Source organism: Molothrus aeneus, unplaced genomic scaffold (assembly GCF_037042795.1).
Source record: "Molothrus aeneus isolate 106 unplaced genomic scaffold, BPBGC_Maene_1.0 scaffold_53, whole genome shotgun sequence".
Lineage (NCBI taxonomy): Eukaryota > Metazoa > Chordata > Aves > Passeriformes > Icteridae > Molothrus > Molothrus aeneus.
The window spans coordinates 540,748-683,110 of NW_027099206.1; the positions used below are offsets into that span (position 1 = coordinate 540,748).

The window sequence follows — 142,363 nt, forward strand, 5'->3', positions numbered from 1 at the left end:
GGCAAGCTAATTTTAACCTCCCAAGCTCCCTCCCATCTCCTGGAGGTTGTCCTGTTGCAGCCAGGGAGTGCTAGAAAATAGTGCATTGCCCACTCATCCAGCCTCCTTCAAGGGAAATAGTTATATGATGCCAAAGAGAGGGTTTCCGTGGCAGTGATGACTCTAGCACCGTCGCCTTGGAAACCACTTGAGGCCATCTTGAAGGGTTTGAAAATCCCCTTCAGAGACAAATAAGGAGAGGGAGAGGAAAGGCCACTGGGATCAGAGTGGTGTTCTGGTCTCCCCTGACTTTCCTTGCCTGCTCCTGCTGAGCTGGAGAGCTGAAAGAGCCCTGGCTGGGATAAAACTCTCCCTGTGCACGTTTGTGGAGCTCAGCACGGCTGCTCCAGGCTGAGCTGGGGAGCTGAAGGGCCGGGAGCCCTGGCTGCTGCCAGCACGCCCCAAGGGCAGGACTCGCAGGTGACTTTTGATCCAGATCGTCCCAGGCTATGCCAGAAGAGGCTGGGGTGGGAGGAACAAAGGGACTGGCCCTGCCAGGCTCTCTGGGCGTTGCTCTCCCTCGCTGTGTCCGGGCAGGGGCTGCGCTCGGTGCTGCCCGGCAGGAGCCGGGGGCGGTGCCGGGAGCGGCGTGTCCGGGTGTGCTCGGCACGGAGGTGATGATCCAAAGAGATCCCCGTCTGGCTGGAGTCCCCTTGGGCATGGAGGATGAACCGTGGAGCCCAGTAAAGAGAAGGGAAAGTGCTGATAGGGGTCCTGCATTTGCTGGCCCAAAGGACCCATGGTGTCTCTGCCCACCAAAGGTACAGGGAAAGCTATGAGGACTTTGAGGGCCAGCAACATCCAGGGACAGCTGGTGCTAAATCCTTTTGAACTGCCTTTCCCCTGCACGAGGGTCCAGTCCCCTTCCTGCCCTGGGACTGGGACCAGTAAATTCATTTTGGGTTCCCTGAGTGCTCCCACTGGCACTAAGGGGTGATGTCTTCAAACCTATCAGGGATGGGAGACCCCTGCAAGCGAGTTCCTCTTCCTGAAACCCCACTTGTGACTGGCTCTGTCCTCCTCTGCTGAGCCAGGGCAGCAGAGAGACCTGCTGGGAGCCAGGATGGATGGTGGATGGAATGTGGCCATGCCCTGGGGACAAGCAGAGGCCAGGCCATGCTGCCAGGGCAGCACCCAGTGTCCCTGGACAGAGGCACTGTGTCCTCTGCTCTTATCCTGAGCTTTGTCCTGGGCTCCAGCATCCTCATCCCAGGGGCTGCTTCCCATAGGCTGGCATGGAGCTACTGATGTTTCTAATTCCTCCGGTGAATGTTTCTGTGTGCAGGGATCATGTGGCTGAGGCACTGCAAAGCTGGTGAACCCTTTGGCTTGGCTGGGCCATGGTGGGGAGGTGAAGCTGTGTCCTTGGGTGGCCAAGGTCCCACTCAGGTGTGGGAAGAAGTGCCTGCAGTGTAACTGAGAGTGGAGCCTGGCAGCTAAAAAGACATTTCATGAGGATTAACTGGTCCCTTGCAAGGCTGCCACAATGGAAATCTGTCCTGAGTGGGATGGGTAAGCAGATAGTGATGGGGACATCACAGCTGAGGAGTGGGACAGTGCCCCACCACCTGCACTGGGTACTAGGAGGACGCACAAGGGAACTTGGAAAGAAGGGGTTAATGAGATGTAACAGGGAGCTTGGCTTTGAGCCCAAGGGGAGTTCTACAGCCCTGCACATAAAGGCCACAAAAAGCTGGCACTAGGCCAATTCCAGCCTTGTGATAGGAAAGGTGGGACAAACAGCCAGCACTCTGAGGGGTGAAATCCCAGGGACAGACTGAGCTGTGAGCACAGGCTGCCCAGCTACAGGTGGATAACTGTGCTGGGGTGGCCTGCTGCCATCACAGCCTCTTCCATTCCATCCACAGCAGGGCTATGGTGGCAGCAGCAGCAGGGCCCTAGAGGTGCCTTGTTGTATTGCCTGGTCCTGGAGAGTCTCTGCCAAACAACCTCAGTCTCTTTGCAAAGGGCACAAAAAGATTCCGAGAGCTGGTGTCGGTGTGTAGTGCTACAATGGTATTTTCAGGAAAATACCAGGTATGTTTCAGGTATATTTCAGGAAAAGTGGTGGAAGAGGCAAATGATTCAACAGATCCTTTGCTGTATTCCAGAGCTGCTGTATTTGAAGGGGAAAATGCTCACTGGGGCTGATAAAGGATCAGCCAGACATTTCTCATGAGTTTGGAGAAAGCAGGAGGCTTGGCGGAAGCAGAACTTTGCAAATAAGCTCTGCCCTGTGAGGAAGTGATTTTAACTGTTGACACTGGATTTTAAGTCGAGGATGTTGATCAGCAGCATGAAGCTGAGATAGAGGCTGATCATCAGCAGTGTAGCCCAGGCATCAGCACTGGGACCAGTCCTCTTCCTTCTTGATAGTGGCCTGAATAAAGGGGTCCAGGGCACCCTCAGCAAGTTTGCTGAATTTCCTACAGTGGGAGGAGCTGCTGAGACACCAGAAGGTGACTCTGCACCCACAAGGACCTCAACAGGCTGGAGAAATGGGCTGACGGAACCTCCTGAAGTTCAACCAAGGGCTGAACAGAGTCCTCCCGCTGGGGAGGTGCAGCCCCAGACCCCAACACATGGCATGGAAACCAGGAGGGACCGCCTGGAAGGGATCTGGGCAAACACTGAGGTGTGCAGCCCACTGCCAGGTGGGCCTTGTGCCACAGGATCTGTCTGTGGATGGGGAGCTCCTGGGTGTGGCCCTCAGAGCCCTGTGATGTCAGGCCGTGTCACTCATGGTCATTATGACGCCACCTGCGTAACTATAACCGCCAGCATTGGGTAGTGCCAGCACACTCAGCTTGTGATCCACAGCAGCTGAGGAGCTTCCAAGCGCTGCCAGCATCTGAGGAGCCTCTGTGCTACCAGCGAGCGAGCGTCTTCTGTGTGCTGCCAGTGACTGAGGAACCTGACTGCTGCCAGTGACCGAGGAGCCTCTGAGTCCTGCCAGTGACCGAGGAGCCTTCGAGTTACTCCAGTGACCGAGGAGCCTTCGAGTCCTGCCAGTGACCGAGGAGCTTCTGAATTACTCCAGTGAGTGAAGACGACCATCTGAGTCCTGCCAGTGAGTGAAGAGGAACCTTCAAGTCCTTCCAGCGACTGAGGAACCTCTGAGTCCTGCCAGAGACTGAGGAATCTCTGAGTCCCACGAGAGGTTGAGGAACCTCCGAGTGCCCCGAGTGGAAGCCAAGCCTTCGAGTCCTGCCAGCGGCTGAGAGCAGTCAATTCCGGGAGCAGCAATGTCGGAGGCCAGGGAGGAGCCACCAGCGCCCCGAGCCGTCCGGGTGTGCCGCATCTGCGTGGATTTCCTGCACGGCCCCGCTGCTGCCGTGGAGCCCTGCGGACACGTGTTCTGCCACGCCTGCATCCAGCCCCAGGCTGCCCCTGATGCCGCCGCCACCTGCCCGACCTGCCAAGGGCCCATCGGGAGCATCCGCGTGCTGCAGGATCAGGAGAGCCGCGCCGGGCTGGTCCCGCGCCGCCCCCGCCGCCGCCTCCATCCATCCCTTCGTGGTGCGCTGGCGCCAGCGGCAGCAGCAGGAGGCGCGGGAGGATGCGGCTCCTGGAGGTGGCCGGCGCCGCAGACTGGCTGATGGGGACAGGGCCCCAAGCCCTGTGCCCCGCCAGCGTCCCCGGAGAGAGCTGGATGACCTGCGAAGAAACGGGCTGGGACAGCGGCCACCGAGGGGAAATGAAGCCATGGCCGCAGGAGACAACCAGCACCGCCCCCGTGTGATCTGATTTGATGTGGATCCTCCACGGCCCGTCGGAACTGAAAACCAGCATGCTGAGAAGGGCCTCGTCTGATTTCTTCTTCCCGTTTACTTCAAGACTAGGAGAGTGGGAACTGTGGGAGGGAAAGCATGTAGTTGTAGAAACTTGGGGATAGAGTTCGATGTTGCTATTAGAAGATTAGGATATTAGGATGTTAGGACGTTTGTTAGGATGTTAAGGATGTTTGTTAGGATGTTTGTTAGGATGTTCGTTATGAAATAAACGTTTTTTCAATTTAAAGCGTTAGAAAGCAGTCATTCTTTATCAGCGCTGGACACACAGAAGTGTATCTATCTCCTTTAATCTGATGTGTGTGGTGAAAATTCACAAGAGGGTATTTATTCCATCCTGATCATACATATTCATTACAATGTGTCTCCTAGCTCATATGCTAACACCACTTCCCTAGAACTAATTTGCATGCGTTCACCTGTAACTGGAAGTCCTTTTTTGGTCCTGGAGGTCATCTAACGGGGGGGGGGGGGGTCTCGTGGTCATATTCACTGAATGCTTCAGTATTACTGGTGACCTTTCTTTGAACTTTTTCTTTGGTATGCACTATTGGTTGTTGTTCCGTAACTTGCAAAAACCCCTCTGTAGTCCCCTATCTTTTTCTCCACTGGTTCCAGCTACATTTATCCTCCTTCATGCGTACCTTTAATCTTTTTTGCTAGTTAGCCCTAAAGCTCTATTCAGCATCTTCAGGGGAACTGAAAATTTCTAGTCTCTGTGTTATTTATCAAGTCCCCCCTTTTCTTAAGACTGTCTCTTTTAGGCAAGTCCCAATCCTTCATTTTCCAGCCCAAAGTGCTGCAACAACTGTAACAGTTAATACAAACACACACAACGATTAGAGTGACTGCCATGAATGCATAACAAGGCAAACAAACATTAATAAGGCAAACAAACAGCAATAACTGCTGTGAAACACCCACCGCACTCTGTGAGGCGGCGCTGGACCCACGGTGGTGGTAACACCTTCCCTCTGCTTCACGTAATTATTCTTGGCTATCCCCACTTTTCTACCTTCTTTCTTTTCTCTTTTATGAAAAAAAAATAAAGGTTGAAATATCGCTTTGGATCCCAATATTTAACCTCGTTTGTGTTTTAAATCTCGCTTTCGGGTATGTTTAGAATCTAATTCTTTCCTCAATTGTGGATCGAGGCAAACTTGCCTCTCCTCCCCTTAAGGGGGATCTGAACACCCCAGCACCGGTCTGGGCTGGACTGGAGACACTGGGTGTTTTGATGGAAGGCTTCTCCTCCCGTTTTCCCTCACCCAGGAGCTGCCGTGTCACCGGGAAGGTGCGGTCCCGGGCGTGTCCAGGGGCTGTTTTGGGCTATCCAAGGGCTGCTTCGGGGTATCCCTGGGGTATCCAGGGGCTGTTTCGGGGTGTCCCGGGCTCTCCCCTCACGCCGCTCCCCCTCCGGAGCACAGCGCCCCCGTGACGTTCAGCGAGGACGCGCCTGCACGCGGCCCCCCCACGCCCCTTGGCCGTTGGCCACGCCCCCAGCGCGACCCCCTTGCTCCCCCCCCCGCCATGTCGGAGGAGAAGCCTCCGGTGAGGCGGGGAGAGGAGCGGCTGGAAGGGAGGAGCCGGCGGGAGGGGAGCGGCTGGAAGGCGGGGAGGGAACGAGGAGCGGCCGCCTCTCCTCGTCCCGGGGGCGCGGCTGTGGTGCGGCTCCGCCTCGCCCGCGGCGCGAGGCCGCGAGGTGTCCCGGCCGGGGGCAGCAGGGGCGGCCTTGGTGCCGCAGGATGTGGCGGGTGCTGTCCGGCCCGAGCCACAGAACTACTGGCAAATGAAGCAAAACAATTGAAGTCCAGCACGAGGATGGAGCAAGGGATCTCAGCTGGGCTTTGGGATGCAGCTGCTCCCAGTGCAGTAAGTGAAATACTTTTGTAAAAGCCAATAGAAAAAGCAACGAAGCCTAAATATCTGGGCTGGGATAGCAGGTGTTGGATGTGCTCCTCACAGCCAACATGGAGTGCTGGGAAAAAGCATTGGAGAAGGACTGGAGAGAACTCATCCTCATGAGCTGGCCACGTGTGCTTGAGGCAGTGGGATGCTGGCAGCTCTTTAAAGGGTTGGAGGAGAAATCTCCCAGAAAGCTGTAAGTCATTGGCTGTCTAACATCACAGATATATAAAATATAATATGAGGAAATATTGTTAATGGGCTTGATGCCAGAAAGGAGGTGAGACAAGCCCCTACATGCATGCTGGCTTGCACAGTGTCCACCAAAGGCTGCCCAATACATTTGCCTTCCAAGCAGGAATTTATTTAAGGGTCCACAGCTCCCAGGACAGCTGATAGGGATAGAAATTAAGCAGATGTTTGAGACAGGCCTTAAATGAGGGTGGCCCTACAAAACATAGAATGTCTTAGTATCAAATAATCAGTTGCCCGCAAGGGAAAAAAAAAGGTTTAAACTAAAATAAAAAGGCAGGAAAGTGGCTGAGGTGGGATCCCACTCCAGCAGAGGAGCTGCCAGGAGGAAGAAGTCTGGCTCTGTAAAATTCCCATTCCTAAACAATGGTGCTGGGAAGGTCGGTGACACGGGGGAGGTAGGGCTAATAATAACAAATACCATTAGAGTTATACCTTACATAGAGAAAACTGCACTGGAACTGGCTTTCCAAGAGCCCAGCAAAAAGCTTTTGTTTAATTTATGGGGCTCAGGCTATTTTTAGCTGGCGGATCCTTGGGGTTTTATCTGGGATCGCTGCTCTGAGCCAGCAACTGGAACATTTTAATTGTTTGCTCTGGATTTAGGATGGGTTGTTATTTTTTTCTAAAGGGAGAAAGAGGAAAGCAGGTGCTGCGGCCTGACCTTGCTGGTCTCCAGATTTCCTTGGCAGCACCTTCTGGAGTGGGGAAAGCAAGTGGGTCTTGGAGCAGCTCTGTGCCTCCTGGGAGACTTTTTGGGGTGGTGCTGGGGGGCGATCAGCTGGAACCCCTCTCCTCCAGCCCAGCCAGCACCCCACACTCATCCCCAGCCCCTGCCAAAGGCCAGCAGCCAGCAGGTGAGAGGGTGGCAGGGGGACACCGTGTCTCCCCATCCTCTGGTTGCTATGCAGGTCTAAAAATAGCCTGGGCAGTGCGACAAGGAGGGAGCATCCCCTTCTTCCAGGAAAGCCAGAAGCGCTCCAGGGCTGCAGGCGGCCGTGCTTTGTTTGTCAGGAAAGCCCTTTGGTATGTGCCTGCAGCAGGGATGTGAGAGGAGCCATCTGCTCGGGGACAGCAGGTGTTTACAGCAGCAGCCCGGGCGCAGACGCCCTCTGCAGAGCCTGTCCCTGCTCGGAGCTTGGCCCCGGTGCAGGCAGACACCTCTCCCTGTGCTCCTGTAAAGGTGCTGGTGAGTTGATGAGACAGAAGGGAGGCAATTAAAAGCAAAGCAAAACACCTCAGCCTTGAATATGCTGCCAGGAGAGGGTGAAGTACTCCAGGACCCCCATCTGCCTGCACCCTGAGCGTAGGCAGTGGGACAGGAACCCCAAAACACTCTCTGGAGCTGTGCTGTCCCCTAAGGGCCACTGGTTCTGCCAAGGGCTGCAGCCCAGCATCCCCTCCAGCTCTGCCCAGCCAGGATGCTGAGCCCCAGGGCACAGCTCTGGAGGGGCTGCCAGCAGCATTGCCAGTGCCCTGCATGGACAGCAGCCCAGCTCTGGCTGTGCCCAGCCCCAGGGCACAGCTCTGGAGGGGCTGCCAGCAGCATTCCCAGTGCCCTGCATGGACACCAGCCCAGCACGTGGCTGTCACCCCCCATGCCAGCTCTCAGCAGCCAGCAGGGATTTCTGAGCTGCCCCAGGAGCTCCCAGCGTGGAGGAGACGGTGTTTTCAGTCCCCTCTGACCCAAGAGAATGTGGGATTGGCATTAAAGGGAAAACTTTAAGAAGTTTTTCTGAAGAACAGCAAAAAAAGCACAAGTTTTCAACCTTACTTCCTCCCTGCCTTTTTTTTTCTCATTTTTGTCTCCCTACAGAGTAAATCTATTTCATTTGGATCCTGCTGACACAAATAACCCCAGGTTTTGGGCTGAAACATCAGCAATCACCTCTTTCCATTGCTGGCCAGCATGGCAAGCTAATTTTAACCTCCCAAGCTCCCTCCCATCTCCTGGAGGTTGTCCTGTTGCAGCCAGGGACTGCTAGAAAATAGTGCATTGCCCACTCATCCAGCCTCCTTCAAGGGAAATATTTATATGATGCCAAAGAGAGGGTTTCCGTGGCAGTGATGACTCTGGCAGTGATGACTCTAGCACCGTCGCCTTGGAAACCACTTGAGGCCATCTTGAAGGGTTTGAAAATCCCCTTCAGAGACAAATAAGGAGAGGGAGAGGAAAGGCCACTGGGATCAGAGTGGTGTTCTGGTCTCCCCTGACTTTCCTTGCCTGCTCCTGCTGAGCTGGAGAGCTGAAAGAGCCCTGGCTGGGATAAAACTCTCCCTGTGCACGTTTGTGGAGCTCAGCACGGCTGCTCCAGGCTGAGCTGGGGAGCTGAAGGGCCGGGAGCCCTGGCTGCTGCCAGCACGCCCCAAGGGCAGGACTCGCAGGTGACTTTTGATCCAGATCGTCCCAGGCTATGCCAGAAGAGGCTGGGGTGGGAGGAACAAAGGGACTGGCCCTGCCAGGCTCTCTGGGCGTTGCTCTCCCTCGCTGTGTCCGGGCAGGGGCTGCGCTCGGTGCTGCCCGGCAGGAGCCGGGGGCGGTGCCGGGAGCGGCGTGTCCGGGTGTGCTCGGCACGGAGGTGATGATCCAAAGAGATCCCCGTCTGGCTGGAGTCCCCTTGGGCATGGAGGATGAACCGTGGAGCCCAGTAAAGAGAAGGGAAAGTGCTGATAGGGGTCCTGCTTTTGCTGGCCCAAAGGACCCATGGTGTCTCTGCCCACCAAAGGTACAGGGAAAGCTATGAGGACTTTGAGGGCCAGCAACATCCAGGGACAGCTGGTGCTAAATCCTTTTGAACTGCCTTTCCCCTGCACGAGGGTCCAGTCCCCTTCCTGCCCTGGGACTGGGACCAGTAAATTCATTTTGGGTTCCCTGAGTGCTCCCACTGGCACTAAGGGGTGATGTCTCCAAACCTATCAGGGATGGGAGACCCCTGCAAGCGAGTTCCTCTTCCTGAAACCCCACTTGTGACTGGCTCTGTCCTCCTCTGCTGAGCCAGGGCAGCAGAGAGACCTGCTGGGAGCCAGGATGGATGGTGGATGGAATGTGGCCATGCCCTGGGGACAAGCAGAGGCCAGGCCATGCTGCCAGGGCAGCACCCAGTGTCCCTGGACAGAGGCACTGTGTCCTCTGCTCTTATCCTGAGCTTTGTCCTGGGCTCCAGCATCCTCATCCCAGGGGCTGCTTCCCATAGGCTGGCATGGAGCTACTGATGTTTCTAATTCCTCCGGTGAATGTTTCTGTGTGCAGGGATCATGTGGCTGAGGCACTGCAAAGCTGGTGAACCCTTTGGCTTGGCTGGGCCATGGTGGGGAGGTGAAGCTGTGTCCTTGGTGGCCAAGGTGCCACTCAGGTGTGGGAAGAAGTGCCTGCAGTGTAACTGAGAGTGGAGCCTGGCAGCTAAAAAGACATTTCATGAGGATTAACTGGTCCCTTGCAAGGCTGCCACAATGGAAATCTGTCCTGAGTGGGATGGGTAAGCAGATAGTGATGGGGACATCACAGCTGAGGAGTGGGACAGTGCCCCACCACCTGCACTGGGTACTAGGAGGACGCACAAGGGAACTTGGAAAGAAGGGGTTAATGAGATGTAACAGGGAGCTTGGCTTTGAGCCCAAGGGGAGTTCTACAGCCCTGCACATAAAGGCCACAAAAAGCTGGCACTAGGCCAATTCCAGCCTTGTGATAGGAAAGGTGGGACAAACAGCCAGCACTCTGAGGGGTGAAATCCCAGGGACAGACTGAGCTGTGAGCACAGGCTGCCCAGCTACAGGTGGATAACTGTGCTGGGGTGGCCTGCTGCCATCACAGCCTCTTCCATTCCATCCACAGCAGGGCTATGGTGGCAGCAGCAGCAGGGCCCTAGAGGTGCCTTGTTGTATTGCCTGGTCCTGGAGAGTCTCTGCCAAACAACCTCAGTCTCTTTGCAAAGGGCACAAAAAGATTCCAAGAGCTGGTGTCGGTGTGTAGTGCTACAATGGTATTTTCAGGAAAATACCAGGTATGTTTCAGGTATATTTCAGGAAAAGTGGTGGAAGAGGCAAATGATTCAACAGATCCTTTGCTGTATTCCAGAGCTGCTGTATTTGAAGGGGAAAATGCTCACTGGGGCTGATAAAGGATCAGCCAGACATTTCTCATGAGTTTGGAGAAAGCAGGAGGCTTGGCGGAAGCAGAACTTTGCAAATAAGCTCTGCCCTGTGAGGAAGTGATTTTAACTGTTGACACTGGATTTTAAGTCGAGGATGTTGATCAGCAGCATGAAGCTGAGATAGAGGCTGATCATCAGCAGTGTAGCCCAGGCATCAGCACTGGGACCAGTCCTCTTCCTTCTTGATAGTGGCCTGAATAAAGGGGTCCAGGGCACCCTCAGCAAGTTTGCTGAATTTCCTACAGTGGGAGGAGCTGCTGAGACACCAGAAGGTGACTCTGCACCCACAAGGACCTCAACAGGCTGGAGAAATGGGCTGACGGAACCTCCTGAAGTTCAACCAAGGGCTGAACAGAGTCCTCCCGCTGGGGAGGTGCAGCCCCAGACCCCAACACATGGCATGGAAACCAGGAGGAACCGCCTGGAAGGGATCTGGGCAAACACTGAGGTGTGCAGCCCACTGCCAGGTGGGCCTTGTGCCACAGGATCGGTCTGTGGATGGGGAGCTCCTGGGTGTGGCCCTCAGAGCCCTGTGATGTCAGGCCGTGTCACTCATGGTCATTATGACGCCACCTGCGTAACTATAACCGCCAGCGTTGGGTAGTGCCAGCACACTCAGCTTGTGATCCACAGCAGCTGAGGAGCTTCCAAGCGCTGCCAGCATCTGAGGAGCCTCTGTGCTACCAGCGAGCGAGCGTCTTCTGTGTGCTGCCAGTGACTGAGGAACCTGACTGCTGCCAGTGACCGAGGAGCCTCTGAGTCCTGCCGGTGAGTGAGGAACCTCCAAGTCTGCCCGTGACTGAGGAGGAACCTCCAAGTGCTGCCAGCGACCAAGGAGCCTCTGAGTCCTGCCAGTGACCGAGGAGCCTTCGAGTTACTCCAGTGACCGAGGAGCCTTCGAGTCCTGCCAGTGACCGAGGAGCTTCTGAATTACTCCAGTGAGTGAAGACGACCATCTGAGTCCTGCCAGTGAGTGAAGAGGAACCTTCAAGTCCTTCCAGCGACTGAGGAACCTCTGAGTCCTGCCAGAGACTGAGGAATCTCTGAGTCCCACGAGAGGTTGAGGAACCTCCGAGTGCCCCGAGTGGAAGCCAAGCCTTCGAGTCCTGCCAGCGGCTGAGAGCAGTCAATTCCGGGAGCAGCAATGTCGGAGGCCAGGGAGGAGCCACCAGCGCCCCGAGCCGTCCGGGTGTTCCGCATCTGCGTGGATTTCCTGCACGGCCCCGCTGCTGCCGTGGAGCCCTGCGGACACGTGTTCTGCCACGCCTGCATCCAGCCCCAGGCTGCCCCTGATGCCGCCGCCACCTGCCCGACCTGCCAAGGGCCCATCGGGAGCATCCGCGTGCTGCAGGATCAGGAGAGCCGCGCCGGGCTGGTCCCGCGCCGCCCCCGCCGCCGCCTCCATCCATCCCTTCGTGGTGCGCTGGCGCCAGCGGGAGCAGCAGGAGGTGCAGGAGGATGCGGCTCCTGGAGGTGGCCGGCGCCGCAGACTGGCTGATGGGGACAGGGCCCCAAGCCCTGTGCCCCGCCAGCGTCCCCGGAGAGAGCTGGATGACCTGCGAAGAAACGGGCTGGGACAGCGGCCACCGAGGGGAAATGAAGCCATGGCCGCAGGAGACAACCAGCACCGCCCCCGTGTGATCTGATTTGATGTGGATCCTCCACGGCCCGTCTGAACTGAAAACCAGCATGCTGAGAAGGGCCTGAAAGACAGAAAGAGAGCGAAAGAAAGAGAAAGAAATAGAGATAGAAAGAGAGCGAAAGAAAGAGAGAGAAAGAAATAGAGACAGAAAGAGAGCGAGAGAAAGAGAGAGAAAGAAATAGAGAGAGACAGAAAGAAAGAGAGAGAGAGAGAGCGAGAGAAAGAGAGAGAAAGAAATAGAGAGAGACAGAAAGAAAGAGAGAGAAAGAGAGCGAGAGAAAGAAAGAGAAAGAAATAGAGACAGAAAGAAGGAGACAGAAAGAGAGCGAGAGAAAGAAAGAAAGAGAGAAAGAAATAGATAGACAGAAAGAAAGAGAGAAAAAGAGAGAGAGAGACAGAAAGAAAGAAAGAGAGAGAGAAAGAAATAGAGAAAGGGAGACAGAAAGAGAAAGACAGAAAGAAAGAAAGACAGACAGAAAGAAAGAAAAGGAAAAAGGAAAGGAAGAAAAAAAAAAGGAAGGAAGAGAAAGGAAGAAAAAAAAATGAAACAGGAAAAGGGTGAGAGTGAAAAAGAAAGAGCGAAAGTGGAAAAAGGGGTGAAAAAACAGAGTGAAAAAAAGAAAAAAGAGTTGGAGTGGAAAAGAAAGGACATTCGGGAGGGGCGGTGCTGCCTAAGGTGCTTCCGCGCCCAGGAGCGAAGGAGCCGTTTGATCCCCTGGCGGGAGCGCAGCTCCCGGTGGCGGAAAACGGAGCGGTGGCTGTCAGTCCGAGACTACAACTCCCGGCAGGGCCCTGCGGCCGTAAAGCGCGGCGTCTGACGCAACGGCCGACGCGCCGTAGGAGTGGCTGGCGGGCCGAGGCGGCCGCGCGCCGGGGGAGCGGGCTGGGCGCGGGGAGCTCCCGGCGCCTCTCCCGCGCGGGACGGAGCCGCGGCAGCGACGCTGGAGGGGCGAAGCCTCCGTCCGGCCGCCCGCACGGAGCCGAGCGGCGCGGAAGGGGCGTCCGCCCGGTGCCTCGGCCTCGCTCAGCGGTCCCGGTGGCGGGGGCTCAGCTCGGGCGGGGCGCGCTGCCGCCCGCCGATGGCGGAGCGCCAGGCGGTGCTTTGCTGCCGCGGGCCGGGAGCTGCAGGAGCCGCCCCGGGCGAGCGGCGCCGGGCGCTGCCGCGGTCACTGTGCGGCGGCTGGCGGAGGCGCGGGAGCCGCCGAGCTGCAGCCGTGTCCCTCGGGCTGCTGCCGCTGCTGCGGGCGGGGGCGGACGAGCGGCTGCGCAGGCGGCTCCGCGGCGTGCTCAGCCTTGCGAGCAGAGAGCGCTCGACAACGCTGGAATGACACGGCTGCTGAGTGCCTCAGTGCTCGTGGCTCTTTCTTCCACGCAAACAGATGGAGCGGCATCGCTGAGCAGTAAAACACAGCGATGGCCCGGAGAATGGCGAGCGCAAGGAGCGCGCGGGCTGGATCCTTCTGCTGGCACAGGTGCGATCCGCAAACTCAGCCCCTTGTGCCCCTACCCTCCCGACCCCCAGGGGAAATGCTCTCCAGCCTCGAGCTGCTGCAAGACAAAACGTGTGATTTGACACTAGGGTCCGGAAAAGGTTTCCGTTTAGATTAGCAAATGCCTCAATTGTTCTTGGTTACATCCTAGGATCGGTTTTAGGCAGTGACTTTATACCGCTTGTCGGATTTTTCTTGTGCAATGGTAAGAAAATAGGCAGGTCTGATACTGGTTTCGCTTTTTTTCTACTTCATGTTCCATGAGCTGCTTTTATCCAAGCAATTGTTTTAAAGTTCTACTGTAGGCGTTTCTGGTTCACTTTTTTTTTTTTTCTTTGCAGCACCCGTGACTTTTTTTTTTTTTTTTCTCTAAATCGGCAGCAAATATAGCTGAGTAAAATTACCTTGGTTTTCTTCCTTCTTAAATGTTTTTATTGATAATCCTATTTGAATATGCAGAACAAGTGGGTATGTCCTGTAATATATCCTAGCTTTTCTTGTTTACAGGGTACTCAGAAAATACTTTTCCCTTAGAGTCCCACTGAAACATTCTCAGTGCAATCTCCGTTAAGGTATGTGTTTATAAATAAGCCACCATCAGCTGAGATATTTGCCTGTGTACCTTTTCCTGTAATTCAGAGCTTGCGTTCTGTGGTTTTTGTGATAAACCTATCAAACTTGTGAAACTGTTTTGCAAGTCTTAATCGTTGAAGGCAGCAAGAAGTGGTTTTAAAGCCTGTTCTTGAGCAGACAAAGGGAAAAAGTGTGAATTTGATGCTGAACTTGTCCTTTTTCATTTGACTTGCCTTGAATGATTTAGGAAGAGAGAGAACTAGAAAAAAGAGAGAAATAGAATTGGTTCTTGGGCCCTCCTAAAATGCTCCCCGTGATTCTGTGTGGAGCCAAAGTGAAGGGTGATGGAACAGAGCCCTGTGCTTTAGAAGGAAATCACTTTCAACCTGATCTCCACCCTGAGTCTCCCTAATTTCTGTTTTTAAAATGCAAACTAAGTTTAGGAAGTGTTGGAAGTTAGTATTTTGGGGAAGAAATGGCAGTTGCACCAACCGTTCCATTTCCCAGAGGCTCTGGGAACGATTCATTTTGTAAGCGCTGTAACTGCAATCGGTTGGTGGTTCGGGGTTGGAATGTGCACTTGCCCTCCTCTAAAGCACTCGTTCATTTGCATTTCAGTGCCAGGAGTCTGGAGAAACTGGAGAAGAGCCCAAGAGACATTTTTCATCCTGAGATACAAAAGGTAGGAAGTGACTTTTTTTTGTTTGGTTCTTTTTCTTTATGATTTCCTGGAAATAGAAGTAATTAAGTATAGATACTACTGGTTTGTTTCTTCCAGTAGCTAATAAGAATAAGAATAATAATAATCTAATACTACTTAAACTGTCTCTTTATCCATTGAACTGGCCATTTCAAATCCAAACTTCTAAACACAAATAAAACCATCATCCTTGTAGAATCTTTAATAGGAGTGGGCTGAAGATGCTGTTTTTGTTGACAGGATTTATTGGTTCTTGAAGGGCAAGAGATGAGTACAAGCCTAACTACTTCTTGCTCACAGACCCGTCCGGTGAGTACAGCTTTGTATTTTGATGGGCTTTTGATGACTTCTAAATCAATTGCTCGTTACAGTAAAAAGAAGTAATGTTTTTTTGAACCTGACAGCAAAAATAACTTGAAGCACCAACTTAATAATAATTGATCACCCATCTAAGTTAATGGTTTTATGCTATACTATCAAAGTTTAAAGGTAAATTATCGTGTAGTAGGAGATAGTATAAAATGTATGTTCTGATGTGTAGGATGTATGCAAAGATTAGAGGAACCAAATTGTTATGTCTTCTGTTTGACTGTTTACCAAATAATATTTGGTTTTATTTTCCAGGGATCGGTGAATTTTAAATTTGGAGTCCTCTATACTAAGGATGGTCAGCTTACAGGTGATGAAATGTTCAGTCATGGTGAGTTTTCCACCTTCTCCTTAATTGTTTTGCTCATCTGAAAAAAAAAAAAAAAAAAAAAGGTATGTTTATTATTTGTTACCCTGTTCTGTCCGTTTCCTCAGTATTTGCTGGAGCTCTGCTTACCCAAGCTTTGGGTAAAACAAGCTTTGGGTTCCTTCTGTCCCACTGGGTGTTGCCCAGTTTGGTTGCATCTGGTGAAATTCACCCTGAGCCCTTACAGAACCAGCTCAAACCACGTGAGAGCCATTCGCAGCTCTCTCAGGACACCCGGAGGAGGATGGGTGACGTTTCTGAGCATCTGGCAAGTGTACTTCTATCAAAACTCGGCCTGTGTAATTTCTGGGGAAAACCCTTCTGTATCCTGGAGGGTTCCTCAGACTCTGTTGAGGATCCAGTTAGCAGTTGCTCACCTGGATGGTTCCAGCTCCTCAAGTTAACACTTGTACTCTTGCCCTGTAGTTTAGATCTATTGTAGTTTTGTTATTTTGCACGATTTTACATCTTTGGAAAATAACGTGCGTTTCACTCTTTGGAACCTCTCGGATCATTCTTTGGTGCAGCACCACCTAATGGGACACTTGGCTGCTGTGCTGAAGGGCTTGGTTACTAGGATTGTAAATCCCGGAGAGTTTGTAAGTCTTCTGTCCCCAGGGAGGTATCACGCTTTGTTCACTCTGTTTGTCAGGTGCTGCTTCTCGTCGGAAGTATTAACTTCAAACTGCCCTGTTCTTTTTTTAACTTTTTTTCCTGGTTCTCTCCGTAGGGCAGGGAAGGACTCTCGTATCCCGGTCGTCAGACTCAGCGCTGCCCGAGAAGATACAGAGAGTGTAAAAATCATAAGAAGCAAATAGGACTGCAGAGGAAACAAACTGGAGAGAACAAAAGGTGATATTGTTCTCCTTAGCCTGGATTAGAAACATCCCCTGTGCTTTGATGCCGGTGGCTGCCAGGGGCTCGTTAGGTCTTTTTAGGCAGGTGTAGGTGTTCACTTGTAGGTTCTATTTTTTGGCAAAGGACCATGAGAGAAGTTTATTTCTACATCCAAATAAACATTCATCTTATCTGAACATAACCTGTCATCCCATTTCTGACGTTAAGGACTCCTGTATAAATACTTGGGGAGGTTTTCTTTGTCGTTTCTGAATGGTTCCACTTTGGTTCCATCTACCTGCCGGATACTTGAACGAGTCTGAGGTGGTTTAATTGCATACTGCTTCCTTGAAATTCTGTTGGTCTCTGCTTGGAACCCTTCTTGTAGTGCTTAATGCAAGACTTCTGATGGTGTTTTCTTGCCTGTTTGTGTGGTTTAATTGCATACTGCTTCCTTGAAATTCTGTTGGTCTCTGCTTGGAACCCTTCTTGTAGTGCTTAATGCAAGACTTCTGATGGTGTTTTCTTGCCTGTTTGTGTTTAAGGTCGTGCTCTGATGCATTTACAGAAACCATGGCAGGAGAGAGTCAGCTGCTGGAGAAGAGGAGACAGTATTATCCCTGTGCAGCATAGAACTGCGCTACTGCTGTGTCATCAGCTGTGTCTGCACTGAAAGTAGCCACCTTCACTTGTACGTAGCTCCTTGGTGCTTTAGGACACTCTGAGGGATTTATTCCTTTTGGGATCCACGATGAGAATTCCCAAGAGAGGTAGTAATAAGGTATGAGACTGGAAAAAAGCCTGTGTCCTTGGAATGTTGTTGTTGTCGTCAAAAGTTAATTTTTCCTTCTTTCTTAGCCAGTAGTCAGCTTTTTGCTTTATTTTTTGTGGGATCAGTACTTGATTGTTTAAAAAATTGCTTCAAAATAACTGCAGTGGCTGGCCACCAGGACCTTGTTCAGATTTGCCTATTTGCTTGTAGCTAAAACGTTTCCATATTGTTTCTCGTTCTATTGAAGAAACTGCTGCCCAGTCAACTAAGAACTGAACATCTATCTGTCTAGGACATGGGGAGAGGATTTAGGTCGTGTCTTTGTTTCCAGAAAAAAGTTCCAGTGTAGTTTCTAACTAGAGGCAAAGGGGGGGTGAAGACTCGGGGCTCTGATGCCGTTGGGGGCACCCCGAGGTGCCCAGGAGAGGGAGCCCCACTGCGGTGCAGGAGCAGGTATGTTATCACGTACTAGAGAGCAAATTATAAATAGAAATAGGAAAATTATAAATATAAAAATATTTTTTAAACCGTTAAAGAAAGCGTTTTTTTTTACTTGTCAGTAGGCAGGGTTTTGATGATAAAAATGATAAATACAAAGAATATGAAGGTAGAAATCTAAGTCTAGAAATATATCATAAATACGTGCAGATAAAGTTTAAAACTAGAAGAAAAAATCAGTTGCAGCAGTAGATACGATACATAATATAAATAGTACTTTAAATACATGTCTAGAATTTTATAGATATTATAGATAATTATTAATAGATTGCATCAAAAGAAACTATATATATAAATGTGAGTATAACTATACAAAGTATAAAAATATTTCGATACCGTTTAAAAGAAGGTGTTTTCGTGTATTTTTTTGGTTAGAGATGGGGTTTTTATTTGGATTAATAGAAGTATTCTAGAAATATAAATCTAACTATAGAAAGATACAATCGATAGAGAAAGATATTTCTAAAAACACAACCGAACGACGCCGCCTTCGGGGGAATCGCACGAGCTCGGCCGAAGCAAGGCGAGAGCGGCCGACCCTGACGGCCTCGAGCGAACCGAGGCGAGGCTTCCGAGGCTGCCTGGAGTGAAGCGAGCCGAGCTCAGGCGAAGCGAGCCTGCTGCTCTCGTGCGCGCTAATTAGCGCCAGTGCGGTCCCAGCCTAATGAGCTCCTGCCCGAGCCCGCGCTCCCGGTCGTGTCCGCGCCATGGCCGGGCCGCCCGCGGGACGCGGCAGCGGGAGAGCCCCAAGCCGGGCGAGCTGAACGTGAGGCGGCGGCGCTTGCCCGCCCGCTGTCAGCGAGCCGAGCCGAGGCGAGCCGAGCCGAGGCGCGCCCAAGGCACAGAGCGGCTGGGAGTTGGGCCGAAGCGAGGCGAGCTCTGCCGAAGAGGCGAATGCAGGCGCCAAGAGCCGAGTTGAGGCGACAAGAGCTGACTCGAGCCGAGCGTCTCCGGAGCGAGCCGAGCTCCGCCGAGCGCAGCATCCTGGGCAGGGCGAGGCGCCGGGCCGGGCTCGGGGTGCAGCCGGGGCTCTGGGAGGCTTCCCCGCCTGTCCCTCTCTCTAGCCCTCCTTCCTTCTCCCCGTATTCGCCTTCTCTCGCTCCCTTTCCCCCATTCCCTCTCCCCCCACAAACCCGGCTCCTTCCTGTCCTGTCCCTAGCCCGCTACTCCCTTCTATTCCCCCTCTCTCCTTCCTCTGCCCAGCCTCCCTGTACCCTCGTCCCGGGCTTTCCCTTCCCGTCCCGCTTTCCTGCGCAGCCCGAGCTCCCTCGCCGCCCTTTCTCATGCCCTGCTCTCGCTCCTCTCTTCCCGTGCCCCCTTACCTTCTTTGCCCCGCAGCCGCGGGGCTCGGGCTGCCGGAGAATAAAGGCCCGAGGGCCGGAGCCCGGCGGCCCTGGGCCCTTGCAGGAGTCCCCGCGCGGGGCCGGAGGCTCTCGGCGGATCCCCCCGTGCCGCTCAAGCAGCCCGGCCGACAGCGCCGGAGCTGCGGCTTTGCCGGCATCGCGCTGAGAGCGGCCCCCGCCCTGTGCCGGGCCGTCCCCGCCGTCTGTGCCGCTCCCTCTCTCGCTGCCCCCGGCCCGTGACAGCGAGGCTGGGCAGGAACCTCAAGCCTTCTGGGGGCTGCCCCCGCTTTCTTGTTGCAGCAGAATCCCTTGCTGGGGCCATGCACGTGTGGGAAGGGCTTGGGGGAAGCGCTGCGCTGCTGTCCAGGGCAGTCGGATTCGTTCTGAGCCTTCTTTGGGGGTCAGGAAAAGGGGGGGTGAAGACTCGGGGCTCTGATGCCGTTGGGGGCACCCCAAGGTGCCCAGGAGAGGGAGCCCCACTGCGGTGCAGGAGCAGGTGGGGGGCGGGCGAGGGGCGGGGGTCACGCTGGGTGCCGTCCCCCAGAGGGACCCAAAGCTGCCACCAAATGCACAGGGAGGGGTGAGTGGGTGTAGGATGCTAAAACCTGGCAAGGCGTTCGGTTTTCTAGGTATTGCTAAAGAATAGGAATTGGTCTCTAAACTCAGCTGGGGAGAAACCCTCTCTACGCACTCATTTGTTTCCAGGAATGTAGAAGGTTCCGACTGGAGATGGGTAGTAGTTCTGAAGATATTGCCGTGAGGTTTTGATCTAGGAACGGACCGAGCTGTGCCCTGGAACCCTCAGAACAGCTGCAGGGGCTGAAGGCGATAGAAGGGGCTCTCTGGCACCTTTTGCCTCCGTTCTCTGCCAGCGCCCAAATCGTGTCGCAGTCCCGGAAGAGGCGCTTGTCATCCCGAGAGCCAAAAGGAAGACGTGTAAAATCCCAGCTCTGCCTTGGGTTTCGTGTGGCTTTTGTACTTCGTATTGATGTCATTCCAGAGAGCAAGGAAAGAAGAAATGTGACCGGGTCCCACTATTGCTGTGTGAAGGCTTTCTTGAAAGGCTGCTGTATTTCTATTGTCTTTTTCCACTCCAAGCTTGACTTTTCCCTTTGTTTTTCGAGCTCTGCTGCATTGGGTGTCCCAAGGAGGGCGGGGTTCCTCAGCAGGGCTCTTAGGCGGTGGCGCTGATTCTGCTTTTTCTGAAGGCGTCTCAAAGCGTGCTACCAGAATGACAGTTTTGTGCACTGGAAAGCTTTCCCTCAGTGCCATCAGCGCACGTCCGTGTCTGAATTGTGGAAGCAGACGGACTAAGAACAGCCAGCACCCGGAGCAGATTTCTGTTGGCTCTGTGTCTGTGAGAAGCGGGCTGTGTGCTGGACGGGGAGAGGCGCTGTTGGAGAGTGGCATCAGCGCCAGGTGTGAGCTGTGAGGATGATGAGGGGCCGGCTCCTGCCGGGGGCGGGGGGGGCGGGGGCGAGGCTGTTTTAGGGGGAGGCTTTGCCTCAGCTCCCTTTTGCATGGAGCTGCTGAGAAGAGGGGTTCATGGGGAGCTCCCGGGGCAGTCTCATGGAAGGACTGCGAGAGCTTCTCGCAGCGTCTGGGCGAACACCTGGATGCGCGCTTGGAGACGCGGAGCATCGCTTCAAGGAGGTGCCGAGGGACGAATCTTTGTGCCGGGAAGCAGCAGCCGAACGGGTGAGCGCGTGTGGATTTGGAGCGGGGACTTTGGTCCTTTCCCTTTTCGATTTGATCTTGGCAGTCCCCCCTCCCCGGTTCCCCAGGACCAAAAACGGAGCTTGTGAAGACAAAAGAAGGAGAGGCAAGCAACTACTCTCCTAATATTGTCTGTGTTCGAACTGGGAGGGATCCGCCTTCACCTGCCGTTCGAAGGGTGTTGATTGAAGGAAAACCTGCCTTTTCCCGGCTGTTAGGGGTATCCCAGGGGTGACAGGGAATCCCTGCGTTCCATTTGAACGGGAATGGGCCAAGTATTGTTGTCATCTGATGGGTTTGATTTGAAGGCAGCCAGCCCATTTTCATCATCCTAAGGTTTAAATGGAGGGGACAGCGCTGGTGTCCCTCCTTTGCGAGGGTTTGAATTGAGGTCCAAATCCCCCTTTCCACACGGCTTGAAGGATTTCATTGGAGGAAAGCCCCTTCTTTTCTGCTCTCCCAGGGGATGAACTTGAAGGGGAGAACCCATTTCTTTGCCCTTTTTGAAGCGAGGTGAGCGCCGCCCGCGGCGTCAGTTTCGGGGTTCAGTTGCGGGAAGCCGCAGCTCTGGCAGCGTTTGCAGGGCTGCAGTCGGGGCTGTGCCGCTGCATTTGAGGGCGCTTCTTGTGGCCGCGGCCCGGCCCGGAGCGTTGCCGCTCGGGAGCGCTGCCGGCCCGGGCCGGGCGGTTGCCGAGGCGCATGGGGAATTTGGCGCGGCAGCGGCGGAGCCGCTCTGCCGGTGCGAGCCGCCGTGCGGAGCCGAGGGCGGCTGGCGCCGGGCCGGCCGAGGGCGGCAGAGGCGGCGCGGGCGCTGCTGCGCCGGCCCGGCCGGTGCCGGCCGCTCTGTCCGCTCCGGGCGCGGGGCTCGGGCGCCGCCGGGGTCCCCCGGGCAGGGGGAGCGGGCGGGGGCGGGGGGGTCTCCGGGGCGGCGCCGCCCCTGCGCGCCGGAGGAGCCGCTTTGCCGCCGGGAGCCACGCTCCGTCCGGGGCCGGCAGCGCGGGGTTCGGCTGCCGCAAGTTCTTGGGTGTCGTGGTTCAGAGGTGCTCTGTAGGGATCGATCGCACGGTTTTGTGTGGGTCGCAGTGGGTGTGCGCTAAGGGCTATGGCGTTCTTCCTGACCGGTACGGTTCTCGGTTCAGGTGGTGACGATAAAGGTTTGGTTTGAATCGAGTTCTGTAGTCGGATATTTTTTTTGCCGGGCTATTCTGTTTTTAAAGGCGTGCAATGGTTTCTACGGGTCGTTACGCGAAGCAGCGGCTCGGATTTTAATTCTGTCGCGGTGGCTTTTATTAGCGTGGGCGTGTAGCGTTTGTTTCGGTGGGTTCGAGGTGGCGTCGTGTCGTTAATAGCAGCAGGGTTTTTAAAATCTCTCTAATTGCGTTCGTGTTTATCGTCTTCCAGGGCTTTTATTGATTTGGTTTGTTTGATTGTAGTGTATGTTGTATTGTTACGGGATCATTTGGGAGATATTTTAATGGTTACGTTTCTCTTTAGGCTTTGTGTTTATTTCTGGGTGGTATTTTTATTTTGATCGAATGAGGCTCTATGCGTTTATTCTTCAGTTGGGAATATTTTTTTTGTCGTAAATTAAAGTTGATTTGGTTTGGGGAACTTTTGTTTTACAAATGTATTTTCTTTTTTTTCTTTTCGTTTTTTTGTTGTCCTTTGACGTATTTGGTGGTTGTTGATCAGTTTTATTTTTGGGAACGTGGGTATTTATATGGTGGGTCTTTTTAAGTAGTTTTTTTTTTTATTTGGATAGTTATTTTCTTATTTTTTAGTGGTTGAGGGTTTTTTTTTCTATTTCGTTAGTTAATTCGCTTTCTAAAGTTCTTTTGACAGAGTATTGGTTATTCTTTGAGTTAGTGTAGATGTAGAATTTTGGTTAGTTTTTAAAATGACGTTCAGGGTCAGTGGCACTGATTGGAGTTGAGCGAGTTGGTTTGGTTTTTTTTAGAGGTTTTTGTGATTTGCTGCGTGTGTTTCTCCAGGGTTTTCTTTTCGTTTGGTTCCATTTTTCTGATGTGATGAAAACTGTCAGTGAAAAGAGTGTTGTGTGTTTTTTTCGCTGGCAGTTGTTTGGCTGGTGGAGGTATCTTGATGGTTTTGGAAGACATTGGTGGGAATTCGATGCTGTTTGTTTTGTCCTTGTATTTAGGAATTGGATTTTAAATGTAAAATTCTAAGGATAGCTATCTTTAAACAAAACAAGTAGATGTGTAGAAATGGGAATAAACTTTTATTTTGATCTATTCGGTCTATATTTAAAATTTAACAGGTAACATAAGTCTTGATATATTCCAATAAGATATTGTATTTTTTAATAGAGCATTGTGTATGTTTATAGATATATCAATAGAGATGATAAATATAAACACAACTCAAACGAAATTTTAAATATAGAAATGTATTGGGAATCTATGCAGATATATATATAAAATTATTAAAGGATTGTAAATCTAAAGTGACATAAATCCATACAACACATAATACAAGTGATACTGTATATATCTTCTTTTATATTATAGGAAGTAGCTATAAAATAGTTATAGTACATCACTATGATATAATATCTAAAACATTAGAGATATGGTAAATATAAATACAACAATATTATTAAAAGTAGTTTAAAAGAAAGGATGGTTTTGTTTTTTATTTGGCAAAAGCAGGGGTTTTATTATAAAAACTACAAATACAAATGATAGAAAGGTAGAAATCTAATTGTAAAAATATCTCATGAATACATCAAGCTTGATATAAAAATTGAAAACATTAGAAAAAATAATTTGTAGCAGTAGATATGGTACATAATAAAAATAATAATTTATCTCTATGATGTGAATAATATATATGTGATATGTAATTATGAATAGAATGCATCAGTATAAACTGTGACTATAAATGTGAATATAATTATGCAAGCTATAAATATAAAACTATTTCAATATAGTTTAAAAGAAGGGTTTTTTGGTATTTGTTTGGTTAGAGCAGGGATTTTTTTTGGAATAATAAAAGTATGATAGAAACCTAAATCGAAGTATAGAAATATACAATCAATATATAATGATATTGATAAAACCACAAAATATGAATAAATACAGATAATAGGAATAGGCATAATAGATTGTATAAACGACGTAACACATCAATGTCCGGTATAAATATGCGTGTGAATAGAACTAGGAAAACTAGAACTATAAAATTTATTTCAAGAAGGCTTGAAAGAAAGGGGGCTTATTTGGTTCTTGTTTGGTAAGAGGCAGGTTTTTGGCATTTATTTTTAGAGGAGTTTTTTGCGGGGGGGAATCGCCCCTGTTCTTTTTTGCCGCCTTGGCTGCCCGCAGCCCCAAGGCGCGCGGCGCCCCCGGCTGGGGTGGGCGGCAGTGCTGCCGCCTTGTGGGCAGAGCGCGGTACTGCAGCCCGCCGCCGCCAGGCAGCCCTCTTGGGCGTGGCGCGTGGCGGAGTTGGTTTGACCTTCTAAAAATGGCTGCCTAAAGGGCGGGAAACCGGAGGACCCCGGTGTGTCTATGCGGACTGCCTGCACGGAACACCGACGCCGGCGCGGTCCCGAGGGGATTTTCTCTTGCGTTTCAGGTGTAGCCGGCACGGGCTGTGGGGTCAGCGGCGCCGCGGGTGGGCGTATTTTAGCGGGTTTCTGACCGGCATCTGAGTAATCGCCTCTCTCGGCGGAGGGGGGGTGGGGGGGGGGGGGTCCTTTCTCGGCCGCCATCATGGGAGCGGCGCGTCGCCAATGTCGCGGAGCTTCATTGACCTTCTCAAAATGGCGGCCAAAAGCGCGGGAAAATCGCGGACCCGGGAGTCTGCCGCCCTGTGGCCAGAGAGCGGTACTGCAGCCCCCCGAGCCAGCGCCCTGCCCCTCGCCGCTGGCACGGGGCAAGGACGCGGCTGCCGAGCGAGGCAAGGGCGAGGGGCAGGAGCGAGCGGCGGGTGGGGCGGGCTCGGTAAATGGCCGGGAGGGGTGAAAGACGTTCAGGAGTGCAAAAGGGACACGATGGCTGAGAAGAATGGCCGGGCGGGGGGTGGCCCGGCGGGGCCGCTTTCGGCGGGTGGCGGAGGCGCGGTCGCAGCGCTCCGCGGGCCGGGGGCGGGCGAGCGCTGTCGGAACGGGGCTGCACCCCCCGAGCCCGCGCACGCCCCTCTCCAGGTGCTGGAAGCGACGGCGGGCCGGAAAATCCCGGCGTGGCGGCGGCGCTGCCCGCCCTTTGTGCCACCAGCTTTGCAAGGTAAGACCGCCCGCCCCGTCCCGCCCTGTGCCGCCGCCTCCCGGTGTCTGTAAACTTCCCTCTGGCTTCCCACTTCTCCGTGCTGGAGAGTGGGAGAAAGGTCCCTGCTGCTTGCCGTGTCCTCGGTGGGCAGAGAGCTCTGACCTTGGCCGGATGGGCTGCTGAGGATTGGATCCATGGGGATGGGCTTTGATGCATTTAGTGACCTTTACAGATTTCTTTCCCCGCTTTTTTCAGTTCACAGAATTGTGGAATAATTCAGGTTGCAAGGGGCTCTAAAGATCACCTCATTCCAAGGCTGCTGCCGCCGTGGGCAGGGACGTGCTTCCATAGAGCATGCCCTGTGCCAGCCAGGTGCCAGAGGAGGAAGGAAGCCCTTCCCACCTGGAGCAGAGGCTGCTGCAGCTTGGCGTAGCCTTGTGTCACCGAGCGTGTGAGACAGAAAGGCCCTTCCTTTCTGGAGGGGTAACAACACTCAAAGCTCTTTCTCGGGACAAGCAGAGCAATGGAAGGCCAAAGTAGCCTTCAGTTCTTCCAGCAGATTTGGGAACAACTTGAAGGAGGAGCAGAGCTGGCCTGGTGCCTGCCAGCTGTAGTTCCTTTTCAGGCATGACGTGCAAGTTGCCCCTAGAAGTCCAAAGGCAGCTGTTTTTGTAGCAGAAGGAAGTCAGGAGGAGGCAAAGCCACCAGCTAAGTCTGGATAAAAAACTTGGCTAACCTCTTTTCCCCCCCTCCTCCAAACAGGCAATTGTGAAGCACTCAGCAGAGATCTGCCCGGGAGGAAAAGCAGAGCCAATCTCTGAGAAGGGACGTGCGAGCTCTGGCGAGGACGGCTGCTCCCCCTGGCCTTGGTGTGGGACCTCCTGAGCTGCCATTCCTGGTGGTGGGAGTGTTTCTCCTCTCATCCAGCCAAGCCAGAGACCGCCTAGGGAAGGAGCAGGTAAGGTTGAAGTACCAAGATCTCCCAGGTAAGAAGTGACACGGCAAAAGGAAATGGCCTCGACTTGCAGCAGGGAAGGCTTAGATTGGATTGGAGGGACAATTTCTTCACTGAAAGGGTGGTCAGGCATAGGAGCAGGCTGCCCAGAGAAGTCCCCGTGCCTGGAGACATGTCAAGGATGTCAAGATGTGGTGTTTAGGGACCTGATTTGGGGGGGCAGCTTGGCAGTGCTGGGGCAGCAGCTGGGCTCGATGTCCTTAGAAGGCTTTTCCAACCGCAAGGATCCTATGGTTCTGGAAAGCCTTGACCCCTCTGGCTCTAGCACAGCACCTGGTTGCTGACAAAATGAGGCTGGTCATAGAGCCTGGAGGTCCCTGTGCCACAGGGAGAGGACAAGCCAGTGTCACCTGCAGGGAGGGTCTCGTCCCCAGAGAGCAGCCAGTGACTCCGTCCCTGCCCGGGGCTCTGGGTGCACCCTCGGGGGGTGGGGGACGCACCTGCCCTCCTTGCTGCTCTCGTCCTTATCCCATATGGATTTAGCAGCAATCTTCTGTCTTTTCTTTAAAACTGTCCTTGGGAGAGTTCAAAGAGAGGGTCATTAGTTATTTTAAAGCCTACATCTTTTACCTATTGGCACTGAAGAGAAAAGACACAAACCTGCTTTGCACCCTTCTGCCTGGAAGTCATTGTGACACAGGGAAGGGAGGAAGGGGCTGGCCGGGGTCAGCCTCTGCTGAGCCTCAGCTCTGGCTGCTCCTGCTCACAGGGTAAACCCAAAAGCTGTCGTGATCAAAAAACGCAGGCGCCCTTCTGACCTGAGTCACAGGGGCCCTTTCTTCTGAATGACTCAAGATGGGAAATCATTCTTGGAGCTTCAGAAGGAAAAAAACCCCAAAACCGTAGGTACATTTGTAAGAGTGTGTATGTACATACATTTCCTTGCAGGCAGCAGGGTGAGAAAGGGTGTTTATTTGAGGGCCCCCCACACAAGGCTTTTCAGAAGCATAGCAGAGGCATTCCCATGTCTTCCTCACACAAGGTCATCCAGTGCACTCACAGGAATGCCATTTAACTTTGCTTTTCTCTAACCCAGGTGTCACTAATAATAATGCCCACAGCCTTGGAATCAGGATGAAGGTGGAGCCTGAAGGAGCCAGGCACACTCAGGAGAGGGCAAGTAGCTGACTTGCTGGGATTTGGCCCACATAACTCTGAACTCATACGTTGGTTTTGGTTTTCTTTATTGTAGCTGACCGAGAGGCTAACAGGCGATCATGGGGCCCTCCGAGGCAGACTCATTTCAGGTGCAACGTGGATTCACATCACCGATCATCCAAAAGATAAGTCTGGGTCACGGCCTGGAGATGGGAGAGCAGCGGGTTGGGAGTTCCTGGGACAGATTGAAAAATTAACAGAGGGAAAAGCAATCTTCTCCAAGGGGCCTCTTAGGACAGCTCAAGGGAGAGACTCCACATTTGATGGCAGCGTGCAGGCGGGCAGGGCAGAGCAGTTCCAGTCCGCGTCATGTTGTCCGGTGTACCATGTTACCTACTGTGTCTTTGGGGTCCCTTTTGCCTTTTCCCCTCGAGGCCCTCACCACAAGCATAATGTGTCGTGTTTAACGTCCCCCCGTTTGTCACGTTCTGTGTCACGGGTGTCTGCACATGTTTGTGCCGGAGCTGCTCTGCCCTGCCGCAGAGGCTGCTGCAATAGGACAAGGCTCAGGGACAGGCAGTTTGTGGGGTGTCGCCAGACTCTAGATGATATTCCTAGATAGACAGAAGATGTTTGGAGCTGTGAAGATATCTTGCAGCCCTTTGACGTTTGTCCTCGCTTTCTTTCAGATGCAGAAGGATAAAATCCAGGGCAAAATCCATCCACCCATCCTGAGTGAAGAGGTTTCCCCGAGCAGGTCAGTCACCGTTTGTCTCTGCAAGGGGAGTGTAAAGTGTGACTCTGTTACAGCTCTGTTCTTTTTCTTTTTAGGAAGTAAAGCTGGACATCAGCAGTCAAGGTGAGGTGGGCAAGGTGAGCATTGAGTAGCGTACAGAAGCAGTTGTTATTGCTCAAGTCTCACTTTCCGGTGCAGCTCTAAGCATCCCTTCCTGTTTCTGCGCTTTAGGCAATCCACTCGGAGTACGCCAAGCCCCAGTCACCAACCGGCCGACGCGCCGGGTTTGCCGCTCTCCCGAGCCCTGGGGAAGTATCACGGGACTCGGCGATGAAGCCTCTGCCTTTTCTGTTTAAAGGTGTCACCAGGGCAGCCTTCAGCAATGGCCGAGGAGTTGCGTTGAGTCAGGGAAGTAGGGAGGAGGAGCGAGGCTCCGCTCAGGTTTCAGCAGCGCCACATCACCTCGTCTCCTCTTAGCCCAGGCGTGCCCCACGACGATGGCGTCAGCCTCCGAGTGCGGCTGAAGCGTGCGGCCCCAGGAGCCGGGCATTCTTGGGAAAAGAGTGAGTGGCAGAATTGTTGGGTTTTGGCCAATGTTCTGCTGAGGTTATGCATTGATATTTCGTTTTCTTTATTGGAGCAGACAAAGAAACAACAGGAAGTTGTTTAACAAGAGTGCCAGCAGGACCTTCCCAGCTGTCGAGGCAGCCTTCCCTTGCACCTGACACAGACCGGCATCCCCAGATGCCTGAGAGATAAGTAGAGGGCTACGACCCACAGAGGGGATGAAACCAGGGCGCAGGGCAGGGACCCACCGGGAGGGGTTTCTGAGTCCGCTTTGGAGACGGGGGTGTCCACGAAGCGGCCCCTTAGGCCTGGGGGGGAAATAAAAGCAAAGTCTCACTTTTGATCACAGTGCTGAGGTGCGCAGGGCAGAGCAGTGCCGGTGTGTATCGTGTCCCTTGTCTTTTGTGTATTATGTGATATTTGGGTATCTCATGTCTTTTATCTTAGCCCTGTGAAGGGCCTGTCGGAAACCTTGGCGCCATTCTTAGAATCTGTGATCTCAGTGTTCCTCAGCCTGGTACCCAGGCCATTGAACTTTTGACTCGGGAGCTCCGACAGGCATCAGAATTGCATCTCTCTTTGGAAGCATCCAGTCAGGTGGCTTTTCTGGTCTTGTTCTGAGCTGCACGGACAGCCGTGCTCCTCAATGCTCCATTTCAACGGATTAGGCTTTGTAAGAATGCGAGGTTAGGGAGAGGATTCTGACCGTAGGATTCCTGGGTATCCATCTTTGCAGTTCTTGGAATAAATCCTTCAGCCAGCATCTTCCTCCAGGGTTCTCTGAGCCTCATCAGTTTGCCATCTGTCTCACCTCGGTCATCTCCTTTTGCATTCTCTCAGTCCTTGCAGCCACTTTCCTTGCCAGGAGCTTTCTGTTCCTGTTGTGTCCCCCCGTCTGTCACGTCCTGTCCCGTGTCACGGGTGTCAGCACACACATTTGTGTAGGAGCTGCTCTGCCCTGCCGCATAGCCTGGTGCAGTAGGAGAAGTCCCTGGGAGTTTGTAATGTGGGGTGTAGTTGGACTCTAGATGGGATTTGTAGATGGACACAAGATGTCTGGAGCTCCTAAGTTGTCTCTGTTTCTCTGCGAGCCTCTCAGTAGCCCTCGGCCGGTCCCAAGTCAGCAGACACCGGGGGGGCAGCCCCGACACGGCCGAGAGCGGGGAGACACCCTCTGTGCCCCGAGGGTGCTGAGGGCACCTGGGCTGGGAGGAGACACTCTCTGTGCCCCGAGGGTGCTGAGGGCACCTGGGCTGGGGGGAGACACTCTCTGTGTGTGCCCCGAGGGCATTGAGGGCACCTGGGCTGGCAGGGAGACACTCTCTGTGCCCCGAGGGTGCTGAGGGCACCTGGGCTGGGGGGAGACACTCTCTGTGCCCCGAGGGTACTGAGGGCACCTGGGCTGGGCCCCTGTGCAGCACAAGAGACACCAGAGACAGCAGTAGAAGAGAAAGGGCTGACTCTTAACAGGGGTTAATCCAAGGCTTTATTAGGATCCCAAAGGAGCTCCTGCACCTCAGGGGCCTCCTGCCGAGAGCCCCAGGGAGATGTGCCAAGGTCACCTTTAAAGGGAGGTGGAAACCGAAAGTAGATAACTTCTTACCAACCATTAAGTGACCCTAAGGGATGGATGCTGGGGGATCCAGACATACAGGACAGCGTATGGGGCAAGGCTTGGGGGGCTGACCCCTGGCCTCTGGCTCATCACTCGACGACTTGGACCGAAACTTCTGCATGGAGGGGATGGGAGGCTGAGTGATTGACAGAGAGGCAGGGTGGGCATTTGGGGATGATCTCATCCCGGGAAAGGGATAACACAGGTAGAAGGAGGGGGGTACAGTCTGGGATAAACCATTTGGGAAAAATATGGGGATACAAAACAAAACTACTTCAAAGTATTACAAAGTATAGAAATGCACTACAACAGCTATGAAATAGATTTTATGTTTACTCAAGCTTCTAAAGTCAGTCCACGTTAGGAAATGCGTAAGGCAGGAGTAAGAGTAGCCCACTTACTGAAATGCAGTGACTGAGAGAGCAATGACTCTGTCCAGGCTACTGATTTCCGAGTCCTCCATTAGAGCCTGCTTTCCTTTCGCAGTTCTGTCCTCCGTGGTGATGCTGCATTGTTGTGGCAAATAAAGCCTCTGGTATTGCAGAGCTGTGAGCAGCCACTTAGACCAAGAACAAAGCTTTAATCTTTTGATAGTCATCCTGCTGCATTTTGGGAATAGAGAACGGGTTTGTGCTATTTTTAGGTGCATGGAATTACAGTAACATAAATGTCTTCTTTTCAATTTAATGTGCTGTTAGCTAGTGGTTGGTTTGATAGTTCTGTGCTTGCTACAAATCTCTGTGTGTTAGGGGGTGAGCAGTAAGAACATGGAGTTTGGCACAAGCGTGAAGGAAATTAATGTGGGTTTTTTGACTTCATAAAGGAGAACAAGTGTATTGATCAATAAGCAGCAAGTCAAATCCGAAACAGAAGAGTGCTCTATGCTATGTAAGTGGCTCATATTGTTTATTCCAGGTGATGCAGTCGCAGACAAACAAATTGAATAGATATTGGCAATGTAATGTTGAAAATTTTGGGAGTATATCCAGTCAATTCCTAAAATATTGCTGCAGTTTAAATGTTGTGAGGGACATGATCAGCAGACTGTTTCTTTTTAATTCTTGTTTGTCTGAAAACCTGCAAGAATCAGGATTTTTCTGTGATATTCTCGGTTCATGCAGAGTTCATTGATTCAAAGGTACATGGCATGCAGAGTCCTGCAAGGCCTGAGAAACAGCTGCATCACACCTGGTGGATGTCCAAGAGTCTGCACAAACAGGGATGAACTTTAGGATGAACTTGTAATTGATGAGCTCTGTTGTTCTGTCAGCTCAAGAGAGCACGCACCCCCCTCCTTTCCAAGGATGAATATTTAATATGGCTCACAAAGTGTGCTTGCTTTTAATTTTCGGTGCCATTACCCATTCCAGCATGCTGCTTGTCCAGATCTGTTGGAGGTGAGCAGCTCCCAGAGTGAAAGGCTGATTTCTCAGATTCTCAAACTGCCTGGGGCTCAATGGCAGGACACCCCCAAATTCACTTGAGAATGTATCTCAGGTTGTCCAAATGCTTCCTGCACTCGGGCAGGTTTGGTGCTGTGACTGCTTCCCTGGGGAACCCGTTCCTCAGGAGAAGTTAAATGGCTTGCTAGGGTTTTCACAGTCAGCATTGAGCTTTAATGCAGATTTGATAATGCCCAGTACAGCATAATAGCCACAGGAGCATTATTCTGCATCAGAGCAAAGACATTCCTGGATTTGTGGAGAGATCCAGAATAAAGGGAATTTATTGTCCCAAAGGGAATTCTGAGCGATACCATAATGTAAATAGAACATAGGAATGCTAATAAAGAATGAAGTGAACAGTGCTTTCAGTTAATAATAATTGTGAACACAATATTTATACTCCACATATTGTATTTTCTCATGCAGTGGTCTTCAAACCAGAGAGATAATAGCTGTTGATCTAAGAGTTATTATACTTTAATTAGGAATGATTCTTCTCTAGAGCTCTTACTTGTCTTTGTTCTAAGAGCGAAAGTTGTTGAACTTTTTAGTCAAGACAGAAACCAGTTGTCAAAGTTTAGAAAGAAAAATGGAAAGAGAAAAATAATGCCTTTTTACTCTTAGTTCTCTTTTTTTCTCGCAATATTGGTAGAGAATATTCATGGAAAATACTTAGGCTTTTTATTTTTTTTCCTGGAAATATAAGACAGGTGCCTTGTTTTTTGTTACAGTAAAATAATATACTCTTATGTAGCTATGAAACTTCATTTTGTGGCTTGTTACTGGTAAACAGTGCCAGGATTCTGATGGCAGTCATGTAGGCTAAATAGTTATGTCTGAAATTTTTTTATTGCTAAATACTTCATGGTCCTTCTCCTTTTTGTTTGCCTCCTTTTAAACTGACTATTTGAGAGTTCTGAGTAGCCGTGTGAAGGCTACTCCCGTTTTACTGAAAGTGTGGTATTGGCATTCTCTGAACAAAGAGAGATTTAATTCTCTCTCCCAGGATTTTTCCTGGGGAAGGCAGTGAGAAACCTCAGAGAAGAAGAGAAAACAATTCTTATCTCTACTTGCTGCTCCTGTTTGGAACATGTGGAATGTGTCATGGAGATGGTTTACCAGAAGTGATTTGTGAGCTGGACACCAGCGAGGGTTGTTTGGATTGATTGGCCAATTGGGGCAAAGCTGTGTTGTGACTGTCTCCAGAGAGTCATGTGTTTTTCTTTAGTAGTATTTGGTATCTCTTTAGTGTAGTTTTAATATGGTATTAGTGTAATATAATACAGCTTAATAAAGCTTAATAAAGCATTTGTTCAGCCTTCTGGAATCATGGAGTCAGAGCACATCATTCCCCGGATGGGGATTGCTCATCTACAACAGAAAGCGCGGATTTTTACACCTTGTCAAGCTGACATCTCTTGCTGACGCCCGATTCTTGCCCTTCTACAGAGGAGCTCAAGGAGAAGCTGCAGCAGTATGTTGATGAGGTGAATGCCCACAAGCCAGGTTTCATCGAGGTTGTCCGGCACAGCAGGCAGGAGGGGCTGATCCGCTCCCGAGTCAGCGGCTGGAGAGCAGCCACAGCACCAGTCGTCACTCTCTTCGATGCCCATGTGGAATTCAACGTGGGTTGGTATGTGCCCCTTCCATTCTCTCACCCAGGGACCTTTTCCAAGCACTGGTGGTAAATTACTGACGTGCATTTAGAGGGTGAGTTAGAATTTTGAACTTTTTAATGAAAATTCAGACATAATCATGGACACAAGCAGGAAAAATGTGTTTGTGCTGTGTAATATGATCTAGATACATTTTTATGGTTTGAGTAATCTGCTGATCTAATTACAAGGTAGTTAAATCACATTAGAAAACTGCACATTAAAAATCTGCTCCAGTAATGTAGCCCTTTGCCCATGAGGGTGAATGTATCTTCATTAAAAAATATTATGTTTCTTTTACATTCTGCAATGTAAACAAAGAAGCGCTATTTTGGTTATTTTGGCCACTCTGCAAAAGTAAACATAACTAAAATAATGTATTTTAACATGTTCAGTCTGGATTTAATATCTCCCTTGCTCCTTAAGTAAAAGTGAGGTAAAAAGGCAAGAGCTTCTGTCTCTAGGATAGATCTATTATTAACTCTGCTCCTGATGTCCTTGGTAGTGTTGAGAGCCTGAAGTTATCATTACTTGGTAGCAAGGATATAAATGCTCTATGATATGCAGATACTCATTTCTTCCATCCACCAGCTCAAATCAAGGTTAACAACAGAGCGTCCTAGAGAATATGTTGCCGTGTATTATTTTGGGGCAGAAAGGGCTCTGAATGGGTAACAGCTTTAGACTTTGCTCCTTCTGAAAAATACAGCATTAGCTGCTATATTGTTTATTTGGTGGTGGACTAAATACTCTTTAAGGGCTCCTTCCGAACCAAACTACTCCATGATTTCCATCAGTGCTATGCTTGCATTGGTATAATCTTAACAGTGTATTTCTTTTTTTTTTAGGGCTGAACCAGTGCTCACCAGGATAAAAGAAAACAGAAAAAGAGTAATTTCTCCATCATTCGATAGCATTAAGTACGATAATTTTGAAATAGAGGAGTATCCCCTCTCAGCACAAGGCTTTGACTGGGAGCTGTGGTGCAGGTATCTGAACCCTCCTAAGTCCTGGTGGAAACTGGAGAACACAACTGCTCCAATAAGGTAATAAATAACTAAATTACAGTGTCTAAAAGCTCTCCTGGGTGTGACAGGGGGCAAGTGGGCTCAGCTGTGTGATAGGTTTTACTGACTGTAAACTTCAAATACTTAAATGTCCTTGATGCCTACACAGTCATCAAGAAAACTCCTGTTTTCAGTAGATGTTTTTAAAGGAAACTTTTGTTTTCAGTAGATCTTTTTAAACAGGTTTCCTGCCCAAGTGGAATGGTAGGCAGGGCTGCTCAGCAGCACTCCATTCTCCAAATGTCTTGCCTGCTAATTTAGTGCTTACAGGCCAGAAATGGAATTTTCTTTGCAGTTACATTGCATAAGCAGAGCTGGCCTGACAGCTGTATTCTCTATAGTGTTGTCACATAGGTGCACAGCTGTGCTGTGTGCCAGGAGTTAATGTCTGGTCACTGACACTGTGAGCAAAGGCTGTATTGGGTCCTTGCTTTGGGACAGTCTGGGTCTGTACTTTGTTCCCATGTCCAGAGTGTTGTCAGACTGGTACAGAACAATACCTTTGTCTCAGGGAGGGGAGTAGTACCCTCTGAACCCACTGAGCAGCTCTGCTGAGAGTACAGGCCTTGCTTGTAGACACACATTCATTCCAAGGAGGGCACTGGTACCTGTGCTCCAGCTCCCTGCAGAAAGAAAGTGTGAATGCTGTTCTTACCTCCTGAAAGCAGAACCTCAAACAGCACTGGCAGCTGTTTTTCATCCAGCAGCTATCTTTGCAGGCAGGCACTTTTCTCAGGTTCTGTCAGTTTAACACACTCTGAACTGCACTGACCTATGAACAGAACCTAGAATTGGAAAGCAGGAGATAAAAATTAACAGGTTTGCCAAAGACAAACGTAAAAAGGGGTTAATTTCCACAGCATTAGAAATAGTTATTGCTGTTAATGAACTCTGTTGACACGATAAAAATGTTCCTGTGAAGACAGGTTGAGAGAGTTTGGGTTGTCCAGCCTGGAGAAGAAAAGGCTCCAGGGAGATTTACAGCACCTTCCAGTACTTAAATGGTGATTCCAAGAAAACTGGTAAGGGACAAAAGTAGGTAGTGATAGGGCAAGAGGGAACAGCTCTAAAGTGACAGAAGGCAGGGTTATGTTAGATATTGAGATGAAATTCTCTCTGTGAGTGTGGTGAGGCACTGGAACAGGTTGCCAGGGAGGTTATGGATGTCCGTTCATGGAGGTGTTCAAAGCCAGGCTGAATGGGGCTCTGAGCAACCTCATCTGTTTGAAGATGTACCTGCTCATGGCTGGGGTTTGGAATGAGATGATCTTTAAAGTCCTTTCCAGCCCAAGCCATTCTATGATCCTGGGATTAATTATAGGGAGTAACCATTATGATTTTTAAAATTAAAAGTAGTGAAACACAAAGTAATGAGCGAATACACTTTTCCATTTTACCCCCAAACTCTGTTCCATATGAGGACTGGGCAGTGCGTGTACTTTATGAATTTCAGGTTTGTTCCCTAGCTCTTTCCCTGGCACATTTTTTAATTCAGTGCAATATGCTGCATGTGTGTGTTGGATAATTGAAACAAACACGCCAACAAACAAAGCCATGTGTCTTGATCGATGGTTTCTATCGTGCCTCCATTATTCTTTTAGAATTATAGCAAAGGGAAGCAGATGCACTGAGAAACACTTAAAAACAACAACAAAGGCAAAAGGACCTTATCATAAAAGAAGCATAAGTTTTGTATTGATGTTTTCTTCATGAATAAATACATCAAAGATGGTCTTTCATTGTTATAAAACGGGTACTATAGCACTTGGAGGCATTAATATATAGATTTCTGTAGAACTGTACAATTTGTGATTGACAGCCTATGATCTGTTTGAAAGCAGATGTGTCCACTAGCTGTAGCTTGAGTGTTCTCCATAAAAGCAGGGTGATTTCTCCTGTACTGCTAATTAATATCTTGTCATTACCAGAGTGCCAGCATAATAATCTGAAAACACATATTTATTTCTTGCAATTGTGGATTATAAGGTAGGAGAAAAATGAAAAGGCTAAATGACTCTGTATCCTTCTCTACTCATAAGGTGAAATTGTACCCTCTGTGGCTGAACTCTTACCTGACTAAAATTTGCTCTGTGTAGTAAAAACTGGTTGGTTCCCACCATGACATAAGTAGAGTTTACTGATCCAGTAAAGCGATGTGATTTGTTTAGGTTTGGCTCAGGATAATGGACTAATGTTATGCTGGTAAAGGCAGGCTTTGCTTGATTCTGTATTAAAAAAATTTATCTGGATGGTCCTATTCAAGAAATAATCTCTTTCTTTAGGTAAGCTTACAGACACAAGTTTTTAGCTCTAGCTGAACCTGGCTTCTGGCTAAACACACAGAACTGCACATCATTTGCAATTGTCACAGACAAGAGCCTTGAGGACTTAGCAAGGACAGAGACTACACTGGCTGGTGCCCCAGAAACAAAACTGGGGCACCTGGATCTCACACTACTAGCGCTGAAATCCTTACTGCTCTGGTGAATATTTATGTCCGATAATTTGTCTCTAATTTCTTTCAATGGTGCTCATTTCACTTTAGAATTAGGAATGTCAGAAGGCAAGGCTCAATAAAGCTCTTTGAGAAATACTTTCTTAAGAATCTGTTTTGCTGCATCATTTTACCTAGCAATGATAAATACAATCTGTGCCTGAAAAATAAAATTCTTCATAATTTATCTGCTAATTTTGGTTGCTGATGATTTATTCTTCCAGAAGTCCTGCACTGATTGGATGCTTCATAGTAGACAGAGAATACTTCCAAGAGATTGGATTGCTGGATGAAGGCATGGAAGTATATGGAGGAGAGAATGTGGAGCTTGGAATCAGGGTAAGTAAGGAAAACAATTAGCCCATACTGGTGGCTTACATTTAAAATATAGCTTACTTCTTATTGCAGAGGGGGAAAGCAGTCCAAACCATGGATGATGGCGTGAAAAGGAGATCCACAGCTCTGCAGACATGTACATTTATTTGAGGAGAGAGGAGGGAAAAAAGAGCAATAGCTCTCTTTACAGAACTTAATCTGGGACAAGAGTAGATGTGTAGAATTTAGGATTGTTCTTTCAACAGAGTTTTGCAGAGTTGATAGCTAAATTTCCCTGCTTACCTGTGGTCCCAGACTCAGTAAGAAAAGTTTCTCGCAGGTGTGATGAGAAAAACCTTTCTAGTTTATTTGGTTTATTTGAATTAGGAAAATCACTGTGGAGCAAAGTAGAATATAGGGGCATTTATGCTGCCTTCCAGACATAAGGGAATTAAGGTATTCATAATGTGAATATATTGTGAGTGCATATGTTTTCTTTTTCCATTGTACACTCTTCACCTGTTTACTATAATGCAGTATTGTGTGTGATTTGTGTACTTCTTTCTGTATCTCTTCACAGTTAAACACCTTTGTGTTCTCTTTGAGAATCTCTCAGGTTTTTGATAAGAGTGGAATTCCTAGGTAGATAATGGTAGTGAAAAATGGGGTGGTGTGTTATAAAACTAAATTCTGAGCCCTGCTAGGAAATGTAAGGGAGAGGTAACATTGTGTTTTGAGCCTTTTAGCTGCCAGAATATAAGCATACCGTTGTACAATAGCAAAAAAAGGGGAACTTACTGTAAGAATATATAATTATTTCCTGAGACAGCAAGATATAACAAAAAATACTCATTTTTTATTTTGGGTTACTTGAAATTCTTTTTCTTCTGCCTGTTAGAGATAAAGAGGTTTTTCAGCCAGAGTGAAGCACAGACCCTCTTTCAGCTTTCTCTCTCCCTGTTTCACTTTTTTAAGGAAAGGGAGAGAGAAATGCAAGACTGCTTCTTTTAATAACATTGTTCTTCTCACTGTAAGGGCCAGAGAGCTGCCTTCTGCTCCCAAAAACTTATTTTGCAGCTCAGTGTTGCAATGAGTTGAAAATTACCATCACTTTGATTTTTCTGTTCTTTTTCCAACTGACAAAACATTATTGTTTCCTCATGAGTGCAAGGAGTTGTCTCTTGGTTTGCATCATGAGATGTATCCTGTCTGGGCTGCAGCACTTAGCCTTGGAGGAGTTGATGTTGGTATGTTGGTAGACAAGGCCAGAGAGACACAATCTCTGCATAATTGAAATTTTGGAGTATGCTGGATCACTGAAATAAGGCCTGACACTGCTCTGATTTCCTTATGGCTTTTTCTCTGTCTCCAGGGAAGCAGTGCCTGACCTACATAAAATACTCTCATCTGTAACAGATTGTAGTGTGCAAGGTAACATAATACATGCTTCCTTATCTGAATTTATGCTGGCTTGGATCTGCCTGTATGAAAACAAATTACCGAGCTGTAATAAATTACAGATTGTTTAACAGTTTATTAATGCTCTTCTCACAATCCTCAGTGTGTCTGAGATCATACAAGGGTGAGACTCAGTGAGGGGAGACCTCAGTGTGGTCTTCAATATCCTCACCAAGGGAGGTAGAGGTGCAGGCACTGATCTCTTCACTCGGGTGGCCAGGGGCAGGACCCAAGGGAACGGCCTCCAGTTGTGTCACAGAAGGTTTAGGTTGGATATCAGGAAAAGGTTTTTCACTCACAGGGGTGGTTGGGCGCTGGAACATCTCTACAGTACTTGTGGTGCTTTCAGCTGTGGGGCTGCTGATGAACGCCTTAATCAAAATAGTCATTGTTCTACAAAAACGACATTGTAATTACAGTATTAGTGCAATGAATAATGTTTGCCTTTTAAAATGCTGCTCTCCAATCTGTGACTATGTAGGCTCACTGCACCTCCTCTTTCATTGTCATTTTCCTTTTTTTAAAGAAGTATCTAGATTTTTTTACTATTCTGCTGTGTGAAAAGCATTATCATTCAGGATAATGGACAAGCAGACACTGTCCAAAATGGCCTGCTAGGGAAATTTTATGCAAAAGCTTGTAAGAGCAAACATCTAGAGGAACTGGAGAGTTTATTTTTGACTGCAGAAATAGCACATGTTAGAATCATTTGAGCTACCTGTTTATCTTAAACACAGTGGGTAGAACATGGTCCCATGTCCATATATCACTGATTTTGTTCCAGAGGATGTAAAACTTCTGTGAGGAATTAGACCCTGACAAATGGAGACTTTTCCCACTATCCTCACCCAGGAGTTATGTTTGTCACCTCATCATCTGCACAAATATCTAGTTATTTATGATATAGGAGTGCAAGAAAATCACCAACTCTTGGAAACTGTATTTGAAGGATCCATTGCTGGCAAACCATTACAAGCCACAGAGAGCAGGACTTTGGAGGATTGTTCTCTTGATTCTGAATTTGCTTCAGAGCTGCTACTCAGCTCTGTTGGTCTCTGATTTGGAATACTGTTTTAACTACTAAGATTTTTACCCTTGTCTATGGATTTGTAACAGCATTTGTAAAATACTAAACATCTATTATTAAATAAATATTAATAGAAATCTTTTGCCTTGAGCTAGAAGCTGGCAGATGAGTTCAAAACACGAATGGATTTGATTCTTAGAAGAAACTCTTTACGCTTCAACCAAATGTTTTCTTGTAAATCTGTTTATTTGCCTCATAAGACAAAAAAGGCCGGCTGGTTGATGCAAGACTTAATAGAATCCTCTTTGAGCAGTTCAATCATTTTAACTGGGGTTTAGAAAGATTCATTTACTGTGAAGAAGCATCATATTTATAAAATCAAGTTAGAATGAGTGGTGCTTCTTTTTTGTTCAGTCATTCCCAATTGAATGGACTTAAGTGTGCTTTTAAATTACCAGGTTGCATTTAGAGGGCAGATTGGAATCACATTTTCATCCATGTGACCAAGCAGGAACTGTGTTGGTAACTGCCTTAAAAGAATGTGAGTGTAAGGCTGGTGTTTCTCAGTGTCATTTGGGCTCAGCTTCTGGCTTGGGCCTGCACAAGCAGTTCCTGTGGCCGTGGAAGACCCTACAAATCCTCTGCAATCAGTTGCATTCATTCAGCCAGATTCTGCTTTGCGTGGTTCAGGTCTGGTTTGCAGTAGGCTTCTTAAAGGCCTCTTCCAATTCCTACTGAAGTCAGAAGAAGATTTTCTATCAAAAGCAACCCTGTAGCAATTCTTTTGTCTTTTAAAGCAGCCTACATGCTTGATAAAGCTCTGGAATATCTGTTACAAGAAGTTATTTGTGCCACTTTTAGGGATGCCCTAACAAATACTCAGTGATCTGCCTCAGGTCCCAGACTAAGTCATCATCAGAGTCATGGGAATGCAAGCCCAGGCTTTGACTTAGAGTAATTCTGTGTGTCACAAAGACTTTGTGCTTGCAGATGAATTTGTGTTCACTAGGATATAATGGCCCTCTTAAGTGGGTAAGAGGAAAATTTATTAGAAGGTAAAAGCTCTTTAAGGGATTGGGTCTTGTTCCAACTAAATGCTATATCAGGACTTTACATCGGCTGACCCAGGAGGAAAATTGCATTTATAGTTAGACTGAGTGTGGCGCACTACTTTTGTGTAGTATATTTCTGTAGTGAAATTAATTGCTTCATTTCTTGCTAGTCTGGTGGTTTGTCTGCAGACCTTTTGTGAATCTCATGCTGTTTCTGATGGTGGAGAACTGGAGGAATGCAGTTAATGAATAGAGATGGAGAAATTAGTTACTTGAGCAAAATATAGTCCTAGGGTTCTTTGGGGTATTTTCCATACATGAGGGTCCCTCTGTGGCAAAGCAAGCAGATGTGAAGTCTGTCATGGCTCTCTCTGATCTATTGTTTTTGAATTCCAGAAGTTATTATTTGTTTGTTAGTTTTGGGCTAGGTCTTGGTTTGTTGTTTGTTTGGGGTTTATTAATGTGTTTTTGGGTCTTACCTATCTTGTCTTTTCTTTAACCTCCTCCCCACAACATGCTTCTGGGATCGTGATTTTTCACTGCTTCTTAGTTAAGTGAGTCTCTCCCATTTGGTACCTAGAAACTGATGGCTGCTTACATGTTCCAGCCATTTCCAGTCCACAGTGTGTGTGTATCCTGATTGTTTCTCACCTGAGATCTTTCTTACAATATTGCCCTTGGGATAGTGTTCTTTTTGTTAATCACAGGCAAGTGAAGGTACTTACACTTGGCCCCAAATCTCCATATTTATGGGGAAACATTTCACCCTTTTTCCTCTTTACCTGGAAGTTTCCAGCAATTTTACCTGTCGGTGTTCCTAACACAGGCCATAAATGACACGAAACTGGGACTATATTGCATGTAAATAGATGTCTGACTTAATTAAGGAAAGCCTTTGCACAGCTGTCCTGGCCATGGCTGGAGTGGAGATAATTTCGTTCCTAGAAGCTGGTACAGTGCTGTGTTTTGGGTTTAGGATGAGGATAATGTTAAACTGCACCAACAGTGTTCAAGCTCAAGTGAAGTTTCACAGCACATAGGCTACACTGGGTTACATTTTCTCCTTCTCCTTGCCATGCTCTTGTTCTAGTTCCTGCAGCAGCTCACCAGTGCTTTGGCCCTGCCAGCACAGTGGTCTGCCCCACACTGCTGCCTCTGAACACCTCTGCTTCAGTAAACTTTTATTGTCTTTCAAATACAGGGTTAATTTTAATGCTAATCAGTTAGTGATTTGCCCTGCTGCCTCACAAACTGTTTTGTTAGGCAGATTGACAGGCTGGCGTGCCAATGTGATAAATATGGCCAGGAGACTCCTTTAAAAAGGCCTTTATTACCCGAGGGGTCGCGCACAGCGCCGCTGCTCCCACAGCACGATGCTGAGGAGGAGGAGGAGTGCAGCAGGAGGGTGCGTGCAGCTTTGTCTCTTGGCAGAGCTGGGGCTTCCACCCTCAAGAGAGTCCTTAGGAAGATGATGTTGGCTTGTAGTCCAGGGGTATCATCCAAGCTGAGCACTATTAAAATTATGGTGGCAGGACGGAATCCGGCTCTGGTCAAGGGTGGGTGATTTAGTGTGGTTCTGGTGGGTTAAAGTCAGAGTTCATGTTGGTTGTTTTGAGAGGGTTCATATAGTTCCCATGGCCTCTCATTTAAATTCAGTCCAGATGCAAGGCCTCCTGGGAGCAGGGGAAGTGGTTCCTGACAGGAATGGATACAAATCTAAGGTGAGATGGAAAGGGGCACAAATACAGAGTATGACAGAGAGAGATACAAATACAGGGTAAAATGGTAACATAGAACAACAGCAACTCAAGGCAAGTCCTAGAACTCTAACATTCAATGTTTAACAACAGACCGACACTTCAAATTAAGACCCTATCAACGTCATTAACATCAACTAGCAATTACTTCTCTGAAAAAGAGCTCTCATCTCCAGGGTTTCATTTCTCACACCAAGAGGTAGAAGAAATGTCAGCAAAGGAACAAAGAAGATGAAGGGATTTTTCACCAAACTGCTGTGTTGTGGGACTGTTTGCATGGAGAGGGAGTAGTGGGCTGTGCCATGTGTGCCTGGTGTCCCTTTCTGTCCTTGTTGCTGGGCTTACCTCCCTTGCACTCCACTGAGCAATGGAGATCTTCCCCAAATATGCCTCAGGAAAATTAATCAAGATGTTCCCCATTTTCGCACTTGCAGCTATCATCACTTCTTGTAGTCTTAAAGCCATGTTTTTAGCTTGTTTTCAGTAAGAAGGCCAATATCCTTTGCCACTAGGGAATGATTTGCTCTCCAGAAAACATCCTCAGTACGTGATCACAAGTGCTGCTCAACAGTACAAGGTTGGTGATGTGTAAAGGCAAAGGGCTGAGAAGTCCAAAAATAGAAATAGCCTTAGTTGTTACTCTGAGGTAACTTTTAAATACTGCTTTTTCATATAATGATTTCTCTTTAAATTTGCATTAAAGCTTTAAATAGAGAGAAGTTTATTTTGCTTTTATCCATTTTGTGAAATTAAGAGGAGACAATTTCTAGATTGAAGCCTGAAAGAAAAAGATTGTAAAGATTGACCAAATGTTGCTTCTTACAAGATGTAGCCAATGATTTTCATAGCTCACACTTTCACCAAGACGAAAATAATTCCTTAGCAGTGCAAGTGTGGCATAAGCACTTGCCTAGCACCCTGTGTAACCAGCAGTGGCTTATCTGTGTGCACAGGATTATTCCTGAGGTTAATTTTGTTTTGCAAAGTACCTCACTGTGTCAACAATTTGAATCCCAAGATGACACAGGCTAAAATTCTCTATTTACAGGATTGTAATTCCAACAGGTTAAAAAAAGAAAGGCTCTATTGAGAACAAAACAAGTAATTGCCATGCCTCCAAATTCTGCCAGTCATGACGCTACTGAGTTTTTTGGCTTGGTCTGGTTTCAGTCACTCCTACATTGGAATAATTGTTTTTCCCTCTGTTCTTATGAATGCCTCAGCAGGTAATCTGCAGCTACAGCGTGTGTAATTATACATTACTAGTGAATCAGTTTTGTGGTTTTGCTATTTCTGGGGAGAGAACATTTTATTAGCTGCTCCCACAGGAAAGAAAAGTATTACAGCAGCAGCTAACATGGGCCATCACTATACCCTACAAGGAAGGATGAGGAGGCACTTGGAGATTTCTCACAAGTGTTTTTTCACCAACTGTGCATGTGTAGTTGCACATTACCAACTGGGAAGTAATATAGATATATTTATGTTTTATGAGAGGAAAGTGTTATTTAGAGTGGTATGGGAAATAGTAAAACAGTTTAACTCAATATACACTTACACATCAATGGACTCAGGTGAGATGCAAGTTAATTAGTGCATTATTAGCCTCATGTTTAATGCTCTCCTGCACTTTCAAGTCATAGTGTAATTGCCATTGTACCTTCTTATATTCCAAGTCTTCACGGCCTAAGCTGGGAAGATTCCATATTTGTGGCTTTCCTCTAGTATTTAATTTCATTGAGATATTTTAATATTGCAAGACTGATTTAGTAATCTAACAAAGATTAGAGGAAGACCAGTGAGGGAGAGCAAGGGGTTGTTGTGGTAGTACAGAAGTGAGTAGATGACTGAGATGGGTTCACCAGGATGGATGCAGCATGTTCAGGTCACAGGTGTGAAGGCCAGACACCTTTATGTGTGTGACAGCACCTTATATTGTAAGGCAAGGCAGTGAGACAAAAGACCAGCCTGGCTGAACAGGGAATTCTTCAGGAGCTCTTGCCTCAGTCTCTAATAGTACTGATAGAATTTGGGCTACTGTGCTGTGGAAAGGGACCTGGGGGTCCTGCCAACAGCAAACTGAATGTGGGTCAGCAGTGCCCTGCAGCCAGGAGGGCCAGGCCTGTCCTGAGGCACAGCCAGGAGAGCCAGGCCTGTCCTGAGGCACAGCCAGGAGAGCCATGCCTGTCCTGAGGGCATCAGGCACAGTCAGGAGGGCCAGGCCTGTCCTGAGGCACAGCCAGGAGGGCCAGGCCTGTCCTGAGGCACAGCCAGGAGGGCCAGGCCTGTCCTGAGGACATCAGGCACAGCCAGGAGAGCCAGGCCTGTCCTGAGGGCATCAGGCACAGGCAGGAGGGCCAGGCCTGTCCTGAGGCACAGGCAGGAGAGCCAGGCCTGTCCTGAGGACATCAGGCACAGGCAGGAGGGCCAGGCCTGTCCTGAGGCACAGCCAGGAGGGCCAGGCCTGTCCTGAGGCACAGCCAGGAGGGCCAGGCCTGTCCTGGGGATATCAGGCACAGCCAGGAGGGCCAGGCCTGTCCTGAGGCACAGGCACAGCCAGGAGGGCCAGGCCTGTCCTGGGGATATCAGGCACAGCCAGGAGGGCCAGGCCTGTCCTGAGGCACAGCCAGAAGGGCCAGGCCTGTCCTGAGGGCATCAGGCACAGCCAGGAGGGCCAGGCCTGTCCTGAGGGCATCAGGCACAGCCAGGAGGGCCAGGCCTGTCCTGAGGCACAGCCAGGAGAGCCAGGCCTGTCCTGGGGATATCAGGCACAGCCAGGAGGGCCAGGCCTGTCCTGAGGACATGAGGCACAGCCAGGAGGGCCAGGCCTGTCCTGAAGGCATCAGGCACAGCCAGGAGGGCCAGGCCTGTCCTGAGGGCATCAGGTGTGAGGGTTTCCAGGATGAGGTGAGACATTAATCTGACTCTATATATTTTAGAAGGTTGATTTATTATATTATGATGTTATGTTATGTGATATGAGAATGATATATTAAAACTATACTAAAGAAAGAGAAAGACATCAGAAGGCTAGCAAAGAATGAATAATAAAAAACCATGACTGACTAGAGTCTTGACACAGCTGGCTGTGATTGGTCATTAATTAAAAACAATTCACATGGCACCAATCAAAGATGCACTTGTTGATAAGCAACCTCCAGACCACATTCCAAGCAATCAGATAATTATTGTTTGCATTTCTTTTCTGAGGCTTCTCAGCTTCTCAGGAGAAAATCCTGGTGAAGGGATGTTTCATAAAATATAACCGTGACAACAGAGGTGGCTGGGCACTGGAACAGGCTCCCCAGGGAAGTGGCCACCACACCGAGTCTGACAGAGTTGAGGAAGTGTTTGGGCAATGCTCTCAGACACGTGGTGTGACTCTTGTGGTGTCCTGTGCAGGGCCAGTGATTGAACTTTGATGATCCTTGTGGGTCCCTCCCACCCCAGCATGTTGTATTCTATGATCAGGCTTTAGGCACAGTGCAAGATTAACAAGACTGATCAGGCTAAGTGTAGCTGTGGTAAGGAGAGAAAGGTAAAGCCATAAAAGATGGCCAGCACAGTACATTGCTCCATGAATACTAAACCAGTGGCAATCCTGTTTTTCAGTCTCCTTTTGTGCTTTTTAAGACAAAAAGTGATTTCTTTTACTTCCTGTTGATAACATCAACTTGGCAACACAGTGATTGATGTGTGGGTTATTATCTGTGCCTGGCAATGAGATGGACACACTTGGCAGAGAACTGGATGGGGCCATAAGTGACCCTTGCCATGTGTTACCTCCAAGTAACACAGGTGGAGAGTGGTTCCTGCAGTTCAAAGCAGCAGCACACCATGCATAGTTTAACAGTACACTCTAACAGTTTCACAGCTCATGAAGATACATGCAAAATTAATCCCTGCAGAACAAAACAATTTAAAAAGTACATAATGAAGCAATTAGCTAAAAGAGGAAGAAAAGTAATGACAATTTAATTTGTGAAGAATCTTTACATGTATTAGGTTTTCAATAAGAGTGTTCTATGAAGGCACAATTAATGTAAAATGAGGCCTGTGAGGCAATTAATGATGACTTCAAAAGTTAGATTTAAGGGATAATTTACATATTAAAACTGAAGAGCAGCTCTAGTTATGTTCAAGTCTTTTATTTTTCTTTAAAAAAGCCTTTTAGATTGTGAGGGGGTGTTTTTGTCGGTTACTTAGAGTTTCACATTAATCTATCAGCTTGGTTATGAAAAAGGCTGTTCTTCCATACAAATAAATAAGTTTACCGGTCATGAAAGTATGACCGGATTGTGTGATGATCAGACATATTTAGTAAAGGTTATCTGAATTCAGTGGAGATATTACCTAAATAAATATTAACATATTCCATCCAGTGGGTATAGTTTCTAGCTCTGCAGAGGCAGATACCCAACAAATGTGCACAACAATCCAAAAACTTCCAGGGTGTGATAGAAAAGCCACTGATAGCAACTAGAAATATGAACCTTGATTTCAGTGATCTTTGTGTCTGACACTCTGTCCTTTCTGCAGTCACCTGTCCAGATACCAAAATAAAAATGCAGATTCAAAATGATTATGGTATTAAATGCAAATAGCTTATTCATACTTGTCTGTAGAACATCAGGCTCATTACTTTTATCAGTAAACAATTAATGGTAATGACAAAGGATGACAAGATTTGCAAGTAGTTTTTACAATAAATTGTTCCCAAAAATATATTTCAAAGATACTGGTAACTAATTAGTTTGTATCCACAGTAGTAATTAATTTACACTGACTGTTTTTTTAACTTTGGGGCATCTTTAATGAGTACTTCTAATTTTGTAGTTTGCAACCTTCACAGAAGCTAGAAATTACTTCAGCTTTTTGAGAAATCACTTAATTATGAAGAGGTTTTTGTTTGCAGTCCAAATGAGGTGATGGTATCAAACAAGGTCACATCAGCTCTTGGAGGAGCTGCACGCTCTGTGTAAATTTAATGAATGCAGTGCATGCTAATCAACTGCTCCGTGACTTGTAGGTTTTTGGTTTTGTTATTAGATTAAGGTTCTAGAACATAAAAAGAACACTCAGTGATTAAAGAGATAAAAAGAAACTTCTAATGAAGAAGTGTTATATCATTTTATAATGAAGTATATATTAAATATTTGAGAAAGGGATCAACTTCTGAGTTGCAATTGTTTGGATTAAATATGCAAATTCAAATACATTTAAATGAAATTGGAGAGGATTTACTAAATAATGTAGTGCAAGATGTTTTCCAGATGTGAATGGAATTTGCTTAAAACACCTTGTTAGCAGATGGATGTGGGTATTTGTAAGGAAGTGTGAGTGACACGTGGCTCTGCAGTGCTGTGGGATGCCTGGTGGGAGCGAGTGAGGGCTGACAGGGGTTTCAGGACTTCACGAGTTGCTCTGAGCAGCCACTCGGTGTGCTCCTGCCCCTGTAGCTGCCTCCCCTGTGCCAGCCATCCCCCTGCACTGCCCCGTGCTCAGCTCCTGTCCCCCTCCAGCACAGGTGTGCCAACACCTGTGTCCTCTCCGTGGTTCTAAGTTGCTCTCCTGACTCTCCCAGTGTGGAGCCCCTGTTTTCTGTTGCTCTGAGGTGCTGCTCGAACCTTGGTAAACAGAAATACTCCCAGATTTAGGGCACAGCTATAACGATGTGCCAATAAACATTCAGTACTTACCAGAATTAGGAGAACTATGGCAGTAAATACTGAGAGCATATATAAAACCCATGATTGACAGCTTTATTCAATTTAAAAAGCAGAGCTTAAGTTAATAGGATTTTTGTCTGCTTGTTTAAAATAAAACCAATGCAGAATACCAAAGTAGGCAAAACCAGAATTAAGTATTCCACTGCAATATGAGTTCATGAATTTAAATTCAAAAGAAAAGATCTGGCATTTAGTACCTGTCTATTTTCTATCAAAATGTTAACATATTTGTGATTTTAAGCATGTATTTCTAGCACCACAGTGTATTATTGAAGGTTTCTGAGCACCTTGGTTTTACTACTATCAAATATTGTTGCTTGGAGTTCAGGTCCTAATTAGTGCATGGACATGAAGAAGAGCAAGTAGGTCAAATAATCAGTATGCTGGTGCCTTAATTCAGTAGATTCAAATCTAAACACTGAAGTGAAATAGTGAATCTCACTTTATTACCATTAAAATCCAAGTTAAGGTGTGGCTACACTTGGTGTACCAGAGCTGTCTGTCAGCTCTTCACGAAGGCAAGATTCCAAGTTAATTGATCCTCAGCATGGGTACAGTATCATCATAATGGTTCTAAAGTTGAACCATCAGGCTGAAAACCTGCCTCCAAAAGCAGCATGAATCTTCTGAGGGTTGACCTGTGGCTTGGGAATAACTTTCTGTAATTCTCAGCCCATGTTCTCATGTATTTCCTTCCTCAGCAGTGTTTTAGGGCAGCACAGGACAGAGAGATGCTGTTGCTACAGGACAGCACAGCCTCTCTCCTCTGCCACTTCCTACATGAATAATAAATGGGAAAACACTTGATTTTCATCTTAGTGATGTATATGTTTGTGTTGTTCAGAATGACCTTGGATTCTGTTGGGCATTTTCTAATCAGGGTTGGAAAGCTCTTTCTTTCTGATGTATTTATGGAGCAAGAAGTGCCAGAATAGGAATTAGGAACAATACAAACAGCCAAATAAAGGCAATGGGAGCTAAGTCTGGATTTACTGGAATCCATCAGACTGCTCCTTGGCTGGAGTTACAGTCAAGTATGAATCTGCTTTGAGACTTTGGACCTAGTATGTTAATATATTAATCCTGACAATAAATGACTTCATGGATTCATTTGGAAAAAAATATGGTTCAAAGATGGAATAAAGCAGTGGTGAATCAGGCTTCTTATCCCTCAGTTACTATGCCAAAGGCAAAGTAGCAAATAAATACTGCTGGTGGTGAGCATTAAGTTTGCTCATTATAAATGCAGAGACGTGTCCCAGTCTCCAGCGTGATTTCATCTGGGAACGTTGCCACAAGGATTACAAATGGCTTTCAGCCTGAAAATTGGTATGTATTGCTCTAAGCTTACAGTGGGGAGTTGGCAATTTATCCTTCAGATAATCATCTTGTGTTAAGTTGAACATCTAAGTGTAATTTTTTGCAACATGATAAACCAGCTCCCATGAATAATTTACTGCAACTGGCAACCCACTTCAGCTCTGAAGTCTTTATGAAGTCTGGTGGCTTTTCAAAGTTTAATAACAAACTTGGATCCAAGACTCCCATCACACTCAAAGTCAGTGGAATTTCAGTGTTAATTGCAACGGGAATCACAATTTGACCTTTCAGGGCAAACTTCTCAAGGACAGAAGTTCTGCATGACAGCATTGAAAAGGCCAAAGCTGTGCATTTGTGTCCAAGTAAGCAGAGCTCATTTACCCTTCCCTGTACTCTACAGCATCATGGGGGGTTGTGCAGATTTTATCTTGGGTAAGTGTTTGAAATATTTTCACTGGGCAAAAAAATGTTGGCTGGATTACCTTGGGTGTAATTTCTGCCATGGCAGGCTTAGGTGTGTTCTGCACTGTGCCACTGCAACGCAGCTACACGAAATGTGAGTGTTGCACCAAGATTATCCTTCCAGCCCTCAGGAAGCCTGCCAAGGTGATTGAGTTGGTGATTTTCAGAAAGAGCAGCAGCACCTTTCACTTTGGCAGGCCCTGACTGAGTGGCTGATCTGTACAGTGAGGTCTGGCCCAGCCTTCTGGTCTGGCTCTGTCTGACCAGGCTGGGCCAGAGCTGAAGTACAGGAGGACGTTCTGTGGATGGTGCTTAGCATCATCCCCCTGTGTGAAACAGAGGCAACCAAACCTTGTCACAGATCTTTAATATCAGCAAGGAAGTACTCTACATGCATGTGTAGTTCCATTTACATTGTCTCAGCTCTAAACCTTTCTACATCCCTAACTGTTATTTGCTGATTTTGGGCCTCCTTGCTCAGCTCTGCTCTGTGCTGTGCTCCTTCCCTGCCCCCTGGCACCTGTGGGTGCACTCTGCAGGGCTTTTCAGGGAGCAGCAGCTGAGCAGAGGATGAGCTCTTTGGCAGTGAGAGGGCTGTGCAAGTGATAGTTCAAGATTACAGCTGAAAGCAGAATTTGTCTCGGAGGAGATGGGTGGGAAAGAAGGATCAAAAGACCCTTTGTTCTGAATTTAACTACTGAGATTTAGAGGAGACTGTGACTCCAAGCATGAACTCTCAATTTTCCCTCTTCCCTGCTGATTTGCTACATGAGATTGCATCAGGAGAGAGGGGAGTCCTGGCATTCCCCAAAAATGAGCAAGGGTGTGTCTTGGTGCAATGACAAATAAAGAGTGAAGCTGCTTCTCCTTACTTCTGGAGTTGGTCTGAGTAGCAGTACTGAATACAGCTCTTGGCAATATTGTAAGCTTTCTTGATAGTGCAGCAAACTCTTAGAAAATGTTAAGCTTAGAATATTAAATAGAAAAAAATAACATTTAGCAAAAGTTCATCTGAAATGCATGTCTGAAGAACATTTAAAACACCCAATTTTCTCTAATAGTTCCTAGTCATTATGATGATTTCCTGAGAATCCTGTGCAGTTCTCAACTACCACTCATTCATGTTCTCATGAATCCTTTCAATATCCTTTAGCTATCTTTTTTCAGGACAAATAAATGTTTTTCTTAAGAAAAAAAGATAAATTGTTTAACGAAAACAAGTATGCCTTGACTAAACCACACATTGTCACCTCATATGAGGATTTGGGGAACCATTTAATTAGTTTTAATTATGTGATACCAATCTCACTTTGCTTGTCCTAATGTGAATAGACAGATTATTGGGTAGAGCAAACGGAAGTTAAGTGATGGCTTTGGATAGGACACTTCTAGTAAAATAAATTCAAGAAAGCTGCAGACTGATTGTTCCTTCGGTTGGATAAAAGGGTATTTGCAAGCCAAGTTTCTCAGCAGATATTAAAAATACTGGCAACAGTTTACAAGAAACCCCCACGTTTTACAGTCTGGGGGAAGATTATCTATGAAGAGTTTAGTTATGAGGCTGGTCTTTGAGAACACAAGAGAGACTGGAGCAGAAGCCTTGTGGCAGACACCTCTGTCCTGCTTTGAGGCAGCCAGTGTGCTTCTCTTCACACCCAGGGAGGAAACCTCTGTTATTTATTTGTTTGCTTGCTGCAAACCTTTAGGTTGATAACCCAGGGTTTTGTTTTGAAGAATTCCTTTCCCATCCCTTCAGTCTGCTGCGAGCCCCAGGCCTGCAGGGAGCGTTTCCTGAGGTCCCTGAATGCAGCTGGACCTGCAGGGAAGGGAGGCAGCCTCCAGTCATCCTGTGTGCGGGGCACTCACCCACCTGCTGGGACAGTGCTGGGAGGAGAGGGGCAGTGCCAAAGGCTCAGGGCACACATTGACACTTTGTGGGTCACAAATCCTACCCAAGGTTTCACAGAGTTTCTCACTGACAGCAATGCTGAGTCCTTGCACCTTCACTTGTTGAGAAGGTGAGTGCCTTTTGTCAAACCTAAGTGATTTCCTGAACAGAAGTGCTCCCTGCCAGGTGCCCAGGAGACACAGTTGTACGTCAATGCTGCTGTAGTGAGAAAACAAGATGGTAAAATGCTGTGGGCTAGAACAGACTAATGAAATGTAAGGAGGCTTATTTTGTTACAGACAAAGAGAGTTGTTACCTGGTGCTTTGGTACCAATATTCAAGCAGGATTCTTCCTGTGGAAATTCAGTAGCTCCTCCGGGAGTATGTGTTTGATGGTGATGTGAAAATCTGTGCTTGTTTTGCTAAGGAACTTGGAATGAATGCTTTAAATCAGCATACAGCAAGTGTCTTGACTGCAGTGGATCAAAATAAATTTTTGTCTAAGGCTTAGTCCCTTGAACAAACACTGCTGTGACATTTGCTGTTGTAGCTCAAATGAAAACTCCAAGTTCCAAGTAAAAATTTCACAGTTAACGCAACAATTCAGAAGCTCATATTTAGTGTTCAGTCATTTGGACTTCTAGGGCAGTTCTGGAGTGGTTGTTCAACAAATCACTGCCCTGAATTACTGCAGAATTTCTGTCCTGTTGTGTTGGTTGATGGCGATGTTTGCAGTATTGTAGAACAAATGTGCCAGTGAAATGCATTTCACCTGTATCTTTTCAAGTGTTTTAAACGAGAGTGTCTCAATTGTCCATTTTGTGCTGAAGTGCACTGCAAAACAGCTTGTGTGCTTGTTGATGCTTCTTAAAAGCATCCTCCTAAGGAAGGAGGATGTATGTAACAGCTTGTTTAAATGACAAGTGCAAGCTGTGTGTTTATACAGCTGCAGGATCTTAAAGCATGAGCATGGTTTTAATCTGTAAGGCCAAACTTTACCTGAAGGTCAAGTTAAAATATGTTAAAAAAAAAGGCAGAGTGTGCATGGCTGACATGTACATTTTGAGAGGGTAATTCAGTTCATGTAACTCAGGTCATCTCCTATGGCCTGCTCCAGACAACTAATTTGTGTACCATCCTTAAACAAAAAAACCTCAAACAAAACAAAACAAACCCCAAAAAACCAAACAAAACCCCAAAACAAAACAAGCCTTCAAAAAGTATTTTGGAAAATGTAAATAAGCAAATAGAAACAGGAAGGTCTTGTATGAAAGCAATTAAAGTATTCTGAATATATGAAACTGTTTAAAGGGATGCTTTACCATGGTTTCATGTTTAGTAGCTTTAGGTTTCAGACTGGAACAGTAATCAGTGATAGTGAACTCTCTTTTACCAAATGGATCTCCTCCCTTCATCCCAACAGGGTTATTACTGTGTTCTCTCTGTGCAGGCGCTGTTCAAGTCTCAGAGTGGGGGACAGGAACCAGGGGCTGTTGGTAGGTTTTAAGAAAAGTTTTCTGGCTAAGTGCAACATAAACCAATGCCTTCCTATTGGCTAACATGCTGCTCAAATTGAATTTTTAGAAGTTGTGTGGTTTTAATTTGATTGCTCCAGTAGAAAAGGACAGCAGTCAAGCTGCGAGGTTGTGCAACGTGTTAAATTCTGAAGTGAAATAAGAAATGGATTTATTGTATAAGAGACTAAAATGTTTGTAATGATACATAGAACAGTTAAATATTGTCCACGTTACTGGATAAGCAAAGCAACATCTTGGAAGAGCCTTGCTGGACAGGCTGCCCCCCTCCCACGTTCTGTTTTAGTTTGAGCTTGTGCCACTTACCAAGCTGAAAGGTGCCTTTCCAACACTGGGTGAGAATTCAGGATTTCTCACCTCTGTTTCCACCTGGCCCACAATGAAAAACGCAGTTATATTAGCAGGTAGGCTCTCTCAATTAGCAGCCTGCTAATTAACTCTGTGTTTGATTGTTCTGCTTCTGTACAGTGTTGCCAACAAGCAATTGAGCAGTTCCTCCAGCCAGAGCCATGGTTCTGCTCCTGCCCAGAAGGAGGCTCGGGCTGAGCCATGGCTGCATTGACACCAGAAGCAGCTGGCAGAGCTGTAGTGTGAACTGGGTTGGTTCTGTCCCTCCAGAAGGTGAAATGATTACCTGCAGCCTTTGCTGCCAAAGGCTGAGGTGTGTGAGCTGATAAAAACAGCTCAGCCACGAGGGTTTGCAGGCACACTGCCTTCTCTGTGCAGACCTCAGGCCACAGAATGCACTTCTCAGAGTTACAGCCAAGCCTGCTCATCGGTTTCCAGCCACTGATACGTGTAAATAAGAAAAAAATGCAACCCCCCTTTATGTTCTTACATCATGTTTTCTGTAGTGACAACATGCTGAAATGGAATATCCCTTCATGTTAGTTAAAAATTTAAATAACCAACAATTTCCCTTTATGTTTTCTAGTCGTAATTTCAGGTAAGAGGTAAACGAGCTGTGACAAAAAGTTCATCTGTAGGGTGTCCTAACAATCCCTTTGTAAGATCATCTTGATCTTTTAGCCTTGCTTGGTCACTACCTCAGTTTCTCCAAAAAAAATGTCTAAATAGATCATATACATGTCTAAAATAGTTGCTCTGGGCCTGTCTAGAAAGTGCATTCTTCATGTTTAACAGTTTTCTAAGGCATCAGTTTTGTTTGCTGGAATGTTAATAACCTGACTTGTGGATGCAGAGTGATCTTGTTATAGTTCTTAGAGTTTACTTCAGTCATAACCATCCATTCTGGAAATGTGCTCTGCCAGTTCCTTTATTACCCTGCTCTCCTCCTGTAGGGCATAACTAAACTATTGAGCTTTTCTCTGTTCAACCTCTTAAAACTTCCACTCACCTCACTTCAGCCAGCTCAAGCTTGTTACTGTTTCTGTGGGGTGAAAACAATGAAACTTCATTAAGGGGGCAAAACCTTGGCTTAGTCTAAACCATTAATGGTAACGTAATTAACTTTAGTGCAGCTCTGGCAGGTTACATCTGCCCTGGCAGTGCTACAGGAGGGTAAACTGGGGACACAGTCTTGCCCAGAACACCACCATTTGTTGTGGTTGTATTCAATCCCTGAATTGACTACTTACAGCATTCCATTTTTTTTTAAATTTTATTTATTACATGAAGCTCCAAAATCTTTCATCAGACCTGGCTTGTTCTGCTTTTCTGCTTTCTCTCTTATTTTACCAGAGTGTTCACAAAGGAGAACACTCACACATAAAACAGTTCACAACACCAACAATGAACAAATACCAGGAAAATCTGGGCACCAAAAAGATTCCCAAATACACCCAGCAGAATTTCCAGTTTCCCTTTTGTTACAGACGAATAGAATAGCTACAGTAAATGGCAGGGGCATTAATTTGGTGCTTCTGTCCACTCTTGTCTGTTGTGACTCTGCCACCACTGAGTTACCACAGACTTAAAACCTGGAGCACGATGTTTCCCTTTAATCTTTCTCATGGTCCTTCCAAGAAAAAGGTCTGATTGTAGCAAAATAAATTCTATTTGTGATTAGCAATCAGGCAATCCTGGTATAATCCTGTGTTACCTTCCTGGGCTTACACGTAACCTGCCAATCTGAAAGGGGACATATCCCCTCCATCCTTCCCCTTCTTTCCTTTCTTCCAGAGAAACCTTCCACATATCTCTGTAGTCAAACAGAGTAGAAAGAATTTGTATAACATAATAAACTCATGTCTTTGGTCCCAGGTGTAATCCCTGAGGCCTTTGAGGGCCCTTCTCTGCTAGAAATACAGAGCAGCCAGTGTCTGTCCCTCTTCTTTGTCTCTTGTATCTGTGTGTATTGACTTAGGAAATGTAAAATGAGAACAAATGCCTTGCAATGTGGCCATTCTGTTCTCTCTCATGCCTGTATCTGTCACCAGTTGCTAACAACTTTTTCTTTCTATATAGCATCTGCTTCAAGTGTGGATTTTAGCATTTGTTTGCAGAAAACCTTAATTTATCTTTCTATCTGTCCTATAAAAGACTGAGATGCTCTGAACTCCTGTGCTGCTGTTCTCTTTTTTTAGCTCTCCAGTGAGGTGTTATCCACAGATGAAACAGTCTAATCAGAGCTGATGGCCATATTCAAGCCAATCCCAGGGTGTCTATCTTCCTCTTTGAAGACCCTCAGAAACAGAAGGAAAAACAGAAGGAAAAAGTCACATGATGAGACAATAATCAGTTGTATTTGCATATTTCCTCTTCAATACTTAACCAATATTTAAGCAATTAATTGTTAATTTAGACCAACTTTTAAAATGTTGTGTTGCTTCCTGCATGAAAGGAGATCCTTTCAAAGCCACCATGGGGTCAGCCTATTCAGCATATTTCTCTTTGCCATTAGCTTTTGGGTGAAAGTGCTGCTTCTGTGTAGAGGCCACAAATCCTGTTTGTGCTTCCTGTTGCAGAATGTTCATTACACAAGCAGTCAGCAGCTCCACGTGGGTGTTCTGAGCCCCACCATCGGCGACGATGACAACAGATGCCTGGTGGATGTCAACAGCAGGCCCAGGCTCATTGAATGCAATTATGCCAAAGCCAAGAGAATGAAGCTTTACTGGCAATTTACTCAGGTAATTTTTGCCCAGCAGCCATTTCAGAAAGTTTTAAAGCTCTGTTTCTGTGTTGAAGTGTGAGTAATCTGTTTATTAGCAGAACAGAACCAGATTTATCCTCGCTTGCTTTGCACAGAGCCAGGAAGCTCTGTGCAGGTTTAGTTTTGATCCCAATGTCAGCTACCTCAGTAGGGTACAAAACTTGTATTATATTTTCTGAGTTCACCATGAATAACTCCTAAGGCACAGCACTGTTATGGGGAGTGGGAAAAAAAGGTTATTTCAGTGGAGTCAAATGCAAAATAACCTATTTCGGAAAGAGGAACAGAAATCTGTATGGTTTTCTTTTAGAAGTAGCTGTCACAAATGGTGGTAGTGGATCATTGGTGCTAACAGCCTCATAATGAGCTAGTTCTGCAGTTTCTTTTGTAAAAAGGCTCAGGCTTTTACACATGAGTGTGAGAGAGGCAGAAAGAGGCTCGAGGAAAGGCTGAGAGGTGCTTTCACAGGGATGAGAATGCTGATAGGACACTAAGGCCGGGCCTGGTGTCTGCATTCCTAACTGATTTAGAAACATGAGGGAGAATAAACAAGCCCCAGAAGTTCTGGGGCTGGAAAAGGTGCTCCAACACTTAGGGAGATCACTCTGGTTTAGCTAAGAGGAAACAGCAGGGTGACTCAAGGCATCTCAGTGCTTCCACAGTGGAACACTTCCAACCACTGGAACCTGTTTTGGCTTCAGGCTAACCTATACCCTGAGGACAAAACAGGTTCCAATGGTTGGAAGCCAAAGACAGTCAAATTCTGTTTTTCAAAGAAAGATGAGTTTTTCCTAAGGTAAGTTTAACACAGTGGAACTTTGCCATGTCAGGTGCTGGCATGCTGGTGACTCAATGAAATGAAATGACATTACTAAGTCATTACATGTCTAGTGTGAGTTTGCTGGTATCATAGTTGCTCCTCTGCAGTTTTGAGTCAACAAATCTAGTTGGGTACTCCAGCCCACAGGCTGAGGCTCACCATTAAAAGCAATTTTTTTCCTACGTTTAATTTTTCTGTAACATCCATGTGGATTTGCAAATATCTTTTCTGTCAACTCAATAATTTCTTTAATAGCCATTATCCATATCCTTTAGGACATTTGTAATACAGTTAGTATCAATCTTGGTGCAGAAAGCATCTGGACATTAATCATTAAAGCATAGTATTAGCTTATTTTGTATTTATACTTGAAAGTTGTCTAGGTCTGTAGGAGGTAACTCTCAAGCAATAGATCTTAAATCCCTAAGTTGGCCACTCAAGGGCAAAGTTTCAATTATATTTTGTCACAAATTTTAACACTAGTCTTTTCATGAGGGGAGCCTCACTGTATCCATCTCTGATTTTTTTATACCAATTCTAAAAAGTATAATTAAAATTGAAGAGTATTTCAGTAACATTTTAGCATGGTTCACCTCTCCAGTGATTGCACTGTATACCCCAAGGTTTTGGTGACAATTAATGGTTTCTACGCCAGGATACTACTGCTATTTCATAATACTGATTATGTTAGATCTTACTGTGGGGGCAGGGGACAGCAGCAGAAGGCCTTGATAATTTAGCTGTTAAAATCTTTAAAAATGGGATTCAGCAGTATCAGGACTGTTGCAATTCCCTGTTCCAGCTACAATCTCTCAAGGAAGGTGCAGCACTGGTAAACTCAACTCTGTGGCCTCCCTCTTCCTTCTGCAAAGGAACATCTCCCTGAGAGAAGTGAAAGCTAGTTAGTTGTTTGTTCATGATAAATTAAGAGACAAATGAAAGAATTAAAAGTTTTCTGTTCAGAAAGGATTTTGCTAAGCCCAATGCAATTAAAATGTCATTATTGCTCAATGGGGTACCTTCTGTAAGTTAGAAGAAAGTTAATGAATGTAATCAGGGCTTGCCAAGATCACTGATGAACTCCATTTGCAGTGCACCCATTTAGCCTGGTGAACAGATGTATTTGTGTGGCCATCTTGGAAGTTCTCTCTAAAAAGACTTTTCATTACATCTTTAAAGCTCTGGTTTTTCTTTTCCATATGTGCAGTGAGCAGGACTACTGTGAGTATCATACTGATGCTTATATTGCCTTGAAATTTGTGAACCATTAATTAAAATGTAGATGCTGGTTGTAGCCTTTTGTAGCACTTTGTTTTAGCTGGAGCTGTGCTTTGACTTCTCTGGGCTCTTGGGCCATTCCATGGGAATGTCTGATGGTGTAGGTATGTAAAAATACAGCAGGGCAAGTGGGGAACTGTGTGAGAAGGGGAACAGGAAACAGACTGAGCACCCAAAGTAGGATAAACCAGCTGAACTAGATTTCCCTGACCAGCACAAAAAACTACATTTTTCCTGACAGACATTTATGGTAAATTAGTTTGAATGAGGAAGCACTACAGTCTGAGAGGCCCCACAACAATCTGTGATGGGACATGTACAGCAGTCTGGTTGATAGAAAACTGCACAGCTTTTAAAAAAAAATATCCTTCAGGTAACACTTTGATCCTCCTTTGTACTATGTTATGATGAGTGAATTCCATATGGCAAAAGTAGAAGATGGGTTACCCTCAGTTAGGGGACTCCTTGCTTCTGTAGATCTATTACAGAACTATTTAATTAATTATTAAGTCACATCTTTTAGATCAGAAATATGTGTATACACACCTACATATATATATGTTGTGCATATATATCAAATTTTTTTTTTTTTTTTTTTATCTTTTACTTTGGTTTTAAAATTTTAAATTCCCTGGCTATCTTCAGTTGCAGGCAGTTGGAGTCAGGCAGCCAGGTGTCCACTGCTACTTTGTGGACAAAACTGTGGTTTGATGGGCAAGCACTTGGAGGGAATCACTGCCTCTGGTGTCTTTGTCCTGTACAGAAACGTGCATTGAGCATTCAAAGCTTGTAGTGTGTGTTTGTATAATCAGGATCTCTCTGAGCACATTTCCATGCTCCACAGTTTTGTACAGCTGCCAAATGCAATGAGACCCAATAAAATGCAGGCTTTGGTGGCATTCTTGCTTGCAAAGCATCTTCAAGTGTTTACAACAGTAATTATGTCAAATTATGTAAATTAGCCCAGAAAAGAGTCCCATCAACTGGGTGGTGTTCAAGAATTTGATTGTTCAGGCTGTTTGTCAAGTCTTCTCTTAGAGAAATGTTTGTTTTGGAAATACTTTTATGCTGGAATGTTTTCTAGGTGTTTGATAGCTCACCTAGTTCAGTCTGTCTCATCACTTTTTCATTTAATCAGAACCAAGCCAGAGCTTCCAGCAAAAAGCCCAGTAAGTGATCAGAAATTACATAAGGCAGAGGAGATAGAGGCAAGAATTATTTGGTAGAAAAAGGTCAGAATTTTAGTAAAATAAGATTTGAAACATGGTCTCAAGGAAGCTGCTTTGTCATCATGAAGCATGAGGAAAGCAAAACCTCAGGCTGTCAGCAGGTTTTGGCCAGGAGCAGGTGCAGCCACTGCTGGCAGCAGCAGCAGCTCCCATGGAACCAAGGGCTGGGACAAAGCACCAGCTCAGCAGCATTTCTCACTGTGCCCAGTGCCCAGTGCTCAGTGTCGCTGTCCCCAGTGCCCAGTGCTCAGTGTCACTGTCCCCAGTGCTCAGTGTCACTGTCCCCAGAGCTCAGTGAAGCTGTATCCATTGTACAGTGTCTCTGTACCCATTGCTCAGTGTCACTGTCCCCAGTGCTCAGTGTCACTGTCCCCAGTGCCCAGTGCTCAGTGTCACTGTCCCCAGTGCCCAGAGCTCAGTGTCACTGTGCCCAGTGCCCAGTGCTCAGTGTCACTGTCCCCAGTGCCCAGTGCTCAGTGTCGCTGTCCCCAGTGCTCAGTGTCACTGTCCCCAGAGCTCAGTGTCACTGTCCCCAGTGCTCAGTGTCACTGTGCCCAGTGCCCAGTGCTCAGTGTCACTGTCCCCAGAGCTCAGTGTCGCTGTCCCCAGTGCCCAGTGCTCAGTGTCACTGTCCCCATTGTGCAGTGTCACTGTCCCCAGTGCTCAGTGTCACTGTCCCCAGTGCTCAGTGTCACTGTCCCCAGAGCTCAGTGTCACTGTGCCCAGTGCTCAGTGTCTCTGTCCCCAGAGCTCAGTGTCACTGTCCCCAGAGCTCAGTGTCACTGTCCCCAGAGCTCAGTGAAGCTGCTGGGACTGCTGCAGTGATGGTGCTACAGGGTCTGGTCGGTGGCAGAGAAGGGGCTGTGGGAAATGAAGGCCAGAGCACCTGGGCAGGTGAGGCCTCAGGACATCTGTTGGTAGAAACTGCTTGTGGCCATCATATCAGTCCTCTGATAGGATTAGGTTTGTTGATGTTCTGGAGAAGCAGTACATTCTCAGTGCTGCAGCCAGATTTTTCAGAGAACAAATCCCAAATTTGCAGGATTTTAAGAAGTCTCTCAGTCTCCAATCTGATTTTCCAGCTTTGTTGCTGATGCAGAGTCAGTTGCCTGCCCTACAAGTGAAATTTGTCTCTATGTACCTCACCTGGGTGGCAGTAGATTAGTTGGAAAGTTCATTTACCTCGTTAGGGCTCCTCCAGAGGCATAGCAAAGGCAAAAGGGGAAGTTTTTCTTTAATTACTCTTTATCATGAGCTGTCCTGTTTCTGTTCAGTTGGACAGGGATGTGACCATTCCATTCTAACCAGACAAGCCACGCTCTCAATTTCTGCTGTTGTGAGAAATGCAACAGGGGAGAGCTCTGTGTAAAAAGAGGCAAAAGAAAGGACACCAGGCTGAGCTACAAACTTGGGGTCAATCCTATACAGCTGTTTCATACTTAGTTAATTTCAGTAATTCCACTTCCAGTGTGGTTGCCATAGAAAGGTAGGAAGAATCTGCATCTCTAGGGATGGGCACTCACCACATCCCTCCTGGGAGGGAGAAGATGTGCAGGGCCTGCTCTCAGCACCCTCCTGTTCCCATATCTTCTGATAACATTGCTTGTGCATGGTGTGGAGGACTGTGATTCTAGTCACTGCTGAAGGTTTCCACAGGATGTCTTCCCATTCATAAATGCCTGGAGGGAGTGGTTTATGCTATGGCCAGAAATTGTAAATGAAATTTGTTGCTGATGGCTGTAGTTACAAAATGTATTTCCTAAATGTCATAGTAGGAACTGCTTGGGAAGGAAAAGGGAAGACAGACAAGCATATTAATTACTGAGTTGTTACAGGTATTCCTCAGATAAATATGATGATTTAGATCTTACTTAAATAGGTGTTAGATAAGGAGGTCTGTTTAGCTGTATAAAGAAACAATAGACCTTAAAATGACTGAATTTACGTCTCGTTCCTCCTAAAGGCTTTTGCCTTTAAATTTCTCTTACCCACCTTTATCTAATGAAAATAAAGGTAGTGCAGTGCTAGGTTACCCAGTGCCACAGCCCAGAGAAGCAGAGGAATGCAGCTGCACAGCCAGATGAATCTGGTGGGCTGGGGAGCAAGCAGAGGATCTCTGTACCAATTTCAGATGCCCCCTTGCTGAGCACACAGCATGCAGAAGCAGAGCCCAACACCATTACAGAGCAGCCAAATTGTGATGTCCACTCCTGTTTGCATCCCATCCATTAGCCAAGGACACCAGCATACAAGAGGGATTCATCTCAGCAGAGCTCTGTGTGTCTAAGGGAACAGTGGCCCCCATCCCCTTCATCAGATTCTTCCACTATGAGAGCCACAGGCTGGCAAAGCAGCATCATTGATTTACAAGGAATCTGTATTAATGTGGTATTTCTAATACTCTCAGTATGTCTCTGTAGCTTAAGCCATGCTGTACTGCTACAGAGCTGTGTGATTAGGCAGTGCTGTTTGCCTGGCAGCTCAGAACAGAAAGGGATGGTGATCCTGTTAAAAGAAATTCAGACTTGGATCCTGCAGGAGAAATATAAAGAAAAACAGAACCTAATTATTCCATTCAATGAGCCAACAGACCAGGTTAAGCCCTGTATTTTAGTGAGGCAATCTGATTTTTAAGTAACCAGTGTTGCCAAGTGTGGAGTTTTGAACCTCAGACATAAAAGAGCACTTCCACAAACCCCATGGCTCAGTGTTGGTGTAGAGGTCCCGTGCATCAGCAGCATTTCTAAATTTAGGTCTTCTTTGCTGATTTTTTTTCTCAAATACTACCCCAGCTTGCCTGTACTTCATATTTGAACTAACTGGATAACAGCAGAAGGAATGATGGCTGGAGGATGAGGAAGCTGAACCATTGTTCTGCTTAGACATGACAAAACTGTAGTTCATATTTCAATTTGCATTTTTCTCTCATAAATTGGTCCCTAAATGTGTAACTTAATATTCTTGTCATATTTCAATATGACAATATGAATTTTAAAAAAGGTGCATTAAAATATTTCTTTTTTATTCATCATGGACTAACTAAAAACCTATAAACATTTTTAGTACCATTTATGCAGAATGGAATGGAGAAGTACAAAAATTTAAATGCATACAGGCTTTCTCCATTTTGACTGCAACTTGACCAGTACTTGACTGCAAATGTAAATGCTAAAAACATGCAAAAATATGGAATAGAAATATTACTATACAATATTGTGTTTTAAAAACTGATGTTAGATTTGCTTGGCAGTTACCAACTGATGCTTACCAACTGATGCTAAATTTACTTGTTAATTATTGCCATAGCTAGTGGTAACCCAAATTTCATTGTATCAGTTCAGTTTTCTATTTGGAGTAATTTTCTAGCAGAAAGTTTGAATCTTTGCAAGTAGTTCAGTTTCTGGGTTAAAATGCATTAAGCCTCCTTCTTATGAAGCATTCAGATTAGAAAACTTAGATTAATTAAATACAACACCCACACAAAGGAGATAAAATCATCATTCAGTATTTTTGTTTTCCAAGGGAGTTATTTCTCACAAATAATCTCATCTAAACCCCATAAACCTTTGCAAGTCCATTAACATGTCTGGGAAAAATATAAAAATCTTGGGTTTCCTAGTTGTGCTGAAAGGAGTTTCTCATTTATCTGGCTGAAGAAGAGTAACTAGGTATAACCTATGCTAAGGCTGGTAAATAGCAATGTGAAGTTGTGTTCTTCACATCACTTGTGCTATATTAGAACAATATTTTCATCCATGGAGAGAAAAAGAGAAAGAACAAGGCAGTGAGGTGCTCCTAGGCATGAGCTGCAGCTGCAAGATGTGAATGTGAATAGGTTTGGACCCCTCACTGTCAGCAGGACACTGAGATGCTGGGAGGTGTCCAGAGAAGGGCAGCAGAGCTGGTGACAGGTCTGGAGCACGAGGCTGAGGGAGATGGGGATGTGGTGTTTGTGAGGGTCCCCAGGACGAGGTGAGAGATGAAAATCTGACTCCATGTTCTCAGAGGGCTGATTTATTATGATATGCTATGCTGTTACTCTATTCTACTCTATTCTATTCTAGAATGCTATACTAAAACTATACTAAAGAAAGAGAAAGGATATATCAGAAGGCTTCACAAGAATGAATAATAATAAAATCTTGAGACTCCTCAGAGCCTCAACACAGCTGGACCATGATTGGTCATTAAATTAAAACAATTCACATGGAACCAATCAAACATTCACCTGTTGGTAAACAATGCCCAAGCCACATTCCAAAGCAGCAAACACAGGAGCAGCCATCAGATAATTATTGTTTTCATTCCTCCCTGAGGCTTCTCAGCTTCCCAGGAGAAAATCCTGGGCAAAGAGGATTTTTCAAAAAATGCCATGGTGGCATGAGGGTGTATAGTCAGAAGAAAAGGAGGCTCCTGGGGCCCTCATTGCTCTTTGTGAGGGGAGGCTGTAGCCAGGTGGGTGTTGGTATCTTTTCTCAGTGCTAGGAGGAGAGGAAATGGCCTCGAGCTGTGCCAGAGGAGGTTTAGATTGGATATCAGGGAAGGGTTGTCAGGCAGGGGAATAGGCTGCCCAGGGAAGTGGTGCAGTCCCCATTCCTGGATATTGAAAAGACACCTAAAAGTGGCACTTAGGGACATGGCTTGGTTTGGTTATGAAATTGATAGTGTTGAATTAATAGTTGAACTCAGTGATCTAAAAGGACACTTCTGTAATTCTAGGTACCACAGTGATACTACTTTTATTAAAACCAAATAGGAAGGCAAAACCTAGGAATATACAATTTGCTGCATCACAGATCACAAAATTAATTAAGTGGATTATTTACCTACTCCAGAAGACTGTCCCAGGCAATGGGCAGTGCTTGCTGTTTCACAGAAATGAGCTGTTGTGAGCCAGCAAGTCACTGTAAGTCCAAGAGGAGGATTTCCTTCTTGACCCCTGATTTGCTCTCTTCGAGAAGATTGAGGCTTGGTTTGTCTGAATGATCATCTCAGCATGCCTAAAAAGAGTTATCCGCACTCTTAAAATTAACTCAGCCATCAAAAACATCTAGTCAGTCACTGAGCACTGATGTCTGAGACAGGGAATTCAACAGGTTTCCTGTACTCTGATAAATCACCATAGCTGTAGCAAATTTTTAACCTAACACTTATTTTTTCCTTAGAAGCTTTGTTCACCAGTTCCTCACTGCTATTCACAGGTATGCATACTTTGGAACACTAAAGGCAGGTCCCACTAATGTCCATTCCCCTACTAAGCAAAGTCCTGGTTTTATTTCACGTTACTGTATTTTGTAATTCCCCACCATCTGAACAGTCCATCACACTTCAAAACAGCTTTGTTGCCTTCCTCTGGCTTACACTTTGAACATCTTGAAGCCAGCCTAGATCACAGCAGATAAATCAAGCCTGAGTTGTTTGCAGAAATAATTTGTGTAATCTCAGAATGAAAAAGGTAACTTTTCTGAGAGTTTCACAAAATGCAGTACTAAAACAAATAAAGCAAATGTCTCCAGCACTCCTGTTTTTTTCTTGGTTGTATCAAGGTATTGTTTCACTACAAAAGCAGCTGTTGCATGGCACAATAAATGAAAAGATAGGAAAGAATTCTGGATTTAGTTAGAGAAGAATTACCCTGCAGAAAACATTGGGCAAAGCATTAACTTTGGATATTTTCCATAGGTTAAGTCTCAGATATGACTCCAGAAGTGTTTAAAATGCAGGATTTGCCTATATCCAACTCTTGTACTAGAGGGAGTATAAAATGTAGCAGTTGTTGCTGTGAGCTGACATGGTTTAGAAACACATCTTAAGTTCTCGTTTAGTGCTTGAGTGTCAGAGCTGGAGCACGAAGTAGCCAGTGAGCACTGAATGTGGTGGGTTCTGCATATGGAGGTTTCTGAGTGCTGCCCAGTAGCATAAGCAGGCAGATTAGGGCAAGGGAAGACACAAAAGACAAGTGTGAACATCATCCCCTTTAGTGATGAGGAAAATAAAATCAGAAATACCCATCTGTGAATCATCCCTCATCAGCATGCATCTCTGCAGCTTACTCCTTCAAGTTCCCAAACAGGCAGTTCTTCCTGAGTGCTGGTAGGGGTTACTCAGGACAGCTGTGGTCAGAAAAGCCCAGCACAGCATCCTCAGCTGCAGGGCATCAAGCCAGTCCTTCCTTTTCAGAAATGGCTTGCCAGGTAACCCTGGCTCTCAGAACATCAACACAACACAGCATCATCTGGGTTTGCTGCCACATAAAAACCAAACAATGCATGCAGCTCTAAGTTCTGCATTTCCCATCGTTATCAGGGCCATGTAGGGATAAAGGATTCCCTTTTTAATCTGCTTTCCACTCTGCCACAGCCACCCCCCAGCCCTGAGACAGTGTTCAATAATTAATTACAAAAATCTCATCATAGACCTAGAATAGCTGTTTCTGCGTGTTTTTCTAGCATGTCAGGAAGATTTCCTGGCCACTGCTGATAGAATAATAATTCATGTTTACTTTCTGTAAAATATCTTAGTCTGGCTAATGTATTCTTCTCCAAAACTTCTGGTTTTGTAGTCTTATCCCAATTTTCTGTAGTGAAACACATTTCCAGCTGTGATATCCTGAAGAGCTTCTTGGTATTTCAGTAAAGGCTTGAATTTAATTATTTCCAAGTTATTATTTTCCTAATCTTGCTATTACCAGGACTGCAACCTGTTAGAAATCTGTGATATTTTTTTTTATATGTGGAGAAATGTTAGTGATAGGTATAGATCCACGTGTTCCATTTCTGATTTTTATGCCGCATCTCTCTAATTTTTTTTCTATTCCAATTACATTCTCTGATTGAAGCTGCATTTCCTTGTACCAGGTTTAATTGCTTTTATTTTAATACCTCAATTAACAGTATAGTGTATTTCTACATCCTGGAGAGAGTAAGCAAATCAGACCATCCAATCTAGAGTAAAGAAAACAGAAAATGATTGCACAGATGTCTAGTTATTAAATCCTGCTCTGGACATGCAGATGAGGCTGCTTCATTTGATTTGTCACAGCTGCAGTATTAAAAATTTAGTGCAGCATTAGGAAAATGTAGCATTTATGATCATGTAAAACCTGAACACTCAGATGTCTTGGGAAAGGAATGAGACAAAATTGTGATGTAGACATTGAAGCTGTGTAACTGTTGAATGGTGTGCCTGATCCCTCTGTCAGAGGATGTTTCACAGTATTTACACACTGAGTACCAGCAAGTGGATGTCAGTGCTTGGGTGGCTACCTGACAACAGAACTTGAGTGCAGGAGGAGGGAAAGAGTTTACATTTCCCTTAAGAAATGGTTTGGCTGATCCCTACTATAACACTACTTAAGTTTTCATTGTACATCATAATTAGTTTTGTTTAGTACTGGAAAAATGAATTCAGATTTTAAGTGAGTCTTGTAAAAATTCTCATGTGCTTAGCTACCCTTTAAATAAAGATCCAAATAGCTGAACAGATAACAATATATTTTTAATATATGAACCTGCTGTATATGATACTTCATATACATAAAAGCAGTTAAATGCACCTCATTTTCACAGTACTCATCTAAAATATATTAGGAAGCATGTGTTTGAGTAAGGGCAGCTATCAATATACTTCAGTGAGAAATATTTGAATTAAAATAGTTCAAGTTAATTGATGAAACATTTGAACAGGAAAAGATATGTTAAAGAGCCTGCTTTACTTCCAGCACACCTGTTAGACAAAGAGTTGGAAAATTTGTCATATTTCTTTGCATTCAAGAAGAAGTTAATTCATTTCCTCTATGTTATATATATCTGTGTCCTTTATACAGCTAAAAAGCAGAAAATCTAAACTGAATAACATCAGCCAATATTTCTAAGAAATGGGCAATACTGAAAATGCATAAATTACTGGATGGGATAAATTATTCCCTTCTTCCTGTGAACATTTTCTTATTGCTTCCACATCCATACAGAGGTGAATCACACGGAGGAAAAAAAATATATATATATTTTTTGTATAATTTGAGTAATTTTCTTTAGGTTTAAATTTGGTGTACTAAGAGTCACTGAAAATGTAGCCCAGTATTCCTGGGAAATGCACAAGGAGATCAAGTGTTCTGTTTGAAGTGGAGATTGTCTCATACACCTCACCATAATTCTTTGATTCAAATGTATCAAAGCAACAGCAAAGATTAGAGTTTCTGCCTCAAAGGCAGAGTGAACATGTAAATATTTGAGGTCACTGGTTGAGGTCCACATAGAAAATTAATAGACTAGAGAATGCAGTGATCTATACAGTGTATGTGATAGGAGGCTGGATATACTTATTAACCTTTAAGGACCTTTTTCTGAAAAACCCATGTTTAGGCAAGCATGTTTTTTCTCTTTCAGGCAGAATAACAGGAGCTTTAATATGATGAGCAAAAAGCAGGTGTAAACTCTGAAAGGAAAAGTGTTCGCTTTAGAGTAAGTCCTTAAAAACAGCCTCAGTCTGATTTGCAGTAGTGCTGACAACCTCCAGCCCTCATCCTTCTTCTCTGCAAGTGACCGGGTCTGACAGAGTGATCAGGTTTGGTAACTGTGCATCCACCACCCCCAGTAAACCAAAAAAGATCCCATAGAACAGTTCAGCAAAAACTAGCATGTCTAAACTGTCTGATTGCTTTGCACAACTTTGTACTGCAAGGGTTTGCAGGCACAGCAGATGGTGTCCTTAAATGCCATGGTACTGGATAAATTCTGCTTTAGTGAAGGACTGGGAAGGAAACCCCTTCCATCCAGTAGAAATGCAGAAAGTGCAGTAACTCTGAAGGAAGTCAGAAGCGTTGCTTTCCACTCTGTGTACCAGGATGTTGACTTGGGACAGTGTTGACATTAACAGTACACTTACAAATCACCCAGTCAGCCTTCTGTGTGTCTGGGTACCAGCAGGAGCTGAGAGCATTTGTGTTTCTCACAGGAATTGCTTCAATTTGCTTTGCAAAAACCATGCAGTTCCCAGTCAAACCTGTTAGTGCTGACACGTTCAGTCCATTTTTTACAGAAGAGTTGACCTGGATGCTTATTTATCCTCTTGAGACTCCTACTGCCATTGAGCTGTCTCTCATCATCAGTGATCTTAATCCTAATTCTGTTCAATTGCCCACAATGCCTCTTGAAACTTCTTTCAGTCTACAGAATTGTGTTTAATGTTTCATGATTAAAGACATTACTCTAGGCTATCAATTTTTGCCTTTAAATTGGAAAGTAGAGATCTTGCCTAGAATGGGGGAAGGAACCCAGATGGGCATCTCTCCTTTCAGTGAGCATGAAGTGTAGTAACACAATAAACCCTTTTGCCAAGCATGCAGTAAATCCAATTATGAGAGTTTTATACAAGTTTGGATAACTGCTTACTATAAAAAAAGGCAAAAAAATAATTAACTTAAAGGGCACCTTTGCCTGCATTTGGCTTTAGGGTTCCAAATGCTAATGATGACAACAGACTGCAGAAACCATTCAGGAATGCTGGAATTTGGAGGCCAGGCCAGTTAGAGGAGCACAAGACAGTGTTAGCTTTTGATGCCTCAGTCCTGCCTGCTCATTTTTTTCCTGGACTTACTCAGTTTGTGTGCTTTAATCCTTACACAGCTCACTAGTTCAGGCTTTGCAACCTGTATTAGGTGCACTGTCAGCAGTCCAGAGCTGACAGGACAGTACCACTGTCCCAGGCTTGGATTGGGCATATGAAGGGGTGAAAACAAACACAGTAAGTAGAAAAATAACAGGAAATTTTAAGTAATGTGTGTGAATTGAGTATAGAAACCTTCCTCCCTGTACTTCAGAGCAGTTCTAAAGCCAAAGCAGAGGCAGAGCTGAACCAGGCTCTGCTCTTGTTCCTCCCTGTCTCTGTGGATCTGAGAGCCAGCAGTGCTCATCCTGCCTTTCTTCCTTGCTGCACCCCAGGCCATTGCTGTAGGACACATTCAAGGCCCCGTGCAGAGGAGAACAAGTGGCTCTGTGGGGGTTTAAATGATCTGCCCAGTTCCCTGAAGAGCTGCGGTGCAGGTGAGCTGGGAGTGCTCATCCAGCTGTGCTGCAGCCCCGTCCTCACACGTTCACCACAGCTGGATTTCACCAGAGCCCCCGGGGCAGAGTGCAGCCACTGGCTTTCAAAACACTTGCAGAATGTTTGGGCCTAACTCTTTGGGGAGGATTGAATTTTCTTAATGACTCTGAGTAAAGTGTGCACTGCACCCACTCTGAAGGCTGAGGCAGTGGCTCTGCACAGGCCTCTCATCTCTTGGAAACAGAACAGCTTAGCTCCTCACAGGGCTTGAGCCTTCACATTTCCCTTTTGTGGTTAAAAAAGGCACATCTTGCTAGAAGCATCTGTGCTCCCTGCAATACTCAATTCACACACATGAACCACTACTTAATTTTGGTGTCTCTGTGTATTCCATACAGCAGCTCCAATGTACTCAGCAGGCTGGTTTTCAGTAGCCAATGCAGAGCACTTTCCCCACATCAAAAAGAGCTTCCTTGGCTTTTTATCTCCCACCTCACTTGTTTCTGTTAAATAAAAGCCAGATTTTACATGAGGGCACTTCAGAGAGAGTGAAGGAGTGTGAGGGGGCTTTTAATATGGTTTTTTGGTTGCTTGTTTGTTTTGTTTTTCCTTAGGAATGGTTTACACTTAGTTTGTGTAGCTGCCTGTATTAGTGTTTCTCATGAACACATTTACTATAACACCTAGGTCTGCTCTACAAAATTTAGAAAAAAGGAAAAAACGTTGTCTCCACAGTGAACATCCTCCTTCCTCCACCCCCAAATCCACATGGCATTTCAGCCCATTCAAGTGAAAGAAACCCTTAACCACTGACACAAATGGGAATTAAGCAGAAAAATTCCAACTCCTCATGGCAGTCTTTAAGTTTTAACCCTGTGCCTTCCTCTACCTAACAGAGCTCCAAGTGCTGTACTTCACAAAAACATGGAGAGAGGGAATTCTGTTCCTGTTCTTACGCCAGTAAATTAGAAATGACAGGAGAAGCCTAAGAGTGCCATGCACAGAGTCATATCCCAAGTCCAGAAATCAGGCAAATAATGGACCCCAACTAAGGTAGTTTTCTAACAAGACAAACTGGGACAACTTTCCTCAGCTTCCAGTGCAGGTTCCGAGCTGAGAATGTCTCAAGCACCAGAAGTCGGATGAGAGACAACCAATAAATGGAAGATGCAAAACTGCTTTACATAGCTAACAGCGACACAAGCACCTCCAGCATCAGCTGAGAACACAGGGAAGTTCATCTTGATTTTGGCTTTAGGCAGAAACACTTGTAAGGTGTAATTCCCAACTGCCAGTTTAAGCCAAGAGAGCTGAGCCTGGGTGCCATGCAACACTGAGTCTCCCCAGTGGAAAACCACACTCTACAGCTTTCATCAAGGATGGAAATGTTATTCTGGAAGAAAACAGGATAACTGTTCCTTTCACAGTGAGAAAATATCCATTACCTCAGAGTTTCACATGTGAATAATCTGGTTCAGAGCTCATTAAATTAACTTGGAGAAAAAAAAATCAACCTCACTACAGTCATCTCCAGAAGGCCAAAGTAACAAAGGGAATGGGGGAATGAGATGAGTGGAGGGGCAGGGATAAAGTGTGAGTGTCTAGGATAAGACAAGAAATGGCATCTAATACAGAACTGAAAAAATTTTCATCCTAGTTTCTTCAAATTTCTTGTATGTCATGCAGTGTTATTACTTTTGGATAGTTTGGAGTTTATTTTCCCACCAGGAAGCCAAATTTAACTACTGTTATTAATACAAATGTCAATAACAGTTACACAGCAGTGGGAAAATACAGTTCATTCAGCATTTCATTATGGAGGCGTATTAAAATGCCTCTGCAAGCCTGTCTGTCTGGTAAAGTAATCAGTGGGAGTTTTATCAAGGCTGTACATAGGCCTACCAGGAGGATTTATGGGAGCCACATGTTTCAAATTTTTGTGGATTATTCTAGAAATTTCCCTCTTGTCCAAAGCTATATTTAAAATGTGGAGCTTTCAAACCTAATTCTGTATTTCATTAACCAGGTCCAAAATGCTATTTTAGAAGTCCCATCTCAGAGAAGGTTCTCGCTAAGCATTACTGGTGGGATAGGAGGGGACCCTCAGCCACCTGTGTGCATGAAGCAGAACCTGCCCTGAGTGGCACAAGCTGCCCCTGGCTGGGGAACAGCACACAGCCTTTCTGTGGGGTTTGTGCCAATGTCCTTCCACTTTGTAATGACTTTATAATACAAGGTACAACACAGACTTGAACAGAGCTATGAGGTGGTGGGCTTTTGTATGGAATTGGGTATTCAGTTTGGGTTTTTTACAGAAACTCTTTTTTCCCATCGTACCTATAAGCGATTTGAATGCTTCTGCTCCTTCCATACTTCAGGTGTACTAATCTGCACCAAATCCTTTCTTTGATTTACAGATTCAGCCAGTGATTCTCTACACAAGCCCAAGGTCCTTTTTAGAGAAAGCCACTTTCAGACCTGTGTGCAATTTACTCTACTCTATCTCCATGTATCTTGGAAGAAACCTCCCAGACACTGATGTGTACGCATTATCTGTTGCCTTCCTTAGACAGGAGAGAGGAGGAGAGAACCAACTGAAAATAGATTTAAAGAGGGGGAAATGTAATTTATGTCACCTGCATGACAATTTAATTGTAATTGAGGTCTATAGGTTTTTGTGTGATAGCAGAGATTTAAAGCTTGATGCAACTCAAAAATGAAGGCAAGGCTTTAATAAGGCAGCATTAAGCTGGGAATTGAACAGAATCAATACTGAGAATTAGCAAGAAAAGATTATAAAAGACATTTCAGTATTCAAGGAAAAAAGAGTTTTTGCATTTTATCATTTACGCAGCCTACCATGGCTGTGTTTTGCCTTATTTTGGTGTTCAGAAGTGCAGCAGAACCACAAAATCAGGGAACTCAAGCAAACAGGAAAGCTTTTGGCTTTTTTATGGTTAAAATGCATGGGTAGAAACACAGCTCAATTCCAGAAATCCCATTTGCTGAAATGGAAACCAGGCAATTGAGACTATTGCAAACTGCATCAGAGATTAAAGCAGCCTCCAACAAAGGAACCCTCATTCCAAATCCAGCAAATCCTTACCTTGTCTCTAACTGTAAAGGTTTTCACAGTAGATGGACACTGGAATGTTCTATAACTTCTGTTACCCCGCAGGAGCAATGCAACAAGGTCAGTGTTTAACACAAACCCCTCTTTTTCTTCTTCTTTTTCTTTTTGCCCCAATCTCTACAGGGAGGTTCTATCCAGAACCGAAAATCCAAGCGCTGCCTGGAATTGCAGGAGAACAATGAAAATGAATTTGGATTTCAAGTGGTCCTTCAGAAGTGCACGGGACAACGCTGGTCCATAACAAATGTCCTGAGAAGCTTGTCATTATAGCAGACTAAATTTTGTACCCATTTCTTTTGCTACTGTGTAGCAAGTACTGCATTGTCGCCTGCTGTACTGTATCCCTCCCGCTCCCCGTCCCCCCAGCTCCTTCTCTCCCCTTTTTGTCTCTGATTTGATTTTGTGAGTGTGTGGAAATAGGGTTTGTGGGCTGGAAATAAGAAGTTTTTATTTCACAATGATGTTTTCACGACATTTATAGAGATGCTGAATGACAGGTGACGGGTAGGCTATCCTAAAATATTTTACAACTGTAAACATTAAGCAAATGGAGAATATTTATATCTCAAACTTTTATTGAATAAAAAAGCCCAAACACTGTTACTGGGTAGGTGTCTCCATGGAAATCAATTTGGAAGCTAAGTGCTGGTTTCATTGCTTCATTAACCCAAGCCTGATCCTGGCATGTTGCTGCAGAGCATCAGAATTCTGCAGACTTTGGATAAAGAGTTCTACCTGCACACCAACAGCTACAGCAAGGGAGGATTTTCTCCATTCTCCCTCCAGAGATCTGTCTAGGCCACGGTAGGTACCGGTGTGCAAATACAGGGGAAAGGTCTGGGGTGTGGAGGTGTTATGTCCCCAAGTATTTTTCCTCTCCAGTACCACTTAATAAAACCCCAGAGAAAGCTCCAGGGCTCAAGTGAGGCAGGGAAGAGAATTTATTAAAAAGAAGGGAAAAAATATCCCAAGAGAAAAGCAGCAGCTACTGGAAGAAAAGTAAAATATAAACCCTGACATTTCACAGTGGGCTGGTCTCCATTTCAGTGGCTGAACCTTCCTTCCAATTCTTCATTGTTCTTACAAGTCTTTTTTTTTTTAATGCAGTTGTTCCCTGGGTGCTGCAGACTTGGGCAAAAGTGGCTCCATCCAAGAGAAAAAGGGATGAATTCACTCTGCTTTTCTTCCTGCCTTGAAGGAGGTGTGAATGCAATTCCATATCACTTCATCTCTTCTCAGACTGGTGAGGAGAGGAAATTTGATGAGGTAAACCAGAGCACTGGGATTACTAGAGTTCATTTCCAGCAGCTTTTATTTGTATGTAAATTCCCCCATATTTTGATCAGTTTTTCTTGACAATAACAGTACACCTACCACATCTACCAGCTGATAAGGAGATACTGACAATTAAAGGAAATAGAACATGGCAAGACACCCCAAGCCGCCTTCCTACAGTACTTGCTTAAATATTTATGGACAGCAAATATCTTGTCAGGTATCATCCCTTGTGCCAGGATATCACCTAGGGTGCTTTCCCAAGGTCTCCCTCCCACTGTGTGTTCTCTCACCACATTTGCACTTGGGGCAAGCCACCAGCACCAAGGAGGAAAAAGTTGTGCTGGTGATGTGAGGAGAGCCTGCAGAGCATCTCCACATCCTCAGGGAAAAGCTGTTAGGGCTTGGTTGCTATCAGAGACCCTGGGTAATACTTTTGAAGATGGGCTGTTCAGAAGGGATCCAGGTTCCGGGAATTTATTCATTGATATGTTTATATACTTATTTTTACAAAGCTACAGGTTTCAGGAGCACAGATTACTGACACCATACCCAGTCATTCCCAGCTGGAACTCTGACAGGAGAATTCCTGATTATCCTTGCCTGCCTGATCTTTCCAGGCTGGCCAACATCTGCTGGGAGTGACTGTGCAGGGCATGGTTTAGGATTGTCCTCTTTTGCTGGGGAAGGTTCTTTGGCTTCATCTTTCTGAAGGACCAGAATTTCATCCTCCAACACCATGTGTCTTTTTCTGTGTCTTTTATAAACAGAAGTTAATCAGTCAAAACTAATCACTGAGCCTTTTTGTGTATGGTAATCAAGAGGTAGTTGCAAAAATTATAATTAAGCAAGTAGCTGTCATATGTCATTTTATACTGGGTAGCACTGAATACTTATTTAGCTGGAGATATAAAGGGAAACAGATTTTAGGTCATACTTACATTTTACAATCAATGTAAAAATGTGTCTGTAAGCATCATTTTGCTTGCACAATTTTGCTTGCAGACCTAAATTATGTGTATTTGTGTGTGTATATCTCTACATCATCAAATACATGTAAATTTATATTTAAAACATCAGCATGCATGTACACAGACAGCTCACTGGCCAACCACAACAGAAGCAGAATTACATTAAAGTGCACTTTCTCCAACTACAGCCTTTTGAGACGTGCAGATAAGAGACCAAAATGTCAGCTTTGGTTCACAAGTACATCACTGCTACACAGATCACCTTCTGCACTGCAGCTATTTTTAATGCTGACAAAAAATGCAGAACACGTGATCCTTTTTCAACATTTTTTCAACTGAATGTTAGAAGTTTTCCACAATAACTTCTCCAACCAGAATACAAAATATGTGTTCACACAGAGGCTCTGGAGGCAATTAGCAAGGCTTTTATCTAACAGTGCATTTTCTACTGATTTTCTAAATTTTCCCCCTGCTGCACACCTTGCTTTAAAAATACTTAAAAGTGCAAAAGTTGAGTCTCAGGTCTGTCCTTCATGGCTACATTTTAACAGCAAAGCAATGTATTGTTGTTTACTGGCTAACATGAGCTTTGCATTGTCACATGAAATGACAGTTTTACCTGAATTCAGTCTTGTTCTGAACAGTCTGAGGGGATTTTTGTGATAAACCAGCTGAAAACTGTTTAGCACTACAAAAACATACTTTTCATGATAATATATTGTTTCCAGTGAAGTAGTCTCATTTGAGGTGCATATATGATAGGATAGTTTTTCAATTGAAGAATATAATCTTAGGATATGAAAACAACAAATATATATTAGTTCAAAAGGCCAAAGGTGCATGAAATTTTAATTCAAATTTTAAAAGGAAAGAAACTGAGTAGTCTAAATAAACTAGACCACAGTTTAGAAGGTAGTGACTGCTCAGGCCTAAAAGTATGAAGAGTTCAGCCTTTAAACTCTGCTGACATTCTTGATCAGAAGTCTGTGTGGGTGGCAGTTTTGGGGTTTCTTTAACGAACAATAGCAGGCAAACATTTTAACGTAGAGACTCTTTCTTACTCCTAGAGAACCAAAGCTCCTGTAAGCACACACAAAGAATGTTGTGAGCTCCAGCTTGTCATTTGGACTGATAGTCCCTTACCTTCTCTCATTGCTAAAATCACTTGATTTCAGTGTTTTATTTCCCCATCTGCTCCAGAAGTGGCATACCAACAGGTAACCTCAGGAAGATCTGCCCATTTTCTGCAAACACAGATAGTAAATAACCATATTTAAGTGCCCATAAATGCCAGTTATTCTCATACCAGTTAGGAATATTTTGCTGCAGATGACAAGAGCACTCGTTCAAATTCAAAACAAGCCACCAAAGGTTACATTCTTATTTTCAGCATCTGTTAATAAGGGTTTTCTGTGCATCATATTTTTGTGATTTACCATTATTTTATAGTTTTCTGTATTCTCATAGACATTGTTCAGCTGTTAACACAAGAAGTATCACTTGAGTTAAATGCTCTGGAAATACTCACAATTAAAGAGGAGATTCTAAAAATATGTCCCAAACTTGTGGACAGATCACCTTGAAGAAGCACTGACAACCACAAAAAGCATCCTGTTGCACAAAAAGGACCTTGCCACCAATATTGGATGCTGAGACCTTTCTAAACAGTAGAAAAAGTACAACACAAGCAGTGCAAAGACAAGAATCAAAAGCTGTGCATGGGCAGCACTTTCCAAAACAGGTCTCGTGCTTTAGGCATTTTTGCTGACCATATCTCATCAGATCTGGCAGCCATTCAGAGAGAGCTTCTTTTATTAAGAGATGAAGAAAGATCATCACACTAAAGAAGTGAATTGCCTTGACTTTTAGTGTGCCTCACATGCTTTGCTATTGAACACCTTTTACCTGGGCATGCATTGCAGGAGGGAAAAAAACACCACAAAACCACCAAACCTGTATCAAAGCTAGCTTTACATTTCTGGCAGGCATCACTTTCCTAATCTGCCTCACTTTCCTGTTCTTAGAAATCAGAGTCCAAAGTTCAGTTGAATATCTTGGAAGGCACATTGGGTATGTGTGAGATAGCTAATCCTTCTGCCTGCAGCTGAATGTAATGTGTACCACCTCCATTTTTCTAACCTGTGTGTATTGTGCCTAGGCACTTCAATGTTAGATTTCTGTGTATTTAGCAATGAACAAAGTTAAAGAAAAACCCCTCTCTTACACCCAGTTTTTTTAGCAGAGAGACAGAAGCGTTCAAAGTGTCAGTTCAGGCTTGAACCAGTTCATATTTAAATCATTTTATTGTTCCGTAGCATGACTTCCTCTACTTGGTCTCACAATCACAACTCCTGTCAAGGATGGCAAATTTAAATAATTCTTCTTGAGAGTAAAGCTTTCAGATATTAAACCCTTGACTGAATTTTCCTAGGAGAGATTGAATCACATGGAGATTTCATCATCTGGGAAAGGGCTTGGGGGAAGCGCTGCGCTGCTGTCCAGGGCAGTCGGACTCGTTCTGAGCCTTCTTTGGGGGTCAGGAAAAGGGGGGGGGGGGGGTGAAGACTCGGGGCTCTGATGCCGTTGGGGGCACCCCAAGGTGCCCAGGAGAGGGAGCCCCACTGCGGTGCAGGAGCCGGTGGGGGGCGGGCGAGGGGCGGGGGTCACGCTGGGTGCCGTCCCCCAGAGGGACCCAAAGCTGCCACCAAATGCGCAGGGAAATTGCATTCCAATGTCTTGGGACAGAGGCTCATGGGAAGTTTTCTCAGCTATCCAAGGCACGGAGCCCTGGAGCCCTGGAGCCTGAGCTGCTGTGTGCTTGCTGTGAGCCTTGAGGTGAGCGCGCATCATTGCGGGCTTGGGATCGATTGAAATGCACTAAGGAAACCAGCTCTGGGGAGGGAGGGAGGGAGGGAGGGAAATGCTCTCTTAACATGTGCCAATGCTTCTGTCAAACTCATCAGGGCAGGACAGCGTTCAGACTGAAAGTGTGAGAAGCTGTGGAATGAGACAGAGAATCTGACAGGAGCACCGGACTCACAAGTGCACGTATTTTGCTTTTGGCTTGGATTTAAACTCAGAAGTTGTAAGGAATTTGGGAAGGAGAAGGGACATTTCAGAAGGAGAAGAAGAAAAAGAAGTTGTTGTTTTTTTTGACAGCCCTGGCAAAATCTTTGGTTCTAGCTAATAAAGGAAGTTAGTTGAAATAAAAAAAAAGAAAAAAACATGGGTTTTTTTCCTTCACTGTTGTATTCGTTGGTGGTAGATGGTGTGTTGTTTTATTTCTTGGTCTTATTAACTCTGTGTAAATAGTTTTTTTGAATGAAGCTAACTTTCTGGACGGGTTGGTTTGTATTTGAGGTAGGATTAATTTCAAGAGGTTTCTTTCCTAGACTTCTGATAGGTATTCCTGGGATTTTGGTTTTGTTTACTGTATGTATCAACAGAGAGATTTGGTAGGGCCAGCTGGGCTGCTGGAGTTTTGGGTGTTAATTTATTAGATGGCTTTTGTTAAACACAGAATAATTATGTAAGTTAACAGCAAATTACCCAATTTATCTAGGTATGCTACCTAAACACAATGCTTTATGTGTTACCATTTTTCTGTTGTTCTGCTCCAAGTAGTTGTGTCAAAAAAGAAAGCGCTGTTATTTTTCTGAAGAGCTTTCTTCTATAACAAGGCCATTACTCCCTTTGAATTTGAGTCAGAGGAGCCAAACAGCTGCAGCTGCTCTGAGGGCTTTTATATTCAGTGGGATTAGCCCCCTCCCTTTTCCCAGGCATCATGGGAATGGGAGGCGGGCACCATCAGGGGTATATTAACCCCAGCCTTTGCTGAGGGCTTTCATTCCCTCTCTGGGATGTGCTGGGGTAAGGGCTCTCTTGTCATTTCAGTGAAGAGGCTCTTTCAGCTTATCTCAGCTTGCTTTCAGCAGGTGTCTCTGAGCATTTAAAGCAATAGAGGCTTGGAAGATACTGTGAAGAAAATGGCATGGAATACAGGGAGTATTTAAGGTGACGATTTCAGATTTTGTGTTTAGGGGTGATAAAGCGCATTTGCAACTTCTGGTTTTGTTCTTGTTTTGTGTTTTTATTGTTTTTAGGAGGTGCACAGCTTCCAGAGATCCCAGGTTGTGTCAAGCACAGCACTTCTTTCAGCAGATTCATCATGTCACAGGAGGCATCTGCCCAGTGTCAAAAATGATGTTTGAGATTGAGGCTTCAGGTGAGTTGAGGTTTGTGACTGGGAGAGGGAGGGTGAGCAGGTATCCAGTTAGGAGTTATTGGGGGGCAGGGGGGTTTGCAGGCAGCAGGGTGAGAAAGGGTGTTTATCTGAGGGCCCCCGCACACAAGGCTTTTCAGAAGCATAGCAGAGGCATTCCCATGTCTTCCTCACACAAGGTCATCCAGTGCACTCACAGGAATGCCATTTAACTTTGCTTTTCTCTAACCCAGGTGCCACTCATAATAAAGGTCACACCTTTGGAATCAGGATGAAGGTGGAGCCTGAAGGAGCCAGGCACACTCAGGAGAGGGCAAGTAGCTGACTTGCTGGGATTTGGCCCACATAACTCTGAACTCATACGTTGGTTTTGGTTTTCTTTATTGTAGCTGACCGAGAGGCTAACAGGCGATCACGGGGCCCTCCGAGGCAGACTCATTTCAGGTGCAACGTGGATTCACATCACCGATCATCCAAAAGATAAGTCTGGGTCACGGCCTGGAGATGGGAGAGCAGCAGGTTGGGAGTTCTTGGGACAGATTGAAAAATTAGCAGAGGGAAAAGCAATCTTCTCCAAGGGGCCTCTTAGGACAGCTCAAGGGAGAAACTCCACATTTGATGGCAGCGTGCAGGCGGGCAGGGCAGAGCAGTTCCGGTCCACGTCGTGTTGTCCGGCGTACCGTGTTACCTACTGTGTCTTTGGGGTCCCTTTTGCCTTTTCCCCTCGAGGCCCTCACCACAAGCATAATGTGTCGTGTTTAACGTCCCCCCGTTTGTCACGTTCTGTGTCACGGGTGTCTGCACATGTTTGTGCCGGAGCTGCTCTGCCCTGCCGCAGAGGCTGCTGCAATAGGACAAGGCTCAGGGACACGCAGTTTGTGGGGTGTCGCCGGACTCTAGATGATATTCCTAGATAGACACAAGATGTTTGGAGCTGTGAAGATATCTTGCAGCCCTTTGACGTTTGTCCTCGCTTTCTTTCAGACGCAGAAGGATAAAATCCAGGGCAAAATCCATCCACCCATCCCAGGTGAGGAGGTTCCCCCGAGCAGGTCAGTCACCGTTTGTCTCTGCAGGGGCAGTGTAAAGTGTGACTCTGTTACAGCTCTGTTCTTTTTCTTTTTAGGAAGTAAAGCTGGACATCAGCAGTCAAGGTGAGGTGGGCAAGGTGAGCACTGAGTAGCGTACAGAAGCAGTTGTTATTGCTCCAGTCTCACTTTCCGGTGCAGCTCTAAGCATCTGTTCCTGTTTCTGCGCTTTAGGCAATCCACTCGGAGTACGCCGAGCCCCAGTCACCAACCGGCCGACGCGCCGGGTTTGCCGCTCTCCCGAGCCCTGGGGAAGTATCACGGGACTCGGCGATGAAGCCTCTGCCTTTTCTGTTTAAAGGTGTCACCAGGGCAGCCTTCAGCAATGGCCGAGGAGTTGCGTTGAGTCAGGGAAGTAGGGAGGAGGAGCGAGGCTCCGCTCAGGTTTCAGCAGCGCCACATCACCTCGTCTCCTCTTAGCCCAGGCGTGCCCCACGACGATGGCGTCAGCCTCCGAGTGCGGCTGAAGCGTGCGGCCCCAGGAGCCGGGCATTCTTGGGAAAAGAGTGAGTGGCAGAATTGTTGGGTTTTGGCCAATGTTCTGCTGAGGTTATGCATTGATATTTCGTTTTCTTTATTGGAGCGGACAAAGAAACAACAGGAAGTTGTTTAACAAGAGTGCCAGCAGGACCTTCCCAGCTGTCGAGGCAGCCTTCCCTTGCACCTGACACAGACCGGCATCCCCAGATGCCTGAGAGATAAGTAGAGGGCTACGACCCACAGAGGGGATGAAACCAGGGCGCAGGGCAGGGACCCACCGGGAGGGGTTTCTGAGTCCGCTTTGGAGACGGGGGTGTCCACGAAGCGGCCCCTTAGGCCTGGGGGGGAAATAAAAGCAAAGTCTCACTTTTGATCACAGTGCTGAGGTGCGCAGGGCAGAGCAGTGCCGGTGTGTATCGTGTCCCTTGTCTTTTGTGTATTATGTGATATTTGGGTATCTCATGTCTTTTATCTTAGCCCTGTGAAGGGCCTGTCGGAAACCTTGGCGCCATTCTTAGAATCTGTGATCTCAGTGTTCCTCAGCCTGGTACCCAGGCCATTGAACTTTTGACTCGGGAGCTCCGACAGGCATCAGAATTGCATCTCTCTTTGGAAGCATCCAGTCAGGTGGCTTTTCTGGTCTTGTTCTGAGCTGCACGGACAGCCGTGCTCCTCAATGCTCCATTTCAACGGATTAGGCTTTGTAAGAATGCGAGGTTAGGGAGAGGATTCTGACCGTAGGATTCCTGGGTATCCATCTTTGCAGTTCTTGGAATAAATCCTTCAGCCAGCATCTTCCTCCAGGGTTCTCTGAGCCTCATCAGTTTGCCATCTGTCTCACCTCGGTCATCTCCTTTTGCATTCTCTCAGTCCTTGCAGCCACTTTCCTTGCCAGGAGCTTTCTGTCCCTGTTGTGTCCCCCCTGTCTGTCACGTCCTGTCCCGTGTCACGGGTGTCAGCGCACACATTTGTGCCAGAGCTGCTCTGCCCTGCCGCATAGCCTGGTGCAGTAGGAGAAGTCCCTGGGAGTTTGTAATGTGGGGTGTAGTGGGACTCTAGATGGGATTTGTAGATGGACACAAGATGTCTGGAGCTCCTAAGTTATCCTGCAACAGTTTGAGTCTTGTCCTAACTTTTTTTTCAGATTCAGTTGGATTAAATGTGTGCCAGAGGGCCCCATCCCAGGTGAGGGGTTTCCCCCGTGCAGGTGAGGCCCCGTTTGTCTCTGCAGCAGAAGTGTAAATGATGCCTCTGTTTCAGCACTGTTCTTTGTCTTTCTTTTTAGGAAGCAAATGTGGATACCAGCAGTCAAGGTGAGCAGTGGAGAGAAGTAGTTGTTATTGCTCAGGTCTCAATTTCTGGTGCAGCTCTAAGCTTCCATTCTCGTTTGTGCGCTTTAGGCAATCCACTCGGAGTATGCCCAGCCCCCGTCACCAGCCGGCCGATGCACCGGGTTTCCTGCAAATGTGAGCCCTGTGGATGCATTACAGGACTTGGTGATGAAGCCCTGAACTTTTCTATTTAAAGGTGCCATCCAGGTGGCCTCCGGCAAGTGCTGAGGAGTTGTGGTGAGTCAGGGAAGTAGGGGGGAGGAGCGAGGGTCCACTCAGGTTTCAGCCATGCCAAATCACCTCATCTCCTCTTAACCCAGGCATCCCCTGTGGCGACGGCCTCGGTCTCCGAGCGTGCCCGAAGCGTGCGGCCCGAGCAGCTGAGCGTTCTTAGGAGCACGGTGAGTAGCAGGCTTGTGGGGTTTTGGCCGATGTGGTGCCACGATCCGGCACTGATGTTTGGTTTTCTTTAATATAGCTGTCTAAGAGACACCAGCCCGGTGCCAGCAGGACCTTCGCAGCTGACGAGGTTTCCTTTCTTCGCACCTGAGACCGGCATTCCCGGATGTCTGAGAGAGAAGTAGAGGGCCATGACCCCCAGGGGGGATGAAAGCAGGGTGCTGGTTTGGGAATTACTGGGAGGGGGGGGTTGAGTCCGCTTTGGAGGTGAGTAGGTTTGGAGGTGAGGAGTGTCCATGAAGTGGCCCCTTAGGCCCCATAAAAGCAAAATCTCACTTTTGATCCCAGTGCTGAGGTGAGCGGGGCAGAGCAGTCCCGGTGTGTATTGTGTCACTTGTCTTTTGTATATTATGTGTTGTTGGATATCTCATGTCTTTTATCATAGCCCTTTGAGGGGCCTGTCAGAAACCTTGGCACCAGTCTTAGCATCTGTACTCTCAGCGTTCCTTGCCCTGGCACCGATGCCATGGAACTTTTAACTTGGTAGCTCAGACAGGTATCAGAATAGCAACTCTTTTTCGAAGCATCCGGTCAGATGTCTTTTCAGGTCTTGTTCTGAGCTGTACGGACAGCTATGCCCTGCCAGGATCCATTATGGCAGATTAGGACTTGAAAGAATGTGGGGGCAGGTAGAGGCTTCTGACCGTAGGATTCTCGGGCATCCATCTTTGCAGTTCTTGGAATAAATCATTCAGTTAGCATCTTCTTCCTCCAGGGTTCTCTGAACTTCATCAGCCTGCCATCAGTTTCACCTTGGTCTTCTAATTTTGCGTCCTCTCGGTGCTCGCTGTCATTTTCCTTACCCTGAGATTTCTGTTCCTGTTGTGTCCCCGTTGTTTGTCCTGTCCTGTGTCACGGGTATCTGCGCACACATTTGTGCTGGAGCTGCTCTGCCCTGCCGCATAGCCTGGTGCAATAGGCGAAGTCCTGGGGACTCGATGTTTGTAATGTGGGGTGTAATTGGACTCTAGGTGGGATTTGTAGATGGGCACAAGATGTCTGGAGCTCTTAAGTTATTCTGCAGCTCTTTGATTTTTGTCCTTTCTTTCAGGTGCAGAAGGATAAAATCCAGGGCAGAGCCCCCCATCTCGGGTGAGGGGATTCCCCCGAGCAGGTCAGTCACTGTTTGTCTCTGCAGAGGGAGCATAAATGATGGCTGTTAGAGCAGTCTTCTTTGTCTCACTTTTTAGGAAGTCAAAGCAGAGAGCAGCAGTCAAGGCCGAGTGAGCGAGGTGAGCATTGAGTAGTGTACAGAAGCAGTTGTTTTTGCTGATGTCTCAGTTTCTGGTGCAGCTCTAAGCATCTCCACTTTTTTTTTTATTTTAGGTGGTCCGCTTGCCATCTATCCTGGCCGAGCATGCCCATTCCAGGTGTGTGCAGCTTAAGGTATCAGTGTGGCATGCTTGTCAGATTTGGGAGGTTGTGTTTTCACAGTGTCTCAGCATGCTTTTCTGCTTTGTTTCTTTGCAGGTGCTGTCACTGCCCTAGGCATGCCAAGGAACGGAGGAGGGCAGGTGAGTCGGGGTTTAGGCAGGCTGACTCATAGGTGAGCGTTACACAGCAGCATGCTAAGGGTGTACCTTTTCTTTTTGCAGGTATCTTCTGGGCACCCTCTGGAGTCAAATCAAGATTTGAGGTGAGCCGGGGCAGGGGTGCGGAGGAGCCCTGGGGATTACTGGTTTTGAGGGCAATAGTCACCTTTTCTGTTTTGTCTTAGGTACCCTGAGGAGCCTCGTAGCCAAAGGTTGGAAAGGACAGCACCGAGGCACACACGGAGCACGTTTCAACATCCACGTCCGACCGAGGATGGATTTTGTCTGCTCCTTTTCCAAAAGCTAAGTGTCGGGGCCAGTGGTTGGGAGAAGGGGAAAAACCTTTACTATCACAGAGGGCAATTTGATGTCAGCTTGGTGGAGAGGTCTGTAGTGGGACAGGCTCTCTGGAAGTAAAGGGAGAGGGTTTCTCCTCAGCCTGACCAGAGCCTTTGCCGGGCAGGGCAGTTCTGACCCATCTCAGGATTCTCGTGAACTTTGTGTCGTCCGCCTTCCTCAACTCAACATCGTCACGGATCTTTCCCCTGAGGAGCTCGCCTTCAGGTCCGGAGCTATCGCCACGGTCACCCGGCAGTCCGCTTCCTTCTCTAGGCTCGCTGAGCCTCTCGAGCATCCTCTTAACTGCTGTGGCACTAACTTCTTTTAACGAGTTACATTTCATCATCGCGTGCCATCGTCATAGGGCTTCCTTTCCTTTGGCATCATCAGCCTCTGGCTCATCTTGCACTAGGAATCTCGGGTCCCTAAGGGGACAGTGCCAGGCAGTTGCCACTTGTCTCTGTGTTATGTCACCCATGTCTATGTTATGTTGTCCGTGTCTGTGTCCGTTGTCTTCCATGTCATAGGCCTTTGTTACGTCTCGATGCTTTATTGGCACTATTCTGTGCCATATAGGCCGTGTTCTACTCACGTTCCTTTCTGGATATCCCTTCTTCTGGCATCTTTTCATTTTTACTCTTTGAGACAGTAATGTCTCAAACGGACAAGATGTTCTCATCCATCTTCCTTCTCACTACCAGCTTTGGTAGTGCCTTTTTTTCCATGCCATTCTCTTGGACTGCTAGAGGGAGTGTCTTGCACACTCCTCATGTGACTGCAGTACTTCTATAAGTTCCATCTTCTCAAGGGTATAGGACTCAAGAATTGATCTTCCAGCGAGTTATCTCAAGTCCTGGCTTTTATATTGTGTGTACCTGTGCTGGCTTATACTGTATGTACCTACACTCTATGTACACTTGCACTGTATGCATCGACTTACATTGTTGTGTGTATTTATATTGTACCACTTATGGTTGGAGCTGCCCTGCCAGGGCACGTAGTCACAGTTAGGTAGAAGAGTTATAAAAACTTTACTGTTCATCTGTCTTTTATGGGATTTTGGGTAGAAAACTTATTGGTCCAGAGTGGAGACAAGTCCTAGCTGTCAGATAGCCACTCGTTGACCGCTTCCTGTCGTCTCACAGGTCCCTGAGGCTGCCGATTTCCCCAGAATCTACCATTTGACGTCAAGGAGCGCAGCCAGAAGATGTGTCGCAGCACGTTCTTCAGCGTCTCGAGTAAGGGCCGCAGCGAGCGTGTAAGTGGGAAGAGCGTGTGAGCGTGTGTGAGAGCACGTGTCTGTGTCTGTCTGCGTCTGCTCGTCTCCGCGTGTGTCAGCGCATGCTGACTGGATTACTGGATTTAACCTTGTGTGTGTGACTTTTGCTTTTCAAGTTTTTCAACTCATTTTTAAATTGAGAATAAAAAATCCCCAGCTGGGTTCCCCCCCCCCCCGGCTGGTTTTTTTTTTTTCCTTGGTCCCGGTCAGTCTGTGAGGCGACGTTCATCACCAAAGTTTGGGCACAGACTGTCCAGGGACCGGGGTTTTTTTGTCAAGCAGAAGGATTTTTTTGAGGCTCCCGGGAACCATGTTCCCGAGGACCAATGATTGCTGGGGTGTAATTTAGCAGTTGTGATGAGAGGGATGGTGACTTCGTGTGTCATCTGAAGGGGGTGTTAATGGTAGATGAGTGTTGTTTTTTGTGTGCTTTTGTTGGTTTGGGTTTCCTATAACAATAAATCCACATGTAATGAAAATAGAAAAAGGTTATCATCTTGTGTTAATATGTGTGTTGTGTTGTATTGCTCTGTATTGCAGGGTGAGCACAGGGTGAACCCTCTCCTCCTTGCTGTGACACCTGGGCTGGCAGGAATGACACAGTGACCTCGGCCGGCCGATGCTGCCTGTGCCATCACCTGGCACTGACGTGTTTGATGAAAATCCTTTCGCTGGGATTTTTCTCCTGAGAAGCCTCAGAACAGAAATGGAACCAGTAACAATCTGCTGGCTGTGGAGTGTGGCCTGGAGATGGTTTAGCAACAGGGGCATCTTGGATTAGTCTCCTGTGCATTATTTCTACTTGATGACCAATCATGGTCCAGCTGCGTCGGGGCTGTGAGCAGTCCCAGGTTTTTATTATTCATTCCTTTCCAACTTTCTGATGTCTCCTTGCTCTTTTAGTATAGTTCTACTATCTCATTTTCTTTTAATATAATAGAGATCATAAAATAATATTTCAGCCTTCTGAAAGGTGGAGTCAAGATTCTCGTCTCTTCCCTCGTCTTGGGGACCCTCATCACCACAATCAGCGGCCGAGCGCGTTTGTGCGAGCCCCTCAGTAACCCTCGGCCGGTCCCGAGTCAGCAGACACCGGGGGGGCAGCCCCGACACGGCCGAGAGCGGGGAGACACCCTCTGTGCCCCGAGGGTACTGAGGGCACCTGGGCTGGGGGGAGACACTCTCTGTGTGTGCCCCGAGGGTGCTGAGGGCACCTGGGCTGGCAGGGAGACACTCTCTGTGCCCCGCGGGTGCTGAGGGCACCTGGGCTGGGGGGAGACACTCTCTGTGTGTGCCCCGAGGGTGCTGAGGGCACCTGGGCTGGGCCCCTGTGCAGCACAAGAGACACCAGAGACAGCAGTAGAAGATAAAGGGCTGACTCTTAGCAGGGGTTAATCCAAGGTTTTATTAAGAGTCCCAAAGGAGCTCCTGCACCTCAGGGGCCTCCTGCCGAGAGCCCCGGGAGATGTGCCAAGGTCACCTTTAAAGGGAGGTGGAAACCCAAAGTAGATAACATCCTACCAACCATTAAGTGACCCTAAGGGATGGATGCTGGGGGATCCAGACATACAGGACAGCGTATGGGGCAAGGCTTGGGGGGCTGACCCCTGGCCTCTGGCTGATCACTCGACGACTTGGACCGAAACTTCTGCATGGAGGGGATGGGAGGCTGAGTGATTGACAGAGAGGCAGGGTGGGCATTTGGGGATGATCTCATCCTGGGAGAGGGATAACACAGGTAAAGGGAGGGGGGTACAGTTTGGGATAAACCATTTGGGAAAAATATGGGGATACAAAACAAAATGACTTCAAAGTATTACAAAGTATAAAAATGCACTACAGCAGGTTTGGGCAGCACCAAATAAAATGTAATAAAATGCTTTAAAAATAAAAAAATTAAAAATAAAAATTTAAATAAAATTTAAAAAAACAAAATTAATTTAAAATAAATGAAAAACAAAAACTGTAAAGTGCTGTAAAGTGCTGTAAGAGTTCCCGAAAAGGTAGTGCCATAATGCAAGACCCTCAAACACCACCACAATCACCAGCTTGAGTTGGTCTGGGCAGCACTAAATAAAAAAAACTAAAAACCTTTAAAAATAGAAAAATAAAAAATAAAATTAAAAAATAAAATTAAAGCTTTTAAAATAGAAAAAATAAAAATAAAATTTAAATAAAAAATAAAAATAAAAAATAAATGCTTTAAAAATAGAAGAATTAAAAATAAAAAATAAATAAAAAATAAAATTAGAATAATAAAATAAAAGCTATAAAAATAGAAAAATAAGAAATAAAATTAAAAAATAAAATTAAAGCTCTAAAAATAAAAAAATTAAAAATAAAAATTAAATAAAAAATAAAAATAAAAAATAAATGCTTTAAAAATAGAAAAATTAAAACTAAAATAAAAAATAAGATTAAAAATTAAAATAAAAAGCTTTAGAAATAGAAAAATTAAAAATAGTAAGTATATAAAAAATAAAACTAAAAAAATAAAATAAAAACCTTTAAATATAGAAAAATTAAAACTAAGTAAATAAAAAATAGAAAAATAAAATAAAAGCTTTAAAAATAGAAAAATTAAAAATAAAAATTAAAAAAATAAAATAAAAGCTTTAAAAATAGAAAAAGTAAAAATAAAAATTAAATAAAAAATAAAATTAAAAAAAAGCTTTAAAAATAGAAAAATTAAAAATAATAAGTAAATAAAAAATAAAATTAAAAAAATAAAAATGCTTTAAAAATATATAAATTAAAAATAAAAATTAAGTAAAATTAAAAAAACAAAATTAATTTAAAATAAATTAAAAACAAAATAAAAACTGTAACGTGCTGTAAAGTGCTGTAATCGTTCCATAAAAGGTAGTGCCGTAATGCAAGACCCTCAAACACCACCACAATCACCCGCTTGAGTTGGTCTGGGCAGCACTAAATAAAAAAAACTAAAAACCTTTAAAAATAGAAAAATTAAAAATAAAAAATAAAATTAGAAAAATACAGAAAGCTTTAAAAATAGAAAAATAAAAAATAAAATTAAAAAATAAAATTAAAGCTTTTAAAATAGAAAAAATAAAAATAAAATTTAAATAAAAAATAAAAATAAAAAATAAATGCTTTAAAAATAGAAAAATTAAAAATAAGTAAATACAATTTTAAAAATAAAATAAAAAGCTTTAAAAATAGAAAGATTTAAAATAAACATTAAGTAAAAAATAAAATTAAAAAATGAAAATAAATTTAAAATAAATTAAAAACAAAATAAAAACCGTAAAGTGCTGTAAAGTACCATAAAAGTTCCATAAAGGGTAGTGCCGTAAAGCGCGACTGTTGTAAAAGGCGCCGTAAAGCGCGACCGTCGCAAAAGGTGCCGTAAAGCGCGACTGTCGTAAAACGCGACTGTCGTAAAAGGTGCCGCAAAGCGCGACTGTCGCAAAACTGCCGTAAAGGGCGACGGTCGTAAAGCGCGACTGTCGCAAAAGGGGCCGTAAAGCGCGACTGTCGCAAAAGGGGCCGTAAAGCGCGACTGTCGTAAAAAAAAGTGCCGTAAAGCGCGACTGTCGTAAAAAACAGTGCCGTAAAGCGCGACTGCCGTAAAATTGTGCCATATAGGCTGGCAGCGCCGTGGCCGTCACGGAATGCCGCACAAGATCGCGACGGCCTCCCGAGTGGGCGTGTCCGGGACGGGGCGCCGTGTCGACGGGCTGACGTCATTAGGCGGCACTCTGCCTGCAGTGCGCCGTTCCAGACGGCAGGGGGCGCTGTGCCTGCAGTTCGCCGGCGCAGACGGCAGGGGGCGCTGTGCCTGCAGTTCGCCGGTCCAGACGGCAGGGGGCGCTGTGCCTGCAGTGCACCCATGCAGACGGCAGGGGACGCTGTGCCTGCAGTGCGCCCATGCAGACGGCAGGGGGCGCTGTGCCTGCAGTGCACCCATGCAGACGGCAGGGGACGCTGTGCCTGCAGCGCGCCAAAGCAGGCGGCAGGGGGCGCTGTGCCTGCAGTGCGCCCATGCAGACGGCAGGGGGCGCTGTGCCTGCAGTGCGCCCATGCAGACGGCAGGGGGCGCTGTATAAATAGAGTATTAAGTACAAACTATCTAGAAGAAGAAATAAAAGCTCTATGTCACCTGCAGCTGTAGAAAATTTCAGCTCCCATGGAGGAAATAGTTTTCCTAAAATCATTACCGTTTTGGGGGTTTTTGCACTCTCCGGTAGCCTGAACGTTTCTACTGCTGCTTTTTTATTCTAAAGCTAGAATGGAAATCCAAGATTAGAAATACAGGGAAAGAAAGAGCGAAATGATTAAAGAGAGAAAGAAAGAAAGAGAGAGAGAGACAGAGAGAGAGACAGAAAGAAAGAGAAAGAAAGAAAGAAAGAAAGAAAGAAAGAAAGAAAGAAAGAAAGAAAGAAAGAAAGAAAGAGAAAGAAAGAAAGAAAGAGACAGAAAGAGAGCGAGACAAAGAAATAGAGACAGAAAGAGAGTGAGAGAAAGAGAGAGAGAAAGAAATACAGACAGAAAGAGAGAGACAGAAAGAGAGCGAGAGAAAGAAATAGAGACAGAAAGAGACAGAAAGAGAGCGAGAGAAAGAAATAAAGAGAGAAAGAAATAGAGAAAGACAGACAGAAAGAAAGAAAGAGAGACAGAAAGAGAGAGAGAAAGAAATAGAGAAAGACAGAAAGAAAGAAAGAAAGAAAGAAAGAGAGAGACAGGAAGAGAGCCAGAGAAAGAAAGAAAGAGAGAGAGAAAGAAATAGAGAAAGACAGACAGAAAGAGACAGAGAGTGAAAGAAAGAGAGAGAAAGAAATAGAGAGAGACAGAAGGAGACAGAAAGAGAGCGAGAGAAAGAAAGAAAGAAAGAGAGAAAGAAATAGATAGACAGAAAGAAAGAGAGAGAAAGAGAGAGAGAGACAGAAAGAAAGAAAGAGAGAGAGAAAGAAATAGAGAAAGGGAGACAGAAAGAGAAAGACAGAAAGAAAGAAAGACAGACAGAAAGAAAGAAAAGGAAAAAGGAAAGGAAGAAAAAAAAAAGGAAGGAAGAGAAAGGAAGAAAAAAAAATGAAACAGGAAAAGGGTGAGAGTGAAAAAGAAAGAGCGAAAGTGGAAAAAGGGGTGAAAAAACAGAGTGAAAAAAAGAAAAAAGAGTTGGAGTGGAAAAGAAAGGACATTCGGGAGGGGCGGTGCTGCCTAAGGTGCTTCCGCGCCCAGGAGCGAAGGAGCCGTTTGATCCCCTGGCGGGAGCGCAGCTCCCGGTGGCGGAAAACGGAGCGGTGGCTGTCAGTCCGAGACTACAACTCCCGGCAGGCCCTGCGGCCGTAAAGCGCGGCGTCTGACGCAACGGCCGACGCGCCATATGAATGGCTGGCGGGCCGAGGCGGCCGCGCGCCGGGGGAGCGGGCTGGGCGCGGGGAGCTCCCGGCGCCTCTCCCGCGCGGGACGGAGCCGCGGCAGCGACGCTGGAGGGGCGAAGCCTCCGTCCGGCCGCCCGCACGGAGCCGAGCGGCGCGGAAGGGGCGTCCGCCCGGTGCCTCGGCCTCGCTCAGCGGTCCCGGTGGCGGGGGCTCAGCTCGGGCGGGGCCCACTGCCGCCCGCCGATGGCGGAGCGCCAGGTGGTGCTTTGCTGCCGCGGGCCGGGAGCTGCAGGAGCCGCCCCGGGCGAGCGGCGCCGGGCGCTGCCGCGGTCACTGTGCGGCGGCTGGCGGAGGCGCGGGAGCCGCCGAGCTGCAGCCGTGTCCCTCGGGCTGCTGCCGCTGCTGCGGGCGGGGGCGGACGAGCGGCTGCGCAGGCGGCTCCGCGGCGTGCTCAGCCTTGCGAGCAGAGAGCGCTCGACAGCGCTGGAATGACACGGCTGCTGAGTGCCTCAGTGCTCGTGGCTCTTTCTTCCACGCAAACAGATGGAGCGGCATCGCTGAGCAGTAAAACACAGCGATGGCCCGGAGAATGGCGAGCGCAAGGAGCGCGCGGGCTGGATCCTTCTGCTGGCACAGGTGCGATCCGCAAACTCAGCCCCTTGTGCCCCTACCCTCCCGACCCCCAGGGGAAATGCTCTCCAGCCTCGAGCTGCTGCAAGACAAAACGTGTGATTTGACACTAGGGTCCGGAAAAGGTTTCCGTTTAGATTAGCAAATGCCTCAATTGTTCTTGGTTACATCCTAGGATCGGTTTTAGGCAGTGACTTTATACCGCTTGTCGGATTTTCTTGTGCAATGGTAAGAAAATAGGCAGGTCTGATACTGGTTTCGCTTTTTTTCTACTTCATGTTCCATGAGCTGCTTTTATCCAAGCAATTGTTTTAAAGTTCTACTGTAGGCGTTTCTGGTTCACTTTTTTTTTTTTCTTTGCAGCACCCGTGACTTTTTTTTTTTTTTTTTCCTAAATCGGCAGCAAATATAGCTGAGTAAAATTACCTTGGTTTTCTTCCTTCTTAAATGTTTTTATTGATAATCCTATTTGAATATGCAGAACAAGTGGGTATGTCCTGTAATATATCCTAGCTTTTCTTGTTTACAGGGTACTCAGAAAATAGTTTTCCCTTAGAGTCCCACTGAAACATTCTCAGTGCAATCTCTGTTAAGGTATGTGTTTACAAATAAGCCACCATCAGCTGAGATATTTGCCTGTGTACCTTTTCCTGTAATTCAGAGCTTGCGTTCTGTGGTTTTTGTGATAAACCTATCAAACTTGTGAAACTGTTTTGCAAGTCTTAATCGTTGAAGGCAGCAAGAAGTGGTTTAAAAGCCTGTTCTTGAGCAGACAAAGGGAAAAAGTGTGAATTTGATGCTGAACTTGTCCTTTTTCATTTGACTTGCCTTGAATGATTTAGGAAGAGAGAGAACTAGAAAAAAGAGAGAAATAGAATTGGTTCTTGAGCCCTCCTAAAATGCTCCCCGTGATTCTGTGTGGAGCCAAAGTGAAGGGTGATGGAACAGAGCCCTGTGCTTTAGAAGGAAATCACTTTCAACCTGATCTCCACCCTGAGTCTCCCTAATTTCTGTTTTTAAAATGCAAACTAAGTTTAGGAAGTGTTGGAAGTTAGTATTTTGGGGAAGAAATGGCAGTTGCACCAACCGTTCCATTTCCCAGAGGCTCTGGGAACGATTCATTTTGTAAGCGCTGTAACTGCAATCGGTTGGTGGTTCGGGGTTGGAATGTGCACTTGTCCTCCTCTAAAGCACTCGTTCATTTGCATTTCAGTGCCAGGAGTCTGGAGAAACTGGAGAAGAGCCCAAGAGACGTTTTTCATCCTGAGATACAAAAGGTAGGAAGTGACTTTTTTTTGTTTGGTTCTTTTTCTTTATGATTTCCTGGAAATAGAAGTAATTAAGTATAGATACTACTGGTTTGTTTCTTCCAGTAGCTAATAAGAATAAGAATAATGATAATCTAATACTACTTAAACTGTCTCTTTATCCATTGAACTGGCCATTTCAAATCCAAACTTCTAAACACAAATAAAACCATCATCCTTGTAGAATCTTTAATAGGAGTGGGCTGAAGATGCTGTTTTTGTTGACAGGATTTATTGGTTCTTGAAGGGCAAGAGATGAGTACAAGCCTAACTACTTCTTGCTCACAGACCCGTCTGGTGAGTACAGCTTTGTATTTTGATGGGCTTTTGATGACTTCTAAATCAATTGCTCGTTACAGTAAAAAGAAGTAATGTTTTTTTGAACCTGACAGCAAAAATAACTTGAAGCACCAACTTAATAATAATTGATCACCAATCTAAGTTAATGGTTTTATGCTATACTATCAAAGTTTAAAGGTAAATTATCGTGTAGTAGGAGATAGTATAAAATGTATGTTCTGATGTGTAGGATGTATGCAAAGATTAGAGGAACCAAATTGTTATGTCTTCTGTTTGACTGTTTACCAAATAATATTTGGTTTTATTTTCCAGGGATCGATGAATTTTAAATTTGAGTCCTCTATGCTAAGGATGGTCAGCTTACAGGTGATGAAATGTTCAGTCATGGTGAGTTTTTCACCTTCTCCTTAATTGTTTTGCTCATCTGAAAAAAAAAAAAAAAAAAAAAAAGGTATGTTTATTATTTGTTACCCTGTTCTGTCCGTTTCCTCAGTATTTGCTGGAGCTCTGCTTACCCAAGCTTTGGGTAAAACAAGCTTTGGGTTCCTTCTGTCCCACTGGGTGTTGCCCAGTTTGGTTGCATCTGGTGAAATTCACCCTGAGCCCTTACAGAACCAGCTCAAACCACGTGAGAGCCATTCGCAGCTCTCTCAGGACACCCGGAGGAGGATGGGTGACGTTTCTGAGCATCTGGCAAGTGTACTTCTATCAAAACTCGGCCTCTGTAATTTCTGGGGAAAACCCTTCTGTATCCTGGAGGGTTCCTCAAACTCTGTTGAGGATCCAGGTAGCAGTTGCTCACCTGGATGGTTCCAGCTCCTCAAGTTAACACTTGTACTCTTGCCCTGTAGTTTAGATCTATTGTAGTTTTGTTATTTTGCACGATTTTACGTCTTTGGAAAATAACGTGTGTTTCACTCTTTGGAACCTCTCGGATCATTCTTTGGTGCAGCACCACCTAATGGGACACTTGGCTGCTGTGCTGAAGGGCTTGGTTACTGGGATTGTAAATCCCGGAGAGTTTGTAAGTCTTCTGTCCCCAGGGAGGTGTCACGCTTTGTTCACTCTGTTTGTCAGGTGCTGCTTCTCGTCGGAAGTATTAACTTCAAACTGCCCTGTTCTTTTTTTAACTTTTTTTCCTGGTTCTCTCCGTAGGGCAGGGAAGGACTCTCGTATCCCGGTCGTCAGACTCAGTGCTGCCCGAGAAGATACAGAGAGTGTAAAAATCATAAGAAGCAAATAGGACTGCAGAGGAAACAAACTGGAGAGAACAAAAGGTGATATTGTTCTCCTTAGCCTGGATTAGAAACATCCCCTGTGCTTTGATGCCGGTGGCTGCCAGGGGCTCGTTAGGTCTTTTTAGGCAGGTGTAGGTGTTCACTTGTAGGTTCTATTTTTTGGCAAAGGACCATGAGAGAAGTTTATTTCTACATCCAAATAAACATTCATCTTATCTGAACATAACCTGTCATCCCATTTCTGACGTTAAGGACTCCTGTATAAATACTTGGGGAGGTTTTCTTTGTCGTTTCTGAATGGTTCCACTTTGGTTCCATCTACCTGCCGGATACTTGAACGAGTCTGAGGTGGTTTAATTGCATACTGCTTCCTTGAAATTCTGTTGGTCTCTGCTTGGAACCCTTCTTGTAGTGCTTAATGCAAGACTTCTGATGGTGTTTTCTTGCCTGTTTGTGTTTAAGGTCGTGCTCTGATGCATTTACAGAAACCATGGCAGGAGAGAGTCAGCTGCTGGAGAAGAGGAGACAGTATTATCCCTGGGCAGCATAGAACTGCGCTACTGCTGTGTCATCAGCTGTGTCTGCACTGAAAGTAGCCACCTTCACTTGTAGGTAGCTCCTTGGTGCTTTAGGACACGCTGAGGGATTTATTCCTTTTGGGATCCACGATGAGAATTCCCAAGAGAGGTAGTAATAAGGTATGAGATTGGAAAAAAGCCTGTGTCCTTGGAATGTTGTTGTTGTCGTCAAAAGTTAATTTTTCCTTCTTTCTTAGCCAGTAGTCAGCTTTTTGCTTTATTTTTTGTGGGATCAGTATTTGATTGTTTAAAAAATTGCTTCAAAATAACTGCAGTGGCTGGCCACCAGGACCTTGTTCAGATTTGCCTATTTGCTTGTAGCTAAAACGTTTCCATATTGTTTCTCATTCTATTGAAGAAACTGCTGCCCAGTCAACTAAGAACTGAACATCTATCTGTCTAGGACATGGGGAGAGGATTTAGGTCGTGTCTTTGTTTCCAGAAAAAAGTTCCAGTGTAGTTTCTAACTAGAGGCAAAGGGGGGGTGAAGACTCGGGGCTCTGATGCCGTTGGGGGCACCCCGAGGTGCCCAGGAGAGGGAGCCCCACTGCGGTGCAGGAGCAGGTATGTTATCACGTACTAGAGAGCAAATTATAAATAGAAATATGAAAATTATAAATATAAAAATATTTTTTAAATTATTAAATAAAGTGGGGGTTTTTTACTTGCCAATAGGCAGGGTTTTGATTATAAAAATTATAAATACAAACAATATGAAGGTAGAAAACTAAGTCTAGAAATATATCATAAATACATACAGTTTAAAAGTAGAAGAAAAAATCAGTTGCAGCAGTAGATACGATACATAATATAAATAATAATTTAAATACATGACTAGAATTTTATAGATATTATATATAATTATTAATAGATTGCATCAAAAGAAACTATAAATATAAATGTGAATGTAATTCTACAAAGTATAAATAAAAATATTTCAATATCGTTTAAAAGAAGGCATTTATTGTATTTATTTGGTTAGAGATGGGGTTTTTATTTGGATTAATAGAAGTATTCTAGAAATATAAATCTAACTATAGAAAGATACAATCGATAGAGAAAGATATTTCTAAAAACACAACCGAACGACGCCGCCTTCGGGGGAATCGCACGAGCTCGGCTGAAGCAAGGCGAGAGCGGCCGACCCTGACGGCCTCGAGCGAACCGAGGCGAGGCTTCCGAGGCTGCCTGGAGCGAAGCGAGCCGAGCTCAGGCGAAGCGAGCCTGCCGCTCTCGTGCGCGCTAATTAGCGCCAGTGCGGTCCCAGCCTAATGAGCTCCTGCCCGAGCCCGCGCTCCCGGTCGTGTCCGCGCCATGGCCGGGCCGCCCGCGGGACGCGGCAGCGGGAGAGCCCCGAGCCGGGCGAGCTGAACGTGAGGCGGCGGCGCTTGCCCGCCCGCCGTCAGCGAGCCGAGCCGAGGCGAGCGGAGCCGAGGCGCGCCGAAGGCACAGAGCGGCTGGGAGCTGGGCCGAAGCGAGGCGAGCTCGGCCGAAGAGGCGAATGCAGGCGCCAAGAGCCGAGTTGAGGCGACAAGAGCCGACTCGAGCCGAGCGTCTCCGGAGCGAGCCGAGCTCCGCCGAGCGCAGCATCCCGGGCAGGGCGAGGCGCCGGGCCGGGCTCGGGGTGCAGCCGGGGCTCTGGGAGGCTTCCCCGCCTGTCCCTCTCTCTAGCCCTCCTTCCTTCTCCCCGTATTCGCCTTCTCTCGCTCCCTTTCCCCCATTCCCTCTCCCCCCACAAACCCGGCTCCTTCCTGTCCTGTCCCTAGCCCGCTACTCCCTTCTGTTCCCCCTCTCTCCTTCCTCTGCCCAGCCTCCCTGTACCCTCGTCCCGGGCTTTCCCTTCCCGTCCCGCTTTCCTGCGCAGCCCGAGCTCCCTCGCCGCCCTTTCTCATGCCCTGCTCTCGCTCCTCTCTTCCCGTGCCCCCTTTCCTTCTTTGCCCCGCAGCCGCGGGGCTCGGGCTGCCGGAGAATAAAGCCCCGAGGGCCGGAGCCCGGCGGCGCTGGGCCCTTGCAGGAGTCCCCGCGCGGGGCCGGAGGCTCTCGGCGGATCCCCCCGTGCCGCTCAAGCAGCCCGGCCGACAGCGCCGGAGCTGCGGCTTTGCCGGCATCGCGCTGAGAGCGGCCCCCGCCCTGTGCCGGGCCGTCCCCGCCGTCTGTGCCGCTCCCTCTCTCGCTGCCCCCGGCCCGTGACAGCGAGGCTGGGCAGGAACCTCAACCCTTCTGGGGGCTGCCCCCCCTTTCTTGTTGCAGCAGAATCCCTTGCTGGGGCCATGCGCGTGTGGGAAGGGCTTGGGGGAAGCGCTGCGCTGCTGTCCAGGGCAGTTCTGAGCCTTCTTTGGGGGTCAGGAAAAGAGGGGGTGAAGACTCGGGGCTCTGATGCCGTTGGGGGCACCCCGAGGTGCCCAGGAGAGGGAGCCCCACTGCGGTGCAGGAGCAGGTGGGGGGCGGGCGAGGGGCGGGGGTCACGCTGGGTGCCGTCCCCCAGAGGGACCCAAAGCTGCCACCAAATGCGCAGGGAAATTGCATTCCAATGTCTTGGGACAGAGGCTCATGGGAAGTTTTCTCAGCTATCTAAGGCACGGAGCCCTGGAGCCAAGTCAGCCTGAGCTGCTGTGTGCTTGCTGTGAGCCTTGAGGTGAGCGCGCATCATTGCGGGCTTGGGATCGATTGAAATGCACTAGGGAAACCAGCTCTGGGGAGGGAGGGAGGGAGGGAGGGAGGGAGGGAGGGAGGGAAATGCTCTCTTAACATGTGCCAATTCTTCTGTCAAACTCATCAGGGCAGGACAGCGTTCAGACTGAAAGTGTGAGAAGCTGTGGAGTGAGACACAGAATCTGAAAGGAGCCCTGGACTCACAAGTGCACGAATTTTGCTTTTGGCTTGGATTTAAACTCAGAAGTTGTAAGGAATTTGGGAAGGAGAAGGGACATTTCAGAAGGAGAAGGAGAAGATGTTACAGTCCTGGCAAAACCTTTTGTTCTGGCTAATAAAAGAAGTTAGTTTAAAAAATAAAAAAGAAAAAAAAGTAGATTTTTTTTCCTTCACTGTTGTATTTGTTGGTGGTATATGGTGTGTTGTTTTATTTCTTGGTCTTATTAACTCTGTGTAAATAGTTTTTTGAGTGAAGCTCACTTTCTGGACGGGTTGGTTTGTATTTGAGGTAGGATTAATTTCAAGAGGTTTCTTTCCTAGACTTCTGACAGGTATTCCTGGGATTTTGGTTTTGTTTACTGTATGTATCAACAGAGAGATTTGGTAGGGCCAGCTGGGCTGCTGGAGTTTTGGGTGTTAATTTATTAGATGGCTTTTGTTCACTGCAGTTTTGAATTGTTGAAAGGGTTTTTAATGTAGTGGTTTTAAGGCGGTTTTTAAGAATTGTTTGTATTGTTTCACGTTGTTTGTAGTTGGTGTATGATCAGGGATATGGTGGAACTTCTTGAACGTTCTGGTTTTAGTGTTCCTAAGTTCCGATTTCTTTCTGGTTTGATTTTTTTTTTTTAGTTTTATTTTTTGAGACAGGGGCATTTATATGGTGGGTTTTTATAGGCAATATGTTTTTAAATTTGGGTAGTGATATTTTTTAGTATTTTAATAGTTTAGATTTTTTATTTTAATGCTTTTTTAATATTTTAAAATAATTTTTATAGATGATTGGTTATTATTTGTGGGTTAGCATAAATGTAGAGCTTTGGGGGTTTTTATAGTAATGTTTAGGGTCAGTTGTAGGGTTTTGAGTTTAGTGAGTTGGTTTGATTTTTTTAATTGGTGTTTGTTTTTACTAGCAGTTCTGTCATTTTCAATGTGTATCTGAGTTTTTTGGGGTTTTGAGCCATTGGTTTAGGAGGAAGTTTATGATGAGAATGTACGGAGCTTTTGGGCTAGTTATAGTGGGATTTCAAATTTCTTGACAGTTCGGTTGATTTGAGTTTTTCTTAGGGTTAAATGTTGTGGGGTCTTTGTTCTGTTAGTCCTAGAAATAGGTTTTGTTTGGATATGCTGCGATGGGATGAGCGTGGGCTGCGTACCGGTGCTGACGAAGGCGCAGGATTTTTGTGGTTCTGATGCGTTGGGTCAATGAATTGATATGGTCTAATATATAGATTAAAGTAGAAATAAATATAAATATAAAAATAAATATTAAATGATAGTGGTAAACATAAATATAGAAAACAAATAGATAAATATGTAAAACTATAATATATAGTATATTATTGTAACATACCATAATATATATAAATGATAGTCTATTTTATATATATCCAATGACATATAAATCTAGATTGTAAATCTAAAAGTATTTAAATATAGTTAAAATAAATTGGGGATTTTTTGATTTTATTTGGTTATAGGCTGGGTTTTTTTATAAATAATATAAATAATATAAAAATAGAAATAGAAATATACAAATATATATTATATACACCCATATCTATAAATATGTATTACAAATAAATGTAAGAAATATACAATATAAAAATAATATCTCTATTTTTTATTATTTATATTATTTATAAAAAACCCCCTCCTCTGTGCAGTCTGTCACAGTTGCCCACAGTCTGTCGTGCTGCTTACGGAAGTGCCAAAAGCCAAAACCTTGAGGAACAGACCTTAATGTGACTCTATAAATGGCTTTAACAATCCCCTCCTTTCTTGTTTTCATTTTGAGGCAATCCTGATTGACTTTGGTTTTCTCCAGCCAGAGTTAATCCAAAATCTGTCTCTTCAGGCCCCTTTCTGCCCTTGCCTAGAGCACAGCACACTTTTTCCCCCTTGAATGTTTCTCCTGGCTGGTGAGGCCATGAAAGGAGTGGGAGATGATGGGAGAGGAGCTCAGTGCAGGCAATTGCAGAGTTCCTCGCTCTCCCCTGTGCAATAAGGAGGGGAGCATTGCCCAGCAGGCAGACGATGGAACGAGTGGAGATGCCTTGTGAGGAAGGCAGAAGGAATTAATGTCTGCAGGAGCCCAGGGAGCGCTGGGGCTGTAACTGGGAGATGCACAGCAGACATTCTCCCCAAAGGCAGGGCAGGGGCGGTTTCTCCTGTTTCTGGGCAATGCCGGGGTGGCTGTCACTGCTGCTGCCACTGGAACTCTCAGCCCAGGGCTCAGGCCAGCGCCAGCAATCATCTCTGCCAGCTCATGGGCATTGCTGGATGTCTCCTGTGCTGCTCAGTGACGCTCAGCAGTCTCAGTTCTGGTCAAAATCATTTCAGTGGGAGCTATGAGGCACAAAAATGCTGAGACCGATTTCACAGAGCCACCTGTCCCTCGTGAGTGCAGGGTGCAATCCCAGCAGAGCAGGGGCAGCTCTCCCTGGCTGTGCTTTCTCTCAGCACCTGAATGACCCTCAGTGTTTGGCAGGAAAGGGGCTCCAGTAAACTGCCTCCTTTCTCCTCTTCCTGGAGTCCCAGCTGCAGAAAGAACTGAGCAGTGGGGTGCAATCCTTGTTTGAAATGGCTGAGAATGAATCTCGATCCCAGCCTCAGAACTGAGCCCCGGTCGTTGCGTTTGCCTTCTCCTGGGTGCGCTGCAGTCGGTGCCATGCCCCAGGGCAGGGATTTGTGTGCCAGCCTTAGCAGGCTGAAGTGTTGGAGATCTCTCGGTGGGCAGGAAATGGAATGGGCTGCCTTGGCCGCACCTGCTCCTGCCAGCTGGATCCAATATCCATGGGGGACTTTGCAGGCACCGCGTGCGTCAGTCCCGCTCCTTAGGACAGGCTCCCAGCTCTGCCCTGGCACTGATCCGGGAGCTCTGGGACACCAAAGGTTTGGAGCGGCCCCTGAGCCTCGGCAATGCCTGCAGGGCCGGAGGCTTCCCTGGGCCAGGGCAGGGAATCCCTGCTTGTTCCCAGGCGGGAATGCCCGGGCTGGAGCAGCTGGGAGGCGTGGCCCATGGAAAGGGACGCGAGCTAAAGGCCGAGAGCTCAGGTGGAAGCAGCGGCTGCCAAGGGAGCTGAGCCAGAGGCAGCCCGGGCAGGGCAGAGGATGGGAATCCTGAAAGGTGAACGTGCCCAGACCGGCAAAGGGCAGAAAGCAAAAGTCCAAGCCAGCAAAAGACAACGTAAACCGTGGAGATAAAAAGACTCTTGAATTTACCTTTTCATAATGAAATAAATCCAGCTGGAACAACATCAATAAAAGCAGTGGGAAGGATCATAGCAACAGGTGGGGTTTTGCTCAGCTCTGCTTCACTTTGATTCCACTACAAAAGATCAAGGCTTCTCAGGAAGATGGAAATGAACACATAGGTTGATCCAAGAGCAGTGAAAAGTGGGAATGAGGCACTTGTAGCCCCAGGAATGGCTCTGCCCTTGTGCGCTAAGAGAGCTTCAGCAGCAATTCCCGCTTTGGTGACATTTTCCAACAACGTGGATTTTCTACAGGGGCAGACTTGGAAAAGAGCAGCTCCACACTGAGATCATGTTGAGAGCTGCTCATGAGTGTCACAGCTGCAGCTCCCCAGAAGCTGAACTGTTCACTGCAGAAAGAAGGAGAGGCAATTTGTTTTGCCATTATCAGTGTGCTAACAATGTGTGCCATGCAAAGGTCACGAGCAGAGATGGCAGCAGGCTTTGCTCTGAGAAGCAGAACAGGTTGGATTTAGGGCATCCTAATGAGATTAGAGTGAGACAAAAGCTCAGCTGATAGGAGCAGAGGAGCACGTGGATCCATCCAGGGATTTCTGTCATGGAAAGCTAAATAGGCAAAGATCTGGCATCAGCTTTAATTGATGGCTGTCATCTTTCCACTTTTGAGACCTAGTCAGTGGCATGGTATTGGCCAGAGTTTTCAAAAGAAAATGGCATCAGTGTTAGGAATCTTAGCTAGGTGTGATTGTGTTAAGAAGGAAAGGAGAACAGCGTTGTTTATCTTTGTTTTGGAGCCTGCAGCCATTGTGGCTGCTTTGCACAGTGCACGTTGGTAGCAGTCGGTGTGCGAGAGTCTGTAAAATGAATATGAAAGCTTCTGGCCATGCCTTGATCCCGCCCAAGGAGCACAGAGCGAGTTCTCCCTTCAGGAGCAGCCCTGTCGGCCGGCAGTGCCGGCTCCTCCCGGGCACTCCCATCCGCCTCCTCCTCCTGGCGGAGCCCGAGCAGAGAGCCCGCGTCCCCGAGTCCCCGGGCGGGATGCGAGTCCCGGGCTCGGGCCCGTCCCTCTGCTCCCGCTCAGTGCAAGGGGCTCGGTGCCGGCTGCTGCCGAGCCCCGGCCGCTGGGGCTCCGCTTCCTCTGCCAAAGCTGCCGCTGTCCCTGAGAGAGGCGGGGCAGCTGCCATGGCCCGGGAGCGCGGCCATCCTTGGGGAGCTGCTCCTTCCCGGCGGCGGCAGCTGGGAGCTGCCTCAGCCTGAGCTCAGGAGCCGGGCAGGAGCGCCTAGATCGTCACCCGCTGCTGCCCGCTCCGGCCCGGGCACCGGGCACCCCTTCGGTTCCCCCGGGCCGAGCGGATCCGGGGCTGCTCCCTGCGCCGCGGCAGCGCCTGGAGCCACGAGCGGCATCGCTCCGTGAGCCGGAGGCGGCGCAACAAACCCGGCTGGGGATAATGGGATATCACAGTGCTGGGATAACGCGGTATTGCAGACAGGCTGCATTTTATGGCATCCTTTCAGGGCAGGCTTCCTACCTTCTAATGCCACGGGTGGGTTTTTTGCCAGCCTGAGGCAGTTCTCCCAGGAGAATCAAATGTGTGAGAGGTCCATTCCCTGTGACCATCTGTGGGGATGTCTGCAGTCAATTCCACGAGCCTGTGAACTGAGACTAATAAATTGGGCATTTTTCTGGTCTCAGAATCGGGAGTCCTGTGGGTTGTTTGCTTGTTTTGGGTTGTTGTTGTTTTTTTGTTTGTTTGGTTGGTTGGGGGTTTTTTTTGGTTTTTTTTTGTTTGTTTTTGTTTTTTGTTTTTTGTTTTTTGTGTTTTTTTTTTTTTTTTTTTGTGGTGGTGAAGGTGAGGAGGGCTCAGAGACAAAGTCCTCCGCTGCTGGCACTTGGACCCAGTCCCAGCCGGCCAGGCCGAGGGCTGTGAAGCCGGGACTTGAGCCCTGTGTTTCGGGGGTGCAGAACGAGGCTCGCCCAGGCCTCGAGCACAGAGGCCGAGTCCTGCATTTTGGGGCCCGGGCTCGGCCCCGGCCTGACGGGGGCGGCTTCGGGGCTGAGAGAAGCACTCAGGCGCTCCCTCGTGGCGCTCGGCAGCGGAGGCCGAGCTGCGGCCGAGGCTCTTCCCGGAGCCGGGACACTCGTGGGGCCTCTCCCCGGTGCCGATGGGCGGGGGGTGAGGAGCCGGGAGCGCGGCGTTGCGGGGCGCGTGGGGCCGGCGTTCGGGGGCTCGGGCCCAGCCCCCGCCGCGGTCTCGGGTGCCGGAGGCCCCGGGGCCGTTGCCGGGCGGGCGGGGAGGTGCCGGGGGCAGGAGGCGGGGCGGGAGCTGCTGTGTCCCCGGGCCTGGGCGGGTCCCGGCCAGGGCTCGGCGAGCCCGGGCCCGACGGAGCGGGACGGGAAGGTGGGGCCGGCGGTTGCCGCTCCCTGGACGCCACTCCCGCCCGCGGCGCCGGGACACGGAAGGTGACACCGGGACGGGGCTCTGCGGGCTCAGGAGAGCCAGGCCCCTCCCGCCCCATAGCGATGCCAGTCCTGATGGCGACGGGGGAGAGGCGGCACCGCCCGGGGCCCCCCGGCAGAGCCAGGCAGCGCTCGGCCCCCGCAGCCCAGGCCGCGGTCACGGCCCCGCCGCAGCGCCCCGGGCTCCGAGCGGTCCCCGGCGGGAGCAGCCGTCGGGCGGGGCTCGCACAGCGCCGAGCGAGGCTCCCGAGCGATAGCCCCGGGACCGGGGGGGACAGGGGGGCGGGGCCGGCACAGGTGCGAGGGGCGGGGCCACGGAGCGCGGGCACGGGGCGATGCGACGGTGCCACCGCGGCCGGGGGTGGGGGGCAGAGCGCCGCTGGGGTGTGCCGGGCGGTGCCGCCTCTCCCCCGTTGGGCGGATGGAAGCGGCAGCGGGCCCGGGACCGGTTTGGGGCCCGGGATGGCCGCGGGCACGGGGCGCTGCCGGGTGCGGGATCGCGGCCGTTCCCCGGTGCGGAGCCGCCGTGTGGGGCCGGCACCACGCAGGGCGCCCTCTGGCGGACACGGAGCGCGGTGCGAGCGCGGCGCCCCCGCCTGGCGGGGGACAGCGGTGCGGGGGGCGGAGCCTGAAAACAGGGGGCGGGGACAGGGGCGGGGCCGGGCGGCACAAGGGACGAGGCCTGAGAGAACGGGGGCGGGGCCAGGCGGCACAAAGGGCGGGACCAGGGGCGGGGCCGGCTCAGGTGTGCACGGCGGGCGCGGCTCAGGTGTGCGGGGCCCCAGAGCGGCTGCGCGGGGCGGGGCCGAGGTGTTTTAGACCCCGGAAATCGCCTCGGCCGCCATTTGCTCACTCAGAGCACGGTGCGGACGGGAGCTCCGTGTGCGGGCTCCGCCGGTAAGGCGCGGAGGCTTCGGCCTCCCCTTCTGTCCCTCTCTCTACCCCCCCTCCTTCCTTCCCCGCGTATTCCGTTTCTTTCTCCCCCTTCCCTCTCGCCCTAAAACGCTCCTCTCCTCCCAAACCTGACTCCCCCCACTCGTTCCTGTCGTGTCCCTTCCCCACTACTCCCTTCTATTCCTCCTCTTTCCACCGTCCCTCTTGTCCCCCCTCGGTCTTTCCCTTCCTGTCCCGCTTCCCTCGTCACTCCGACCCCTCTCCCTCCTTGTCCTCACCACCCTCATCTCTCCTGTCTCCCCGTCCTCCCGTTTCCTCCTTTTCTCGCAGCCGCGGGGCTCGGGGTGCCGGGCAATAATAAAGCCCTGAGGGCCGGAGCCCGGCGCCCCCGGCCTCGCTGGGGTCCCCACACGGGGCCGGAGCCGCTCTGCGGGTCCCCCCATTGCAGTCCAACACACCGCCCGACACCGCCGGGGCTCCGGCTTTCCCAACATCACACTGGGGGGGTCCTGGGGCGGGGGGCCCGAGTTACAGGGGCCCCCTCATTAGGAGGGGGTCCCAGGGGGGAGGGGGGTTTAGGGGGGGCCCCCTCATTAGGAGGGGGTCCCAGGGGGGAGGGGGGTTTAGGAGGGGCCCCCTCCGGAGGAGGGGGTCCTTGGGGGGGGTTGGGGAGGGCCCCCTCCGGAGGAGGGGGTCCAGGGGAGGGGGCGGGGCCTGGGGGGAATGATTCCCCCTCCAGGCTCCGCCCCCTTCCCCGGACCCCCTCCTCCGGACGGGGTCCCACCCCGGCCCCCTCCAGGGACCCCCTCCTCCGGACCGGGGTCCGGGGGGGAGGGAGGGTCGGGTGGGGTGGGGGGGGAAGCCGAGGGGGGCATGTCACTGTGCAGCGTGAACACACGTAAAAAAAAAAAAAAAAAAAAATTGTCAGACACACGACCGTCCCCTGCCGTCCTGTCCCCGCCCGCCCCACCCTCCCCACCGGGCCCCGGTCCGGAGGAGGGGGGGGGTCCCTGGAGGGGCCGGGGCGGCACTCCGTCCGGAGGAGGGCGTCCAGGGGAGGGGGCGGGGCTTGGAGGGGGAATTACCCCGCCCCAAGCCCCGCCCCCTCCCCTGGACCCCCTCCTCTGGAGGGGGCCCGCCCCCACCCCCCCCCAAGGGACCCCCTCCTCCGGAGGGGGCCCCTCCTATCCCCCCCCCTCCCCCCAGGGACCCCCTCCTAATGAGGGGGCCCTTCCTATGCCCCCCTCCCCCCTGGGACCCCCTCCTAATGAGGGGGCCCCTGTAACTCGGGCCCCCCGCCCCAGGACCCCCCCAGTGTGATGTTGGGAAAGCCGGAGCCCCGGCGGTGTCGGGCGGTGTGTTGGACTGCAATGGGGGGACCCGCAGAGCGGCTCCGGCCCCGTGTGGGGACCCCAGCGAGGCCGGGGGCGCCGGGCTCCGGCCCTCAGGGCTTTATTATTGCCCGGCACCCCGAGCCCCGCGGTTGCGAGGAAAGGAGGAGAGTGGGGAATGGAGAACGAGAACAGGGCAACGGAGGAGAAGTTGGGGAGAAATCGGGGTGTGCAGGACAGCAGGGGACGGGGCTGGGGGAAAGGAAGGGTGGAGGAAGGAGCAGGATTGAGGGCGGGTGGGGAGCGACTGGTGGGGGGGAAGGGGAGCAGGGAGAGGGGGCAGGGGGGAGTCCGGCTGGGGAGGGAGGCCGAGGATGGGAAAGCAGGGTAGGGTAGGTAGGGTAGAGAACGAGAGAGGGGTGGCCGTAGGGGGGGAGGGAGGGGAGGGCTAGGGGGGAGAGGGAGGGGGGGGGTTTGGGGGGGGGAGGGTGTAGGGGGTGGGGGAGGGGTGGAAAGGAGAAGTACACAGAAATACAACACAACAGAAACGCAGAAGAAAAGAAACGCAGAGAAAAAGAGATATAGGGCCCCGGCCGGCAGCAACCTCCCTCACCCAACGCCCAGGAGCAAATGGCTCCGCCGTGCCCTCCCCGCGCCTTAAATCCCCCAAGGCCCCGCCCCGCGCAGCCGCACTGGGGTACCTCACACCTGTGCAGGCCCCGCCCCTCGCACCTGTGCCGGCCCCGCCCTCGGGGCCCCACCTTCCCCCCGCCCCCCGCCCGCCCATAAATCCCGGCCGATCGGCGCCTGTCCCGTTTTCTGCGGGGGATGCTCATCTTGGCTTGCGGCGGGAGCGGCGGTCGGAGCGCTGTGCGGAGATCCGGATCGGGGGCTGCTGCTGGTGCTGCGCGGGATCCAAGGCGCTCGGGTGGGACTGGGATCGGGATCTAGGCCTGGGGATTAGCATCCTAGTCCTGCTGGTATTTCCCATGGGAGCTGGGCCGAGCCGCTTCTTCCTCGGCGGGCAGGGTATGAGTGCCAGGGCCGGAGGATCGAGGTGGGATTGGGGCTGGGATCGGGACCACCACCGCCGCGCTGGGGAAAAGCCGCTCCGGGACAGGCGCTGCCGCTCCGGCTACGGCCAGCGCGGGGCTGGGTCCCGCCGGGGCTCCAGGCACGCTCCGGCTGCGGCAGCAGGGAGCCGGTGCTGTGCCGCTGCCGTGCTCGCCAGGAGGACGACGCTTCCCCGGAGCAGCCTCTGGATCGCGGCTGGCAGCGGGAAGGACACCGAGACCGCCCGTACCGGCCCCGGGACCCCATGGGCATCGCCGCTCGCTCAGCGCCGCCGCCCGCCCCGCGGGGCGCCCCCTGGCGGACACGGCGCCGCCCCGCAGCCCCCCGGCCTGGTAACGCCTCGAGCGCCGCGCTCCCCTACGAGCCACAGCGCCCGCAGCCCCTGCTCCGTGCCCGCAGCCCCTGCTGGGGGCTGCAGCTTCCCAGCCAGGAGCAGCCGCTCTGGGACGGCCGCTGGGGCCGAGGCGTTGATGCTCCCGCTCCCGTTGTGCCTGGGGTGCGACTGGAGCCCCAGGGAAACGCTAGGAAAAACCCCATGGGTTAAAAAACCAGTGGTAACTCTTTGTTCTTTATTTCCAGAGCCGTGAGAATCATCAAGTCAAATGCTGAGAAGTGACCGGCCCAGCTGTGCATCAAACCCAGAATTTTGGCCTTCTCAGCACCCTGCTCCAAACACCTGAGCCAATCCCAGGGCTGTTCCAAAGGCCCTGTGTGGGATGGGAATGACTGCTGCCACTAAGAGAACTCCTCTACAAATGCAGCTCCTTCCCTTCTGCTACTGCTGCTTTACACAGCAGCCCCTGCAATAGCTGTGGGGCAGAACTGGCTGGCACTCAACATGTCAGCACCAAACTCTTCCCCATAGCCCTGATTGTTCTGCCCTTGCCAGGATTTCCCCAGCAGCTGTAAATGTGCTCCCACAATGTCCCTTTGTTTCGCCAGGAAGAAGCGAACAAGACAAGCCCTGAGGGTTACCTTGCTCCGTGGCCAAAGCTCTTCTGGAGAGTGCTGGGGGGCGTTGCCTGCAGGTGAGTGCTGCCAGCTCCAAACGATGCTGGCTGCTGAGGCCAGGGCTGTTTTTCTGGCCCAGGGGCCTCGGTGTCTCCTGCTGGCTGCCAGCCATGCTCCTTGGTGTTCCCTGGCTGTGTCCCAGCTGGCTGGGAGCGCAGGGCAGGAGGAGGCCAGGAGCTCCTGAAAGGCAGCAGCCCCTCGTGTCTTTGGCATCTGCAGGGGAGGAACTGTGCCTGCACCGTGGCTCCTGGGCCAGGGGCTGCTCTGAGCAGGCCCCTGGAAATGCTTCAGCCCGGACAAAGCCACACCAGCAGCCCAGCAGGACCCCAAGGAGCAGCTGGCATTGCTGGGAATGGAGGCACGGGCCCTTTGCAGAGGGGCTCATGCAGCAACTCTGGGGTCAGAGCTCCCACACAGCTGCCAGCTGTGGCCCAGCCACCCCAAATCCCTTCCCTCCTCCCCAGCCTGAGGCCATCGGCCATCAGCAGCATCAAAGCCAAGGCCATCTTCCCCCACAGATGTTCAATCCCAGGCAGCAGCCCTCAGAGGTACCTGAAAATCAGTGGGATGGAGTTTGAAGTTTTCCAGGGATCCAGCTGGAAGTGCAGAAGTGATGGAAAGCTTTCCCAGGTAGGTGCCACTGGAGGTGTGCTGAAGACAAAGCTGTGCATCCCTTTCCTGAGAGAAAAGAATTTGTAGAGGCCCCTGCTGAGGCTCTGAAAGGAGCTGAACTTCTGCAGGGAGAGATGTCCCCCCCTGGGCACAGGGGCTGCCTCAGCTCAGGCTGGGAGCACATCTGGCCACTGCCTTCTCCTGCTCTAAACCATCCACTGGATGTTCTCCGTCCTGGAGCTCAGGGGGGTGAAATGGGCTCCATTCCAGGCAGCTCTGGCCAGTGAGCCCAGGGACACCATTGGGCTGAGGGTTCCCAACAGCCACTTCTATGGAATAGAACCCTGGCCTTGTCCCTGTGCTGCTGAGCTTCCTTGGAAGCTCTGCTGGCTCCTGACACAGCTGCTGTCCAAGGCAGCAGCTCTGCATGGGAATGCCCACACTCCATGGGGCACTGGGAGGTTACTGCAGCGGGAATGGAGCAGGGAATTTGGGGCTATGGGTATAACTCATCAGAACTGGCACAGCTGACAGGGAACCCCAAATCTGGGCACCACACAGAGAACAATCTTTGTCCTGCCCTGTCAGCTCCAACTCCTGGGCTGAGAAGTTTTGGAAATTAAATGGATGGAATGATACAAACCACAGCAAGTGGCATCACCCAGAGGGACAATCCAGGTCCCAGACAATTGCTCCACAATCCACTATGGGGGAAAACACCCTGTGCCTGCCAGGAGCTCTGACTCTGCTTCTCTACCAGCTCCTGAGCAGTGTCAGAGCCACCATGAGGGCTTTAAAATCCAAACAAACCCCATATCCCACACAGTGAATAATCCAAATAAAGAAATGCATTCTTGTCATCAAAGCTCAAAACTGTGTCAGGAGCTCTGCCAACAAGTTAATGGGATTCCCAGGAATCTCATTAATGCTCTTGGTTTCATTTTCATGTATTTTTAATCCCTCAGTGGGCAGCCTGTACAACTTATCCTGGGATTTAGAGGCTGAGCAGGGCTGGCTTTGGATTGACCTCCACCTCTGGCCCCAGCCTGTGCAAACACACCTTGTGCCAGGCTGGGTGAACTCATCACCTCAGCGTTTCCCTCCTAAATATCCCCTCCTTATCTCTCTGGAGATTGACTGACATTTTGCCCAAACCATGCACTCCTCACCTCCATGTGGCCTCCAAGTGTCCATTCTGTTCCTCACAGGTGCCCTGGTGCCACCGTGTTGGTCCCTTTGCCTTTCTCCAGCCCGAGGCTGCTCCTCTGCTTGCTCTCTGCAGTCTCATCCCACAGGGATCCTCTTCTCCCTTCCCTGCTGGCTGCTGCCAAGGAAGGAGGACACAGGGACTCTCCAGTGCTGCCCCCTCAGCCCTGGAGAGTCCTGGCTGTGGGCCCGAGGGGCCTGGGATTTCCCAGGGAAATTGTCTGCTGGTCTCCCTTCAATGACCTCAGCAATTCCCTCCAAAATGCCACCTCACTGCCCCTGACATCCCCTCACATTCCATTGCCCTACACAAACAGTTCTTGGATCCCCTCTAGATCACACCAGGTTTTCAGCCACATGAATGGCATCACCTGTGCCCACTGCTTGTTATTGACCCAACCAAAATCAAGAGCAAATGTTGGTTGGGCTTTAATAACAACTTGAAATAACTTTACAGCAAAATAACTCACCTTTTTCTTCTGTGGGTTTTTTTCCCTTCAGCTGCTGGGCTTCCCTGTGAGGATGTGTGCTGAGCTCTGGGTGGAGGGGACTGTCAGGCTGAATGGCTGTGGGTTTGTGCTCTTCTCCCTGGGCATCAGCCATTGCCCCAATCCCTTTGTCCAGGCTGTTCCCTGTGCCTGTGCTCAGGCTGGGGCAGCACAGGCAGACGCAGCTCTCAGCACTCCCTACTCCAAACACAGCTCTGGTCTCCACTGCAATCTGGCTCTGCTGGGAGGTTTGCTCCTAGAGAAATCCAAGAATTGCTCATGGCAATGTGGAGAATCAATCTCCATAAAGGGAGGCAAGGAATAAAATCCTGCTCTGGGAGCCCTTGGGATCTGCAGGGCTGCTGAGGGAAGGGGACATTCCCTGCCTGCAGGGCACACAGCCCCACCTGCAGCAGCCAGCCCAGCCTGCCAGCTGGGCTCTGCCAGCCCCTCTCTGAGCCCCCTCCCTGTGCTGCTCCCTCTCGGTGCCTTTGGCAATCCCAGCCTGAGCCTGAGCAGCCCAAAGCTCTGGCTGGCAGCCTAGGGACAAAGGGACGCTCCCAGGGATGGGGCACATTCCCAGCAAACGCTCCCAGCAGGGCACAGAGGCACCCCTGGAGCTCCTGGCTGGGGCTGGCAGGAGGGCACAGCCCCCAGCTGGGCTGGCAGTGGCAGTGACAGCAGCAAAGTGCCACGCTCTGGTGGCACAGCACAGACACCCAGGCCAGCACTGCCCGTGGCAGGGGCACAATGAATTCTGCTCCCTGTGCTGCCCCATGCCAGCAGGAAAGCTCCAGGGGCATCGAAACTCCTGCCCCTTCCCCCCAGCCCAGATGAGCACTCCTCAGTTCCCAACACCCAGTTCTCACCTCCAGCCTGCTCCCGGGGCTGCTGCCACGTTCCTGACAAGGTGCCAAAGGCCCCTGGGCACAGGGCTCCCTCTGTGTCTCAGGGCTTGGGCACGGCAGGGACCAGGCTGCTCCAGCAAGGACAGCCTGGAACCAGAGCAGATGTCCCGGGGCTGGCAACGGGCTGGGGACAGCAGCTCTGAAACCCAGAGTGCTGAAAACAGCCCCCAAAGTGTTCTATGGTCACACCTTTAACATGGCTCCAAAGGGCAGCAGCTCTGGTGCCAGAGCAGCACCTGCACCATTCCCTGTGCCAGCCCCAGCTCACTGAAAAACAAAACAAATCAACCACACCCAGGCCTTGTTTGCACAATTCCTGATCCAAACCCTCACCTTTCCTGCCCAGCACTGAGGCAAATCTGACACAGCATTGAGAAGTGACCTTTGCTGAGAGCAGCCATCATCCCAGTCCTCCAGCCTTGGCAAGATTGTGCAGTGAATGGACCTCAGTTCTAATCCTAAACCTCAATTTCTGTCAGTTTTTGTTAGAAAGATACTGGACAGTAACTCATGCAGCAGAATTTGCAAATTGCACAAGGAATAACAAGGCCCAGAGCAAACGCAACCACCCCCATCACTGCTGCACCCCAATTCTGGGAGAAATGCTGATCTCATTTCTAAACACTGCACTTCCTCCCACTCAGTCCTTCCCTGCACATCCCTGCAGAGCACTGACTCCATCTTTTGCTGCCAACAGCACCTCTCCAGCCCAGAGCCCACTGCTCACAGACACAAACTGAGCAAGCCTAAGGCAATGTTCCCAGCAGCAGATGCAATTCCTGAACTCCCTTTTCCCTGGATTCTGAGCCCTTGCAGGAAACTCAGCTCAGCCCAGAGTCTGTTCTGCTTTCCCAGAGGGAAATACAGCCTGCTGGGCCCCAGCTCTGGCACCACATTGCCCTTGTTCCTGCTGCCCTGGAAAGGCACAGGCAAACCCAGTCCCTCAGAGCCCATCCCTGGGCCCCAGGAGAGCTGGAGCTGCTCCCAGATGCCAGGGCCCTGCAGGGCTGTGCTGACACCAGCACAGGCTGACCCCTGTGCCCAGCACCACCCCTCACTCTGCTCCCATGGCTCCCAAATGCTGCCAGCCCTGCCCCTGCCCCTGTGCCAGGGCCGTGCCTGCCCCCAGCCCCAGCAGAGGCTGTCACCCAGCCCTGCAGCGGCTGCCAGCCCTGGCAGAGCTGGGCATGCACTGAGAGCTCCCGAAGGAGGGCCCAGAGCAGCCCTGGGCTGCACAGACAGTGCCCAAGCTGCCCTCAGGGCATAGCCAGCACCACAGCTCCAGCATCCCCAGGGAACTCTGGCACTGCCTCTGCACCTCTGCCCTTCTCCAGCAGGCACAGCTGGGGCTGGGCTGGCAGCAATGGCATTGCCATGGCAGCTCATGCCAGCAGAGAGGAAAAGGGGAGCCCTGTGTCCCTCTGACTCACCCCACAGCGTGGGCAGGACCAGAGCCCTCCAGCGCAGAGCCCTGCTCCTGAGGCCTCTTGCCTTTGGCTGCTCCCACACCAAAGCTTCGGGCAAAGATGGGAGGAGTTGGATGATTTTTCCTGCCCTGAAAGAGAGGAGAAAAGAAAATTAAGTCCACTGTGGAAGTCCAAGGATCCCAGCTCTCATAGCTCTGCTCTGCTGGCTCACTATGGGGTTTTACCCATGAGAGGTGACACCAATTCAAACACAAACGTGTCCTTTGCCAGCACTTTTATTCCTGACTATTTCAGACAATGAAAGGATGCTCATTTTTCATCTTGCATTCTCTGCCTCATTTGAACAGAACCATTTTTATCCCAGAGCCCACGTGGCAGCCATTCCATCCTTTCCCATTGGACTTTGCACAAAGGAAGGGACACCCGGGATGCTGCACCACAAGAAATCCCAAAGAGAATCCCCTCCAAAACCTCCCAGGGAAAGGTTCTTTGCTTTTGGGACACAAGAAAGGCCTTGGGCCATTTGCACCCACATGGAAAGCCCACACTGAGCACTTGCTTTTAAAGATGTTGCACTTGAAGTTACAGACATGGAATTGCTTTGGGATTTGGCATTTCCTGCACCCACACAAACACATTCAAGGAATTAAGCGCAGAGTCCTGAAGTTTGGTTATTCCAATGCTGTTTTGGTAGTGCCACTTGACACACCAAAATCCACAGCAACACTTCAAAAAATGCCAAGCAACTTTCACCCCCACAGCCCCCTTCCTTTCCATTTTGCAGTTTTGGGCTCCTCTTAAGAACAGGTTAAAGAAAAGAAGAGAAAAGGCCAGGACCTGCTCCCAGCCAGTGCCCCAGCCACCTGTTTGCCAGAGATTCTCCTTACAGCTGATGGCTTTTCTAAGAAAGCTCCAGCTCAGCCTTATCACAATCCCCTGGCAGCCCTCACCATGAGCCCCAAAGGCCAGGGCACATCTGTGTGCTGCCTCAGGAAGCTCAGTGGCTCTCTGGGGGACAAAACCTAGTTTGGGCCCAGAGCTGACTCTGCTCCCTGCTGGCTGAACTGTGCAGCTGTGGGATGCAGCTGGGTGCTGCAGGGCAGAGTGTATCACCCTCTGTGCCAGCCAGGCTCCAAAGGCAGCCCTTGGTGCCCCAGCAGCACTGCTGGAAGCGCTGGCAGCGCTTGGCACAGATGGGATGGAGCCTTCCCACAGCTCTGTGCCCTGGCACCGAGGCTGGCACAGCAGAGAGGCTGATGGCAGCAGAACAAACGCTGGGTTTCCATGGGCACTGATGGGACTGAGAGCCCCAGGCCAGAGCTGCTCCCTGCCCAGCCCAGGAGCTCCCAGTGCTGCTGCAGGGCACGGGCTCTGAGGGAACCCTGCAGCTGGGCCAGGAACGCAGCAGCGACAATTCCCAGGCACAAAGAGATCCCCACCTGCTCCAGCAACTGAACCTCTGGGGCTCAGCCCCGCGGGCTGTCCCTGCTCCAGGCAGGAGGAGCCACACAGCCCCCGAGGCTGGGCTCACACCCTGCCCTGCCAGCAGGAAACAAGGGCTTCATGAAGCTTTGGGGACACCTTCTGTCCCCAGAGGGCTCTGACACAACATCCAGCAGTGTGGATCTTTAATAAAGACAGCTCGGACCTATCCTTGCCACAGACTCGCCTTTGTTATTGCCTCACAGTCTCTGCTTTAAAATATTTTGCTATTACAAGTGTTTAAACAAGACTGACCGTGAGCCCTGCACCCTTGCCGTGCTCCAAGCCCTAAGGCAGAGCTGGATATCCTCACACTCATCCAGCCTGAGGGAGCTGCTGCAGCATTTAAAACATTTACAAACCACCCCTGCCCTGAGGGTGTGCAGCCTTGCAGGTGCCTGGGTGCCAGCCCAGCATGAGAGATGGGACATCAGGAGAGCGAGCAGACAACGCCCACTGCAGCCTCTGCACTCTCGGCACTGCAGCTGCACGATCCTCACTGCTCAGCGACTCTCAGCTCTGATTCCAGGACTCCCGCCAGGAAACTGAGGGCCCTTTCCAGATGCAAATCCCCACAGAGCCACTGCTCTCCTCTCCACCCACCCTCCTGCTCCAGCTTTTACCCCTTTGGTAGCCACCACCCCGCCCAGGACACAGAGGAGGCTCTCGGGTGCCAACTGAGACCCAAATCGATCCAGGTGCCTCAGGAAATAAATACAAACAAACTCGTCCCTTCTAGGCTAACAAAATGTCCTGGTGCCCAGTTCCTGCTTCCTAAGGCAAAACCCACGGATCAGGGGAAAATGGCAAGTCCCAAACCCAACCAAACCCGGTTTGGCATCGGTTTCCATCAGGACTGTTCAGGTTTCCCAGTGCCCCTCAGCTGCAGCCACAGGAGCAGCTTCTCTCTGGGACCCAGGGGGGTGGGCACAGGGACAGCCATCCCGCTGCTTCCTGGCAAACAGAGCTCAGCCCAGCCCAGAATGAAACATAACAAATGCAGTTCTTGCCCTTGCCATTCATGTCTGAGCTCTGGCACGGTGTTATTGACCACAAAACTCCTGAGAGGGGACAGTCTGTAACTACTGCTCTGGATCAAGGATAATCTGTCAGTTCGTGTATGCACTGCACAGCTTTCATAAACAGCACTGTAACAGACACTAGTTTAGACTGCAGCATCATAGAGACTGTGAAATGTTCAAATGCTGTTACATGTAAGGAACTCAGAAAATGGTGTCAGATAATGAGGTGATTTCCCACAGTTGGGGACAATCTTATCTGAAACACAAGATAACAGAAACAGAAACCAGAGCACTGAAAAAAAAAGGAAAAATTTACTGACCCTCGTTATCAAATAACGAGGGAGTGAAAATAAAACAGGATGGCACCACAGGAAGAAATAAAGTATATTGGTGTAATCCACAAGATGGCACGAAGGTTCAAACCAAGCAAAAGAACATCTAAACTGAAAAGGACTCTTTGAATATGTATAAACTCTAATGAATATGCACACACCACTGCAATGGAACAGAATCTAGAGAACACGGTTTAAGGGAACCGGGTGCTCCTGGCAAACCGCCAAGCACCCCAGCGCTGCCTTTTATCCCTTAACAAACGTGTAAAAATTCTAGAGAGTGAACTCTGTTTCTCACCCAATAAAACGCTGTTCCCGCAGCTGGGACGAGCCCCAGCTTTATTCCACGGCACACGATCCCAGAGAGCCGCAAGGCCCGGGACAGAGCCGTGCCACCCGCAGCGGGTCCCACGCAGCAGCGCCCAAAGCAGCCCCGGCCCCCTGTGGGTGCCCCCGGCCCCGGTGCCCCCGGCCCAGCTCCCTCCCCTCCGGCCGCTCACCTGAGGGCACCGCCCGCTGCCTCCCGGCGCTGCTGCCGAGCCGAGGGCATTGTCCCCGCTCCTGGCCCAAAGGCCACGTTCTGCGCTGCAGGGCGCGCTCCGGGGGACGCGGGGGCGGGCAGGGACAGGGTGACCCGGGCTGAGGCGGCTGTCCCGGCGCTCTGTCCCCTCCCGGGGCTCAGGCCGGGGAGCGGAGCCCTGCCAGCGGCCGCCATTGCAGCGCGGAGCAGAGTCAGGCAGGGCCGAAGAGCCGAGTGTGGCCGAGTGGAGCCGACAACAGCCGAGTGTGGCCGAGTGTGGCCGACAACAGCCGAGTGTGGCCGAGTGGAGCCGACAACAGCCGAGTGTGGCCGACAACAGCCGAGCGTGGCCGAGTGGAGCCGACAACAGCCGAGTGGAGCCGATAACAGCCGAGCCTACCCGAACGGCCGACTCTGGCCGCGATTTGCCGAATCCATCCGACCTTAGCTGAGGTGAACTGAACGGAACGCGACGGAACCGCGTTCAGCCCAACCGAACTAGATAAGCCCGACCGAACTAGATAAGCCCGACCGAACTAGATAAGCCGAACCAACGCGAGATCAGCCGAACCCACCTGAACATTACAGGGTCGCTCACTCACCCATCTCTCAGTGTCGGCAGGCACCCTCAGCTCCAAGGAGCTGTGCAGAGCGAGCGCTTGGTCCCTTGGGAAGCACGGAGTGATCAGCCCCAGGGACAGGAAAGTACAGACAAATGCCATGGTCAGCCCTGAGGATTCAGGAGGATTCAGAGCCAGTGGCCCAGAACCTGACACAATTCTATCTACAATTGCAATGTAATTACGGTGGGACAGTGCAAGGCTGGAGTTCAGAGAGCTCAGCCGTTCCACCGGGGCTGGGGACATGACTGAGGGGGTTTTGTGTCAGTCTGATGGCCCTGAGCAGCATCAAGAACCAAAAGGAAATTTTACAGAAATGTTTTGAGACGAATTGCCCCAAACACTTGGGCTGCTTCTTTCAAAAGATTGAAAAAGATTTCTCTTGAATTCCTGTCAGAAAGTCCAGACCCACAGCTATGGAAGGGATGGATATGATGCACCACAGAAAGAGACAAAAGCAGAAAGGTTAAAAGGTCTATCTCCCATCCTTCCCCAAACACGCTCCAAGGAAAAAGTTTCAGACAATGAAATAACAAAGAACTGGTTCCTACCTCTGGAGTTCAGTCCTACATTTTGTCCAAGTGCTGAGTGGGATGAGTGGCAGTGCTGTGCAGCCCTCATCAGTGGAGACTCGCCCTTAAAAGCTGCCACACATCAGGTGCCAGCGGGCACATCTGCAGGAGCAAGGTCTGGCACAGAGCTGGTCTGGAAAAGGAATCACCCTGAGCAGAGGAGACAGGAGCTGCCTGAGCAGTCTGGCCGTGCCTGGGCTCCTGCCTCTGTGGGCACATCCATGGCCTTGTGCTGCAGAGGACTTGGATGGGTGCCATTGCAGACACTGGCTTAAATGGTGTCATGTGCTTATCCATATGGGGAACGGCATCTACATCCCTGGAATAAAAGCATTGGCATATAAATTCTGTTTTGTAGGAGGGTAACTATATACTGAAGTCATACAAACACGTAAAACTTACACTGCCCACAGAAAAAAAAGGAAGCACTGCCATTACTGTCAATAATACAGAACATGAGAATATGCACCTCACCTGTCAACATCTAAAGGTCAGAGCATTTCCATCCTGGAAGTGCTTCCCAGATGGATCCTTGGAAGATTTATAGAAGCATGCTGAAGCAAAATACAAGCTAAACATATTTGGGGTGAGAGGACAAAAGAAGGAACTAAGACAATTATTCCAGCTGAGCCTCATCTAGTGTCACTTCTGGGTCTTAGGTAGATCTGGAGGAGCCCCATTTCTGCTGCAATCCTCTTCCTGCACGGCCTGACGTGGTGTTCTGTGGCTGCCTGGAAACTCTGCTCCTTCTGGGCTTTGACTGAAACACTGCACAGTGTGCAAGGCAGCAGAGACTCATCCCGAGACGTCTGAGTTATTCCTGTTCAGCTGGAAGCTGACATTCCTCTGACAGGCAGCTCCTACCTGCTCTATGCTCACAGCTTTTCAGTTTCCCATCTTAGGGACACAGAGCAGAGCAATGCTCTTTTCTTTTTCCTGGCTTTTGCTCTTTGTTGATTTGTGAAAACATCTCTCGGGATAGTTGATAACTTCTGGCTTTGTATTGCAGGCACAGTTTTTCTCCTGGTATCAGCTCCTTCAAAGCCTGAAAGATTAACTTTTTTTTCCCTCACTTGATAACTTCATGGAGGTCACCCTTCCTGCTACTCAATTAGATTGCATTTCTGCCATGTTGGATAGACAGGAATAGAAAGGAAAGAAAGCAGAAAGAGCCCCCAAACATGCCACTGTTTCCCATTTTTGGCACTTCACATTGCAAAGAAATCAATCAATTCCCGTAACTCCCATCGTGGCAACACCAAAAATCTGAGGCTCATCTAAGCTCCACTGAATGAGAATTAGAAACAGGGAGTTTAATTTTAATGCAATTTTAGGATTGAGACATAGGTTGAACTTAGATGAATCTGATTGTTTTCAAGTTCCCTGATGCATGAGCCTTGACTTTTCACGTGACACGAAAAGCTGTGATTGATCTTTGCTTCTTTATTTTGCCCTTCAGCCAATTAGGTACTATGAGCTCCAAATTCCAGAACTGCAGCTTTTTGCCTTAATTTAGGGTCAACAAAATTATGCTGCAGCCTCTGACTGTTTAGTAGAGGTTACTACATGAAATGAATGACACAAGTGCACAGGCAGAGTGAGATAAAGGCAAATCAAAACATTTTATCTACAACTTCTCCCCTTTTACAAATCACCTTGGAAGAATGCAAATCACCCTGCACTGCAGCTCACTTGTCTCTCAGCTTCTGCCCCATTAAACAGCGTTGTGTCCCTTGAAGTCTCTTCCAGTTCCTTCCTTCCAGTTCCTTCCTTCCTTCCTTCCTTCCAGTTCCTTCCTTCCAGTTCCTTCCTTCCAGTTCCTTCCTTCCTTCCTTCCTTCCTTCCTTCCTTCCTTCCTTCCTTCCTTCCTTCCTTCCTTCCTTCCTTCCTTCCTTCCTTCCTTCCTTCCTTCCTTCCTTCCTTCCTTCCTTCCTTCCTTCCTTCCTTCCTTCCTTCCTTCCTTCCTTCCTTCCTTCCTTCCTTCCTTCCTTCCTTCCTTCCCCCTGTGTCTGCTAGAACACCACTCTCCTGCTCCATCACTCTCCCTGCCAGACTCCTGCCTGCAGCTTTGGCAGAGCTCTGCTTTTTGCTGTAGCTCCTGTGATCTGTTTTGGTGCCCAGGGTGTCAGCTTGTTCTTGACAGGACAGATCTGATGGAAGTGAAGATCTCTGCTCCCTGAATTCCTCATGTAAACAACTCAAACTCTGCCTGTGGAGGGACTGGGAACCAGACCTTTCTTTCCTTTTTCCTTCACTGTGCACGAAGGAATGTGGGTGCTGACTCCCAGAGATGGGGAGAGAGGGACAGGTTTATATCTGAGCAAAGAAAAGTAAGGTGGGAGGAGGAGACTTTTCCTGTCTGACCGTGGCTGGACCCTGTGAGAGTGCTTGCTATCAAAACATTTCCATCTCCGATGAGTCTGAAATTATTCAGCCCCTGTGAGTGGCACAGGAAAAGGTCACGGGGATTATGCAGAGTAAGAGATTTTCTGGGCCCAGGATCATCAGATGGTTCAGGCTCAGCCCCTGTACAACACATGGGCAGTGACCCCACCCTGTGGCCCTGGAGTCCCTCAGAAATGGGCAATCAGACACTGCCTTTAGAGTGGTGTTTTGGGGATAAAATGTGCATTGTTACCTCATGCTGAACCAATTCAGAAAGTTTTGAAGATCCCTTCGTCTGTCTTGAGACAGTGAAATACTCCAGGGAATATGCAGGAACAACTTGAGGTGTTTAGGCCTTACTGAAAAGGAAGAGCCCTGGGAACCAGGAATGCTGATTGTTAAAAGGAGCACCAGGACTCACTGCAGAATTGATTTGTCCTTCCTGAGATCAGTCTTCAAGTGGTGACCCATCATCCTCAGGAGGACATCCTGCCCAAAGAGAGGGAAAAGGAAAAGGGATTTTTCTGAATGGCTACTCTAAGTTTTAACAAAAGCATGATCATATAAAAGGAGAAATACCAAGAGAGTAGGGAACTTTCTGGGGGGAAAAGAGATTGAGCATTCCAGGCCAGACACTGTCAGAACAGACTTGGCCACCAAGTTCAGCTGCAACTGCAGCAGTTGAATTTGCTGGATAGAACACTTGTACACCGAGGCTCCTTGACTTGGATTATTCTCAGTTGCAGACTGGATGCAGAATAACTCACCTAAAAATGAAAATAGTTCTTGATCTCGGTTTGATTCTGGCCCAGGGCAGGTGCTCACAGCCACTGAACTCACTCACTGATGGGAACTGTAATCAGGGAAACTTCTGGTAATGGCAGTATTGGACCAGAAATAATTTGGTTTTAATTAGTCCCTCATTTATCAGTCTAAAACTCAGTTGTCCTGTCAAGAACTTTATTTTACTTGCTGTAATGTTAGCAGATTGGTAGTTGCATATGTATGGTTGTGGGGTGCCCTCTAGTGAAGAGGAGAACTTTGCTTAAAAAGAACTGCACTATAAGGGCAATAATTTAGGATGAATTGTAACAGAAAATGAGACTAAAACTGAGCCTAAAACCCATGATAAACCAGTAGTGATAGTCATGGAACACACTGTTTTCACATACAAAAATAAATACACCTAAAGTTAGGCAATTCCTCTCCTGAGAGTTTTTGATAACAGCTTGGTAACAACTTGATTTAGTAATTTTAGATTGACTGGCATAAGGTGAAGGGTGTTAATCTGCTTTACCAGGATCTGAGATCTGTGGGTGGATCCAGTTCAGAATCTCTGTGACTCCTTCAGCTGCAACACGGAGGTGTTCCTCTGCCCTGGGCAGTGCCTAAGTACAGTCAGACCACCAGGAATAGGGATGGATGTCTGTTTGTTTGCTTGACAATAACATCAAAATACAGGCAAATACTTATGAAAAGGCAGGTTTTTTTTTCCAGATGACACTCGGAAAACACTTAAATAACCTACAAGCCAAATATTTTCATTGTTTTCCTTACTTATTGAAAGCAAACACATTTTCTCTAACTTGTAGAACACCACTTGGGAGAGTAAAGTTTAGTTCCTTTCACTTCCTGCATGTGGAACTTGACAATCATTACAAATGAAGTGCTGCTTAACTACATAATAAATCTTTCCCTTCTGTTTGCTCCTAAAGTTTTTATTTAGACTAATTTAAAACAAATGCTCATGGTTTCTTTTGGAGTTTTTTTGATAGTATTTGGTTGGCGTTTTTTTGGTGAAAATGGATGCTTTTAAAGGAAGGCTTCAGCATTAAAGCATTTTTCTTTAGGGTATGCTAAGTGCAAGCAGGTAAACTGATTTCTTCAAGGGCTGCCAGGACAATTCAATGTGTGAGATGCTGTGGCCTGGCTGTTAACACTGCTACACGTTATCATGTTGTTGGACTATTTGAAGAGCAAGTGTGATTACTCATCCTGTTTGCAGCAGGTTTGCAAACCAGTCACAGACAAACAGAAACTCATGTCTCGTGCCAGTAAGAACTGTGCTGCATCTGGGACTCCTCAGCAAAACAGACTTTTCATAATTTCTGTTTACACAAAGCTGCTGCCTTTTAGATTTGGGTTCTTACCAGGCCAAAACTGAGCAGAGCTTATGAGCATTCGCTCCATTTTGGTTTGTTTGTTTTCTTAGTAGATTCCAAAATTATGCTACGTTAGATGATGGCATCTCAGTCAGCAGATGCCAGATACAGCATCAGGAAGGGACAATGTAGGGATCACTCATGCATGGCACTGTTTGACTGGCTCAGGGCAGAATGAGAGTTGCAAACTACAACTGTGCACAGCTGGAGTCAGCACCAGTTCCTTTCACTCCAGTCACAACCGTCACTGCACTTACCACAGCTGAGTGTGTGAGAGAAGGGGTTGTTTCCCACATTTTCCTTGTTCTGTCCTGGTGGTTGTTTGCCAACAGACCCAATTCTGCCATGCTTAGGCCATTCTAATGAAGTGCAGACCTCAGCCTGACTCACCTACCTTTCTTCTGGCTCAGATGTTAAGCAAAAAGTGTTAACAGTTTTGTTCCAATCATTATTCTAAAAGTAAATAACCAGCCTTTCCACAAATTTCAAGGAACTGAATATATTGGTACCATAAGTTCAGTAAAGGTAAAGTCAGAGCCACAAAATTTCCAGAAATAGAGTTTGAGTGGCGGCTGGTACCAAGAAAACACCACTAAACAGTTCTGTTTATCATCATGTTCACAGCAACCCAAGATGAAACAAACTGGGGGATGACTAAATAACTATGCATTGAAGTGGAAACAGTAGTGAAAAAAAGGCCACAAGAAGCCTTATTAATAAATGAAGACAATTTATTACTTCAAGTGTTAATGGTAAAAAAAATTCAGCACAGCTGTTGCATTTAAAAAAGTGAAACTACAATTAAGTACTATGTTCTAGTTCAATAAACAGATGAACCCAATGTTCTTCAAAACAGTTAAGCATTATACAGTACATCTTATGAAGACCCGTAAATTAAAGAACTACTTCTTAAATTTAGAGATTAAAAAAATTCTGCATTCACAACTTTAGCTTCTTTTTTCTCCCACGCCCATCAGGAGTGCCATCCATTTTGCGCTTCTGTGCCTGCAAGGTAAGATTTTATACTAAGTTGTTGTCATACAGAAAGGCTGTGAGCAAGCAATGTGTTTCAAAACAAAGCAGATGGAGAAGATCAACACCCTGGCAGCTTTAAAATATGATCAATTGCAAATGTGGCATTTAGCAAATATGCACATCTTTTCTGTTGTTTTTCATGCTCCAAATCTGGAAGAAAGTGTATAAAAAACAAGTAAGGATGGTATAAAGCTTCCTATTATGAAAAGGTATTTCTAAATACCCATTTAAATATTCTGTGAACACGTCTAAGAAACTTAATATTCCATCACTATTAACCTTACTGATTTCTGCACATCTGTCAACTAAGTTGTGCTTCTAAGTTTTTGCTTCAACAGCTCTAGGCAACAACCTGAACAAATGGAGGTAGGAAAATACATAAAGGTGATATTTTATTTACAAAATAGGCCTATTTGCATATTAGGAATACTTTGAATTTAGTCAGCAAAGAGCGCTGTCAAGCATTTGTGCTATTTTCCCAAATCTAGCTCTACAGGCCCATTTGTAAATAGATCTGTGGATGATTTAGCAGATTCTATAAATCAAAATGCCAAATACATCCCTGATGTACTTACCAGGGTAAATCTATACAGTGTACCAACCCAGTGATCCAAAACCTAACAAGTTTATCTGCTCCAAAGCATGTGAGCTACACTTAAGAACCTTTTTTCTTCTATTTGACATCCTCAACTGGACTAGATGAACACTGACATGAACTTTAGGCAGCTTTTAACATTGCTCTCTAAGTTGCTGGTTTCAAATAACTTTAGATATCACTTGTCCTAGACACTTGGAAAAACGCTGTTTTCAAGTGAGCTTTTTCACAGAAATGCCTTTTTAAATCTTACTGAAGATGGTTTTGGTCCACGTTTCTTCTTTTCTGCCTTTTCCTTTTCTTCCAGTTCCATGTTTTCTCTTTCAATGAGTGTGATTAAAGTATTACACCTCCTTTGTAGCTCCTGCATTACACAACATATTCAATCAGTACCTTAGGCAGCCACTTAATGTAAAAATCCTCTTAGAATATTAAAAATGCTGGTGAGTAGGTAAGTAGTTTGCTGGATCTTGTCAGAATAACAAAGAAACAATTAAATGTTTCATGCTACTTACTTCCTGGCTGGCTTCACAGGGATGGATTTGATTGCAGATGTTTGCTTTGTAAAAGACATTTATATTTAACTCAAATTGGAAAAGCATACCTTAGAATTTTGAACTTCTCCTCCCATTTGCCACGGCTACATTTGACACCCGTACAGTTGTCAGAAAGTTATTAAGAGGTAAAACCTTGTTCCCATGCACCTACCTCAGTATTTCAGCAGCAATTTAATTAACTTAATTTAATATTGTGATAGGCATTCATGAACAAAAAGGAGCTATATATATATATATATGTAGATATATATATATATATATACACCATTGCAGTTCTGGACTTGAGAAACCAGTCAAATCTGAATTGCGGCGAGTTTCGGATACATTGTCTTAATTCATCATAGACATTTTCAAATCCTAGTTTGTGAAGCATACAGATTAGGAAGCGATCCTCCTCTTCGGTGTAATTCTTCCCTTTATTAGTACCATAGGATATTCTTAGTTGGTGGAAAGGGGCTTTATATCTCCCAATCTGAACAAAACAAGTAAGACCACATAAAGCTAAGAAATAGGTCAGAATTAGCATGGAAGTCTTTTGTATAAAAGCATTAAATCACATGAAGACAGAAAACTATAACTTTAAGCATCTCCCATGCTAAGTCTTCACAAGAAAATGACTTTAGGTTCAGAACAGTGCATTTATCAAAGCTATCTAAACAGGCAAATTCTGGTTTCGACAATAGACAGCTTTGTCATCTTCTGACTAATGGCAGGCTTTCACTACACTTAAAAACAGGCAAGACTGGTCAGGATTCAAGTGGCAACGATCCTTTTGGACAAAAATCTTCAGGAACCGGTAAAGTCAGAGTAAGAGTAAAAAGGTACATGACAGCTGGCACGTGGTTTGGCTGCCTTCTGGTTTATTGACTCTGACACTTCTTCCCTAGAAGACAACTAACTCAGCAAACCTGAAGTGGGGAGAAAATTGCGACAAAGTGTCTTAATTAACTATAAATCTCTTCACTACCAACTACTTGGTGAAACACAAAGAACAAAAGCTTCCTCTGTTGGATTAGTCTTTTTTAAGTGCTCTCTAATCTCATGTTTCTAACTCCCTCTGTCTTCTGCCATCTCTACCTGTTTCTACTTTACTCCAATTCTCTCCACCTGTTTTCCTATGTTTCTCTCTCCCCCACTGCTCTACCCACCTACCTCTCTCCCTTCTCTTCCTCCATTTCTCTCTCTCCATCCCTCTCCATTTTTCTCTCCATCCCTCTATCTCCCCCATTTCTCCCTCTCTCCATCCCCCTCTCTCCATTTCTCTCTCTCTCTCTTAATTTCAGTTCCATGTGTCCAGAAGGAACTGTGCTCCTCCCAAAGCCTGTACTATGTGGAGTTACACAGCACTCTGAACTGTGTGCTGTAATACAGAAGACTGTTACAAACACCAGGGTAGACCATAGCTAAGGGTGTCATCACAGCACTTCCGTGGGATGGAAAAGCCATAGGAAGAAATTGCTGAGTGTTAAGCAAAGAGGCCACTGTCATGCCCAAGATGTCTTCATACATCAGCAGCACTGGCCAGACAGGGGTCATGCATCTCCCCTCACTGGCACCAGGAAAAAAAAAAAGAAACTGAGCAAACCCACCTTTGTATCGAGAGCCTTTTTTATGCTGATTCGTCTCTGAATTCTAGCTTCTCCTCTTTCAATCTGAGCCATGATCTTCTCTATGTCTTGGAGTTCATTGCATCTTTCCCAGAACACAGCTAAGAAAAGAACAACTTCTTAGTATCTTATCATGCATTGTAAAAGTCAGAGGTTTAACCTTAAAAAAAGGATGTTAGCTGTTCCTTCCTTTTACCAGAGCTTACTGCTGTGTGACAACAGACACGCCTTGAGCTGGTAAGAAACCTTCCCTTCCAGCTACCATGTGCTGCAGTAGTAAAAATGCTGTTTTGAAGAGGGTAGATATAGGAATCTTCAGTTTAAGTGAGGTACAATACAGGCCAGTAAGACTTTTGTGTTTCAGTCTCCTCAAAGAAAACAAAGCTTCTTCAAATGAAAACGGATGTAACAGAATACAGTTTTATCAAGAGAAGCAAGAGGGCAACTGAGTGCCCAAAGACAAGCAAGTGCCTGAAAGACCATTAGGTGTTTAAATAAGGGGTTTTTGTACAAGATTTTTTCACATTTTCAACTTGCTCTATACCTCTAGAAATGTAGTGCCAGGACTTTGCAGCTGCACTACAGTGGAAAAAAAATCTCTTCTAATGCGAGGTTAAGACTCAGGTTACCAGTGGTGGCTGTAGGTTCAATCGTGATGTATCTACTGTGTTCTGCTCTCGAGGAGCAGGTAAAGGTTAACTTCTCATTAATGAATACAAGGAAAAGGGAAATCTCTTCAGCTAAGCAGTGTTTCTCAGCATTTCCCTTTGCAAAAATTAACAAGAACTGAAGACAGTGCTACCCAGTTAGATTCAGGATATAGTGAAATGGCTCAGCAGGAGTTTATGTGTGCATTTTAGTACAGCCTTAGTTGTGCAGGGGGTAATGATGGTAAAAAACAGAGCAGCAGATCCAAAATACATCAATATAATTCTACCCCAAAAATCTTAAAACAGCAGTGTAAGAAATTGTCAGCTGTAGGATGTTACCATGTTCTCAGGCAGTTCAAATGAGCCAAGCAGAGTTAGATGATCTCAGAGCTGAGTACAGAATTAAGTTACCTGAATACTCAATGACTTCCTCTGGGGTTTTTCCTTCGACTTCTCGTGCTATATTTTCAATGTCATCACAGCCCCATTTCTCATTGGCTTTGATGAACTGGTTGAAATCTCTCTTATTCCAGTTAGTGAAGCCCTATACAGCAATCAAGAGGAAACATTGCACAGAGGTTCAGGATTTGTCCATCTCCGAATTTGATTCAACTGGTTTCTTGAAATTGCCTGTAACACTTCCATCATTCCACAGTGTTAAACCTTTTCTTTCTCTGCAGTTTAATTTAGTAGAACTCTTTTTATGCTGCAGTCACTGTAGTCTCCCTATTTAAATACTGCAAAATGACTAGCACTACTTCTTTATTTACCTAGTAATTTCTGGTAAGTTTTCAGCTGAAAAATTAATCCCTCCTCCTAATAGTCTCTCTGTGGGATTACTTTCTAAGAAAAAAAAATTGCTCAAGTGAAAGTAGTGTAATGGCTTTTGTTTTGTCAAAAAGGCCCCCCAAGTGCCTCACAGACACCCTCAGCCATTGCATCATTGCAGTGACCACTGCATGGTCACTCTCCCTCAGAAGGACTAAAGCCATCTCGTGATGCTGATTTTCAGCAGAGACACAAGTAGCACTGCTGAAGTCATGAGCCAAAGTAGGTTCATTTCATATTACCAGTAGCTTTTACAAGTAGTGGGAAGTAGCAAGTTCTGCCAGCCATGTTGTGATTTAGCCACAGCTTACTGGACTGTATTGATTCCTGACCTCTGTGATTCTGGTGTCTCCACAGTGAGCTGTTCCAGCTCATTACTACGCAAGCAAGAAATCCTGTCCTGTAATTCCGATCCCCTGCCAAAATACAATGTGTAAATAAAATATCCAAATAAGGCATATCAAGCATTCACCTGGTTTTAAATTATTTAAATATACAGGCTTCCTAATTATATACCTATTCAGCTCACACCCTCTTTCAGTGAGGGGAACTATCCACTACCAGATGTGGTTTAGGAAAATTGACTGTTCAGACTCCAAGATTCACTTCCATATGGGTGTGAAAGTGAGGCAGAATATGTGCATTAAATAATGTGGAATGCAGCACACCCAGCTCTGCAGCCATTCTGCAAGGTCTCATGGAAAGACATCACAGTCTATAGTGAATGCCAGACTAGGATTCAGGAGAATCCTTGGTGCACATTCCTCAAAGATATCCTATGACATAGGCCTATGACAAACCTAATGCTAGAAACTCTTTTCAGTCAGAACCAAACTTTGCAGATGTGGTAACTACGGCACAGTGACCAAGAAATGTTCCCATAATGCTGTGAAACACAAAACAAGCTTTGGCTGATTTCAGTCTCACTGAAGACCCAACAATACCTGGGTTAGAAGTTTCTCTTTTTCTTCCAGTTCTTCATCATTAAGAGGTTCAGCCTCATCAATCTTAAGCTGCTCTTCCTTTTGTGCTTGGGCTGCATTTGGGAGATCAGGATTACGAGGTACCTGAAAGGTTTTGCACTTCGTAAAACTGAATTAATTTTTCACAGATAATTACTAATTGTCACCTTTCTGTTAATATAACCTAATAGCTTCTACAGCTGAACATGATTTTATTTCATTTAAATTACTGTGAAAGGCTGGAAAAGTACATATTCTCCTACTGTTGCATTAAACTGCTCCATTGCAAGAATTTAGGGAATAACACAGAAGGAACTGGACCTTAAAGATCACCTCTTTTCCAAGCCCCTGCTATGGGCAGGGCCACCTTCTGCTTAGACAAGGATGCTCAAAGGCTCATCCAACGTGGCCTTGAACACTTCCAAGCAAGTGGAATGTGGGTCATCCACAGCTTCTCTGGGCAAATTGTGCCAGTGCCTCACCACACTCACAGTGAAGAATTTCCTTCCAATATCCAACCTAAACTTGCCCTCTGTCAGTTTAAAGCTGCTCCCTTGTAAAAAGTCCCTTTTCAGCTTCCCTGCAAGCCCCCTCTAGGTACTGAAAGGCTGCAATCAGGTTGCTCCAGAGCCTTTGCTTCTCCAGACTGAACAATCCCAACTCTCAGCCTTTGCTCTTAAGAGAGGTGCTCCATCCCTCTGGTCAAGGAAATTCTTCAGTTACCTTGCAATTGTTTTCCTGTAGTAGAGAATCTCTTTTTCCAATAGTTCAACAGGCGAGGAGGAAAGAACTGGAAGTCCTGTACATTTGGCTGTTTTGGAGGCCGTGGAGCCTGAAACACAAAGTTTGCATTTGCTCCCTTTCACATACAGAATCTGCTTGCTTGTAAGAAGTAATTTAAGTTTATGAGCAAACAAAAAGCATTATTGTTACAAAAATGCACTGTCTTAACTTGGGGGGAAAAAAGTCACACCATGCAAGACACACCAACCACCACAAAGAATTCTAAAAGTAAAAGAGCAGTGAGAGAAGGGGAAGAGAGGTCTTTTGGGAGGAGGTGGCTGGTGAAAAAGTCACACGTGTTTAAAGCATTAATCTTGCACAGGAAAATTTACAGCTGCTTAAATAAGAACTAGAAAAAACTTGATCTTAGCCTCCCTAACGTCTTACAAGTTTCATACTGTTCTTATTTTTTCTCACAGAAGTTTGTCTCAAGTCTTTTGGAAATTTTTTCTAAATTTAGATAGTCCCTCCACTTTATAAAAGTGAACAGAGCAGTTTTTATGACTCAAGACCTATTTGTTGCTTAGAGCTTTAGCCATTTACCATACATATTGAAAAAATTTACTTCTTTTGATTAGTCAACTCACCTTGGGTGCTTTTGGTTCACTGACTCGAAGAGCCTCTCTGAAGTAAGCATCCACAGCATAATTGGCTTTTCTTTCTCTTTTAGGTGGTTCAATCCACTCTGTAAATGCCAACTATAAAAACAAAACCCATCACCCCCAAAACCAAAAATTAAGTCTTGCAAGATCATGAGACCAGCTACAAGTTTTATGTAAAATTAGATCTACATCTACTTCATTATAAGTGTTATAAGTGTTATTTAAACTATTTTCATAGATGACACTGTATTTTACCCAATACCTCTTAAATAAGTATGACTAAAACATGCAATTCAGTGCATTCCTCCAAAAGAAACTTAAAACATTACCTTCTGTTTTTCTCTGTAGTCTTCCCCTTCAAAATTATACACGCTAGATTCAGTATCCATAGTAAAATTCCTAAGGGAGCTTTCACCCATCTTTGAAAGTTTTTCGTTCATTTCCGCAGTCTTGGACAGGGGATACAGAAAAGAATAGCAGCCATTTGGATGGTACTTCATTATTTAACATCTCATTCCCAGATAGAACGGGAGCCATTTTGGAAGGCACGTCATTATTAAACACCTCATTCCAGAAAGGAGCCACTCTGAAAGGTACTTCATTTTAAAACATCCCATTGCCAGAAAGAAGAGGAGCCATTCTAGAAGGTACTTGACTATAACACATCTTATTGACAACATCAGAAAAAACAGACACGATTGAGTAACACAAAAACCCTCTACAGCAAAAACCCCTTTTCTCTCCAGCTTGGAACCAAGTTATCATCCAGAGACTCACTATCTTGCCATCACATTTAAATCTACAGGTGAGCTTCCCCTTTTCAAACCTTCTCACCTTCTTTGCCCCTCTTTCCAAAATGTGATCAATATCTTCATCTGTAATCTCACTATCCTTTGAAGCAAACACGTGTGTTGCTCCATGTCTGATCATTTACAGCATTTCATCCTTTCCAAGTTTATTCAGGTTTTGATCCACCAATCTTCCTAAAGATAAAAATGCTTGAGGATAGCAACTCACTAAAGAGTTTATGTTATGGAAGGAGCAATACAGGATTTTCTCCCACTTATATTTCCACATACAAACTACATATTACTGATTCCAAGCAAGTCAACTAAGGTTACCTTACTTTTCTCTGTCTATTAGAAAAAGGAAAGGCATTCATTTAAATTTAAAGTGAAAGAAGAAACTGAGTGCTTTAAAAAGTCAAATCTGACTATATCCCACTAGGCAGGTAAGCAAAAAGTTAGTGAGGAAATGCCTACTCCTACAGTAAAACAAATTTCCAAGTGGATGAGGCCTTTGCACATGAACTCCCTTCAGAGCTCAGATGAGGCAAAAGCAACACTCCCACTGGTTCTTACTGGCTGATTGCACCATGATTTACAATGGGAGAAGAAGGGAATTTCATCCTAGATCCGAAGTGCCTTCCTATACTTGCCTTGCTGGATGACTATGGAATCCAGGCGCAGTTTCATTTCTGCACGCTCCACTATCCTTTCCTCCACGGTATTGTCTGTAATAAACCTGAACACACGGACAGTCTTGGTCTGCCCAATTCTGTGCGCTCGATCCTGCCCAAAACAGTAACAAAAAATTCAGCACTTGCCTTCCAGCATGACTACATAATGAGGTTTAAGATTTTCATTATTTACAGCACACAAATTTACAAAACACAACAGCACAGGTTACTTAAATGTTTACAGCCATCCATGGCTACCCAAGATATTACATTTTTATCTACATTGCAGGTTTGGGGTTTTTTTTTCAATAACACTGACAGTGAGTGTGTCTCTATGTGTCATAGCTAAAAACCAGCAGGATTTGGGGTTTTTCATTAAATCGCACAGAGGAGAAGATTTGGATGCTTCTGACCTTAAGCAACCTTCTGTAGAATCAAAGCATGAAGAAATCATCTCTCTGCTGACCAAAAGCTGCCTTTCTCAAAATCCTTCAGTAGTGCCATGAATAGTTCAAGAAAAATACAATACCCTGCCTCTCCTGACTAGTGAAACATGAACCACTGTGAGAATCAGTATTCTCAACACACACCTGTAGTGGTAGCTGGTACTGCCTCATTTGAGCTATTAGACACCAGTTCCATCATTCTTTTGAAGTGATTTTTGCTAGAGTCCTTGAGACCCACAGGTTAACTGAAATAATTTAAGACATTTCCAAGACTTGTCTCTGAAAGGCCTCATTTGTCAAAAAAAAAAAAAACCAACAAAAAAAACCCAACCAAAAATCCAAAAATCCACTGGCAGTTTTTAGACAGCTTTGCTTTCTTAGGTGGTCACTAATGTCCTTGACATGTATCCAGGATGGAGATGCATCCACATGTACTTAAAAAAACCCCTAAGGATAGTCGCTAAAATGAGATCCTTTCATTACCATCACCATAAAAGCAGTTTTTGAAAACTTTAATTCAACTTTTCTTTATCTCATTTTCAAGATCGCAGGAAAAACAGTGAAAACACATTCACCTCCACTCCCCACAACAGCTTTATAGTTTTGGGATTAACAACCTAGATTTAATTCATTTCTGCTTACTCAAGTAGGCTATTTGCATTAAACAATACTATGAGGTGTAGCACACACCCAGCATTTCCCACTACATAAAACACTGTATAACCCAAATGTGACTGAGGACTACTGGTTCCACACAGTGGAAGCTGCACTTGAACTGAAAATTAGTCTTACAAATCCTGCTCCTGTGCTAAAATGGGAAAATACCAATTTATTTTGGAAGTACACATTTCTAGCAAAGTACTGTGAGAAAAAGAAAAACAAAACCCCATAATTTCCATCTGGAATCTTACCATAGCCTGGAGATCTACTTGTGGATTCCAGTCTGAATCATAGAGAATTACAACATCAGCAGTAGCCAGATTGATTCCAAGACCTCCGGCTCGTGTACTCAACATGAACACAAATTTTGAGCTGTCAGGATCGTTGAATGCATTAATGGAAGCCTAAATAAATGAAAAGAATGTATCAGTTAAACAAAATGTTTTACAAGTAGTATTTTTACATAAATACAATCCCTGAAGTTGTAAATACCTGTCGCTCATTGTGAGGAGTTTGTCCATCCAGTCTGCAATATTCGTAATTTCTCCACATACAGTAATCTTCCAAAATATCTAGAACTCTTGTCATCTGACTGAAGATTAGAACCCTTGAGCCTGTTTGGGTAAAAAGGTTTCTTATGCTTTCACCAAAATACAAGATTAAACAAACTCTCCAAGTCTGCACTACCAGAAAAGGAAGGAGGGCAATTCCATGTACTAAGAAGAAAAGTCGTTTGAATTTCAGACCCAAACTACAATGCAGGGCTGCAGCTGCTGCTGCCACAGCACATCCATGCCATAGGACACCTTTGTCTTACCCTGATATGTCACTGTCTAATTAATGGCTGGCTTCTCCTTTTCATTTTGTGTTGTACTCCTCAAGAAAAAGTTCCCAGACATGGCAGAGTAAGATGGTAACACAAACATAAAAACATCATCAAGTATAAATAATAAAATTTTGAAGTATTTGATTGTTTTGGATTTAAGATCTCTAGAAATAAAGTGAATTCTTCTTAAGTACTTGTCAGTTTACTTACCTGCCAAGAACAACTTAAATTTAAAAAAAAAGGTTCAGTACTTTATGCATATACACTCAACCATTTCCAGTCTACTGGAGAAATTTAAGTAAAACACAGGATATAACAAAGTTTCTACTTCCTTTTGTCCTTTGGACTCAAGGGTTAATACTGAACTCTCTTGTTTAAGATGCTAATTTGATTTGAGACCAGTCCAGTATTAATTACAACACCTCATCAATAAACCTGATATCAGGAAGAAACCAAGATCAAAAAAGCACAGTAACCACTGAATTGCTTGGGTTTTAGTCTTGAGTTATACAGTCACAGCTGCCTGGATGATACCTAGATAGAAAGTACAGTTTACTTCTATACTACAGAAGGTTGAGGTTTGGACGTGGTTTTGTTTTTCTGCAAAGTGTCCCCACTCACAAACCTGCATCCAACTTCTTCAGCAAAGTTACTACTGTAAGCATACTCAAAAAATAGTGAGCTAAAAATTTATTCCAGTGTCAAAAACTCTGTTGCAAGTGACCTTTACAGTAACCCATTTCAAAGCTCAAATAACTTTAAAACAACTCATGAGTTCCCCCATGTCTGAGTGTTTATAGAATACACAGAAAAACCTCAGGTACCGTTCAAAATCACATCCAGCAAGAAAGACCAACGTTTCACACAGGATTTGACTTGAACTATGTATGAGGACTCTGAATCTGAAATGGTCCTTCATGGCAAATCAAAGGTGTAGCTAAAATACTACATAATTATATTTCAGATAGCTAAGAAAACTATGAAAGAAAATCTAAAGCCCCAATCAAATGATGTTTTTATGGTGTGAACTTAGCTGGGATGAAAAAATGGGAAAAAAAAAGAAATCAAAACACTTCAGCACAAAAAGCCATAATGGACTATTGATCCAAGCTGGTATCATACTAGAAACCAACAGTAATCCTGGCTAAAGTCTGCTGGGTTTTGCTCAGAATACACAAAAACGTTACTGAACCAAAAAACTCTCAAAACCCCAGAAAGGAGATGCATACCTTGTTCTTTCAACTTAGGTAGCAATTTGTCTAGAACTACCATTTTGCCACTGTTAGTGACCAAATGCATGTCTGTTGTGTAAGGTGGGCCAGGCTCTGCTCCATCAAAGAGGTACGGGTGATTGCAGCATTTCCGCAGCTGCATCAGGATGTTCAGCAGTCTCATCTTGTCCAGCTTCCCAGCTGAGTTCAGGATATCTATATCCTTCATCAGGATTCGGGTATACCTACAGCAGGGAAAGAACAAAACCCTTCTGTTCACTCTCAAATGAAGTCTAAAAAGAAGCTGGGGGATGATTTACAAGCTGCATCTTTCGCTGGTGCAGGGGGAGGAGGAGGAAAGGTTTGAATACATGTAAGCCAGGAAAAGCCTGTGGGAGACAGAACCTGCCCTCAGCATCATGGCAGCCATGGGACATGGTTTGGGTGTCATTCTTCTGCCTCTGGGCAAGTCAGAAATGTAGCACAGACTCACAGAATTGATTGGGTTGGAAGAGAACTCTGAGATCATCAGTTCCAACCTTAGGCTAAACACCACCATCCACTGGGTGCCACGTCCAGCTGTTTCCTAAATACCTCCAGAGATGGTGAATCCACCACCTGTCTGAGCAGCCTATTCCAATGCTTGACAACCCTTTCCATTAAGAGATTCCTCCTGATGTTTGACCTGAACCTCCCTTGGTGTAGTTTGAGGCCATTTCTTCTTGTTCTGTTGCCTGGGAGAAGAGGCTGATGACCCCCTCGGCTGCACCCTCCCATCCAGGAGTTGTGCAGAGCAAAAAGGTTCCTCCTGAACCTCCTCTCCTTTGAGCAAGAAGTTAAGCAAGCTTTCCTAAGTCTTTAGGCTACAAATACTGTCTAAAGCTCACCCTACCCTTCATTTAATCAGGTAAATCTCCCTGACATGCATGGTTCTGTCATAGCAGTGTCAGAAAGAAACAGGTATAAACTGGGAGTATACCAGAGAGAATAAATTGAGTTCTACACAACCTCCAAGTCACAGACAGCACATTCCTTCTGAGCCTGAACCACAGCCCAGTCAAGCACATGCATTAATTACCATTCTCGCTGCATTTTGCTGAGGCCCACATAAATTTTAACTTCCTTCTTTGGAGGCAAGCTTTTCTCCACATCAGCCTTGATACGACGGAGAAGGAATGGTCGTAGCACCTGAAAGAGGTTCATCATTAAATGCATTTTGGAAACTGAAACACTGATCAGGTCAATAGATGAATCAAAGAGCAGATATTCTCTATCACAGATACATGATCTAGTGTTAGACAATCTGAAAAAAAAAAGCGCAACCTATATGGAGAAATTATTTGCTATACATAGGATATACATGTGCTTTATTTGAAAGACTCAAAGATTAGGTCAAAATGATCTTTGACATGGTTCTGTGTCCTTGGACTTAATTTTGCTTGACTGAAAAGTTGTGGAATAATCTCTCTCATCCTAATAGTCTATCATAGGAAGCATGAGAAGAACTGTTTGGGATTTAACTTAGGTAAATGTAACCCTTGTATTAAAGGCAAAAGGACTCACCATATGAAGGCGCTCCACCAGTTTTTGATCCCCTAGACAGTTGTTGGTATCAAACCACGAATCAAAAGCCTGTATCAACAAAATCATTGGTTTATAAGAGGCTTCCTTTCAAGGTACAATAGCATCACAATGGTGAACAAATACAACTCTCATATGGTCAGGAAGTAAAAGAACAAATTACCTTATTTGGCCTATTTTATGAAAAGCTTTATAACAAACATTTCCAACTCAATCTATCACTTATCAGTAACTGACACCACTAACTATACATATCCAGGTCTACTTTCAAATTGGGAAAACCAGCAAAATTAATTTGATTCAGAAACAAAAGACTTACTTCAGCTGAGTTAAAGACATCTGGCAAAAGGAAGTTGAGAAGTGCCCAGAGTTCATGTAAATTGTTCTGAAGTGGAGTTCCAGTTAATAGCAGTCGGTTGGTAGTCTTGAATTCCCTTACAATTTCTGATAACTGAAGGACAGTGAGACATGACCAAATATCACACACATATATATAAACATTACTAGTCCCTACACCACCACCTAAATAACCCACACAGATCTCTTGCTTAGTGTAAAATAAATTACCTTTGATTTTTCATTTTTAATCCTGTGGGCCTCATCTATAACAAGGTATCTCCAGTTGAACTTTTTGAATACTGACTTCTCTTTGATAAGCATTTCATATGATGTTACACAGACATCCCATTCTCCAGGCAGCAACACATCTCTCACAAAGGCAGCCTAGGTAACAAGGTGACAGCTGGTTACTGAGGCTTTGTCAAATTTAAAGGGAGTTAAGTTCCACTTTTTCCACAGGGAGAAGTCTAAGTACATGATATGATGTCCTCTGCCCTATGCAGGTCCATGATGCTCAATAAATAAGGGGAATTTCCTCAGTCAGAGACATAAAATCAGAGTGTTGCACCTATGCAAGGAGCAAATGATGTTTTGAAAAATGGGGCTCTTATACTGTATTATGTATAACACTTCTCCCCATCGCCGTTCATCCATCCAGATAAAATGGAACCTCTTTCCTCTTCAAATGTCAAATATGTAATAGATATTTGGAAATGGAAAGGATACCTTAGGGTACATGCTAATGTACTTCCTTCAATTAGGTTTTATGATTATGACCTTTATTCCAACAATAATTTAATATTTTAATTAAATTTGCAACCATTTTCATTGCTGCAAGATGTCCTTCATCTCCCTCTACTGTAATTTAATGGAGTGGTTTTCAATCACAATCAGCAATATCTAACAAGAAATTTTAATACCTCTTTTCAGGGATCTAAAATGGATCTTTCATGTTTTAAAACAAACTTCATACCAGTGCTATGGCAAGGAATAATTCCCACCTCTACTGTAAGCAAATAATACACATTTTCCATTTTGGCAACCAGATGTGGAATATTAAATGTTAGTTACAAAAAGAAAATGAAAAGACTTAAACTCCTTTAAGTAAGAATGAGGAAAGTTGAAAAAATTAAAAATTAAACTAATAATCGCACCTTGGTAAAGAATATCCATTGGTAATTACAATGTCTCTTGACTTATGACATGTTTCTGACTAAACATCAAAATCTGGATGCAGGTTACTGGGTTCAGGCTTCATATATCTTTAATATCTCTGATTTTCAAGAATCCACTTGCTCAGAAAATATCCATTACATTTGAAATAATAATCATATTTGAACACCTTTTGACAATATTGTGATCTGCCCAGCCACAGACATTCAAAGGAGTGACTTACACAAAGCAAAAGATTTCTGGAAATAGGTTACAGCAGAATATTACTTGTGCACTTACCAAAAATGCCAAAAATGTTGAAAATAGCATTTATTCTTTTGAAAACATCAGTCTAGCATTTATTCTTTGCAGCAATTTCTGCCCAAATCCAGTCTTCTTGTTTCTGTACAGATGATTTCTTTTCAACCAGGGTTATGTTGCCTACAATAACAGCAACAAGGATGTTCAGGAAAGGGGAAAAAACACCAGAAAAAATGTACAGAATATTTAATTTGCAAGAAGAAAATAAACTACTGCTTTGCATTCTTTATGTAACAGCAGCAACTCTGCACACATTTGCACAGAAGGGGGAAGCACAGCAGCAGAAACAGGAAAACAGTTAATATTAACACATCACCTTAGAAAAATAAAAAAATAGACAGTATTTTCCTCTTTCTTGCACATAGATTTAAAATTTCCTGGAAGGACATCCTAGACTTGCACCTCTTCTTTGGGTATTTTAACACAAATCAGGGAAATCTGAACTAGTTTCTAACTAGAAAAATGTATCACCTTGGAAACAAAAGGTAGCTGAAAGGGGAAAGCAGAACACCTAGATCTGAGGAAATTTTGACAGTGTCTGCTAACATGGATTACATGGATTTTAAATTCCAGTCACAATGCCAGACCTGAAGCCAAACCTGACAGCAGCTGCTTTCAGTTCCTGTCTCTATATCGGGCACAAGAAGAGATCTATCTAGTCTGGGGCTGTAGATGTGTGGAGGCTTGATGGTGGTCAAAACCACCTGAAAGTAGCTCAAGTACAGAACTGTAGCATTTTGCAGAAGTAGGATGAAAGAGGAAGGTTTTCTGAAGCAGGGCAGGGAACAGAAATGCCAAATGGAAATGAGAAGTTTCCACGGGAGGGAAGGTGTAAAGCAGGAAAGCAATGGTACATGTGGTGACAGGAGAAAATCTGGGCTGCAGTGAAAAGGAACAGAACAGAGTCAGAATCTCTATTCGGAAAAAGTCTGAGGAGAAGCCAAGAAATATAACCTGGATTTTGAGAAAGCAGAATGAGCCCTGTAATGCTGTGAGCCCTATATAATGTCAGGTAATTTTTTCCCCTGCATTCTTCTAAACCTTCTGTAGAAGGAAGGAACCTTCTACCATGGATCTCTCATGTCTTTCTTTCTTGGAAGGTGGTGAGTAAATTTTATCAGTTGCATCAATGCAGCCTGAGTTTGCACAACAGTGATGTGGGATGTGAACCTCTGGTGGGATTTGATAAAAATTGCCCTGGCTGGGTAATGAGAAAGAGGGCTGGAAATGACTGAGTTTAGTTTTATCCTGACCAAAAGCACTCAGGAATTTACTGAAGCAGTCATTACTTGTGGAACGTTCTCTATTCACTGTGTGGTCACTGCTTTCAGTGCAATTATTATTTCCAGCCATTACCTGGGAATGAATGAAGAGGATTAATTGCTGTTGTCCTTTAAAAGTTTCAACTGTGCTCAAAATTCTTTCGTGACTCTTGGCAGACAGGGAATGTTTGGCTTTTCAATGGGTTTGAGATGCATCCATATCTGTTAGCAAATGATCATCACCCCTACTGCTTCTTGATTTTAAAATGCATACAGCTCTCAGCCTGAGACTCCTTTGGTTAAGAACAGGAGTGATTTACCAAGTGTCTACGGCTTGGACTGCTCATCTTGCCCAATGACATGAGATACATGTGCTGCTTTTGACAGAACAGCGTGACATTTTTCTGAACAAACTCAACCACTGCTTTGCCTGGCCATGTGCATATTTGGATTATTTTTGTGCCAACAATGGAAAATATTTTTGCCTTAATGACAGATTTTATTTTTTATTTCTGCTGCCTCTAGTTATGAAATTCTCCAGAGAACCATTTACATGAGGCAAAACTGATTCTCAGAAAATATATCAGAAATACCAAAGTAAGGAGAATGCATAATCTAGTGTATGAAAAAGATAAAATACCTTATCTACTTTGTGTCATATTCTGGCAATCAAATTATTGCACTTGCAGCATCCATCTCTGTCAGTAGGATGGGTCACTGGCTTCTGCATTAAAAGCTCAGTTTAGCAAAATCATCACTATTTCTCAAAAAAAAAAGTTATGATCTCATTGAAGTCATGTAGGACAAATGAAATCACTGTTTTTTCAGGGAATTATTTGTCTCTTCCTCTTGGTGTGATGTTGCCCCTTTTGAAGAAATGTATCTTAAATACAGTTTATTTTCTTTCTCTTTAAACTTGCTGTTATGGCATATGCTTGCATCCCAGACACTCTTCATTAAACATTCCTGTGCTGATGCACAAGCATCATTACTCCCAGAAGAGTGGAGAAGTTTTAACTACCTCAAACATCACAGCAATTAAGGAGATCCAGAAAAGCTTTTCATTTTGAACATCAAGTCTCATTATTCATATGCAATCAGCAAACCAGGTCATTGTTGCATTTATCCAACCAAGTTCTTGTCAAAGGGTGGGAAGGAAACTTGGAAAGGCTGAACTTGGGGCTCAGGAATCTGCTCCCAGCCTGCCTTCTGCTCCAAGTCAAGCTTGAACACCAGACAGTCACTGGTTACCCTTCAAAAGGAAGGTCAAGCTAATTAGTTGAGAGGATCTATAGAAGCATTTTATAACAACCAAATTAATACGAAATGAGTTCACAATGATTCATATTATTACTGAACAATTAAAAATGACAGGGCCATTATTTTAAGTCTTGGTCCAGTTTACAGCTACCTATCCCACACCAGGAGATGTTCTGCTGAGCTAAAAATACATTTCATCATTGGGAGCAAGGAATCTTGGGAGGAGTGGTATTTAAACCATCAGATATTTATGTGCAGCAAAAAGTGAAGCTCAATAAGTTTTCTGCCCTTTGTAGTTTTCTGCCCTTTCTAACAGATAAACTTGAAAATCCTAACCCCAGTCTCTTCTGTATAAGTCTCTTACAACTGAAATTTATTTATTGATTTTTGTTGTTTCTCACCAAACTGGGAATAGTAAAAATTTCATGGTTTGCATTTAAAGTCTGAATACATTGGACTTCAGCTCCTAGCCACTGAATCTGGTTTGATAACCAGAGATAATTAGTAGCTTACATATTTAAAACAGATTTAGTGAAATCAGCAATGTAAAAAACATTCAATAGAAATTTATCTATTTTTCAGACAATTTTTTTGTTTTCTTGGGTCTGCTTGTTCATTTGTTTGTTTGTTCCATAAGGGATAACAGATTTTGTAAGAAATTGAGAACCATATCATATATTTCTCTTCAATGCAACATAACTCAGTAATTCTAAGTTATATTCTATTCCATTGCTGGTTCAGACTTTGACAATTTTTTGCAGCTCTGAATAATAATTTTAAATACAATTCTGGTGTCTCTTTCTAAAGAACACCTTTATTCTTTCAGGCAGGTGGAAGGTTAGTGCAGCCTGCCTGAACAGCAGATGGCCAGCAGCAAAGCTTTTCCCTGCTGACATGATTATAAAGGGAGCACACTGCTATGAAAGTGAGTTTGCTACTGCTCATAATCATAATCTACTGATTGATTTATAAAGCTCCACCTGAACATTTGCAGAATTTTACATCAAAGACATTTTTTCTTTCATATAAAAATACAGGAATTATTCTGAAAAAAGCATGATCCTGCAACACAGACCTTCCAAAGCATCCAAAGTCAAATCTCAAATGTTCCTGGTTTCCATCAGTAAAAATTTTTATTTTTCAGTAATACCTATCATGAAGCTGCCATTAGTTTTACCAGTTCTGATACTGATTTTCACGGCATTTTAAATAAAACTGAAACATTGTCCTCTAATTTTGCTTCTCTCAAGTAGTAGGACTAAAAACCATATGATTGTACATGTGAAAAAATTATGTTCAACTCTCAGTCACCCATTGTCCTTTCTCAGGTTGCTGTTATGTGACGTGGTATTTTGTTACCATGGAATATCTCACATTGGAAGGGACACAGAAGGATCAAGTCCAGTTCTGTGCTCCTCACAGGAGCACCTAAAGTTAAGCAGCATGACTGGAGCATTGTCTGGATGCCCCCTGAATTCTGACAGGCTTGATGCCTATTATATTATAGAATATATATTTTAATGTAATTTGCATCAATGTATACTACAGGCCGATCTCTAAGTCTGACCTAATTGTCAAATATGGTATTAAGAATCTTCTGACCTATTATAAGAAACACTTTGCAGATGTTTCCCACAAAAATGTAAAGGCAATGTTAGAGATTCCAATAAAGCTTATTCATAGCAGCTATGGCTCATATTTAATTTCATATTCTTCTAAAGCACCAAGTGCCCTGGCCTATTCTGTTTTCTTAGGAGTCTGTGGAACACTACATTATTTATAAAATGTAATTAATTTTCGTTCAATCTATCCATTCATGGTGGCTTAAAAGAAAAAGCTATAATCCACCTTACTGCTTTTGTTGCATGCTCACTATTTACATTTTTGTGTAAAATCTCATTATTCAGACTGCTGATTGAATAACTTTGAAGTGTTTTGTGTCTCATTAGCAATGCTGCTCATTATGCAGGGTATGATGACTAATGGAAAGCCTTTGCCTCACAGCTCTAGGTGATGGAGATTTTTTTTTATCATAAGCTACTGTTCAGACATGAAATGATTATAGAAGTAATAATAAATAATTAAAAACTTAATTACAATTTCCTTTCAAGGACTGTCACCACTTTGCTGGTGTTTAGGTTTTGTTGTGATGCTGAATGCAGGTGTTCCCTTCTAAATGCACATAGTCTGGTATGACAAATATCAACTCCAAAAACGATACATTTATATCAGTGACACAAAGTAAACAAGGGGGAGAAACCTCTGACAAAGGTTTTGAAAATGCTACAGTCCCTAATCCTTTAGATCAACACAGGCCAATTGCCTCAAAGTGGGAATCCTAACCCTAATAATGTTTCCTTTAAACCAAATAATGCTCCAGATCGCCTCAAGATATGGAAAACTTGCATTCCTTACATTAAAAAACATAATATTATATTTTTTCTTTTTCTGCATGGAAAAATACATCCCAACAAGGTGATCTATGCAATAGTACTAATAAAGGGAAAACCTCAGCCCAAGCAGAAATAGATACAGTTACACATGCTCTTCATCAGAAGTCATGTGTATGATTTCTTCACACCAGATAAATAAGGAATCCAGTGGGGACATAATAAATGCTCTGGAAAAAAACATCATGATTTGCTTTTCCCAAAAGGTCAACCATGACTTCCTTATCCATCAAGTTTGTAATAGATTATGAAAATAAGAATTTCCAGTTGGGTTTCACGGCGTTTAGT

At 46.6% G+C, this 142,363-nt stretch overlaps 1 protein-coding gene, 4 long non-coding RNA genes and 1 pseudogene across 5 annotated transcripts; 5 read left to right on the forward strand and 1 right to left on the reverse strand.

Moving 5' to 3' along the window:
- The first annotated feature begins 12,645 nt into the window (after nt 1-12,645).
- LOC136571042 (uncharacterized) lies at nt 12,646-14,526 on the forward strand. The gene is made up of 3 exons (XR_010785608.1): nt 12,646-13,252; nt 13,778-13,842; nt 14,462-14,526. It is a non-coding gene; the product is annotated as an uncharacterized lncRNA (long non-coding RNA).
- A 12,627-nt stretch (nt 14,527-27,153) lies between these two features.
- LOC136571037 (polypeptide N-acetylgalactosaminyltransferase 18-like) lies at nt 27,154-72,112 on the forward strand. Its single transcript, XM_066571439.1, has 9 exons — nt 27,154-27,165; nt 27,474-27,541; nt 27,929-28,083; nt 32,597-32,780; nt 33,651-33,848; nt 36,588-36,702; nt 55,834-55,998; nt 71,810-71,934; nt 72,079-72,112. Exons 1-9 carry the CDS (start codon nt 27,154-27,156, stop codon nt 72,110-72,112), a joined length of 1,056 nt encoding a protein of 351 aa, XP_066427536.1.
- An 8,004-nt stretch (nt 72,113-80,116) lies between these two features.
- On the forward strand, nt 80,117-81,125 carry LOC136571041 (uncharacterized). The gene is made up of 3 exons (XR_010785607.1): nt 80,117-80,147; nt 80,383-80,587; nt 80,665-81,125. It is a non-coding gene; the product is annotated as an uncharacterized lncRNA (long non-coding RNA).
- Nucleotides 81,126-83,059: 1,934 nt separating this feature from the next.
- Nucleotides 83,060-84,191, forward strand: LOC136571044 (uncharacterized). The gene is made up of 6 exons (XR_010785610.1): nt 83,060-83,465; nt 83,542-83,583; nt 83,678-83,721; nt 83,822-83,865; nt 83,947-83,987; nt 84,069-84,191. It is a non-coding gene; the product is annotated as an uncharacterized lncRNA (long non-coding RNA).
- Nucleotides 84,192-84,251: 60 nt separating this feature from the next.
- On the forward strand, nt 84,252-86,473 carry LOC136571038 (uncharacterized). The gene is made up of 2 exons (XR_010785606.1): nt 84,252-85,480; nt 86,042-86,473. It is a non-coding gene; the product is annotated as an uncharacterized lncRNA (long non-coding RNA).
- A 35,726-nt stretch (nt 86,474-122,199) lies between these two features.
- Nucleotides 122,200-137,127, reverse strand: LOC136571040 (SWI/SNF-related matrix-associated actin-dependent regulator of chromatin subfamily A member 5-like; annotated as a pseudogene).
- Nucleotides 137,128-142,363: the final 5,236 nt, after the last annotated feature.

What these genes read in the sequence shown, in the direction of transcription:
- LOC136571037 (XM_066571439.1), top strand. An exon ending in TTTACTGGCAATTTACTCAG is followed by an intron (nt 55,999 to 71,809) that starts GTAATTTTTGCC and finishes TTTGATTTACAG; the next exon opens with ATTCAGCCAGTGATTCTCTA. An exon ending in AACCTCCCAGACACTGATGT is followed by an intron (nt 71,935 to 72,078) that starts GTACGCATTATC and finishes TTTGTGTGATAG; the next exon opens with CAGAGATTTAAAGCTTGATG.